The sequence below is a fragment of the Myxocyprinus asiaticus genome, chromosome 33 (assembly GCF_019703515.2).
Source record: "Myxocyprinus asiaticus isolate MX2 ecotype Aquarium Trade chromosome 33, UBuf_Myxa_2, whole genome shotgun sequence".
In the NCBI taxonomy this organism is placed as follows: Eukaryota; Metazoa; Chordata; class Actinopteri; order Cypriniformes; family Catostomidae; genus Myxocyprinus; species Myxocyprinus asiaticus.
The window spans coordinates 11,404,879-11,529,511 of NC_059376.1; the positions used below are offsets into that span (position 1 = coordinate 11,404,879).

A 124,633-nucleotide genomic window follows, 5' to 3' on the forward strand; every position below is an offset into this window, starting at 1 on the left:
TTGTTTAAGGAATAGTTCACCCAAAAAGAAAAATAATTTAAAGTGGTTGTATCGCTTCAGAAGACTTGGAATTAGAGATAAACCGATATAGATTTTTTTTTTTTAACTATCCGATAATGATTATTTGTACATTTACATATCTGATAACCGATATGCAGAACTGATTTTTTTTCTCATTTATTTTTTATTTCATCTTTATTTTACAGAGAAAATATTAAACAGAAAAAATTTGCAAATATGTTATTTTTACAATAATAATCACATACCATGTTTTTTATATAATAATTTCAACAACAACCTCTGATTTCAAATGGAGAACATAAATAAACGACAAGGGAGTCATTGCATGAATGTAATCTTACATTTTATTTAAACTAGACCTACTGTTTAAAGGTTTAGCTGTTGGTTAATATGCTAAAGGCAAATAGTTCGCAGTAAAAACAGTAAATACATCGCTGCAATTACAGAGTCCATCCCAAAAGCATCAGAATTATTAATAATGTTCGTCAGTCTCTAGATTACAGCAGATGCCTCACAGCATTGTTTCCTCAAACGCACTGCTGCAATGGCCGTCTTGCGCGCAATTTCAGAAACTCCCGCCAGATGGCGCCAGTTATTGGTGGATCCGATATTACAAAAACGATATCCGATTAAAGAAAAATGCTTCAATATCGGAAAAAATATTGGAAAATCAGATCATCGGCCGATCTCTACTTGGAATGTTTTAATGTGTCAGTGCAAATGCAATGTTTTTTTGTTTTCCTTTTTTGAATCTAGATATGGTTTATGCATAGTGATAATTTTTTTCATTAGAAAAACAGGTTCAAATGTTGAAGGTTAAACTTAAATTAGTATAGTTCAACCAAAAATAAAAATTCTCTTATCATTTACTCACCCTCATGCCATCCCAGATGTGTATGACTTTCTTTCTTTGCAGAATACAAATGAAGATTTTTAGAAGAATATCTCAGCTCTGTTGGTCCTCACAATGCAAGTGAATAGTGACCAGAACTCACAAGGTCCAAAAAAGGAGGCAAAAAAGTAATCCATATGACTCCAGTGGTTAAATCCATATCTTCTGAAGCAATATGATAGGTGTGTGTGAGAAACAGATCAATATTTAAGTACTTTTTTACTATCAATCTGCACCTTTGACAAGCCCCAGCCAGTAGGCGATGAATGTGAAAGTGAAAGTGTAGATTTACAGTTAAAAAAGGACTTAAATATTGATCTGTTTCTCACCCACACCTATCATGTCACTTCAAGATATGCCACTGGAGTTTTATAGATTACTTTTACACTGCCTTTAGGGCCTTTAAAGGTCTGGTCACCATTCACCATTCACTTGCATTGTGAGGACCAACACAACTTTGTTTGTGTTCTTCAGAAGATCACATGAAAGTCATATACATCTGGGATGGCATGAGTGTGAGTAAATGATGAGAGAATTTTCATTTTTGGGTGAACTATCCCTTTAAATTTTGATCTGTTTCTCACCCACACCCATCATATTTCTTCAGAAGACATGGATTAAACCACTGGAGTCGTATGGATTACTTTTATACTGCCTTTGTATGCTTTTTGGAGCTTCAAAATTTTGGCACCCATTCACTTGCATTGTGAGGACCAACAGAGCTGAAATATTCTTCTAAAAATCTTAATTTGTGTTCAGCAGAAGAAAGAAAGTTATACACATTTGGGATGGCATGAGGGTGAGTAAAGGATGAGAGAATTTTTGGGTGAACTATCCCTTTAAACCCCACCAGGATTTTGCAGCCCAAAATGACAGAATTTGCTGCAGCTTTGCTCAAAAATTGCGATGCTATTTGCAGCGTTATTTTGCAGTGAAAACTCACAAATAATCAGTGTATACTTGAGTAATTTGTGTCAGTGACGGTATAAGTGCAATTGCCTATAATTGTTTTAGTGCTTAACAACTGAATATGCAGTTATCATTCAAAAAATGATAAATATACACAAATATACAATAAATTTAAGATGTAAAACCAGAGAAATTGCTAATATGAGTTCAACAGAGAGACCCTTAATTTTGTTTTTATATTAAAATGTTCTGCCTCAAACAATGCCTGTAAACTCTGTTATGGTTAAAATACTGTAAAAAATAACTGTGATTATTGAGCACATGAAATTCTAATCACATTGTACTGTGCAAATGAGGGATTTTCAACCGAATAAAGAAATGACAATCATGAACACGTTTCATGAATGTTGAGTCTAATTATTTGTTGCTGCAGTGCATCATGTGAGCACTCCAGATGAACTGACTGAGCCTGTCACCAACCCGGACCTCGGACCATTTATAGCAGCTCCTGAAAAGTGTGTGTAGATTAAATGCTAGCTGTGATGCAAGCGTGCCATTTAAAAGTTTAGACAAGGCTTTCGACAGTGAATGCAAAACGTTCCGGTTTTTTACTTTAACATTGGTGTAATGGCAAATGTTCTTGGTTGTCGTGGGTTCATACACTCAGGGTTAATAGAAAACAGTAACTTGCAGAGGAGACAAAGAGAAGCAGCTTACTCTTACTGTGGAGATGATACAATGGTGGTCGTGCAGTTGGATATGCCTGGACTGCTTCAAGTTTTTCGAGCACTTGATTTGCCACTGTTAATGTGGAGAAAAGCAATCGGATTACCTCAGATTCACAGTTTATATGGAAAAATGTAGGAAATTATACAAAATTACAAGCTATGGCAAATAATGTGGAGATTTGTTGAATTTGAATACAAATTTCTGGAGGGACTATTTAAAGCTAAAGTGTGTACAGTAATTTCTGCACCACCGAACTAAATTAAAAAAAATTTACGTTTGTTTTCAAACAGCTTTCTGAATACGCCCCCCTTCTGCTGCTAATCAAACAAAAAGATAGTCCCGCCCCCTACTTATTGCATTGGTTGAGTCACTCAAAACCAAGGAATTTTTATAGCACCACAGTGACACTCGTTTACAGGTCCCTTAAGATTCAGTTCACTTGACATTGTTTCATTAAACTGACGCTTATGGGAGTGTCCTTCTACACAACCTAGCTGAAACCCTTCTACAATAATGCCAATTCTAAGATTGGCTATGGTGTTTAAGCCCCGCCCTTTTAGGCGCAAAGCTGTCCGGTATAAAAACAAGCATGCAAACATCATTCCTCAGAATTTTCTTCCTTCAAGACAGCGATTCATCTCTCGTCTTAGAAGCCCTCTACATTCGTCGCCATCAGAATACACGAGCCAGCGCATGGAATCTTCGCAAGCTTAGAAGACTCTCCGCTCCCCTGCAGTGTTCCGGCGGACATTCTGCACCTCGCAATTGAATTCTACAATTGAACACCTCGCGAATCGCCCTCATTCTGAGGGATGATACAAACTCCCACCTGCCTCTTCTGTGACTCCAGAGGGATCACACGTGGAAGCACGGTGGGGCCGTGAAGTCGAGCAGGATGAATTTGAGGTGGACCTCGTGCCAGCACACACCCTGCGTGCCCCTCAATCTCTATGTACTGCATCTATGTACGGCAGCTCTGTGGATAGATTTGCTGAGCACTACATCACAACTCAGCAACACTCACAGGCTATGAGGCATTTTATGCCAAAACGGAGCAGTACTTCACCACAATCGGCTCACTCCCGCTCTGTCTTGGGCCACCACCCGGCTAAAAACCCATGCCTGCTGCCTCAGTGCCGCCAAAAGTCACCACCGAGCCACCAGTAAAGCCGTGGCCCAAACTAAGGTAGCTCTCTTCCACTTCAAAGCCCACACATTATGCACAACTGCTTTCCAATGGTATCATACGATGAACAAACCAAACCATTACGCAGATGCATGGCGAGCCCTTACAGGCTTTTCCGACTGGGTGCTAAAAAGGATCGAACATGGTTATACGATCCAATTTGCATGTCAGCTGCCCGTTTCAACAGTGTTCTGTCTTCTACGGTCCTGTTGAAGACATGTGGTGTTATGAGCCGAAATACACAATCTTCTTGCAAAGAGGTTGTTCCAGATTGTCAAGCCCACAAAGGGTTTTACAGCTGCTATTTTCTTGTCCCAAGGAAAGATAGCGGGCTTTGGCCAATTTTAGACTGAGACATTTGAATCGTGCACTTGCAAAGCGCCCATTAAAATTGATTACTTAGAAATGGATCTTATCGCACGTCTGCCCACGTGATTCTGCCTGTCATTCCATTAGGTCTTTTACACATGAGACCTCTTCAGTGCTGGCTCAAGCGACATGTGCCATGACATGACTGGCGCCAAGGGCGCATCTCCTTTCCCTGCAGATGACATATGTCCCAAGCCGTCTAAATTATGGTGCGGACCTATTGTCATGCCAAGGAGCGATGCCGGGCGAATGGAGACTTCATCCTCAGACTGTCCTGAGGATTTGGAAAATATTTGGCAAAGCAGAGATTGATCTATTTGCCTCTGCGGAGAATGGCCACTGTCTCCTCTGGTACCCAAGCTCCACTAGGAGAGGATGCAATGGCCCACAAATGGCCTGGTGTGCCTCCACTCTGTCATATGCAAAGTCTGAGATGACAAGGAAACGATTCTATTGGTTGCACTGTAGTGGCCCAATTAGTCCAATTAGATTAGGAGGGATCTCCTCTCTCAAGCGCAGGGCACAATTTGGCATCCCCAGCCCAAGCTATGGAACCTGCATGTATGGCCCCTGCACGGAGCGCACTAAACGTGCCAGAACTGACTCAGTCGGTTATGAACACCATTTTACAGGCTAGAGTGCCATCTACGAGATGCCTTTATGCACTGAAATGGACTGTGTTCACTAATTGGTGTTTTCACATGGCAAAGACCCAGTGAACTGTCCCATACCTGAAAATCTTACATTTCATCAAGAGCGATTGGATGTAGGGCTCACTCCATCAGCGCTCAAAGTTTATGTGGCAACTATATCTGCGTATCACGCACCTGAAGCCAGCACCTCTATAGGTTTCCAGACCATGATTTAATCATAATGTTCCTTAGGGGAGCGATACGGCTAAACCTCCCTCACCCGGCTACAGTTCCAACTTGGGACATAACTTTGGTCCTAAAAGCACTCATGGGGCCCCATTTCGAGCCTCTGGACTCTGTTGAATTGCATGTGCTTTCTCTTAAGACTGCATTACTGCTGGTTCTGGCCTCAGTAAAACGGGTTGGTGATTTGCAAGAACTGCCAGTCAACAATTCATGTTTGGAGTTTGGTCCGGGACTTTCAAAAGCCACTGTCAAACCCAGAAAAGGCCATGTGCTTAAGGTTCTAACTATGCCCTTCAGAGCGCAGGTGGTTCATCTTCAAACCTTTTTCCCTCCTCCATTTAATTCGGATGAAGAACAGTCCTTGCATTTGTTATGCCCTGTGCGAGCACTACACACAAACATTGAGTGCACCAGCCAGATCAGACTGTATGACCTTTGTGTGTTGTGGAGGATGTACAAAAGGAATGTCCGTCTCCAAGCAAAGACTCTCTCACTGGATTGTTGATGCGATCGCACTGGCTTACGAGTCGCAGGGTGCAAATTGCCCAGTTGGTGTTAAAGCACACTCAACTAAAGGCATGGCCTCTTCATGGGCATGGACGAATGGTGTGTCCTTACAAGACATATGTTTTGCAGCAGAATGGTCTTCTCAAAACACATTCGCTAGGTTTTACAACCTAGACATAACATCTCTCTCATCACAAGTCCTTTCTGTCTAGAGCGCTTGCTATTTTATTGGCCAAACATATACTTATACCCCTCTTTTTAAGTACGGGATCCCTGTCATTTTACACAACCGCCTGCATTCAGACCGTTGTATTTCCCAAAAGCCACAAGCACCTTCATTACAAATAAAACTTCCTTCCCAACTGTGTTCGTGAAGGGGTTAATTCATATGACTATAGTTCATATTTCCATTCTGAGTGTTCCATCCTGACTCACCATGAGGGTCATTCACTTCCAGCATACTCATGTCGGTCACCGTCCTGCAGGACTGTGGCATCATGTTTCCTCTCTGGGAGGGTTATGTCGTGTAGTGCGGCTTGGTGGGACTCTGTTCCCCATAAAGTAAACTGAATTATAAGAGAAGGTCTCAGTTACGTATATGTAACCTCAGTTCAGAGAGTTGAAAGGAAAGAGACATTGCGTAAGCTGGCCATACTACAGACTCAGAGTTTTTTGAGGTGCGAGCAATGCGCTCTTTTTCCCTCAGTCAGAAAATCTGAGGAATGGTGTTTGCGCGCCTGCTTTTATACCGGACAGCTTTGCGCCTAAAAGAGCGGGGCTTAAACACCATAGCCAATCTTAGAATTGGCGTTATTGTAGAAGGGTTTCAACTAGGTCATGTAGAAGGACACTCCCATAAGTGTCAGCTTACTGACGCAATGTCAAGTGAACTGAATCATAAGGGAACATCTCGGTTACATAAGTAACCTTGGTTCCCTGAGTTGAAAGGAACGAGACATTGTGTAAGCTGGTCATACTACAGACTCAGACCCCACAGATTTTTGAGGTGCGAGCAATGTGCTCTTGTCCCTCAGTCAGAAAATTCTGAGGAATGGTGTTTTTATAATATATATATATATATATATATATTTATTTATTTTTATTTATTTTTTTTTTTTTGTCTAAACAAACAGGTTGATGCCCCCGAAAAGTGTAAAAACTGACTCTGCTGAGCTTTCAAAATTGGTTTATATGTTTGAGCGGCCCGACATAGCAACATTGGCTTAACCAATGGCGTGAGTTTGGGGGAAGACCCTCTTTATTCAGAACAATGGCAGAGGGGTGGAGTGTTTGGGGAAACCTGTTTAAAACAATCATTGTTTGCAATGCTATTTGGGACTGCAAAAGGCTTGTAAAGTTATATAACAGTTTTCAATGCAACAGCAAGGGGTATTCCTCCAGGGGGTGCAAATGGGTTCACTCAATTCCAAAACCAAATCACCCAAAAATGAAAATACTCTAATCATTTACTCACTTTCATGCCTTTCATCTCTTTATTCTGCTGAACACAAATGCAGATTTGTAGAAGAATATTTCAGCTCTGTTGGGTTAGGGTTAGGGTTAGGCAATACAAGTGAATTGTGGCCAGACATTTGAAGCACCAAAAATCACATAAAGGCAGCATAAAATTAATAAATACAACTTCAGAGGGTAAATCCATGTCTTCTGAAGCGATATAATCACATTTGGTGAGAAACAGATCAATATTTCAATCCTTTTTTATTATAAGTCTCCACTTTCACTTTCAGAAAGTGAAAGAATATGAAAGTGAAAATGGAATTTTATAGTAAAAAAAAAAAAAGGACTTCAATATTGGTTTGTTTCTCATCCAAAACTACCATATTGCTTCAGAAGACATGTATTTAAACACCGGAGTCATATGGATTATTTTCACACTGCCTTTACATGATTTTTGGAGCTTGAAAGGTCAGGTCACCATTCACTTGCATGGTATGGACCTACAGAACTGAGATATTCTCCTAAAAATCTTCATTTGTGTTCTGCAGAAAAAGGAATGGCATACACTGGCATGTCATGAGGGTGAGTAAATGATGAGAGAATTTTCATTTTTGGGTGATCTATCCCTTTAAGGCCAAAGTATACTTCGGTTATCTGCGTTGCTGGTCGAAAAGTGCACAGTAATGCGTGATGCAAATTTCGTCAACAGCACAGTCTATGCGGACTGTCCGTGTTCAGCCCAAATTTTCTAAATATTGTCCTCATATGTGCACATTGTTGACGTATGCGCCTGTTGTTGACTGTACTAAAAGAGCATCACAAAGCAGCCGCAGTGCACATATGCATTCGCTCGTGGTCAGTAGAGTACTTTGAAAGTATGACAGGGTGCAGTCCAACCCAGAATGCAGAAAAACAAAGTCTATCTAGTAAACAAAGTATAGAAAAAAAAAAAAGAATTTCCCAGAAACACAAAGTTTACTTGCTGGTCAATAGGAGGGTGGGACATTCCCATTCTAGAAAGAATTTGATTGGACAAAAATCTGTGTAGTGAAGTATGAATCATGCACATTTTTGGATGATAAGAAATACAGTAAATTTGTAAACCTTCTAAAAAAGAATTTTGTCAACATTTAGGAGTTACACTTGCATATACTGTAGATGACATCAAAGGAAACACGCATGAACTAAAAGCCACAAAACTCTAATTTTGATTTGATGGTGTTGCTTTTAAAAGCAACTTCTATTTAAGTATTCTTTAAATTTAATTGGAGACATTTGTATTCTAACTATAATTGTCTACAACCATATATTCATAGGACTGGCGCCTCCATACAAATTGCATTTATTTTATTTTTTATCCTTGTCTAGTAATGACAAACAACTGTGATTTAGTCCATCCTAACCAAAGCTGACAAATGGATCAGGTACAATATGTGACAACATTCAGGCCACTAAACCAAAGTCTTTCTAGCAAGTCAGTTCACTGTCAGCCATCTTTGGAAAGCTCTTGGAAGGTTATTTCCAGTCATGCCAGAGCAGCTCCTATCTTTTTAAATGGAGAAAGACAAATATCTCAAATACGCTTGGTCAAGATGATGATCTAAGAACATTTTTCAAATCAACAATAAATTCTGACAATACTGGAATCATAAATTGTGATTGTTTACCTCATATTACAAAAAAAAAATGTTTTTGTCTCGGCTTGTTTAGCTAATGTGCATGCGCATTCTAGAGTTGATTGACAGGTGATGTCTCTATCTAAAAGGTGATTGGCTCTTTTAACTGTAAGGCGGGAATTCCTTTCTACATCTATTGACCGTTGGGCACTCGGAGCTCCTTGGATGAGCGTTCCAATTTCTCCCATTATTTTTAATAGAAGTGGCCCATCTCTGCTAAATAATCTCTGACTAAGCCCTGCCCATTTTAGAACCCCTGTTATAAAATGGATAGTTCTGACCCTTCCTGATTGGATGAGCTGCGTTCCAAGCTGTTGTAAAATTACTACAAACGCACTCTAACCGCATAACATTTTAATTTAATATCAATGCTCCAAATTGTGGGATTACCATATGTATAGTGATCATACATTCATAGTATGTTCTTAGGAACCACTGTAAATTACTTGGTGGAAGAATTGTTTATTGTGCTGATTATAATTGTTGCAATTAATAAATTGAATTATTTAATGAACACTGGTTTCTTTAATTGCAGTAACCTCTGTTTTATAAAAGCAATAAGCCACTCATTACAGTGATTTCAACATATTCTTGACTCTCTCCATATTGGCTATTCTGACCTTCCCAATTTTTCAAATTTTTACTTGTAAAGCAGTTGCAAATTCCTTCCACACTTCTTTGAATACACGCAACAAAAAAGGCAAGTTTTGCTTAAATCCAGATCTTTCTCTGTGCACACTTGTCTTAACTGAATTGAAACATTGTGTGAATTTTTTATGTTTCTGAGCAAATAAAAAATAATTTTGTTTAAATATACTAAAGTATTCTGAATATTAGCATATGTAATAAATTATTAGAAACAGAGATAATTCTGCTCTCTCTCAACCCTGTTGGAAAACCCCAGGGCCTATGTCAGTTACACTTACATTATGTTTGATGTGAGTTAGGTCAGTTTACACTTAAATGTAATCCATGCCTCAACAGAAATTAAGTTTCATCATAAAATCTGTAATTGAATAATACCTCATTGTAATCTGAACTGAATTGCTTTTAGATTACTATTAGATTACTTCCATAAATCAGTGAAATAATATAGGAGTAAAATAATATTGAAAAAAAATATTGCACTCCATTTTTAAAAAGAAAGGAAGAACAATAAAAAAAGAAATAGATTCAACCATTTCTACTTGCAAGAGTCACCCCTGACTGATGCAAAACAATTCAAGATGAAATCGCTTATTTTGTCCACCGACACTGGATAACTATAAAACAAGACAACTATGTCTGAATTGTTCTTCTTTCATTTACACCCAAATGTTGGTGTAACCTACCATAATTATGTTCATTTTGTCATGCTGATTAAGTTTGACATGCCACTATTTTACATGTAGTATATTTTAAAGAGGACATCCTGGGCATTTCTTTGATATAACAAATGATGTGGGGTGTGAAAGTGTAATCTAATCTAATCAAATTCAAAGTCTTTTATTTGTCAAAGTCAAAGTTGATGAAATAGTGCAAGCTCTGTGCAAATGCACTGGTGAAGTGGCCCAAAATCTTGTGGTGAAGTACATAAAGAAGAAAAGATTAAGTACTTTCTACATTGAATAAGTTAGCTTAAGCGTGAACTTGAAAATAATAAGTAAATTCTATATTTGTGTTTAATTCATACTTTTAAAAATGCATACTATAGTGCAAGTAAATATTTGTTATGATTATTTGTTATTTTTACACTGCGTCATGTTGTATAAATCTTACAAAGTTACTGAAATGTTTAAGTTTAATTTACTCTCACTTCAATCAATAATGTCATAAAATTAAGTAGATTTACTTAATTTTTTGGCATTAAAATTTATTCCGAAAAACAGTGTGCAAAAACTTAAAAATGTGTAAATCTTGCTTGTAATTTTTTTTTTTCAGTGTGTGTCGCATTGTAGCAAAGTGTGGTAGCATGTAGTATAATATAATATAATATAAACATTTAAAAATGATTTGTTAGGTAACTACATGTGGTAACATCTAAATTAACTGGTTTCATTTCAGCCAAAAATATTATTTGATGTGAACCATCCTGACTTCATTAGGTGACAAATGACAGTAAGAGCTAGATTAAGCTGAAAAATAAAAACAAAAATTTGGTGCATAAATGTTTTTTTATGCACCAAACACTATAACAAAATAATATATATATATATATATATATATATATATATATATATATATATATATATATATATATATATATATTTCTTTATTAATAAGATTCTTTTTAAATAAATAAATAAATATTTTATTTTGGCATCATTGTTGCATACAGGTGCAGGTGATGGGTGCGGTATAGGACAGGATGCCCCACCCTGATGTGAGTTACAGCAGTACAGAAGGCATCACTCTCACGAGGAAGGAGCACAGCCAGAAGTGTATTTGCGCTCACTCACCTCGTTATGAGCTGCTGCGTCTGCGTCCTGCCATGCCATCCTAGTGGATTCTCACTGAACAGAGTTGAATCCAGCTAGATGTTCTCCTAAATAGCTGGATATTATGTACAGTGGACTTTTAAAGGAGGAGCCCTTTCTTGACCTCTCAGATTGTAGTGTGGAGCAAAGGAGAACATAATATATCTCATCAAAGCTGTACTGGTGTGCTGAAGATTGTGTTGTTTTAAACAAGGACTGAGCCCTGTGTGTGTGTGTGTGTGTGTGTGTGTGTGTGTGTGTGTGTGTGTGTGTGTGTGTGTGTGTGTGTGTGTGTGTGTGAAAGAGAAAATAATGGCTGGATGTTGCATGTCTGCGGAGGAGAAGGAACGGCAGAGGATAAATCAGGAGATTGAAAAACAACTTAGGAAGGACAAGAAAGACTCCCGTAGAGAACTCAAACTGCTGCTGTTGGGTAAGACATTTATTTAAGCATGCATAATAAGACTATGTCCATAGAGTTATTGCAATAAACTACACCATTGGTTACAATGCTGCCTTCATACATCCAATAAAAATAAAAATAATTGCAAAAATGGTCTGATAAAGTGAAGTTAGTTCTGAGGAAAGCTCTAGCATCATTTGTTTGCAGATGCCACTTGGTTTGATATTTTGTTATCTGTTTAAATCTTTAACAGACCCACCCCTATTAAATTAATAGAAAAACTCAAATCAAACAACTGAGATGTCTGATAAAGCATTAAGCGTGGCTTAAGTGTCCAAATACTTTTAAAGGGGGAATGAAATATATCGATATAGATATCTAAATATATGTGTGGTTTAACTGCAGTGGCACCGTTTTAAACAGCAGTTCTTGGCCGCACTATCATAATCTCTGTCCATGCTATGCAAAAGCATGCAAAGCGAACCTGCAGTCAACTCTAAACAAACTTTTCTCAACAGCATTCCCTCCTTCACCAACCTTGAGTACACACAAGTCCTCAAAGCAGAGTTTTACTGTAACACAATCAATATCATATGGAGAAACGACAAATTATTATTATTTTTTTCATGCATGTTTATTTTCCAACTATGCAGCTATCTTAAAGGGATAGCATACACCAAAATGAAAATTCCTTGATAATTTACTCATCCTCAAGTTGATCCATGTTGCGCATGAAAGATGCAATAAAAGTGAATGGTGATTGATACTGCCTGAACATCTCCTTTTGTGTTCTATGAAAGATCGAAAGTCACACGGGTTTGGAACAACATGAGTAAATGAGTAAATGATTTTCATTTTCGGGTGAGCTATACCTTTAAGAAGGCGCCTTTGTCATAGAAGACTGAAGGCTTGCCAGTTGCTATGCATGTACAGCTGAGTGTAATTTACTTGTAACAATGTAGTCGTTCATACACAGCTGTGCAAAAAAGTGTGTGAGGTGAACCCAACCCCCAGTAGATTCATTATCATGCTGACCACATTAAGAGCTTGACCCTTGGGACAGACCAAACGTAAAGGTCAAAATAAGCATTCATTTCACAATACTTTTAATGGGAACTGGCAAAGCAATAATTCCAGTTTTCTATAATAATATAAAGCGCAATCCTAGTGCATAATGATGTGTGTTATGGTATGTAAAACAAAATATTTGCATTGTGCTTTGCTGGGTGTGTGTTGGTGTGTGTTTGTGCATTATTTTGTAATAGTGTCAGTTCTTTCAGGTGTGACCAGTGCAATACGCATATGAAGGCTATTGAAACACATTATGGAGCTGTATAGTAGTATGCTTATATGGAACATCAATTTATGACAAAACTTTGTAAAAATGTTGTCAGGTACCTAAAAAAAAGTGCTTCATGTGGTAACATGGTAACATTTAAATTAAATGGTCAGAAATATTATTCAAAATGACTAAATTATGCTTTTTGGGTTAGATCAAGAAGTAGGTCCATGCATGTCACTTTTTTTTTTTTTTTTTTTTTTTTTTTGAATGCAGTGGTAGGAAGATCCTGAAATGCAGTCTGCAGGATATATTCTTGGTTCAATTCTCTACTTGTGAAAGTGGATAATCTGATATTATGTCTGTCTGTGGCTGTGCTCTGTAATGCTTTTTCCATCTAAATTAAATGTAAACAAAGTTTAACTTATATGGACGATATTCACCTAAAAATAGCTCATTCTGATCCTGCCACCTAAAAAGACATTATGGTCAAATGTACTGTATAAATGTCCTTTTCAACTGAACATTTTTCTGGAACTGAGAAATCTCAAAGGACTCTTTGTTTCAGGGTGCGTTCATTCAAATATGGTCATTTTCATTTGTGTAAAGCATTGCAATGTCACTAGGACATTCTCAGAATGCTAATTCATGCAAAGAGGAGAATGGTTGCATGGAGATTTTTTAAATTCCAAGAAGCAGAGGCCAAACTTTACTTTTTGCCACACTGCCAATTTATATATACAGTATATACTGTATGCAGTATATATTTATAATTACATAATACAGTTTACATATACAATATATATGTAGACTATATAAATATACTGTATATACACAGTTGTGCTCAAAAGATTGCATACCCTGGCAGAAATTGTGAAATTTTGGCTTTGATTTTGAAAATATGACTGATCATGCACTCATGCAGGTGCTCCTTGAAACAACTACACCATCTTTTTCCAGAGCAGCCTGTATTTCTCCTGAGGTTACCTGTGGGTTTTTCTTTGTATCCTGAACAATTCTTCTGGCAGTTGTGGCTGAAATCTTTCTTGGTCTACCTGACCTTGACTTGGTATCAAGAGATCCCTGAATTTTCCACTTCTTAATAAGTGATTGAACAGTACTGACTGGCATTTTCAAGGCTTTGGATATCTTTTTATATCCTTTTCCATCTTTATAAAGTTCCATTACCTTGTTACGCAGGTCTTTTGACAGTTCTTTTCTGCTCCCCATGGCTCAGTATCTAGCCTGCTCAGTGCATCCACGTGAGAGCTAACAAACTCATTGACTATTTACACACAGACACTAATTGCAATTTAAAAAGCCACAGGTGTGGGAAATTAACCTTTAATTGCCATTTAAACCTGTGTGTGTCACATTGTGTGTCTGTAACAAGGCCAAACATTCAAGGGTATGTAAACTTTTGATCAGGGCCATTTGGGTGATTTCTGTTATCATTATGATTTAAAAAGGAGCCAAACAACTATGTGATAATAAATGGCTTCATATGATCACTCTCCATGATAAAAGACAGGTTTTTTTTTTTGCATGATCAGTCATATTTTCAAAATCAATGCCAAAATTTCACAATTTCTGCCAGGTTATGCAAAATTATCTTATATTATATATATATATATATATATATATATATACATGATATATATATATATACACACATACACTGAGTATATTTATACACACATATGTACATATATACACACATGTACATATCACACACACACACACACACACACACACACACACACATATATATATATATATATATATATATATATAGTAAGTAAGAACTGTTGCCTTCTTGGATTATTGTTTGATGGTAAATTGTCCAATGAGGTAAAATTGTTAGAATACATATAAACACTACACTGACTAATCTGCTCATTCATTTACATTATGCTTCATTTTCAGATTGCAGATGGCATTAATCCTGTTATTTTCAAGGCAAATACATTTCAATTAATGTCAATTAAGTTCAAAAGCAATGACTCCAACTGGGTAGAGAGTTTGAGAGAGAGAGAGTGAGGCAGATGCTTAAACAAATGTTATTGGCTTCCTATGTAAACATATGTGGCTATAAGGCAATGCCTGTGAGAGTTAATGCCATGCTCCAATGTCCTTGTCTTCTAGTCAGTAAATCATCCTTAAAGTGACGGTTCACCCTAAAAAAAAAAGAGAGAAAATTCAGTCATAATTCACTCACCCTCATGTCGTTTCAAATCCATATGACTCTCTTTCTTCTGTGGAACACACAAGGGGAAGGTTTTAAGAATGTTCATGTTGCTCTTTTACATTTAATAAAAGTGAATGGGGACAGGGGCTGTCAATCTCCAAAAGGACAGAACCATAAAAGCATAAAAAAAAAATAGTCCATATGACTCCTACAATATTTCAAGTCTTCTGAAGCACATACTTTGAAGTTCAAGTTTATTCAATCAAGTCATAATGCCACAGCTCCAGTACAACAGCTCTCAAAGTTGATTGATAATACGATGATTTTTTTTTTTCATGGAGTATCTGCTGAAGAAGCATGGTTGCTTCAGTGCATGGAGAAGTGCAGTTGAATTATGGCTTTAGTGTGGACACTGTACCTCCACTCAGGGTCTGTTTACTGGCAAGGACAAGACAGATATCTTGCCACGCTGCACTTTAAACAAAACTAACTGAGACACATTCCCCTCCACTTTGCCTCTATCTTTCCCTCCTTAAACTGTCTTTTGTGACTTTCAAGCCTGTCAGCTGGCTGAAATAGCTGCTGTTTGTTCTTTTTTATTTTCCTCAAGTACTCTATACAATAAATTTTTATTTCACATTTGTCATTTTGAACTCTTGTGCTTAGTTGGAAGACCAAAACCCTTTAATAGGTATTTTCCTAAGGATTTGATATTCGGTTTGTTATCTGGATAATTGAAAACTAACATAATATGAAATTTTTGTTAATGTTTAAGGAAAGTGAATATGGCACTTTCCACAAACAGGGTGCCACTTTCAGATTTCTATTAGGTCTCGACGTTTAAAATTTTTGTCCATCCAAATTAGGACCCAATGGGTCAAATTCCGGACAAGTGCGACAAATGTTCTTGCCCCGAAAATTCCCTGCACTGTGCTTTTGATGTCACATCCATTTTGATCTCCGGTTAGCGAGATACTACATTTGCACTAAAATAAGTGAAAGAACCATGTTTTTAGTGTTGGCATTGTTAGGGTTAAAGTACATTAGTGTCATTACTATTCAGGTGTTTCTGAAAATCAGATGCGCTCAGAAAATTTAATTTTTTTGCTTATTTTTAAGATTTACACATTTCAATTTTATGACAAAATTCTATCAAATTGAATTGTGTAATTAAAATAAAATTATTATTATTATTTTGTTAAAGATAACTCAATTCAATTTGATGGAATTTTGATAATAAATAAAAATGTTAATGTATTATATACGTTTATATTATATATATATATATATATATATATGCAAAAGTTTGCATACTCTGGCAGAAATTATGAAATTTTGGCATTGATTTTGAAAATATGACTGATCATGCAAAAAAACTGTCTTTTATTTAAGGATAGTGATCATATGAAGCCATTTATTATCACATAGTTGTTTGGCTCCTTTTTAAATCATAATGATAACAGAAATCACCCAAATGGCCCTGATCAAAAGTTTACATACCCTTGAATGTTTGGCCTTGTTACAGACACACAAGGTGACACACACAGGTTTAAATGGCAATTAAAGGTTAATTTCCCACACCTGTGGCTTTTTAAATTGCAATTAGTGTCTGTGTATAAATAGTCAATGAGTTTGTTAGCTCTCACGTGGATGCACTGAGCAGGCTAGATACTGAGCCATGGGGAGCAGAAAAGAACTGTCAAAAAACCTGCGTAACAAGGTAATGGAACTTTATAAAGATGGAAAAGGATGTAGAAAGATATCCAAAGCCTTGAAAATGCCAGTCAGTACTGTTCAATCACTTATTAAGAAGTGGAAAATTCGGGGATCTCTTGATACCAAGCCAAGGTCAGGTAGACCAAGAAAGATTTCAGCCACAACTGCCAGAAGAATTGTTCGGGATACAAAGAAAAACCCACAGGTAACCTCAGGAGAAATACATGCCGCTCTGGAAAAAGATGGTGTGGTTATTTCAAGGAGCACAATATGACGATACTTGAACAAAAATGAGCTGCATTTTCGAGTTGCCAGAAAGACGCCTTCAATGCGCAAATGCCACAAAAAAGCCCAGTTACAATATGCCCAACAACACCTTGACATGCCTCACAGCTTCTAGCACACTGTAATTTGGAGTGACGAGACCAAAATAAAGCTTTATGGTCACAACCATAAGCGCTATATTTGGAGAGGGGTCAACAAGGCCTATAGTGAAAAGAATACCATCCCCACTGTGAAGCATGGTGGTGGCTCACTGATGTTTTGGGGGTGTGTGAGCTCTAAAGGCATGGGGAATCTTGTGAAAATTGATGGCAAGATGAATGCAGCATGTTATCAGAAAATACTGGCAGACAATTTGCATTCTTCTGCACAAAAGCTGCGCATGGGACGCTCTTGGACTTTCCAGCACGACAATGACCCTAAGCACAAGGCCAAGTTGACCCTCCAGGGGTTACAGCAGAAAAAGGTGAAGGTGTGGCCATCACAGTCTCCTGACCTTAATATCATCGAGCCACTCTGGGGAGATCTCAAATGTGCGGTTCATGCAAGACGACCAAAGACTTTGCATGACCTGGAGGCATTTTGCCAAGACGAATGGGCAGCTATATCGTCTGCAAGAATTTGGGGCCTCATAGACAACTATTACAAAAGACTGCACGCTGTCATTGATGCTAAAGGGGGCAATACACAGTATTAAGAACTAAGGGTATGCAGACTTTTGAACAGGGGTCATTTCATTTTTTTCTTTGTTGCCATGTTTTGTTTTATGATTGTGCCATTCTGTTATAACCTACAGCTGAATATGAATCCCATAAGAAATAAAAGAAATGTGTTTTGCCTGTTCACTCATGTTTTCTTTAAAAATGGTACATATATTACCAATTCTCCAAGGGTATGCATAATTTTGAGCACAACTGTATATATATATATGAGTGAAGGCAAAGTATTTCCAGTAGTTCTGGTCTCAGTACTTTTGCGCATGCACATGTTCCAGATTCGGCCATAGACTGATTTTAGCAAAAAATTAAAAAAATAAAAATTGACCTACTGTCGCCGATTTTCCTGTGAGATCAGTCTGCCCTGTTACCCAAGAAGCAATAAAAAATTATCAAGACTTTTTTATTTTTTATTTTATGGGAAATATTAGTTCAACAATGACTACAAACCAACATTTGGACCCAAACTAGCTAGCCCTTGACTGATAGCTTAATTTACAATTTATAACAGTTTTAAATTTCATTTAAATTAAATAGATACTAAACCAGCTGATCTAATATTTAGTTTTCTGAAGTTTCAGCTCCTCCTTTCACAGATAATTTGTTGAAAAAGGAAAAATAAAAGTTTCAGGCCCTACTTTGTGCCCTGTTCGTTAAAGTGCTCTGTTGATAAATGTTATAATTGATCACCATTTTTTTTTTTTTTTTTTACCTTTTTGCAGTTCAATACACAAGCTATTTTTTTTAAAAAGTTAGAAAAATGCTGAAGTTAAACTGTTTAAGATCAAGCATGTTCCACCGCAGGACTGCTCCTCAGTATTTTCAGTGATATTGGACAATTTGAAATGATCCTCAGCCATGTACATGTTGCAGCTGCTCTGAGTAGACACAGCAGCTGGAAAATATAAACACAACTCTGGCAAAGCCCACATTCAATCCGTCGAACATAATTGTTTCAGTTTGCTGCAGTAGCCAAACACTAAGCAGATTTAATTTTGTTCATCTCTCAGAGAAAAATATACACATGAGAAGAGGACCAGAATCACCCAACCATTTGTCTTATTTCATCAGTCAAAAAAAAACAAAGATCAAGTGATTGTTGTAGTTTAATGGTCAGTTCTAATATTAAAGAATTGTATTAGTCACATTATCCAAGGATATTGGCAAAGTATAGAATTATAGGTAGTGTTGGATTAATATATATATATATATATATATATATATATTTTTTTTTTTTTACATGGCCAATACAGACCAAGTTGGTCAGCAAATGAGATTCAAATTAAATTGCTTAAATTTATTTTTTACAATATTTACTGTAAATTCAATTCATATTTGAAAATAGAAATTTAATATTTTATTATACATTTACATGGTTGTCTGTAGATTTTGACACATAGGAGAACACCTCTGTTAATTGGCTAAGCGGACATGGTTATTGGCTGATGCTGAATCCGATATCAGCCTGGCTGATATACATTTCTCTCATTAATTATACGTGAGACGTAATGTTGATTTTAATGGGGGGAAAAAATCCTACACCCTTACAAAAATGTACTTTGGTGAAACAGTAATGGTATCAGATGATAATACTATGGTACACTGATACAGTATATACATGGTATAATTATATTAGGGCTGGGATATTTAACGTGTTAATTTCCGCGATTAATAGTTTTTGTTTATCATGTTAAAAAAACGTACCACAATTAATGCATATCAGTTTTTTGTTTTTTTACTTCCTGAAACTTCACTAATGTTTTTCCCTACTTCCTTTACTAAAACTGGCATATATACATTTTCAGGAGGTACGTACTCGACTCAACTGCACATCCTCGCACAGAAACTGATTGTGTGGAGCAGTGCACGATTATTCATTTCGCACGATGCATGTATAGTAAACATGTGAGCAGGTTTACTGTATGGAGAATGGAGACTTCACCCGCAAGGGGTGAACCAGATGTGGCAGAGAAACAGGCAAGCTGCTGAATCTCTTCACAACTCCCGAAAACAATCACTCACATTCATCTGAACCAGTGTCAAAATCGTAACCGCGAAAGAGAGACCCAGCGTGTGCGCGATAGAGACTAAAGGACCTAACTGTTTAGCAAGCTGCAGCCAGGTATTCTTGTAGGGACTGAATGCCATTCAGAGAAAATAATAGTTTTGAGATTTTAAACTTCAGCAAATTAAACTTCAGCATTCAGTATGTTTCATATCTGTATGTGTGGTGTCTAATAATGTATTGCTAATGTACATTTAAATTTCTCCTGCCAATAAAGTTTGATATGACAAACATTTTAACATATTTTTATATATTTAAATAATTAAAATAAATGATGACTTACCAATTTTTTGCAGGTTCATTGAGACAAAGTATAAAGTAAATATATTTATGATTATATTGTTTTAATGTTTGTTGTAATGCATCATGTACCATGATTCATCGAGATTAATAAAAAAAAAAGAAAGATTAATTAGTTTAATTTTTAATCGATTCACAGCCCTAATTCATATAAAATGGTATTTACTGTATATACATGGTAGTGTATATTCATATAAAATGGTATTTACAAGGTACTACAAACTACTTCAAAGAAAACTATGGTACCATATCAATAAACCATAATAATGCCATGGTATTTTTTTGTTAGTGCAGAAAAAAATGATGTATTTTCTCTTTTCTCTGTCTTTAGGCACAGGTGAGAGTGGCAAGAGTACCTTCATTAAACAAATGAGGATCATTCATGGCTCTGGATATACTGATGAAGATAAAAAGGGCTTCATTAAGCTCATCCACCAGAACACAATCAGTGCCATGCAGTCCATGGTCAGAGCTATGGACATGCTCAAGATTGCTTATGCTCAATCAGAGAACCAGGTACTGAACACAAAACACCAAGACAAAAGTACAAAACTGTCAGGTAATAGATGTCAGAAAATATTTCAATGCTGCAAAAAATGGCTATCATGGGGTCATATCATGAGGAATCGTATTTTTCCTTGATCTTTTGAAATAAAAGTGATTGATGTACTATAAAAATATCCTGTAACTTTCAGAACTCAAAACGTCTTCCCTGTGTATAAAGACCATTAACTGAAAATAAAGCCAAGCACACACGTTAGGACTCACAGTCTTTTTGGTCATTTTGGTACACACACTACATGTCTGATCACAGATTGGGTGCATCAACATCAACATTCAGCCCTGACTGAAGCAGACTCATCCCACAGTGAAATCGGAAAACAGCAGGCTGACTTTTCTTTAGCTAAAATCAGTCTGTGTTTACGGAGATGTGAAACACTTCCCCCAGTAGCCAAAGTGGTAAGAGATGTTGGGCATGTGTGAAATGTCCACAGAGGGGCGCCAAAAGTGAGTTTTCAGCTGAACATGCTGTAATACAGTGAAGAAGAATGCATATTTTATAAACTGTTCCCCTAACCCAAACCCCAAACTTAAACTTGACCATCATTGGAGTAAAAATGTAATGTTAGAGGGAAAAATGCATCCTCCTAATTGCAACCATCACTGATTATGCAAACGTTATTACTTCCTAACGTGGAATCCGAACCCGGGTCTTCCACGCTGCTGATGCAACATGCTTCCGGTTGCACCACAAGGGATGGTAGACATGTTAAAGCTGATGCAAAAATGTCTGATAGGAGATGCCACTTGTCGGAGAGTCAGCATAATGTGGTCGATCCTAGGGTTCCGGGACTTTTGGAAACAACAACACGATGAAACAATAACCCATGTGATCATGTTGGACTGCAGCTACGATCCCGAAAGGCATTCGCAGACTCACACAATGGCAGGGTTTATTAGTAAAAACATGTCATCAAACATAAAAGAAGGCCTTGCGGCCATTTTTGCACAGAATGGGGGGGAGCTGGTTTGGGAGACGTGGGTAGCAGTTTGATGTTTAATATTTATTTTTGAATTATTTCCTGCTCCTGATTCATAGTGCATTGCTCTCCTCTTGTGCTCTTTCTAAGTTGTATAGTGTGCACTAGGCTATAGCAACAAAAAGACTCCTGAAATCATTAACATATGACCTCTCACATTTACATGCCATTGACGCCACTCATGACTACTTGGTCAGCCCATGAGGTAATGAAGAAGAAGGATAGATACTATTACACTAAATACTAACAGTAGAATAACTGATGATAAGAGTAAACATGGAAAAGTGCATCAAACCTAATACTGTTTCTGGCTGTGTGTTGCACCTTCCACTCTGCATATCCTTCTGAAAAATCCCAAAAGTAGACAAGATATGATGATTTCAGTCTGATCGTACCAGTTTGTGTAGCATTACACATTATATTTTAGCACAGATATGTTATGGTGGAAAGTAGTTGAGAAAAACTAACTTATAACTATAATTGTAAATGTATGACTGAAACTTTTCTTTATAACTGAAACAATGAATTATGTGTGGTCTCTAGAATTTTGATAACTTTTTTACACATATTTACCTGTTTGTTTTCTTTTAAAAGGTTTCAATTCCTTTTTATAAGTTCTCATCCACTTTGATTTTTTCTACTCTGGTCCTTGACCGCACCGTCTCATTGGTTCCCCGGGGAAATGGCTGAATCCTGATAGGTTGTGCTCGTCTCTACAGGGTCATGGTGAATTGGTGAATGATACTGAGGTGGATAAGATCATGACTTTGGAACCAGCCCAAGTGAACGCCATCCGCAGTCTATGGAATGACACAGGGATTCAGGAATGTTACGACCGCCGTCGAGAGTACCAGCTAACAGACTCTGCCAAATAGTCAGTCTCAACATTTTGAACCATTATTACACTTATTTTGATTTATGATTGTGGTTTGTACAGAAACACTCAAACTTGTATCATATACAGTGGGGTCTAGAAGTCTGAGACCACACTGAAAATCTGGGATTCAAAATCTGATCAAAATCTTGAAATATATATTTAGGATTTTGAAAAATGTCAAAGAAAAAATGTTAAATGTTAAAGAAATATAATTATGATTTAAAATAAGAAAACAAAAAACAAATGATATATAAATATATTTATTTATACACCGATCAGCCACAACATTAAAACCACTTAATGTTTTTTTTTTTACTTAATTGCAAAAATCTAAATATAAGCATTTTCACTGGTGGTCTGAGACTTTTGGACCCCACTATAAATGTTACTGGGAATTCAACAGTAGTTTTCCTTCATCGTATGCATTTCTCAAAATATCCAGCATTGGTTTTCTCATCTCTGTCAATGCCTGTCAACACAATGTGTTGTACTGTAATGTATAACTTCCTGTGTACCACAGTTGTATCCTCACACCAACCATAAAACCAGTTCCATCTCCTCTGGCCATGACTTGACCACAGTATTTGTTTCCATTTCCAACCTCACACTTCACAGCTACCTGAGTGACCTAGATCGAATTTCAGATGCAGCGTATGTCCCGACGGAGCAGGATATTCTCAGAGCCAGGGTTCCAACCACAGGTATCATCGAGTACCCGTTTGATCTGGAGAATGTCATTTTCAGGTAAGAATCTCAGCCATCCTCTACCAGAAGAACACTGGCTTTCTTGTTGATCCAAAACAGTTTGCAATTCTGGCAAAAGTAACCAACCTCATGCACATTGTTGATGATGTCATCAGGATGGTGGACGTTGGAGGCCAGAGGTCAGAGCGCCGGAAGTGGATTCACTGCTTTGAGAACGTCACCTCTATCATCTTCCTGGTGGCTCTGAGCGAGTACGATCAGGTTCTTGCTGAATGTGACAATGAGGTCAGTTTCACTTTCAGTTTGGTTCATTTATACAGCCATCAGTTTGCTTTTCTCTGTTGTTTTCTGCTTGTATTATATTATCATTTTAGTTCTGAGGGTCAAGAGCTGAGGAGATTATCTTGGTTAATAATAAATTAAAACAAAGCTGATCCTGTTTATTTGTGTCTCTTGTATTCCAGAACCGCATGGAGGAGAGTAAAGCTTTGTTTAAAACCATCATCACGTATCCCTGGTTCCAGCAGTCATCTGTGATTCTCTTCCTGAATAAAACAGACATCCTGAAAGAGAAGATCGTCTATTCTCACCTGGCCACCTACTTCCCAGAATTCACAGGTGAGTCATTCATTGGATGACTGCTTTCAAGGACGGAATGTAATTACGTAACATTTTCACGTTCCAAAAATCATTTATTTTGGATCAATTAATGACTACCATACATTTAAAAACAATTGTTTTCCCTTTTCACATGATCACATAGTGATCACTCCAAAAAAGTTGTGACAGTCAAGTGTTTACCACTGTGTAACATCATCATTTCTTCTAATACCACATATTAAGTGTTTAGGCACTGAAGACACAAGTTTGTTAAGTTTAAGAAGCAGAATTTTCCCCCATTCATCCATTATGCAAGTCTTCAGCTGTGCAATTGTGCGGGGCCTTTGTTGCCGTATTTTGCGCTTCATAATGCGCCACACATTCACAGTTGGAGATAGATCAGGACTGCAGGCAGGTCAGTCTAGCACCCGCACTCTCTGATTACACAGCCATGCACTTGTAGTCCGGGCAGTATGTGGTTTGGTGTTGTCCTGCTGGAAAATGCAGAGACGTCCCTGGAAAAGAAGGCGTTTGGATGCCAGTATACGTTGCTTCAAAATTTGTACATCTCTTTCTGCATTAATGGAGCCCTCATAGATGTGTGAGTTACACTTGCCACGGGCACTGATGCACCCCAATACCATGACAGACTTTTGGACCTGATACTGATAACTTGGATGGTCCTTTTCTTCTTTGGCCCGGAGAACACGACGGCTGTTTTTTTTCCAAAAACTATTTGAAATGTGGACTCGTTGGACCACAAAACACGATTCCACTGTTCTACTTTCCATCTCAGATGAGACCGAGCCCTGAGAAATCAAAGGCACTTCTGGACAGTGTTGATGTATGGCTTCTGCTTTGCATAATAAAGACTTAATTTGCATCTGTGGATGCAGTGGCGAATTATATTGTCTGACAAAGGTTTACCGAAGTATTCCTGATCCAATGTCATGAAATCCATTACAGACAAATGACGGTTTTTAATATAGTGACATCTGAGGGAGATGACGCTCATTTAGAAATGGTTTTCCAGCAGGACAACATCAAACCACATACTGCCCGGATTACAAGTGCATGGCTGTGTAAGCAGAGAGTGCGGGTGCTAGATTGACCTGCCTGCAGTCCTGATCTGTCTTCAACTGAGAGTGTGTGGCGCATTATGAAGCGCAAAATATGGCAACGAAGGCCCCGTCCAATTGTGCAGCTGAAGACCTGCATGAAGGATGAATGGGGGAAAATTCAGCTTGTTAAAGTTAACAAACGTGTTTGAAATCTGAGATTTTGTTTTATCAAAAACAACAGAAAAGCCACATTCCACGTTTTTCCAAAAATGGCCCTTTGCAATTTGAGACTCATTTTGATTGAGCATGCCACATTTTTATTATTATCTTTTGATGCAAGATATAATATGTAGTGTAATTCAGTGGCTCTCAATTAGTTGTACTATTTCAATGGGTTTTACTGAACAAGTAGTAACTCAACACAGTACCAGATTCGAACTGCATAGGTCCAAATATGCAAAATTATTAACATGGCATAAGCTCAATAGGAAAATTGACAGTTTTGTAAATGCATAAACAACAGCAGAATTTAGATTTACCAGCATAACGTATAGAATAAACACACTGGTTGAGATCGACTGGTCTGATTCACAATATTTTCAATAAAATGCTGGATATGGATCAGGTGGTTAAATATTTAAATAATTTGTGATTTCTTTTTAGGTCCCCAGAATGATCCAAAGTCAGCGCAGGAATTTATTCTTAAAATGTACCAAGAACAAAACGAAGACAAAGACAAATCCATCTACTCACACTTCACCTGTGCCACTGACACAGAGAACATCCGACTGATCTTCGCTGCTGTGAAAGACACCATCCTCAGACACAATCTAAAAGAGTTCAACCTGGTGTAAAATCCATATCTAGTCTTTTCCCTGAAGGAGAATCTCTAGTCCTGCTCTCTAAAGCCATTCTTCCAGAACCAACATTGAGTAGTTAGCCATCAGATTATAATAACATTATTCTACCTAAGAACTTTGAGGAATTAACTAGGGGAAGGGTTCAGTGGAGTAGATCTGGACTGGGTTCTTGAAAACAAGCCTTAATCTAAGGAACAAATTGTATTTTTAGTCCTATTTAGAACCTCTAAAATCTGGATAGGCTACATCCAGAACCGATGTAGTTATGGCTGTTTTGTTCTTTCTGTGAGTAGAGGTTATAAAGGATGCTACTTAATCGATTTTAAGGCGAAATACATTATTGCTAATTTTACTGCTGTAATTGATCAAAGTCTTAAGGACAACTTGTATAAGAGCATTTAAATGGCAAAGTAGAGGGAAAAGTTTACATGCGAAAAATTTGTTCTGGGTTAAAAAAATAAAAATAACCTTTACTACCTATTTTAAAAGGATTTGATGGTTTTACTGTTAAATTTTACATTGTAAATTATATTTATCATCTTGAACATAATGCATATTCCATTAAAAAAAATTAACCATTTCACAGGGCAAACTTCAGAAATGTTCCATATTTATTTTACACAGCCACTAAACAGAGTTATAGTTTAATTCTTTATTTTACCTCAGTACTGAATGTGTACTAATGGTTAAGAACAAGTTGTAGTGAATACCTGAAGTGCCTTTGAACTGTAATGTCTTTGATAATATTTATTAAATGGGAAAATAAAGCTTATACAGGCGTGTGTTATTTTATTACTTACTAAAATGATATTCCTAAAAAACGATAACTCTAAAATCTTATTGGATAAGGTGTGTTTGAAGCCATTGTAAAAGGATGATAAATGCACACACTGGTGACAGCACATTCTAATGTGCCAAGTTATTATGTTGCTTAGCAACTGCTAACAGCATACAGGTACGGTGCGTTCATGTCACGTCTGAATTATTGTAAATTCGATTCGTTCCAAAGTTGCAAACTTAGAATCCTTTGAAATCTCAAACATCAAAAGTAACAGTCAATATCTGGTGTATCCGGTGTGTATTAATGACCGTTCCACAGGTGCATGTTCATTAATTGTTTATGGTTCATTGAACAAGCATGGAAAACATTGTTTAAACCCTTTACAATAAAGATCTGTAAAGTTATTTGGATTTTTACAAAATTATCTTTAAAATACAGTGTCCTGAAAAAGGGACATTTCTTTTTTTGCTGAGTTTAGATACTTGTCTACCTGTTTCCTCCAGCATCTTCACAAGGTCCTTTGCTGATGTTCTGGGATTGATTTGCACTTTCCGCACCAAACTATGTTCATCTCTAGGAAACAGAATGAGTCTCCTTTCTGAGCAGTATGATGGCTGCATGGTCCCATGGTGTTTATACTTGTGTACTGTTGTTTATACAGATGAACGTGGCACCTTCAGGCATTTGGAAATTGCTCCCAAGGATGACTTTTGAAGGTCCACAATATTTTTTCTGAGGTCTTGGCTGATTTCTTTTGATTTTCCCATTATGTCAAGCAAAGAGGCACTGAGTTTGAAGGTAGGCCTTAAAATACATCCACAGGTACACCTCCAATTGACTCCAATTAGCCTATCAGAAGCTAATTGACATAATTTTCTGGAATTTTCCAAGCTGCTTAAAGGCACAGTTAACTTAGTGTATGTAAACTTAAAAAATCCAGACCCAGTGGAATTGTGATATAGTCAATTAAAAGTGAAACAATCTGTCTGTAAACAATTGATGGAAAAATTACTCGTGTCATGCACAAAGTAGATGTCCTAAACGACTTGCCAAAACTATAGTTTGCTAATATGAAATCTGTGGAGTGGTCAAAAATTTTGTTTTAATGACTTCAAACTAAGTGTATGTAAACTTCTGACTTCAACTGTATTACTGTTTCACATGGCGGTAATCAATCTTTTTTGTATTGCGGTAATGAGAACTATGGGGTAAAATATGCACAACTGTCATGAAAATAATGTCACAATGCAAAATGTATTAAGGGCCCTAAATTTCACAAATGATCATACACAAATTGTAAAATACATTTATTAAATGGTGCGTTTTCAGTTAAAAATTACATGAATGATGCAATTATTTTCATGATATCCTTTTGCCCTTTAATGAGATTTCATTGATTCATATTTAAAGGACAGCAATAGTCACTAATAAACGGTTGCATATTTATATTGTCAATGCCTTTCAGTTTTTCAGCAAAGCAGTGTGGTGTCAATACTGGCTGCACAGAGACTCAGAAAGCAGTCAGTAAGCCATTGTGTATTTGCTGTAGTATTAAAACAAAGCTTCAGACCATAAATAAATTGACACAGAAACAAAATATTGTTTCATGCAAACACCACACGTTAAAAACAAATCCCTGCTCTCCTATACATAAGATATATTTTTTTACATTCCTGGTCATTATTTTTGAATGCAACAAACATGTTCCCTATTTTGTAATTACAAATAAAATACATACAGTGTATTGGTCTTTATTAATACAATCATAAAATTACACCTTAATTTAAACTTGTTTAGTGTGACTTCAAGACATTTTTTGAAGGGAGATTACACTCCAAAATGTATTTTGTCTTTGATAAAAACCTGTATGACTTTCTTCTAAAACTCGAAAGTAAATGTTAGGCTGAATGTTAGGGACTGACAGCCTCCCTAATTCACTTTCATTGTATGGAGGAAAAAAAAGCAGCGCCAACAGTCTTCAAAATTTCTTCCACAGAAGAAATAAAGTCATACGGGTTTGAAATGACATGACAGTAAATAAAGATGACAGATTTTCATTGTGGGGTGAACTGTTCCTTTAAGAGACATCGGAATGACATGGTTAGAGTCACACTGATCAGCTTGTAGAGGAACGTTGTAAAGGTAAATTGTAAATGAGTTTTGGTGCTCACACAAATCAGGGATTCTAAAGATTGAAAATAATGTAATGTTGGGTTTACAATGTAATGTAAACCCAACACATGCACATGCACCCAGTCTAAGTGTAATTTTACTGCTGCGGTATTCAGTGTGTAGTGAATGACTGTTGCATTGTGGCTATAATGTAAAATGGCAAACTGCAAACGCAGAATAAAGGCACACACCAGAGCACAGGAGCGTCGTTTATCGTTTTAACCATCCGGACGTAGGTTATTTCGGTAAACTTTCCCTGGCATCTTCAAGCTTGGTAAGAACCCACTGTCAATGACATAAACAATTGAATGAGACACACAGGTGAAAATATTTCCAATAAAAGACTCCTCAAAGATCATATCTTTGCCCAAACACATATTGTGCTTTTTGTTACAAAATGCAACAAGGGTAATTGTGAACAGCAACAACAATAATACCTTTGCTAGTTCTGGAGTTTTAAAGTTGATGATCTTCCCAAACTCTTTGGCGTGAAACACAGATTTAACTCTTTCCTGTGAAAGTCAGAACAGGAAAGAACCAAATAGATCCTTATGCAGGTGATTCATATAAAGACAACTTTAAACAGCATTCACAAGGCATTTCAATTCCATAATGTGACCTACAGCATTTCTAAGTGAAACTGAATATCAGCGGGAAATGATGTAGGTCGGTACTTGATTTTTCCCATCTGGATTGGATTGGATTCAACATGTTAGACTATGATATTATTGGTCAATATTATATTTCCCCACCCACACGGCCTTGGTGACTTCAGCAGAAAAGTTGCTTAAAATATGGAGATATGTATTACATTTGAATGTTTATTTGTTTAGAATAAGACAAGGGACATTCATTAAGAAAGTATATAGGGTCAATTTTAATTTTAAGTTGTCTTTAAATACACATAGCATTAAAAAAATCAACCCTGGGGTATCTGTGAGAGGCTGTACGCATGATGATGTACCTTTGCTTCTATTCGTAACCTTCTGCCCTCCACAATCATGGGCTCTTTGGTAAACTCGTCAAAAAGATACTGCCACTCGCACGTCAGCTGCCCGAATGTGCCTTTTGTCACAAAAAATATTCCCCTATAAAGGTGAGAATTGAACAGCTGTAATGACATAAAATAACTGTAAATAGCACATGAGTTGACTAAATAGCCAAGTATACAACAGGAGATTCAAAGTCAGACAGCCTCTGGTCACAACTAGATTTTTACATTTGCTGAAGGAAGTGGTGAGTGGTGCTTGCCCTTGCAAAACTTGCCATCAAAATGCTACAGGGTTCTGAGTGGTTTTTAGAGGATTACTATGCAGTTGCTAGGGTGTACTTGGTGGTTGCTTACTAACCCAAGTCAAAAAAATCCCACCCTTGAGTCTCTACGATATTCTAGTGCCTAGACATGACTCGAGACCCTCCTTCAATGTAAGTTTATGGGGTTTTTCCACCCACTTTATCATCCGCCAGGGAATCACAAGACAGATTGCTTAGAAAAGCAATAGCATGCCTCTCCAACATAATCACAGAATTTTACAACCCATTCATGTCTGTAGCACCAATGGTGCTGCATGAGTTACGCATTTAAGTTTAACACTTAGGGTAACGGTTTTGTTATTTTGCAATTTGTCTATGATAATTTGTGAATATGATCACTAATATTAGTTATGCTTGTCTAAGCAATCATCACTGACAATCATATTATATTACTTACATTTCTACTAAAAACTTGAAGCATAAAGTAAAAACAATTGTGACCTTTATTGTACAATGCTTAAAGTAGAAATGGCTAAATGTGCTCATGTAGTACCGCCCATGTAGATAAAAGGGTTTATTTAATTCACCTACCTTTTCGTGATCATCAGGAAATCCGAATCATTCACCTTAGCATGAGCAAAGTATCTGTATTTGGCAAACCGTCCATTTTCAATACACTAAAATCAAACGGAGAAACCAATTAATAGGACAGTTCTTTGAAGTTTTACGGGTAAATCTTTTTTGTGTCCATATATAAATACTGACGATTCAGGGCCTGAAAAAATGTGCTGATGGAGTGGATATGACAAGGGGACAGGATGAAGGGGAAACATGATGAAAACATTTGATCGTCTATTCTTTGCCACATTTATTACATTACGACATCACCATTAAGGTTCTTAAAACTAATTGAATTTTATTTTACCCTTTATATTAGGTGTCTTTAACTACTATGAACATTTCAAAATTAAGTTTCATATAAAGTACTTATTGTGCACATACGTGTTATTCTGCGCAATGCTCATGAGATTCACATTTGATGCTACTGTAGTTGGGGTGCAGGAAGGGTTAGGGGTAGGATCAACAGTGTACAGTAGTTACAGGTTAAATGTTAGTACAATGTAACAACGGCCCCATTTACAGCTGGTATCAAAATGCATTATGGGTGATTTGATCACATGTGGTCAGCGCTAAATACAGGTCTAAATGGGGACTAAAAGTTTTGTGATCTGATCACAAAAACCATATAGAAAGGGAATCAAAAGCGCATGTGACCACATCGCATTTTAGGTATAAACACTTATCCATCCTGAATGCGTCCCGAACAGCAGCAAAGCGCCTCCCCTCACCAGTCAATCAACCACTGCACTTAAACAAGACTAAACTTTGCCAGTTATGTGTGGCTTTAAAAGGGAAAAAAGCAGATACATACACAAGCACGAGAACGTCACTGATCTTTTTCAGTTAGTCCGACATCAACATACAGGGACACAGATGAGAAGCACAAACATCAGAAGCACCTTTAAAGGAATAGTTCACCCAAAAATGAACATTCTCTGATCATTTACTCACCCTCATGCCATCCCAGACGTGTATGACTTTCTTTCTTCTGCTGAACATGAACAAAGATTTTTTAGGAGAATGTCTCAGCTCTGTAGGTGATTTCAATGCAAGTGAATGGTGACCAGACCTTTGAAGCTCCAAAAAGTAGATAAAGGCAGCATAAAAGTACTCCAGTGGTTTAATCCATGTCTTCTGAAGTGGTCCAGTCAGTTTTGGATGAGAACAGATCAAAATATAACTAATTTTACACTGTACATTTTGCCATTGCAGTCTCTAGGCACGATCATGATTTCAAGCTCGATTACATTTCCTTGTGCTTGAAGCATGCGCAGATCGCTTGATGGCACTAGGAAGTGTAATCAAGCTTAAAATCACAATCGCCAAGGACACTGCTGATGTCAAGATGTACAGTGAAAAAGGAGTTACACTTTGGCCTGTTCTCACCCAAAACCAATTGGATTGTTTCAGATGACATGGATTAAATCACTGGAGTCATATGGATTACTATTATGCTGCCTTTATGTGCTTTTTGGAGCTTCAAAGTTCTGGCCACCATTCACTTGCATTAAATGGATTTACAGAGCAGAGATATTCTACTAAAAATCCTAATTTGTGTTCTGCAGAAGAAAGAAAGTCATAGACAACTTAGATGGCATGAGGGTGAAAAAATAATGAAAGAATTTTCATTTTTTGGGAGAACTAACTCTTTAATACAGGCACTTAAATAACGGATAATTCTGCTGAAAAACATTTTTCAATTTTCATTTTTTGAGTAAATTCTTCCTTTGCGTGGGGAACTGGTCTGAACTGTGTTTCTGAATGTGTTCTGGTTCCAAACATGCAAATGTTTCAAATTTCCATAGTTAAAACTCTCTCTAATTTAATACAAAACGTAAGCAAAAGTTTAGTCATGATGTTTTCTTGAAGACTAAATGCCACAGTACACACCCCTGATCCTGCGCTGAGTGAGTAGAGTTTTTGTCAATGAATTACTGGGATATCATGGAATTTGGTATGAATGATGAGGTTGATGGATGTGTAATGGGTTAATGAAAAAAAAAAAGCACTTTAAAATGGACTTTATTCAGGACAATGACAGATGATGGGAGGGAAAACAATTTAGAAGAAATACAAGAAATATAACACTTATTATTTAATAACACATTATTATTACTTATTATAAAAGAGCAATATTTTAAAAAATAATATTTTTACTATAGTATCAACTGCACACTAACTACATAAACATCTGAAAATATTCTGATTTGTTTATGAAAATTACACAATCTACAACATTCTCTAATCAGAACTGACTCTATATTGAAAACCCTGAGAAATGCACTTAAAAATACAGAAATGCAACATCATTATCCTCATCCTCATCACTGTCAATGCTATTCCACTGAGAGAGGGCCATTCTATTCTGTGAACATGACAAGAGAGAGAAGAGCTGCGGTCAGTGGAGTGTAAACATGGCTCCATCTTAACATATTTAAACACACTTCTTTTTGAAGTTAATATAAACACGAGTAAGGGTTATGCACTATTCCATTAATGCTAATTCTACCAAAACTACTATATCTTCAACTAACCACAAGCAACACATACAACACAAAATCATGAGTTCATTATGTCAGTGACTGGTGGGAGTTAGATATAGTAATTAGTCATGGTAGTAGCTACTGATATGATTTATTCTTTTCAAAATGTATGTATTTTTTATCATTTATTGATTGGTTTATGTATTTATTCATAAAACATAGAAACATAGAAAGCACAATCACTTTAGTTATGTTGGATCATTAACTTGATTGGATGGTTATGTGATTCATTTGCTGTATCACCACATTAAGGGAACAGCTTGTTGATGTTGACGTATTACATTTTATGCTAAGACTTACACCGATCAGCCACAACATTAAAACCACCTGCCTAATATTGTGTAGGTTCCCCTTGTGCTGCCAAAACAGCGTCAACCCGCATCTCAGAATATCATTCTGAGATGTTATTCTTCTCACCACAATTGTACAGAGCGGTTATCTGAGTTACCGTAGACTTTGTCAGTTCGAACCAGTCTGGCCATTCTCTGTTCACCTCTCTCATCAACAAGGCGTTTCAGTCCAAAGAACTGCCACTCACTGGATGTGTTTTGGTTTTTGGCACCATTCTGAGAAAATTCTAGAGACTGTTGTGTGTGAAAATCCCAGGAGATCAGCAGTTACAGAGATACTCAAACCAGCCCATCTGGCACCAACAATCATGCCATGGTCCAAATCACTGAGATTAAATTTGTTCCCCATTCTGACCTGTATGTGCATTATTTTATGCACTGCACTGCTGCCACACGATTGGTTGATTAGATAATCGCATGGATGATTGTTGGTGCCAGTGCGGGCCATGAAGAAGCATATTTTTGGACAGACCTATTGAATGAATACAGCCCTTCACTGAATGTGAATCAATCTTGAAATCAAGCATGAATTAAATCAACAAATGAGACATCTCGTTCATGAACGCGGATCTGCTGACTAACTGAGGGGTATTGTCATTCAATCAATTTGGCACACGAGTCAGTCTCGTTCGCAACAAGAAAAGGGATCGGTTGAATTATGAATGTGTAAAAATGTCTGATGACATACACAATTCAAATGATGTCATGCCCAGTGAAAACAATTACAGAATGATAACTCTTCTTTGTTGTTTATTGTGAGAATAATGCTTACATTGCTTAAACAATCTTCCATTAGAGGATTTGTAGACATGCACATTTTAATTAATTATAATAAGAATGATTTCAGTCGGGGGCCTGGGTAGCTCAGTGGTAAAATACGCTCCAGATACCCTGGAGTTCGCTGTCTCCTAAGCAACCAAATTGGCCTGGTTACTAGGGAGGGTAGAGTCACATGGGGTAACCTCCTCATGGTCGCTATAATGTGGTTCGTTCTCAGTGGGGCGCGTGGTGAGTTGTGCGTGGATGCCGCGGTGGGTGGCGTGAAGCCACCACACACGCTATGTCTCCGTGGTAACACGCTCAACAAGCCACATGATAAGATGTGCGGGTTGATGGTCTCAGATGCGGAGGCAGCTGGGATTCATCCTCCGCCACCCAGATTGAGGCAAATCACTATGCGACCACGAGGACTTAAAAGCGCACTGGGAATTGGGCATTCCAAATTGGGTGGAAAAGGGGAAAAATCTCCCCCCAAATAACACAAAAAAAAAAAAAGAATGATTTCAGTCATGAACAAAGGTTTTTAACGAATCAATGAAGTGAATTATTCAATGACTCAACACGCAAAAAGACAATTGGTGCCACCTACTGGCAAAAAATTTAGCCTCACTGAAATAATCAGTGAACGAATCTGAACGAATCAGTGTATGAATCTAAACAAATATTTTTGGTGAATCGACTCAAAAGATTCAAGTTATTTTAACGAAACAGTTGAGTGAATAATTAAATGACTCACTCATAACACAGAAGTCACCCACTTGTCGCCACCTACTGTCGTAAAAAATTAAACTACAGAAAGGGTCACTGAACAAATCAGTAAACAAATCTGAATGAATCAGTGAATGAATCTAAACAAATCTTTTGGTGAACCGATTCAAAAGATTTGAGTAACTGGGATAAATCGATTCCCCACCACTAAACTGTAACAAATCTCTAAAAACTTTTCCTCAAGGATGTGGCATCCATAAATTAGCTTAAAATAAGTGTTTTACACTCCCATCTGTAGAGTCCTATCCTCTGCTCATATTCAAAATTGTGTTCAAAAATCTTGTTATTATCAACAAATGTTTTTCTAGAAGGGGGAAGAGTGAAGGTGGCTTCACTCTTCCCTCTTTTAGAAAAACATTTGAAAGACTTGGCTCTTGTGCTCCATGTTCTCAGTGTTGGGGAGAAAAAAAAACAAAAAAAAACTAAGCGCTAGCCTATGTTGTCAGTACTGCCGCTCCCTATTCGCATATTACGCAGTCTGCATAGGTCACCAGCTCCCTAGGGGGGCCCCATCTTACCCTAGGGGGGCACCAGAAACTCCACCGGACTCGTACGTTATACGTTATTCAAGGACCCGGTAGCAATCGCGGAATACACACTATCGCCTCGTGCTCTCCCCGTGCCTCGCAACTTTCACACAACTCACATTCACTCCTGGAACTCAACGTAGGGCATCAATTTGGCCAGCGGTGACCCTGTATGTTGTACTTTGGATATTGTTCCCTAGCATAGGATGTTGGTGACCCACCAGCTTAATAAGGAAGTCCTTGGCCAACCAGCAACACCACAAAGATCATGCTGGTCAACCAGCTTCTGGCTAAGTTGGTCCACAAGCTAAACTAGCATAAACCAACCTGGACCAGCATGGAAATTCATGTTGGCCTAAGCGGTTTTGAAAACCACATGGAGGGTCAGGATTAGATTAGAAAAAGGGGTGTTTTCAAGATCCCATGACAATATTTTGAGATTTATAAGTAAATCACAAACCTTAATATTAACTTTTTTATCAGTGTATATACTATTTATTTTACACTAATCCAAAACATTTACTGTACACCTATATTTATGTTGCCTAGTATAACACTGTTACTATTATTCTTGTCTTTAATGTTTGAATGCAATGCTTGTATCTTGAACATACCCCAAGACAGTTGGCAGGCAGTAATATTTAATTATCACCTGTAGCATCTGGCTGCCAATGCCCTCTCTCTCCTTATATGGCCGAATGACTCCGTCCTCATGAATGAAGCGAGGTGGACGCAAACTCTCCACATCCTGAGACGTCTCTGCAGCTCTGAATTCAAATTAAGGCAGAACATTGGCAAGAAGCAAAGCAATAACTAAGTCTATTACTAAACAAATAGAAAAACAGATCTATGCACAGACATATTCACACACCTTTTAATGCCTTGAAAGGTGCTGCTGGCCATATCAATGATGCCCCCTGTTGGTCTGGTCAGAGCCCCAACCAAACCCTTTCCTACACCCTTAAAGAAACCTGCGGCTCCTTCCTTCTGAGCTCCTACAGCAACACACACGTTTGTTTCACTAAATCAGTGAGGATATCTTAACTATGCAATGGTTTTAATATAGAGTTAATGATATGTGTGATACCCTAACCCTCATAGAAAACTGTTTATATCAGTAGGCATAAAGCTAAACATGCTTTGGCCGATTTATGAGCAAATAGTGAGGACAACTGAAAAGTCGGTTTCTGTCATGTTTTACTATATTCCAAAATGTTGCCCTCTCAAGAAGTGCCAAATCTGTACATGCATGCGCACACACACACAAACACACACACACACACACACACACTGTAATGACATTACCATTAAACTGTAGTCTTTGATTGAACTGAATTGTTAACACTGAAATTCTGACAGACAAAAGATTAATTGGTCAATGTCTTTACCTTTAATGGGTTTGGTCACAATACCCGTGATGCCACTCACAAACCCCTGTGAGATATGGAGAAGAGAATACAGTTAGGGGTGGACCCACATACTGTACCCAGAACGTTTGGCTCTGCAAAAACCTTTGTTGTCAAGAAGCACTGCTTAATGTCTAGGGTTTTTGAGTTAGTTATAAGTTTGGTTGTTTTGTATTTTTGTAAAGGTTGATGTTACAGTACACTGTAGTTCTTCAGGTCAGTGTATTTGGTACATAGATGTTTTTCTTAATAAAGGTAGATCGATATATCGGTTTTACCGATTAATCGGCTCCAATAGTTGCTTATTAGAACAATCGGTTATTGGCAAAATATATAGAGTTGTGCTCAAAAGTTTGCATACCCTTGGAGAATTGGTAATATATGTACCATTTTTAAAGAATTGAGTGAGTAGGTAAAACACATTTCTTTTATTTCTTATGGGATTCATATTCAACTGTAGGTTATAACAGAATGGCACAATCATAAAACAAAACATGGCAACGAAGAAAAAAATGAAATTACCCCTGTTCAAAAGTCTGCATACCCTTAGTTCTTAATACTGTGTATTGCCCCCTTTAGCATCAATGACAGCGTGCAGTCTTTTGTAATAGTTGTCTATGAGGCCCCAAATTCTTGCAGATGGTATAGCTGCCCATTTGTCTTGGGAAAATGCCTCCAGGTCATGCAAAGTCTTTGGTCGTCTTGCATGAACCGCACGTTTGAGATCTCCCCAGAGTGGCTCGATGATATTAAGGTCAGGAGACTGTGATGGCCACTCCAGAACCTTCACCTTTTTCTGCTGTAACCACTGGAGGGTCAACTTGGCCTTGTGCTTAGGGTCATTGTCGTGCTGGAAATTCCAAGAGAGTCCCATGCGCAGCTTTCGTGCAGAAGAATGCAAATTGTCTGCCAGTATTTTCTGATAACATGCTGCATTCATCTTGCCATCAATTTTCACAAGATTCCCCATGCCTTTAGAGCTCACACACCCCCAAAACATCAGTGAGCCACCACCATGCTTCACAGTGGGGATGGTATTCTTCTCACTATAGGCCTTGTTGACCCCTCTCCAAACATAGGGCTTATGGTTGGGACCATAAAGCTCTATTTTGGTATTGTCACTCCAAATTACAGTGTGCCAGAAGCTGTGAGGTGTGTCAAGGTGTTGTTGGGCATATTGTAACCAGGCTTGTTTGTGGCATTGGCACAGTAAAGGCTTCTTTCTGGCAACTCGACCATGCAGCTCATTTTTGTTCAAGTATCCTCATATTGTGCTCCTTGAAACAACCACATCGTCTTTTTCCAGAGCAGCCTGTATTTCTCCTGAGATTACCTGTGGGTTTTTCTTTGTATTCCGAACAATTCTTCTGGCAGTTGTGGCTGAAATCTTTCTTGGTCTACCTGACCTTGGCTTGGTATTAAGAGATCCCTGAATTTTTCACTTCTTAATAAGTGATTGAACATTACTAACTGGCATTTTCAAGGCTTTGGATATCTTTCTACATCCTTTTCCATCTTTATAAAGTTCCATTACTTTATTACGCAGGTCTTTTGACAGTTCTTTTCTGCTCCCCATGGCTCAGTATCTAGCCTGCTCAATGCATCCATGTGAGCGCTAACAAATTCATTGACTATTTATACACAGACACTAATTGAAATTTAAAAAGCCACAGGTGTGGGAAATTAACCTTTAATTGCCATTTAAACCTGTGTGTGTCACCTTGTGTGTCTGTAACAAGGCCAAACATTCAAGGGTATGTAAACTTTTGATCAGGGCCATTTGGGTGATTTCTGTTATCATTATGATTTAAAAAGGAGCCAAACAACTATGTGATAATAAATGGCTTCATATGATCACTCTCCATAAATAAAAGACAGTTTTTTTGCATGATCAGTCATATTTTCAAAATCAATGCCAAAATTTCACATTTTCTGCCAGGGTATGCAATCTTTTGAGCACAACTGTATGCTGATAGTTACCAAGAGATTTTTCTCTGTGGCCGGCGCTAGTGGATTCTAGTTTGAACGGCTTGATTCTGGATCACTGGCACCTTGTGGGGATCTAAATCGGTCATCATTGACAATTTTCATCCATATTTTTATCCTCACTTCAATGCATAATATGTTCTTTTGATACATAATCAAGTGTTCTAAACTGAAGCGAGGGCATGCAAAGAATAATGCAACTACGTGACAACGTGCCCTCCAACTTTATTGCTTTTGAATAATAATAAACCTTATTCCTGCTGAACTATATACTGTATACTATATACCTTTATCTGGTGAATATTTAGGCTGTAAAAAGGTTGAGTAAGGGACAATGTACAGTCAGTTGTTATCGCAAAATATACCCCGACAGGGTGATCATGATGCGACGCGAGGCAGATCACCATGAAGGGGTTTATTTTGTGATGACAACCAGCTGACAGTACATTATCCTGCTTATTACATGGCTGCTGACCAAATAAATAAATACATGGACAAACGATATTCATTTGTGTTGAAATTATGTAATTATGTGAGAAGAAATCACTGAACAGCTGAAATCAACCTCCGGTTTGGGTCAGACTTCTGTTGGTGTTTATTTTGTTATTCATTAAATTATTTTATTAGCTTACTTGTAGAGATCGCACAGTGATCCAAGATGCAGGAAAGATGGCTCGCAATACCCGGATGACCGGTCTGATCCGTGGATGTGCGGTTGTTACAGAGAAATACCAGACAGCTAGATGGCGCCATTGACCAATCAGAATAGAGTATTCCAGAGAGCAGTGTAATAAATTGGTAAAAAGCCTTCATACAGAGCATTGTAATGGAGACTCGTTTCCGTCATTTCATAATAAGATTCCCTGGTGTGTTTCAGGCTTGTTTATAGTTGTCTAATAGTCCCATGGTATGCTCCAAATATTCATTTGTTTCTGGCTATTATTGGGATTTTGGTTGAACAAACTCCTTCTGGGATTTTGTTCATTTTGGACTTTTGTAGCCTCTGTGTCTGTGGGCACTTCATAGTAAGTAAAAATATATATATATTTAACATTCTGAATCGATTTTAAAAGCTATCGACTATTAATCGGTTATCAGCCTTTTCCACCACCTTAGTTATCGGTATCAGCAAAATCCACTATCGGTTGACGTCTACTTTCTAAAGAACTAATAAATCAAACTTGCTTGTGGAACTAACAAAGGCTCTACTTTATGTCACTAGACAGTACAAACTAGAACTATTTTTAAGAGGGATTGGAATGTAGGTTTGTATATTACACAAACTAACTTTGCATGCTCCAATACATTTTTAAAAGGGGTGTAGTTTTAAATGTTACTGGCTGCTCAGCCATATTTTTGTTACTGACACTTTTGTGAAGCTGTTGAATGTTAACTCACAGACACAAGGCCTTTCCCTCCCCGTGTCAGCCCTTCTCTCAGCCCACTTGGCTGTTTGTTCATGGCCTCTCTTCTCTTCTGCTGATACTCCTCGTCCATGGTCATGGCAGCTACACCTTTAGCCATCGCTCCTGTGATCCGAGAAGCTGCACCTGCCAGACCGCCTGAGAGGAGGACAACACAAGAAAAGATGGATGAGTCAGATGTTGGGGCAAATATTACTCTGCAGACTGAAATGGGTATAAATACTATATTTGATTGTACTTCCTTACGGCTCTCACCTAAGTGAGCAGAGAAAGAGAGAACAGATAATGAGGGCAAACAGAGAACTTACCCACAGCCCCTCCAACCAGAGCTTTCACACCGAGTGCCATCCCCTCCACAAACTCCTCTGGTCCCTGTATGGCACCCTGATGAACACACATCCAGTACACATTTATGGTTTAATAATAAACCACATCCAGACTAATCCTAAACCTTGAAAACTCTGTTTTCAGTTTCCAAACGTCATCGTTTCCGAAGTTTGCGGTTATGAAGAGCTTTTGCGAAAGGCTCTGTCTTCTTTGGAGGGAAACGGCGTTCTAGTACGGCTAAGAGGTGTAAACATAGCAAAATCAACGTGTTTTCAATTGAAAATGTATTAAGCCCAGATTATTCTTCAATTAGACGCGAACGCTAGGTGTCTACATACAGGATGTGTGACGCAAATCTTGTCATCAGCAGAGTGCTCCAGCACTGTATGTGTGCGGCCCGATTTTTATAACGGCGCATACTCTGAACGTACAGAAGGCACATGCGCTTGGAATTATTTGCACTTATTAGCGGGTCCACAAGGAGGCAACACTCAGAAATGAAGTATACTTTGAAAGGCTAGTGTTTGACTGTAGGCAGACGCTAAACATTCGCATCAAAACCATAGTGTACAGTTTGGGCTTTAGTGTGAACGTGGCCACAGTCTGGGCTGGGTTTGCACTGTAGAATGACACAGTATTTAGTTAATTTTGTTAATTGGCAGTCATTTTGAGGGCTGTTTAGATGAGGAATGTTAATGTTAGCAAATATGTTGTATCTTCTAATCCTCATTTCTACATTTGTCATCATGTGATTCAAGCATTTCACCTGATATGGCTCATAAAAGAAGGCCTCAACACCTTCGGACAGACCGCGAATAAGTAAATATGGATTCCCAATGACATCTAAACCCAACACCAGTGCATACATCTGCCTGATAGCCTGAAACACACAACACACAAGTACAGACACATTAAAAACAACGATTAGCCACAATTTATATGGTTGAAACAGGCTAAAATCCCAAATAGTGAATGTTAAAGGTGAAAGGTCACCTGTTTGGAGTAATGCCTGATCACCTCCCATTGCAGCTGCTGGGTGGTGCGGAACTGATACCTCAGCTCGAAGAAGCCAAGCCTTGAGAAACAAAAGAACACAAATGTATGAATGTAAATAAATGACTATTTTTAACATCTGTGTCTTAACTCATTATTTGATCAAACAGTCAAAAATTAAGGAAATGCATAATGGCCATATTTATTGTGATGAACGTGGAACATAGTGAGGTCATGTGCCATCAATCTGTCATACTACTGTTTGACAACTTTATTGTTACTTGCTGCATACTGTATCACATATTATTCTATAAAAGAATTAAGCAATTAGGCAAAATCACACGTGCAAGAGTGCCGTTGCTTATGTGACAGTGTCAATAATGTGACCTAACCACACTTTTCTTTTCTGTTCTTCCAAGCTCCATTTCTTTTTCTTTTTTTTTCTCCCCAGTTTGGTATACCCAATTCCCAATGCGCTCTTGGTCCTCATGGTGGCATGTGACTCGCCTCAATCCAGGTGGCAGAGGACAAATCTCAGTTGCCTCCGCGTCTGAGACAGTCAATCCGCGCATCTTATCACGTGGCTTGTTGAGCGCTTTACTGCGGAGATATAGTGCGTGTGGAGGCTTCACGCTATTCCCTGCAGCATCCACGCACAACTCACCACGTGCCCCACGAGAGCGAGAACCACATTATAGGGACCATGAGAAGGTTAACCCAACGTGACTCTACCCACCCTAGCAACCATGCCAACTGGTTGCTTAGGAAACCTGACTGGAGTCACTCAGCACGCCCTGGATTCGAACTTGCGACTCCAGGTGCGTCTTTTACTTGCTGAGCTACCCAGGCCCCCCAAGGTCCATTTCTAATTAGTTCTTTGTAATTGTCTTGTCACCAGAGGGCAGTGTGAAAGCACAAAAACACTCAGGGAAAGTGTATGTTTGGGCGAGACCACAAACACCACATGTGAAATCTTGAGATAGCCAAAGTGCAATCTAAGAGTTTGGCTGGGCAGACCAGAATGAGGAACTGACAGTGTAGAGTGTAGAGCTAAATAGCAGTGCAGGAAACACTCCTCACAGTATTTTAATATGGTGTTCTGTCCACATTGGTGGAAAAATGCATGTCAGAGATCATTCAGTTTAGGTATTTATTTACAAATAGAACTGGTTCCGGTTCCCAGCCATACAAGTGAGCGTACATACTTGAAGAGGACATCCTGAGCATCGGTGAGTGTAGCTCCAATACTCTTCAGCAGCAGGTTGAGAGACTGAACAGGGACGATCTCGGTCTCTCTCTCTTTCTTATTTCCATCTTCACCTCCAGTGCTCAGAGACAAACTCAGATGAAGCTTACACACAAAACGCACACATGAGGTTATACATTACACAATGGGTTTTTAACTTGTGGTGCATGCAAGATTACAGGGAGATTATGGGGGCTTTGATTCATCCATGGAGTGTTTTGAATCAGTTCCCTAAAGAGATTCGTTCAGTAACCATTACTGCAGAATACATCTTTATGCTAGTAGGTGGCGACAAATGTGTTTAATGTATGTGTACTGAGTCAATGAATCATTAATAAAAAACGACCAAAAAAATGGTATTATATCAATTCAAGTCTTTAATATACAGTATGTTAATATAATTCTAACTATACAAACTTATACTGAGGGAAAAAAAATTCAAACACATTCCCTAACCATGATTTTGCCTTTGGTGACCAAAGTGGCATTCGGTGGCATTAACTATAAAAAAGTATTAAAGTATTGAAATTTAAACCTTTACTTTTGTGTTTGCGCCGTCACTATGAATTTGACATTAGGTTTTGGTAACAGACCTTTATAGGAGAAATGTGGAGGTACTCGTACAGACTGATGGGGGAGGTGTCAGTCGCTGACACATGATTCAGTTCGGTCTTCAAATACTCAATGTCCTTTGCAAACGACTCCACCTACAACAACACAACAGACACATATTAAACAAGAGAGATATGTTTTACTCTGTCTAAAACATTATACACATAAACATATACATATACATAAACAAAGCTTGTCAAGTAAACAAATGTATGTTGTTAGGTTACATTATTAGGCAAGTAAATGTTGATCTATGGCATGACTGGCGAGTTAGACTAAGAGTGCACGGATGAATACATCCTACACTAGGTAAATTATTGCAAGATACTAAATAACTGTATGTACATTTGACATCAGATGGTGGTCTTTTGCATGGATGGGATGGGGAACACTGGTCAGAGCAGCAGGCAGCAAAATTATGCTGAATAAAGAGAAGGCAATTCCAGACTTCCTTCGCAGAATTCGCAAAACTGTAGTGAATAATTTATTTCAAGATGGTGTAGACAGCAAAACTTCACTGGTGGAGCTGGTTGACTAAGAAACTCTTTTTGGTTAACCTGGTTAGGAAGCCTGGTGGAAACACCAGCACACAAGCATCCAAAACACAAGAGTGGCAGGAGCATTACCTCCTGCTCAGATGTGACAGCATTAGTGTGCTCGGCAGTGAAGATCTCTAGTATGGCGTAGAGAAACCCAAGATCCATCCGCAGGTCCATCTCCTGAATCAACACCATAAAATACCTGCAGGCCCAATAATCCTTAGTCATCATAAAACACGAGACATTCTGTGTAGTAAAAACTGAGCAGATGGGTGACAGGGAGAACAGGAGGCTGTGACCATGTTTATGTGCATGTCATTTTCCGATTAAGGTTCATATTCTGGTTCAGCCTTTATTCTGAAAAAGATGTTTACATGCTTTACAGCTATTGGAACTTAATCAGTGTAATCTGAATAAACTAACACATGCATTCTTTTCCTGCTATTCTGTTCTGAAAATACTGGAGATGCTCGCTTTTTCCATTTATGCTGAATTTTAGTATTAATTGTCATTTATGTCATATAATTGCAAAATGCAGGTCATTAGACTCTTACAAATGTAGACCATGACGTTTCTTTTAACGTTTGTAAAATGTCTCCTCCTTTCTCCAAAAATGTGTTTCTTCAATAACTTGACATTTCACAACTGTCTGTATCTTATACCACCCAGATTTACCTTTGTTTGGACATGCGATGATATAACTGAATATTCAGTTCCAGGGAATATTCTGAATAAGGTGTTTACATGACCCAAAATTCTGATTAATACAGGAAAATGACTTATTCTGGGCTGTCTTATTCAGATTTCTGACATAATATTGCCTTAATCTGGTTTTAGTTACAGCGTCATCAGGTTAACATGTTTACATCATGCATAGACAATCAGAATAGGACAAAAAAGTCTGATTAATACAGCAAAATGCCTTATTCTGAACTGTTTTATACAGATTTAAAAAAAAACAGATTATTGGATTAATCTGGTTTTGGTTCCACCGTCATCAGTTTAATGCGTTTACATGACGCTTAGATAATCTGAATATGACAAAACAAATTATGAATAATACAGGAAAATGCCTAATTCTGAACTGTCTAATTCAAATATCTAACAAACAGAATATTGGCATAATCTGGTTTTGGTTATAACATCATCAGGTTAATAGATTTACATGATGCTTAGATAATCTGAATGACCAAAAAATTCTGATTAATAGAGCGAAACGCCTTATTCTTAGCATTCTTATTCAGAATAAAAAAAACAGAATATTGGCTTAATCTGGTTTTGGTTACAGTGTCATCAGGTTAACACGGTTACATGATGCTTAGAAATTCTAATTAATACCAAAATATTGTTGAGCATGTGGATGCAGTCAGTGAGAAGAAAGAAATGCTAGAGAGACTGTAGAAGAAAGAGAGACTTACTTGATGCGAAGAATGTCAGAGTGTCCAGCTGCTCTGGTGATGATGCTGACATCAGCAAGCGGTTTCGGCTCTTTAACAAAAAAAATAAAACAACAAAAACATTAGTGTAACAAAGTCAAGTTGGATGGACACAAAGGAATGATAATTTTCTTGAATAAAAATGTGCCATTCACCAGTGCTATTTGGTCATTGTTTACCCACCCTCATGTCATTCCAAACCTGTACACGGATATATATTTATACATTTATTTGGGTGGAGAAATTGGTACAGAGCATGGTACAGGCTTGTGCACTGTATTCCAAGTCTTCTGAAGACATATGATAGCTTTGTGTGAGAAAGACCAAAATATATACACACGGGTTTGGAATAACATGAGGGTGAGTGATTAATGACAGAATTTCCATTTTTGGGTGAACTATTCCTTTTCCTTCAAGGTAGAATTATGCTCTAAGTCTGGAGTAGGTAACCATAGCGACTGACCTGAGTCCATGCGGACTGACTTGGGTGGTTTGATGGGGTAGAACACGAATGGGAAGATCGCTCCAGGCAACTGATTTTGGATCTGAAGGATAAACAGAGGCATGTCCTTTAATGTTATTTTGCGAAATGTAACACAAATTCCCACTCAAATTGTACTTTTTAGAATGATCAATGGTTACATGAAAGGGCTATAGCAAGGGTTGGCTGTTGTAAGATTCCAGCTCTGTAGTTGAACTAATAGGTTTTATTCTGTGCCTACATGTTTTTACTCGTGTAGTTGAGAAGAGTGAAACAGACCTGAATCCTGTTGATTTGGATTCTGTAAGCTTTCTGTCGGGTGGAAACACTGTACTCCACCTTCAATGCGGGCAAAAAGTTCCTTCTGAGAGGAGCGTCATAAGGCTGCAACATCCTCATGTCCACCCCATTAGCAGTAAATAACACCTGACGAACATTCATCCAGAGACAGAGATCGTCATCAGATCGTAACAGATCATAACGCTGTTATGCAGAGTTTAGCCAATCAAAACAGAGGTAATTTACATACAAAAGTCTTAAACCACAGTAACAAAAACTTTTTTTGTTAAATTCTAAGGATCGGAGAGACGGTAGAAAATGGTCATGTAAAACTAAATTACAGTTGTTATTGGTGCAAGAAACCTCCACTAACATTAAAAGTGTTCTACAAAAGTGTAGATTAGTGAAATGCTCTTAATGAGCACTGACCTGGTAGTCGTTCTCTAGGTCAATGATGGCGCTGTCCACTGGACTACTGTCCACATAATCTTTATAGTGCTGCTCCAACATTGCAGCCTCTTTTCCACTCAAAATCTTCCAGCGGCTGCGCTTCTTAGGCTTGGTTTCCCACACAACATCAGAACTGAACATCAAATACACACACACACACATACACACACACACACACACACACACACACACACACACACACACACACAAAAATCAATCTGTCATTTTCCCCCATTTCGTTGAAAATTAACATTCTCCAATGCACCCTAAAATATCTTCGGTTCTTTCTTAAGTAAACACGATTAACACCACCCTAAAAGTGCTTTCCAATAGGTACAGCTAAATTTGCATTACTTTTCTATAGCTCATTTCCAAAAGCTAATAAGCTGCATATGGAGGCAGCATTTTAAAGCATCTTAGGCACACTTCTGACACTAAGGCTATTCCAAAATATAGGCAACTTAAAAAATAGTTCACCCAGAAATGAAACCTCTCATCATTTACTCACCCTCATGCCATCCCAGATGTGTATGACTTTCTTTATTCAGCAGAACACAAACAAAGGTTAAAAAAGTCTTTGTAGGTCCATACAATGCAAGTAAATGGTGACCAGAACTTTGAAGCACCAAAAAGCACATAAAGGAAAAATAAAAGTAATCCATATGACTACAGTCAAATCCATGTCTTCAGAAGCGATATGATAGGTGTGGGTGAGAGACATATCAATATTTAAGCCATTTTGTTTTTTTTACAATAAATCTACTTTCAATCAGCCCTTCTTTGCACGTTCATGAGAGTTTTTGTTTTTGGCGATACATATTCTTTGTGCATATCGCCACCTACTGGGCTGTTGTGAAAATATTATTCATTTATTATTTTCCTTTGCTTCACCCCTTCCTTTTTTCTCCTTTTTTTGTGAATTGCCAAATACAAAAGAAGAATGTGAAAGTGAAATTGGACATTTACAGTTAAAAATGACTTAAATATTGATCTGTTTCTCACCCACACCTATCATATCACTTCTGAAGACATGGATTTAACCACTGGAGTCTTATGGATTACTTTTATGCTGCCTTTATGTGCTTTTTGGAGCTTCAAATTTCTGGCCACCATTTACATGCATTGTATGGACCTACAGAGCTTAAATTTTCTTCTAAAAATATTTGTTTGTGTTCTGCAGAAGAAAAAGTCACACATATGGGATGGCACGAGGGTGAGTAAATGATGAGGGAATTTTCACTTTTGGGTGAAGTATTACTTTAATTATAACACCTATTAACATACCTTGTTTTAGCCAAATTCTTAGGCAGCATCGCATGTATCTTTATATTCTGCTTTGTTTACTTATGTCAGTGAAATATTCTGTACTGTACTTAGAATCTCTACACAGTTTCCATTCTATTTTTCGGTGTGTTTTCTGTGCAATCATTGCAGAGACTGCTGTGCCATTATGTAAAATATTTTCTGAAAAGCCATTACTATGGTGTAATAGATCTCAGATAAACCCGCCCCTAAACAGTACGTAAAAAAAATTTGATGGATTGCTCTGTAAGGTCAGTTAGACAGCTCTTCCTGTCTAAGTGTATGGTTCTAGGCAAGTTTATTCAAGATTTTATACAAATTTTATACAAGACTATGTAAACTGATTATATATGCACTATGTGCTGACTACAGTTCACCAAGTTTTGGAGCAGAGCTTGTTCCTGTATAGGAATATACAAGCTGAATATGCTACTGTAAACTCCAGCTGTACCTGGTGATGCCAATGAAGGCCACTTCTTGGCTGGTGTTGTTGTTGACCAGTGAAATGCCCATGTTCTGTAATGAGATACTGATTTCCTGTTGAGCCAGCTGCAATTTTTCACAATCACAAATCAGCTTGTAAACACTCTGATTTGTAGTGAACAGCGCTACATGTTGAAGGCCTTCATAAAATGAGATGACAAACAGTTGTCCCTTCTTGCCCACATCTGACTGGTCCTATAAAACAAACAGCAAAGGAGACCAATATGAGCATTTGGAATCATGTCTTCAGTCTGAGAAATTTATTGGCCATTCTGCCATTTTTTGTATTATAGTAGAGAAGACAGATAATGTTAGCTAAATGGATAAAAGGATAGTGACTTCCTCTTATCCCCCACCTGCTCTTTTTCAACTACACTGCCTGGCCAAAAAAAAAAGTCATACTCTAATATTTCGTTGGACTGCTTTTAGCCTTGATTACGGCGTGCATTCGTCATGGCATTGTTTCGACAACCTCATGCAACGTCACAACATTTATTTCCCTCCAGAGTTGCATATATTTTTGGCCGAGATCTTGTGTTGATGACGGGAGTCGAACCAATACGCAATGTCTTCTCCAGCACATCCCAAAGACTTTCAATGGGGTTAAGGTCAGAACTCTGTGGTGGCCAATTCATGTGTGAAAATGATTCCTCACACTCCCTGAACCACTCTTTTACAATTTGAGCCTGATGAATCTTGGCATTGTCATCCTGGAATATGCCCATGCCGTCAGGGAAGAAAAAAATCCAGTGACGGGATAACCTGGTCATTCAGTACATTCAGGTAGTCAGCTGACTTTATTTTATTGACGCATAACGTTGCTGAGACTAGACCTGACCAATTGAAGCAACCCTAGATCATAACACTGCCTTAAATCCAAACGGTGACTTTTTTTGGCCAGGCAGTGAACATTACTTAGATACAAGAGTTGGTGGTTATCTTTTGTTACATTCATTACAAAATAATGAAAATAACTTACGTTTTCAGAAACAAACTAAAAAAGAAATCAGCCTAATAGCATCCTTAGGTCAGATGAATACTGAAATGAAGCTAAAACGACTGACCTCTTCACTCTTGAGCTCTCCTTTGAACTGGCCCCATTTCCAGCTTAGGATCCGTGAGCCAGTGGGCTCGGTCCAGGTGTAATACATGGCCAGACCTGGACCCAGCTCATCGATTTCTGCTTGAGAGCTGCCACAATGAGATCATCACTTAATATTTCTACATGATCAAACATTCTCCCAAAAACACCCAATAACTGCAACAAAGCTCAACAAACTCTATTGTACAATGATAATTGAAAATATTGTAAAAGATAACCGCTCTGGTGAGAAGAATGTGTTACGCTGTTTTGCCGGCACGAGGGGGACCTACACAATATTAGGCAGGTGGTTTTAATGTTGTGGCTGATTGGTGTATGTGATTCATCTGTAATTAATTTGATTAATTAATCAGCACATAAAAAAAATTGGCATACATTTTGTCTTTGGAAAAACAAAACAAAACAAAAAACATTATTTTATGTGATAAAGTTTGTTGAAGTTTCTTTGGACCATATAAAGTGAGACAAGTTACACTTTATAATTTAAGAGTAACTTGATAAGCTGAAATCACCATGACGCACTGTTGCAAACCATCGACACAGAAATCACTGAAAGCTGATACCCAAGAATAAATTTCACATAATATACTGGCAATTTAATAGTGGAAATCACATTGGAAGATCACAGGATTCTGCACATCCTTAACTTCCCTTTTAAAAAGCCAAAGAAGAAAAAAGTCTCTAATGAGATACTGTAAATCAGGAAAATGATTAATGCCGTTTACATTTCAACAGAAGATGGAGTTTAACTTAGTCATATGAAAAGTGTAAAAATCATTTGTTAGAAATGGAAATAAATCAGCTGTAAGCACAGAAACAGGAGGCAAGTTAATTTAAAAACAAAAAGCACAATAAAAGACATTAGAGAAGAAAATAGAAAACTGTAAACTTTAGTTCACACTCCAACACTGAAGTCTGTGGAAGGAATACGAGCCAAAAGAAGAAAACTTTATTCATGTTTTCCAACAGAATATATCCCTTCACCAGACAGTTACATTGCGTTATTCATTTGCAAGGAAAGGAAAGACTTTTAAGAGATTTTCATACATTTTAATTTATAACACTTGCCTGTCAGAATGCTTATGTTAGTTTATATGTGTGTATGTGTGTGTACCCAACAGAATCGGTCTCATCCCCCCCCGATAAAGAGAGATCCAGTAACTCATCTCGAACCCAAGTAGACCCTTTCTGGTTCCTGCAGCTAAAGGTTGAAGAAGGTAACAAAAAAGCAAGAAAATAAAACATAACACATTCTTTCAACACAGAACACTGACTAAAAAACTAAAATAAAGAAGGACAGCACAAAACAGATAAATCACAAGGTAAAAAATATGTACAGACTAAAGCATGATGTCTTGTGAAGTCTATACAGAATAATTAGAGGAGAAATGTGTGTGTGTGTGTGTGTGTGTGTGTGTGTGTGTGTGTGAGTGTGCTTAGCAATAGATTGGGGACAAATCTGCACCTAGAAGTGAGATAAATATATATATATATATTATTTTTTTTTTTTTAACAAATACCATGTATTTTTGAGTCAAGAATATCAAGAAGTTTTCCCTGGGTTACACAACAAGACCTGAATAAAATGTGCCTTTTCACAAAAAATTTCAAAATATCGGGTCGTTTTTTAAAACTTCACACTCAGTCTTGACTCTTGAGGGTCGGAAGAGGTTTTTAAAATATTAATCATTTTTTGAAAACAGTTGTCTCAATGCTTTTTCTTTCTTTTTTAATAAAAGATTATTCTGCATTAATCAAGCCAACAATTCTTTTTTCAAGAACTTCAGCTTTTCATGTGAATGTTTTAATTTACTGTCTCTGAACAGTTACACCATATGACATTTTTGACTAGGGTTAGATTATTAGGTTATCAATATTTAAGTCCTTTTTTACTATCAATCTAAATCTTTGACCAGTTCCAACCAATAGGTGGCAATATGTACGAAGAATACAAATGGGCAAAAAACAAAAGAAGAAGAATGTGGAAGTGAAAGTGAAAGTGGAGATTAATAGGGAAAAAGGACTTGAATATTCATCTGTTTCTCATGCACACCTATCATATGGCTTCTGAAGACATGGATTTAACCACTAATGTCGTATGGATTACTTTTATGCTGACTTTATGCACTTTTTCACCATTCGCTTGCATTAAATGGACCTACAGAGCTGAGATATTCTTCTAAAAATCTTCATTTGTGTTCATCAGAAGAAAGAAAGTCTTCCACATCTGGGGTGAGTATATGATGAGAGAAGTTTCATTTTTGGATGACCCATTCCTTTCACCAAGATTAATAAATAGTATTAATAAAAGTATACTGTTCATTGTTTGTTTATGATACCTAATGCATGGACTTATGTTAATGAACGGAACCTTATTGTAAAGTGTTACCTGTGAATTGCATTTTTTCATGCATTTTTTAATTATTTAATATATCTGGACAAAATATTTGCCACGTCATTGACCCTATGACCCTCTATGGAGTAGATATAATGCCAGTATTTATAATACAACTCACTGGTAGCAAGCAATACATACATTTATTTGCTGAGTTTAACTGAATATTTATTTTGCACAACATTTACTCACAATTCACTAAAGCGCAAAAAGTGCACTATCCATAGACTAGGCTGTAGAGAGAATCGGCAGAATGACCACTTTTGATTATCAGACAGTCATGTACAGTTATTACCAAAAGGTGGGTGTGAGGAGGAGGAGGGCGTCCATCGTTACGGCCCGGCTACACCCTCCTCCTCATCACAGTGGGCAACTAGGTTTTGGAACAGACAAAATGATAGTGTGAGGTTCTCATTCTTACCTCTGGTGGAACTGCAGCGTCTCCTCCGTGTGGTTGATGAGGAGGAACGGAGCCGCACCATCATGATAATCAGAAAACCGGATCACAACTGAATGTTCTGTGAGATTCACGTCCACAATAATGCCACCCAGCTAGAGTTAAGGGGACACAAGAAGTGATGAATTGAGGCAGAGGGTGTTTGCTTGTGTCTCTCAGTCTGTGTAGGTAATAGTAACTTACAGTTTTGTCCAGGTGCAGTAAGAGGCAGTTCTCTGGTTGGTGGAAGTCAAAGGCTCGTGGAGATGATTGACAGCCTTCCACTGTCACTCGAAGTTTCTTTGAGTCTCTCTCTGGCCAGAATGGAATGGCAGCCTAAGGAGCACACAGATAGTTTGCAAAAGTGCAGGCCCACAATTCGAGTCACTGTTTGGTGTTGCAAGTCACAGAGTAATTAATTGGTAAAAAGTAGTGTTACGCATTACACTAAAAATTCTTGCCCGCTAGTTTGAAAGTGTTTGTAGGGGTTTTAAAAAGTGACAAAGAGGTAAAACATTACTTTTAAAAGTAACTTTTTTCCATTAAGTAATGAGTAGTGTAATCTGATTACAATTTTAGAGAGCTAATTAGTAATCTATAAAAAAATTGTTTTTTAGTAACTCACCCAACACCTTTCAGAATTTGAGAGCATTGAAGGAATAATTAATTCTGTCACTCTCATGTCATTCCCACATTATGTTTTCAATTGCGTGGAACACAAAATGATGTACAAATGAATTTGTACGAATTTTAACAATGCTCTTTTCCATACAATGATAGTGCATCGTCTATTATGCATCAAATGTCACACAAAAAGTGCCATTAAAGCAGTCAATACGACTTGTGCGATGTATTCCAAAGTTATAAGATAGCTCTGCGTGACGGACAGACTAAAGTTGCTCACTGAAAATCTTTCTCCGGCAAAGCTCGCAAATCAAACACAGATGCAGGCATTTGACGTCACAAGACATGCAAGAACCAATGGCATTTGATCATGTCATTGCGTCCAATCTGATGTGACGCATGAAAAGGAGCCATGTTTGATTTGTAAGCTAAAGTGCGGGGCAGTGAATAATGACTTCAGTCTGTTCATTATGAGGGTGTTTTATGGCTTGGAATTTAACGCATGAATCGTATGGACTGCTTATGCTGGTGCTATGTTTGTGATTTTATTTCCTTTTTAAAGCTTGATATACAACTTGATGTGTAAAGATTATTGCCATTTTTTTCCTTTCGTGTTCCAAGGAAAAAAACAACAGCATACAGGTTTGGAAGAACACTAGTGTGTAAATGATGACAGAAGTTTCATTTTAGGGTGAACTGACTCTGCAAGAAATGTTGAAACAGTGTGTATTTTAGCATTTATTGACTGGGCCCATTCACTTCCATTGTAAGTCCCTTACTGTAACTGCTTTTTTTAATAAGTGAGGGACAAATCTCAATATTTTTTTTTTTTTTTTTTTTTTTGTGGTAATCAACATTATGCGACAATAGCTGTTGATTGAGCTTAACTTGTATTGAACCTGGAATATTCTCTCATCATTTACTCACCCTCATGCCATCCCTGATGTGTATGACTTTCTTCTGCTGAACACAAACTAAGATTTGTAGAAGAATATTTCAGGTCTGTTGGTCCATACAATGCAAGTGAATGGTGGCCTGAACTTTGAAACTCCAAAAAGCACATAAAGTCAGCATAAACGTAATCCATCCGACTCCAGTGGTTTAATCAATGTCTTCTGAAGCAATCCAATTTGTTTTGGGTGAGAACAGATCAAAATATAACTCCTTTTTCACTGTACATCTTGCCATTACCGTCTCTAGGTACGATCATGATTTCAAGCTCGATTACACTTCCTAAACCTAGATAGCGCTGGGAAGTGTAATTGAGCTTGACATCATGACCGCAGAGGAGACTGCTGATGTCAAGATTTATAATGCAATAGGAGTTATGTTTTGGTCTGTTCTCACATCCCAAACCTATTGGATCGCTTCAGAGGACATGGATTAAACCACTGGAGTTTTATAGATTACATTTATGCTGCCTTTATGTGCTTTTTGGAGCTTCAAAGTTCTGGTCACCATTCACTTGCATTGTATGGACCCGAAGAGCGGAAATATTCTTCTAAAAATCTTAGTTTGTGTTCTGCACAAGAAAGAAAGTTATACACATCTGGGATGGCATGAGGGTGAGTAATGATGAGAGAATTTTCATTTTTAGGTGAACAATTCATTTAACATTGATTATCATGGTTTATTTTCTGACCTGTCCGGGTTGGGATTCTGTCCAGTGCTCTTGACCCTCCTCACAGACTCGGATCACGTGTTTGGTTCTGTTCACCAGCATGTAGAAAGGCAGGAACGTCACCAGACGCGTCAAACTGAAGCTGGATGCATTGATCTTCACCCCCACCTGCCATCAAACCACTTAATCACTCAAAACCCACTTTTGAAGAGGATTTTTCAATGTGATTTTGAGGCATAGCTCAAGCATCTTGGTGTATCCCAATGGTTCCTTTTCAAATGTACTCTTATATGCTATAATTGCCATTTACTTTATTATAATAACGTCAATTGGCATTAAATTACTGCGTTAACTACGGCTAGACTTTGGTACTGGAAGGATCCATTACCTTTAACAGTAGCAAAAAACAATTTCTAAATAGCTATTTGTCAATTGGCAAAGTCCCTTTAAGGTCCTTTAGTTCACAGGAGGAAAGGTGTAAAACAGCTAAATCAATAAATTTTTAACCAAAAACATATTAGTGTGGGCATGTTTCCTTCAGAAAGATTGACAAACTCGATTGCAGAATGGATTGCTACTGACTGTAGGCCAGATTTGTGTTCAACGGTATGGAAATAAAACAAACAATATACTGACTTCTAAAGCCACTTTTTGTATTGTCTAATGAATGCTTTAAAACTTTAAATGATTTAATTAAAATCGGATGGTGGTGATGAAAGATCCTCACCAGATAATCCTTTTGCTTCCCTTTGCATTTGACTAGACCATAATGACCAACAGTGTCAATGGAGAAATTGTCCGATAATTCACTTTCCGAAATCATTAAGCGGACCTGTTAAAAAAACAGACAGATTGAAAGGATAGATAAGTAAACAATTTAACAGGTGAATGTTCACTGCATGCTTGACAACATTATTTCAAACCTTGTTGTTCTGCAGGAAGTTGCATGGTTTGAAAGAGAAGAGGAGGGGCATGTCGTAATCTTTCGGGTGTTTGCGATGAATATCGTCCGCCTTATACTGGAGCAGTCTGCGCGTCTTATTCACCATCCAATAGGGTGAGTGGATTGCTATGACTGTTTGTCCCTCCTTCTTAACATGGACAGCAATGTCTAGCTCCTCCCTTGCCTCTGTTTCCTCATCCAGTGGCAGTGAGTGGAATTTGATGAAGCTGATTTCATCATGGTCGCTGCAGAGACGGAACTGGGCTTCCCAGTCCTGCTGCAGATATCCCAGGAGCTTCAACTCCAGAGTGGAAACATTCATGATAGCTGCGTGAATCTGGGTGGAGTGGCTCTCTTTTAGTACAGTGGGGGGAGAATCTTGATTGCCCTGTAACATAAAATACCATTTACCAAATAGCATTGTTTTTTTGTTTTGTTTTTGTTTTTTTAAATATGTAAATATTCATATTCACATCTGCTTAAAGGAATATTTCACCCAAAAATGATTAATCTCTCATTACTTACCCTCATGCCATCCCAGATGTGTTTGACTTTGTTTCTTCTGCTGAACACAAAGATTTTTAGAAGAATATCTCAGCTCAACAAGGTCCAAAACTCTGAAGCTCCAAAAAGGACATAAAGGCAGCATAAAAGTAATCCATATGACTCCAGTGATTAAATCCATGTCTTCTGAAGAAATATGATAGGAGTGGGCGAGAAACAGATTAATATTTAAATCTTTTTTTTACTATAAATCTCTGCTTTCAAACAGCCCTCCTAAGTGCTTTTTTCTCTTATGAGTTCTCTTTCTTTTGTTTTTGGCGATTTACATTCTTTGTGCATATCACCACCTACTGGGCAGGGAGGAGAATTTATAGTAAAAGAGGACTTAAATATTGATCTGTTTCTCACCCACACCTACAGTATTATATCACTTTTGAAAACATGGATTTAACCAATGGAGTCGTGTGGATTACTTTTATGCTGTTTTTATGTGCTGTTTGTAGCGTCAAATTTTTGGACCCTGTTGACTTGCATTGTATGGACCTACAGAGCTGAAATATTCTTCTAAAAATCTAAATGATGAGAGAATTTTCCTTTCTGGTTGAACTATTCCTTTAATTCCTACAAGCTTAGATTTTTATTTCAGAAAGACCCTTTTAATGGATAATAATAAAAATAATAATAATAATATATATAGCTGTAAGCAACTATGACGGGGCCAAGCCCCTAAATGGCCTATATGGCATTTATGGCCTACAGGACCTATAGGAACCTCAGAGTGGCTATGGTGTATTTTGCAAATGCACACTGGTTTACAAGTCATCCCAGGCTGGGTTCAAACCTGTACTTTTCCATATTACACTGGGTACAATCCACTGAACCATGCTGCCTTGTGGCTGACAGCCAACAAAGGGTCATACCATGCTGACAGTAAGCACAGCCAAACACAGCGCTTACCATGATCAACTTCTCATTGATGTAACTTTTCAACAAGGATGAAAATCAAAATTAATTTACACTGCCATGACTGGAAACAGCCTCCCAAAAACATTTCAAAGATGGCCATCAATGGACTGACATGCTCAGGATGGTGTCAAACCTACACCTTTCCATTCCACAGGTCAGTGTGCTATCCACTGCACCATACTGCCACATCATTGACAGTCAACAAAGGAACATACCAAGCTTTGTTTTTCAACAAAGAGGAAAATGAAAATGTTATCAGGGAAAAGCCCAGAAAACATCCAGTAAACAGACTACAAAGAGCTCATGTATGCCAGATATCAAGCCAGATGACTTGCCTAGGTGGGGATTAGAACCCATAACCTTTGGAACTATAATCCAGTGCTTTACACACTGTGACACTCAGCTGACATGGCTGAGTGATGGCAAAGAGACTTGCTGAGTCAGAAAACAGTGTGGGTTTTCGTTTGAACTATAGGTAGCGCTGTCTCCAAACTGAAAGGTTATCCTCAGGACATGATGTTGATTATGCATATCTATTTTTTTTTTTTAAATCATACAATTTATTCAAAAGATACAGTATAACACTTTTTAATAAAATACATTATGGCGGAAAGGCGGTATGGCCGATATGGGGAAAATTGGTATCGCTGGAATCCTCATGACCCAAAATCGTCAGACAGACTCATGATTTTAGGAGATACAGTTCAAAAGCAGTTTTTCACATTTCTTGACCCATAGGTGGTGCTGTCATCAAACTTTGGATGTACCCTCTGATCATGTCCTTACAAAGCATATATCAAGTTTTGTTCCAATAGGACAAAGCCTCGCCGAGATATAGTCTCACTTCCTGTTTCACGTTGACCTCATTAATTTTGCAAGGGGATAACTTCTAAACAGTGGCTCAAATAAAAATTCTGTCCAGTGTAGCTCAGTCTGGAGATTATTTTGAGACTCTGTTCAGGGCAAATTGGACAAAGTTTGAAGGAAGTGATAAGCAACATAATCCATGATGGCGGCCACTGTAATGGCTGGAGTTTTAATGAACAATTCTATGACAAATGGTTCAAAAGATACAGACAAAACAAAAGTGAATTTTTGACATGGTGGTGGCGCTATAGATTTTGTTCTAGAGACCCCAAATTTTGTCTGGGGGGTGTTCATGACCACCCCTATAAGTGCGCCAAATTTCATAATTTTCCTACATTCGGTCCTATGGGCTGCCACAGTCTCCCACTAGGTGGGGGAGGAGGAAGAGGAAAAAGAAGAAGAGGAAGAGGAAGAATCCTAACGGTTACAACAGGGGCTAATAATAATAATATTTCAAAAAAAAAAAATTGAAGCAAGGCATAAATTATTTTTTTTCCTGTCCACCGATAGCATGAATAAATATTGAACATTTAAAAAAAGAAAAATGAAATTCGCCAAGTCGGGCGAATTTGGTGGGACGATAGATTCTTAGATTATTTAAATTTCAAAAATATAAAAATGATTCCAGTTATGTTAACTAACCAGAGCAGGTGATTATGCAATAAACGTGAAAGGTCTAATTACAACACATCTGAGTCTGATGCCAGGTAGGCTCCTCTTGTACCTGTAACTTGAAGGTGATGGGGTACGGTAGCAGGTTGCGGAGGAGAACGGTCGGCAACAGGTGCAAAACAAAGGGCTTGTCAAACTCCTCAGTGCTGTGTGACATCACAGAGTCTGGAACAGGAACCAAGTTGATCTTCATCATTTGAGAGCTGTCTCCGTGACGATGGCAGGTCTTCTCCAGACACTCTCCAGTTTTCTGAATCACCTCATCATAGGAGAAACTCTCCGAGCGCTCGTATTCTACACTGCCTTCAGTTACAGGCTGCAAGCTTAGTTCAGCTCTGTAGGATAATGAAGACAGACAAGATGTCTAAAAACTGCAAGTTTATTTGTATAGATTAAAACATAATTTTCAATAGACATACAGTAAAACCCAAAAAGCTATCATACTGTATGTCTTCAGAAGACTTACTACACCACTTATATGGACTACTTTTATGGTGTCTTTTAGAGCTCATCAGTGGCCGTTCCCATTTACTTTAATTGTATTGAAAAGAGCTGTTGAACTTCGTTTGTCTATCACAGTCTGAGTTTGAGCCCAAAGAACTTGCAATAATTACACAGAGCTGCTAGTTGTGTACTGTAACTGACCTGTAGGAGCCCAGTGGCACACAGAACTCTTCTGTTGGCAGAGAGATGCCCAGACACACAGAACCCTCAAAAACTCGTAACGGCACTGAGAAGTGATTGATAATCTACAAAATCAATTCAAAACAATGACATCATGATCAATCAATCTGTCAACAACAACATTTAAAGCACTGACAATTACGCATGCATGTGTATATTGTGTATAGGTGTCATTCTCTTCTTGCTATACAGTACAGACAAACAGTATGTGTTTGTTCGAAATAATACCCACCTGGAAAGGAGAGCGTATCTTGACATATTTGCTCCCCTCGACAGTGTATATTTGACAGACAAAGAAGCGTGTGACGCCAGACTCTAGGTGCATGACGCTGTACATGCCCCGTCCCGTTTTGATGAGTGGGATGACACTTGCGGAAGTGTGGCCAACTGGAGCTTGAAGACAAAAATAGAACTATTTTACAAACTAGTTTTATTTTCTAGCAATTTGTGGGATGTCTGTAGCACAAATCGTGGGAGTAACGAGTAACAGGAAATGAGTAACACACTGTAAGTTTAATAGTTAAGAGTTCGGTGGTTGTTCAAATCACTACCCTCAAGTATCAGCAAAAGAAGTACTACTCATACATTTTATGTTTTTTTTATTTTTTTATTATTATTTCTAAAACACTGTATCTGTATTGACTTACAGTATATGATAGGTTCTTTGATTCTACTTAATTTCAGTTCAAATACAAATGTCAGATATAAATGTAATTTTAGTCATTCATGTGTTCATTTTGAGCAATTTGTTATTTGTCAGTGTTACCATGTACGTATATTTTGTGTCTTACTGGGCTGTATGTAGTTTTTGCCACTGAGGCTGGTCATGGCAGAGAACTGGTCAGTGGACACAGCTGTGAGGGTGTAGTCCATATTCAGACTCTCTCCATCCAAGAGTTCCACCACACGCTGTTTAGTCTCTTTACCGATGGGTCTAAACATCTCGCTGTACAGCACCGACACGGCCAAACCCAAATGGTTTTTTACCACAAACGGAGCCTGATCTGTCTGAAAGCACTCTGTCGTCTGCTTAGCGGCCTCTGCAAACGCCTACAAACCAACCACAGGAAACAACTCTCAGAAATGTACACTTTATTTAAATATACAGTGGGATCTAGGAGACCACTAGTGAAAATGCTTCTATTTTGCCTTTCTTTATAGTTTAATACATTTATTTTTATTTTTTTACAATTTGAGTGAACGTGAAATTCAGAATCTTTAGGTATTTGGTATGCCCCCCTTTTGCTTTACTGACAGCTTGCACTCCAGCTGGCATGGACTCCAAAGGTCAGATCTCCGTGATTTCATTGAAGCACACAAGATGCTTTATGGAACAAAGTTGACAAAGTTACAAGCAGAAGTTGCGTTAGATTAAATCTTTATCCGTCACCCTGACAGAGTTGTAAAATGTCTGTTTTTGTCTGTAATACTTGTTTTCATTTCATAAATACTAGGGCTACATTATAATGGTCTATACATGTTAGTAAACACATGATAGATTTTTTGACTCCCCATGCACAAGTCTGGTGAAATAGGAGTTCTGGTGTATAAGTTCTACTCGTCAACCAACTGCTGCACTAAAACAAGATTTTTTTAACTTTGCCAATTATGTGCAGCTTAAAAGGATATAACCGTCCAATTGGAAACTATGAAAAAGCACATGCAAACATGCACAATCTGCCTGATATCAAGATAACGTGACGCAGATGAGAAGCACACACATCTGAAGCTTTGTTTATACAGCTACTCCACTACAAATAACAGACAGTTCTGCTCTAAACTTAATGTTTGCGCTTAGATTAAATACAAGTCTAATTGGCAGAAATGGTGATATGATTTTTTCACGCTTTCTTTTTGTTCTTATACTTTTTTGCGCTTTATTATCATACAGTAACACACTGACATTATGACTGATGTATGTAATCATAAAATCAGAGACACTTCCTTATAAATCCAAATAGAAGTGGTCAAAAGAAACAATAAGGTTAAAATTTAAATTAGAGACCTAGAAATTATAAATACTTTAAATATTTCTTCTGCATTTAACATCATATACTGAAAATCCTAATAAGTTGACTGTACTCAGTTGATTGAGTAAACTCATTCCCTTAATTGAATTGAGTAATGGTGTCTCCAAAACTTGTATAATTACATTCACTAAACTTACTGTTCATATATAATGAACTTAAATAGTTAATGTAACCAGAGGCAAGAAGATTTAACTCAGATTTGCTATTTAAAAGTTGTTGTTTCTACTTAACAATTTTAGTTGAACTGACTCAATTTTAGATCATATAAAGAAGATTATAACTGATTCTAAGTCAGTCATTAAATACTGAAATGCATATATACCTGTACTTTAGTTGCACCGGCACAAGGTGAACTGAAATAGAGTTAACAGGGTCCCACTTGATCAAAGGGGACAAGGGATTGTGGGTATTCCCCATATTCTCAATTTTGTACTCAATCGTCTGAGTTATTAACACTTCGAATCTTAAGTCTATAGATGTTTAAGATAAATAAGCTCAATGAACATACACTATATTGCCAAAAGTATTCACTCATCTGCCTTTAGACGCAGATGAACTTAAGTGACATCCCATTCTTAATCCATAGGGTTTAATATGACGTCGGCCCACCCTTTGCAGCTATAACAGCTTCGACTCTTCTGGGAAGGCTTTCCACAAGGTTTAGGAGTGTGTTTATGGGAATTTTTGACCATTCTTCCAGAAGCGCATTTGTGAGGTCAGACACTGATGTTGGACGAGAAGGCCTGGCTCGCAGTCTTCGCTCTAATTCATCCCAAAGGTGCTCTATCGGGTTGAGGTCAGGACTCTGTGCTGGCCAGTCAAGTTCTTCCACACCAAACTCGCTCATCCATGTCTTTATGGATCTTGCTTTGTGCACTGGTGCACAGTCATGTTGGAACAGGAAGGGGCCATCCCCAAACTGTTCCCACAAAGTTGGGAGCATGGAATTGTCCAAAATCTCTTGGTATGCTGAAGCATTCAGGGTTCCTTTCACTGGAACTAAGGGGCCAAGCCCAGCTCCTGAAAAACAACCCCACACCATAATCCCCCCCTCTACCAAACTTCACAGTTGGCACAATGCAGTCAGACAAGTACCGTTCTCCTGGCAACTGCCAAACCCAGACTCGTCCATCAGATTGCCAGATGGAGAAGCGTGATTCGTCACTCCAGAGAACGCATCTCCACTGCTCTAGAGTCCAGTTGCGGCGGCGTTACACCACTGCATCCGACGCTTTGCATTGCACTTGGTGATGTATGGCTTGGATGCAGCTGCTCGGCCATGGAAACCCATTCCGTGAAGCTCTCTACGCACTGTTCTTGAGCTAATCTGAAGGCCACATGAACTTTGGAGGTCTGTAGTGATTGACTCTGCAGAAAGTTGGCGACCTCTGCGCACTATGCGCCTCAGCATCCGCTGACCCCGCTCTGTCATTTTACGTGGCCTACCACTTCGTGGCTGAGTTGCTGTCATTCCCAATCGCTTCCACTTTGTTATAATACCACTGACAGTTGACTGTGGAATATTTAGTAGCGAGGAAATTTCACGACTGGACTTGTTACACAGGTGGCATCCTATCACAGTACCACGCTGGAATTCACTGAGCTCCTGAGAGCGGCTCATTCTTTCACAAATGTTTGTAGAAGCAGTCTGCATGCCTAGGTGCTTCATTTTATACACCTGTGGCCATGGAAGTGATTGGAACACCTGAATTCAATTATTTGGATGGGTGAGCGAATACTTTTGCCAATATAGTGTAGATATTAGAGTTATGAGCCCGAAACTTGACATTTCAGGTAATGTTTAATTAAGACAACTTTTTCCAGTAATGGCAACATTAGGGTTTACTTTGCTTAAAATCTCTCAAAAACTTTATATTTACAGGTTTAAATGGAAAATAAAAAACACTTTCTAATTCTGTTTATTTCTCCAGTAACTGTGAGAGGGATGTCACTTTACACCAACCTCAATATGATTTAATCATCAGTACAGCTAGTACAATCTCTTACCGTTCCTAGATTACTGAGCATGTGTAGGCCACACTTAGAGAGAGTGATGTTGAGTTGGTCTTTGCTTGTGATGCTGATGACCGTTTTATATTCAGGCACACCGCCGTCCACCTCATCAGCTATCCCAGAATACAATACTGGTTTCTTCTTCATCTGTTGTCATAAAGACAGAACATTATCAGTCAATCCCAGGAAACCATTCATGAAAGCTTTGCCTTTAATCAGAGAACTGCATTACTGTGAGTTCGAAACGAAGAGATTTAGCATGAGTTTAAAACGCAACCTTAAGTGCCAGTGTCCAGGGTCTAAAGCCATCTTTTGCTTCATCGTCCAGCGGCTCCAGAAGAGGCTCCCATAAACCCATCATCTCATTATAATAATTCACCTACAGGAAACAAACAATATGTTACAGAAAACAGAAATATCCTAAAAATCTCATTTCAAATCATTTGTCCAGTGTATTTTGAATACGTTAGGGCTTTCACACTACATCATATAATTTTTGTCTTTTCAAACCCAGTTAAAGCCTCTCTAAGACTGGGTTGAAGGAATATTCTGGGTTCGATACAAGTTAAGCTCAATCAACAGCATTTGTGGCATAATGTTGACCACCACAAAAATTTATTTTGACTCGTCTGTCCTTTTCTTTAAAAAAAGCAAAAATCAAGGTTACAGTGAGGCACTTACAATGGAAGGGAATGGGGCCAATTTTTGGAGGGTTTAAAGGCAGAAATGTGAAGCTTATAATTTTATAAATGCACGTACATTTACTCTTCTGTTAAAACTCATGCATTGTTTGAGTGTAAAGTTATTTAAATCATAATTTTTACAGTCGTTTTAGGGTTTGTTGACATTTCATCATCTTGCCAATGCAGTAGTAAAAAATGCCATAACTTTACACAGAAAAGTTTAGTAAGTGATTTTATCACACTAAAATCATGTTAACATGCATATCTTTTATGTCTTGTGGCTATACTTTTGAAACATTGAGTATTTTAATGTTCAAAAATTGGCCCCCCATTCACTTCCATTGTAAGTGTCTCACTGTAACCTCAATTTTTGCTTTTTTTAAAGAAAAAGAGGGGCAAGTCAAAATACATTTTTGTGGTAATCAACATTATGCCACAAATGCTGTCGATTGAGCTTAACTTGTAAAGAACCTGGAATATTCCTTTTGCTAGGGGTTTAGCAGCAGCAATCTTAAACCTGGATTATGTAGCCCAAGTCCAGAGTGTGGTGCCAAAGGTAGAGTACTGTGCAAAAGTCTTAGGCACATAAGATGTTTCACAAAACCATTTGTCTTAAGATGGTTATTTATATCTGCTACTTTAGTGTGTCAATAGGAAATATACATTTTATACTCCCAAACATTACTTTTGCAAATAGAATAGAAGAACAGGGAGCCCTGCAACAGATAGCATGGCCCTCACAGAGCACCCCACTGAACATCAGGTCAGTCTGGGATTACACAAAGAGACAGAAATAATTGAGACAGCCTAAATATATAGATCTCCATGAAGCTTGGAACATCCTATCTGCCAACAACCAAGAAAAACTGTGTCCAGGTGTAATTAGGAGAACTGGTGCTGTTTTGAAGGCACAAGTGTTCACACCAAATATTGATTTAGCTCTTTTTCTCTTTACTGGACTTTGTATGACATTAACTGATTAATGAAAACTATTTATGTCAATATTTTTTTAAGAAATGCTCACTCTGAAAGTTTTTCACAAGTGCCTAAAACTTTTGCACAGTACTGTATACAGTGTAAAACAATTCAGTGCTTGAATGTAACAATGAGTGTGTTCACATGCACACCGATACGCTGATAATTACCAAAAATCATCGTATTCAAAAAATCTGACAAAACAAGAAAATGAAATCTACATGAAATCATCAGATTATTCAATGGTTTTGACATCAAACCATAAACAGACATGTTCCGAACCTTTTATTTTTATTTTTTATTTCAAGTGTGAAAAGCCCTTTGAGTGTCACTACATTATGATCTGACCTCTATGTCCAGGTGACAGTGGAGGTTAATGAGAGTGCTCCAGTTCTTCACGTCTCCTTGGAACAAGGCTTTAGCCAGCAGCATGGGCACTGTGCGATGGCCCACCCCGGCCTCTAGTGTCACGCAGATGGATTGGATGTTGATTTTGAAAGACTCTCCTTGAGGGATCAGTCTAGTGATGGACTGGGTGACTTCCTCTCCTTCCTCCTCGAGGAACCAGAGTTTCAGATCTTTCAGGTTGCGACGTTCCCACAGATCCTGTGGAACAGGGCTCTCCAGCTCCTCAGGGGTCTCGGCTGCAGGGCTCAGTGCTGACTGAATGGTGATGACCGTTTTTATGATGATGGGAGACACCTTTGGGATGAGGAACACAGAGGTTTTCAATTTGTCAGGGCAGAAGTGATCGTCTAGAGTTAAGATTTAAAAGGGATCATATTCTTTTTGTAGCACATAATATATATCACATGCTTAGTCTCACCTTGAGCGTGAGGGAGCTGATGGAGAGCTCAATGGTTTGAGGCTGAGAAGCTGATTGGCTGCTCTGGAAGAACACCTGACAGGGCTGCAGCACCGTCGTCATGTTATTTTCACGCTTCTCCCGCAGAAATGGGCACGCCACCACCTTCAGATCTGAAACGGCCGCTGTCATCGTCTGACCGTTGGGCTCGCTCTTCATCGTCAGCTCACACTGTGTCGTCATGACGAGGGCCGGAGCTTCAGCTCGTGTGAGGTCGGCCACAAACACAATCTCTGGATTCTTCACCACAACGTTCATCTCAGTCTTAGCAACCACAGGTGGAGCAGGGGCCGCTAACAAAGCCAAAGACATTCATCAACATAATGTGAGACATTATTTTGATGACAACAGAATCAGCATTTCCTGCGCACCTACACAGACCTCAAAATAAATTATAATTTATCCTTGTTACTCTGAGTTTGCAGATAAGATATTACCGATTATATAATAATTGTTTGTCTACTTGAAGTAATACAAAGTTTTTGTAATAAATTGTATTTAAATACTGTCTTTAAAATAACATTAAATTGTTTCACTTTTTCATTAAAAACTATTGACAGATTTATTTTAACCTGTACTGACCCAAAACAATGCTTTACGATCAAAAAACGTTCTTCTTCATTGTGGTGTAGATGAGCAAACGCTAACCTGTTTCTTTAAATGAACTGGCTGGCTGTTTGTTGCTCTTTGGAGAACCTGAGAAGCCGTCTGCCATAGCTTTCAGAAACACATCAGCTACAGTTAGCAGGAACTCCATGCTGGCACACAGATAGATGTCCTGAATCAAAGTGTCCAGAACAGTGCCGTCTCGGCCTTGCCGATAACTCATGTCAACCATCACGTTGTCTTCTCTGCCCTGACGCATTGCCATCATCCTAAACCAGCAGGAGATTTGAAAAGGGGAGAGAACACTTGTTACAAACCATGCTGATCTAAACTACACTAAACTTTACTGAAAATGAGTAATAAATCATATGATTAATTAAATAATCATTTGGGGGAGAGGTCATTATATTAGTACATGTCAAATCAAATTTAAAGGGATAGTTAACTCAAAAATAAAAACTTTTGGCTTCATGTTGTTTCAAACCTACAGTATATGATTTTCTTCCATTAAACACAAAAGATGATGTTATGGAGAATGTCAGTCTCAGTGACCATTCACTTTCACTGCATATTTTTCCATTCAGTGAATGGCAACTGAGGCTAACATTGTCCATAACATCTCCTTTTGTGTTTCATGGAAGACCGTCTGGATCTGGTTTGGAACAACAAGACACAGAATTCATTTTTGGGTGAACTATCTCTTTAACAAAGACTGTCTTTAGAGTGTTAAAGTGGTAGTTCACCCCAAATTTTTAATTCTTTCATCATTCACTCACTGTAGGTCCATACAATGAAGATGAATGGTGATCAACATTTAGAAACTCCAAAAAGCACATAAAGGCAGCATAAAAGTAATCCATATGACTCCAGTGTTTAAATCCATGACTTCAGAAATGAAACGATAGGTGTGGGTGAGAAACAGATCAATATCAGATCAATAAAAAAAAAATATTTTTTACTATAAATTCTCCTTCCTGCCCAGTAGGTGGCAATATGCACTAAGAATGCAAATCGCCAAAAACATAAGAAGAATGTGAAAGTGGAGATTTATAGTAAAAAAGGACTTAAATATTGATCTGTTTCTCAACCACAACTATCATATTGCTTCTGAAGAAATGGAATAAACCACTGGAGTCATATGGATTAATTTTATGTTGCCTTTATGCGCTTTTTGGAGATTCAAAATGTTGGTCACCATTCACTTGCAATGTGAAGACCTACAGAGCTGAGATATTCTTCAAAAAATCTTCATTTGTGTTCTGCAGAAGAAAGAAAGTCAAACACATCAGGGATGGCATGAAGGTGAGTAAATGATGAGAGAATTTTCATTTTGGGTGAACTGTCCCTTTAAGTTGCTTGTGATCTTTGTGTGATATACTGTACCTGGATGTGATCATTTTGACTCTCTGTCTCTTGTCATCCAACAGGCAGTTGGTGAGTTTGACGGAAGCTTTCATGGAGCTGTCTGAGTACATGTGCATTGCAGTGGAGATGGTGCCTAGTGTGAACTCTGCCAACTTCAAACTCTCATCATGGGAGTCTGGTAAATGGATCTACACACAAACAGCTCATATACACTCACAGCTGTATTTAAAACGTATCACTGTAATAAACACTGCCTTTATTATTAGTATAAAGACGATTACAGACACCGAACCAGAACACAAGACAAATACTGTAAACATAAAAACTTACACAGTGTGCATAACAGAACCCAATGCAGCGCATACAACATTAAGATCAAAGTGAATGGAATGTACAGTAGTGCGATACCTCGTTGGTACTTGGGCTGTACAGAACCAGGGTCATGGAGTCAAACTGGAAGTTTAGTTTCAGAGTGGTCTTTAGTTTGCCTGTTTTCTGGCCTTCTACCACTGCAGCGGTCACTACAGTTTTACCTACAGAATAATACAGTATAGTTTAAAAATGTTTAAAACGATGTTAGGTCCAGAATATCTGAATGATGAATTGGGACATTTGTGTAAATGAAAGATCACTACTGTAAATGGGTGATTTTTTGTTAAAGGGATAGTTCATCCAACAATTGTGACTAAATATACAATGTATGTGGTGTTAAATAATTATTTATAAATAAATAAATATAATACATATATATATATATATATATATATATATATATATATATATATATATACATATACATATATATATTTATTATCATTACCTTGATTATTTGCAAACAATTGTTTATACAGTATATAACAATAATAAAAATAATTTACTGTTGTTTGCAAATAATCAAGATAATGATAATAAACTTTCAGTGTTTTTCTGTTACATAGTAAGAAATTATTATTATTATTATTATTATTTTTTTATGAGATTAAATTGTCAATGTACTTCAAATGTGTGGCTGCAGTCCAGACATACACATTTTCATGATCAGTTGAAATTAACAGCTTTAATATACTAAAATCTTATTTTTTTCCAGGCAATTGAAGATGGGGGAAGAGTTCAGGAAACCTGTTTAAAAACAGTCATTACTTTTTCCGTTTGGTGAAACTAGTGGCACAAATAGGATAGTAAAATTTCTATTCCATTGAAGCATGCAAAGAAAAGGTCACATAGAGTATGCATGACATGATCTATGCTGCAGTGTGTGTTTGTGTTTGTACTGGGTGTGTGTATTACCTCCAGAGCTCTGTGAATCTTTGGTAGAGACTGTGTCTCCTTTATCAGAGCTGGATGGAGCTGGAAGAGCATCAGAAGTCTCCGATAGATTCTCACTCAGAGTCTTCAACACTACAGTCAGATCCTCTTGACTCAAGATCAGCTACAAAAAACACACACAAACACATCGATGGACCTTAGTCAGAGCAGTGGCGTATTTATTTTTTGGCTGGAAAATGAGGATATGAGGGATAAAAGTACAGTCTCTTCACTTTTGTTTTAAATTGGTGTTGATCATCAGCACATAAAAATAAATATATCTTTTCAAACAAAATTCAGAAGACAAAATCTCCAGAAAACATTGTGAAAAGTTGTGAAAAATAGATGAGATCTTGAAACTTTATACAGTGTATGCCATCGTACATACTGAAGTCTATCTCTCGCAGCCTGGTTTTCATCTGCATAAATATAACATTGTGTCAACATAAATATAACATATATAAACCTTTGTGATGTAATATAACAACATCACAAAGGTTTATAATAGCTGCATGCGCACACACACACACACACATACAAACACACACACAAACACACACACACACACACACACACACATACATACAAACACACACACACACACACACGCACACACACACACACACACACACACACACACACTTACACTCATGGGTTTGAGGTGAGCACTGATCTGAATATCAGGGATGCTATGATACCAGGAGGCGGAGAGATTGCGTTTGATTGACAGGTCCATATTGACTGGTTTGAGTAATTGAAGCTCACTCTTAAATTTTCCATCACTGAATGTGGTTCTGAGAAAAAAAGAAAAAAAAAATGAATCAAACAATAACAAATGTAAAGAAGTGTTATTAGTGATGTTTCAAGCACTATCACATGGATATGGAATGCTTTTAGGAAGTTGGCATGTGCTGCGTGTTGACATGAAACTGTATTCTCCATCTAAAACTATTATAAACAGCATTTTCAAGTTCTTTTATAGACACTATTTGAAGGAAATAAAAAAAACATTTGGACACAACAAGGAATACTTTCTACTTTTAAAAATGTATTTGTCACAACGCAGGACCATTTAAAATGAACTAGTAAAGGCAAAAAGGTCATTAAAAATGGCCAACACCACCCCCCCCCCCACCCCCACCCCACCCCACCCCACCCCACCCCAAAACAATACAAAACAACAAAAAAGTCACAGCACCTAAAAGACTGAACATTCATACAAATGTTAATGTTATGCGTTAACTACCCTTGTCCAAACATAAAAAGCAAGATTTGTAATACTCTTCTAACCTGTACATTTTCAGATCACTCAGTCCCACAGCCATGATGTCCATCACAGGAGGGATCTTTGTATGTGTTGGAGAGGTGACGATCTCAAAGTGGTTCTTTACAGTCACTAAACCCAGATCTGCCACAATGACATTGTGAGAGACAGAGGATTGTGGAAGGAAGACGACTGGAGCTTTGATGTTTACGTCCAGGCAGATACGAGTGCTTCTCTCTGCCAACTCCAGGACACCTGTGGCTGCTTTCTCCGCTGCCTGAGCTGTCACTTCTGCCAAAGCATTTTTAGCCTCCTGGAAATTATTGACGAACGCCTGAATAAGGAAAAGACAAAGAGAGGGAGAGAGAGACCATGAGAGAGATCAAAACAGATGCAGACAGAGGCTGCATTTAATCTAATTTAAAATAGACATTATAAAATAGATACACACAGTCACATGATCCTTCAAGCATTTTTTTTTACAATTTCAAAGTTATAAAGAAAAACTATATTTACTGGGAATCCAGAAAGAAGAAAAAATTGTGCCAATTTGTTTCTATTACAAATCTTTGTCTGTTTTTGTGTCACGGTTTTGTTTCCCTAAAACACTACTCATTTAATTTCATTAAACTAACTTTATTCAGATTCATAGTCAGAGAGTAAAATACATTGGTACATGAAAGTGGAACACCACTCACCAGTATCGAAGACACAAACTTGTTGAGGAAAATGACCTGAATACAGCCCACAGTCAGAGTGACGCTAGTGTCCACAATATGCATGTCCGTGTAGGCGTCCCCCTCTGTGGCATCCACGTGATTCACCATGCGGAAATCAAACACCTCCTTGTCTGCAATGGACACTGCCTACACAACATCAACAATCCATCATAAAATATATCCGCTTACAAAAAGTGAACAATGTCAGCTTATTTTTAATGATAAATTAATCAGTTCACACAACTATGCAGTGCAAAACTAGTTTTAAGTTTTGAAACAGTTTTAACAATTTTTACAAATTGATGTGGCATCATGATATTCTTGGCAAATTAATAAAGTGATTTATAAAGATCGATAAAGAATATTTTGCCGAAAATAATGTAAATCTCATTGCACAAAATATGCATTTCATATATTGCCCTTAAACATCCAAGAAACTAATAGGAAACAGTCAAAAATAAGCTGAGAAAACATCTAAAGCTATCTTTTACAGTACATTTAAGGAATAGTACTGGTGCCAGGTCTCCGAAGCAACCGAATTGGCCCGATCGCTAGGGAGGGTAGAGACACATGGGGTAACCTCTTCGTGGTCGCTATAATGTGTGGTTCTCGCTCTCAATGGGGCGTGTGGTGAATTGTGCGTGGATGCCGTGGAGAATAGCGTGAAGCCTCCACATGGGCTAGGTCTCCGCGGTAACGCACTCAACAAGCCACATGATGAGATCGGCGGATTGACGGTCTCAGACATGAAGGCAACTGAGATTCGTCCTCCGCCACCCGGATTGAGGCGAGTCTCTACACCACCACGAGGACTTAGAGTGAGAAACTGGGCATTCGTGGTAATAGTTCCGATCTACTTTTCATACTATAATCTGTTATCATTGAGTTCAGCATGCTTTACCTTTTTGTATAAAGCCTCTTTGTCACAATCCAGAATGACAATGTTCTTCAGGTTAGCCAGAATCTCCACTGACTTCTTCATCATCTGAACTTCAGAAACCAGTCCTGATGTGAGACAAAATATTTTTACATATCCCCTGTTTGTGTGTCTGTTGTGTATACATTTGTTCATGCTTGTGTATTACCCTCTATGCTGATCTCAGAGATTCTGGCTTTCTCTCCTCTTATGAAGACCTTCAGACAGTTCAGATCTGCTCTAATGTGCAAATTCAACACATCCTCAAACTTTGACTTCTTACTGGCTAAAAGAGAATAACCAAAAAGAGATAAATGACAAAATGAAAGAGAATCAAATGCAAAAAAAAAAAAAAAAGAAAAAGAAAAAAGAAAAGAAGCATGTGACAGGTTTGATTTCCAGTAGTGCTATAATCCATGGGCAGGAAAATGGAAATTAAAAAACAATAAATGTTAAAGGTGCAATATATAACATTTTTCATGTAATATTCGCCTTTTTTTTTTTTTTTTGCCAATGTGTGAATGGCATGTAACGCAACTTAAAAAATGACCCCTTCCCGGACTTCCTAGGTTGCCTATTAAAGCCTGTAGACTGTTTTTTAATGCGAAGGGAGCGGGTCGCTTTTGCTGGGAAAATCCAAAGGATGTGACGTTTATGCACGCTCCCAAGAGCCTTGCCTCAGACAGAAATAGCTTCTCTTCTGCTACTCAACAGCAACAACAAACTGCAACACTAGGTAACGTTATCTTAGAGATGGAATCCAGCAAACATCCGGCTCCCAGCACAAAAAAAAAAAACATTTACTGAATCCCATCTGGCTAAGAGGGAATGTGATCTTGGTCGAGCGTAAACTAGAGTGAACATCGGCAGGGCATTTGATTCCTGGAGGGACCTTCGTTCGGTTTTGGGGATCAAAACTGACCCTGAATTGGCGTTCTTCTTATTGGACAGGTAAGCTTACATAACTGCAAAGCATGTGAAATATAGTGCCATAAGGATTGATCTGTGTAATTTTAGCTAACTTGATCTTGCCTGCTAACGCTGACGAATTGCAAGCTACCTTGCTTTGTAACTTTCAAATAATTTAAACTATCTTCTCTTTATACTAAAAGTCAGGTATGCTGATTCACAGTAACTGACATAATGTTAATCTGTAATTATTCAGCAAGGTAAACTACAATAACACATGAAATGAATGCTAGACAATGTTCAAGATAATGCAAAAAGCTCCATTCATTAGTGTAATGTAACTTAGTTATAAAGAAAATATATACATTCTATGATTATAAAACAATAGCGCATCGATATATCAAAATGGAATCACATCAATACTGAATTGTGTCAACATATTTATAATGTACAGTCTATTTTATAAACAGCTACTGTCATCATCCACCAAATTTAGCTAACAGCTATTGATAAAGCTGGCTAGCTAGCTAATGCCGACATAGGCTATCGTATAAATGCAGTCAAAGTGTCATGCAAAGAAAAGTGATTACTGTATCCACACTTTGTTTTAGCCCTGTTCCAGCACTGGAGAGTCAAATATAATATACAGTCTCAAAGTTTGTAGTAAAACAATCATAACTGTGAAATTTTAATTATGCTACCTCATCTGTCAGCACGATGCCGGTGAATCACATTCAGTCTCTTTTGGATGATACTCGCGTCCCTATGGAGTGTGTGCGCTCGATCACGAGTAACAGGCAGCTGCAGTTCACTTAACAGCTACAGGTGTCATTAATAACAAGGGTTTCTGAATCTTACATACTGCACCTTTAAATGTTAAGAAAAATGTCAGAGAATAAAAAATTGCAATACTCCATATCACCTGATGGATTTTCAGAGATAAGTTTTTTTTCCTCTACTTTTCTCCCCAATTTGGCATGTTCAATTCCCAATGCGCTCTAAGTCCTCGTGGTGGCTTGTGACTCGCCTCATTCCAGGTGGCGGAGGACGAATCTCAGTTGCCTCCACGTCTGAGACCGTCAATCCACGCATCTCTTCACGTGGCTTGTTGGGCGCGTTACCGCGGAGACATAGCGCGTGTGGAGGCTTCACACTATTCTCCACGGCATCCACGCACAACTCACCACGTGCCCCACTGAGAGCGAGAACCACACAACCACACAGCGACCACGAGGAGGTTACCCTATGTGACTCTACCCTCCCTAGCAACCGGGCCAATTTGGTTGCTTAGGAAGCCTGCCTGGAGTCACTCAGCACGCCCTGGATTCGAACTCGCGACGCCAGGGGTGGTAGTCAGCGTCTTTACTTACTGAGCTACCCAGGCCCCCCAGAGATAAGTCTGAATTAAAAAAGGGAATTAAATTTACTGGATTTCTTGGTAACAGCAGACTCCTCTATTTTTGCCTCCTCTTCCTCTCCCTCTTCCTCCTTTGGTAGGATGGGCTGCTCCTCTTGTGTCTCCTTCTTCAGAGGTGGGAGGAGGTTATTCAGGAAATTTATTGAGTTGAGGAGCGCCTCAGTGTGCAGGTGCACGTCCAGTGAGGAGAAATTCACCTGTTACAAAGACCAAAGATAAATTATTTTCTTCAATCATGCCGAGTGGAGTGTCCAAGAAATTCAGTTCTACAAAGATTTGCAACTAGTATCCAGTCATTATAAGGATATGATTAGCTTTCTCATCAACTAATGAGAAATGCTGAGCTCTGACTGGTGAACAAGCTTACCTTGATTAGTTGCTCTGTGTTTTTATACGCGGTTTTAAAATCTGGCGCATTTTTGTCAGCCTGGGAAAGAACAGAGTGTCAGTGTTAATGTGTATCTTTTACATGTAATCTATCACTTTTAGCAGAGAAAATTTACCTTGATATATTCTAAAGTAAGCAGATCTTCCTCAGTGTTGTCCAGAGTGGTGATAAGGTGAACTTTCTTGTCCTCAGAATCTTTACACAAACACACAAAGATCTCACAAGTTTCCATTTTGAATATTTATTATAGTTTTATGGCAGGGAGGGGGTGGCTCGCTAGGGTTAGGGGCTTGAACACCATTCAGGATCATGTCTGACATAATCACAATCACCTTATGCACACTTACCCAAGTACTCTGAACACTCAAGGCAAATCTCACGAAGGAAGGTGTATGAGGACATATCAAAGGTGCAGAGTTTGAGTTGAGTTCCTAAACCATCAATAAACAGATGTAGAATGGTCACTTCCTGCCCCTTTGACAGGCGACACAGCTGAATGGAAAGCTAATGGGGGAAAAAGTGAGGGGAAAGGTGTCACCTGAGTGAAAATTATGATTTAAGATGCTTTAAGTCTTCAGATACAGTGACAAGAATAAGCATGTGATTAGCTGATTAGCTGGTTTTCTGCATTAACAGGTCATAAAATGTGATCTCATCTTCATCAAAGTCATAAATATAGACAAACACTGTAGTGCTTAAACTAACAACACACAACTTCATTGAACACATCCCACATTCACAGTGCTGTGGAAAAAGTAACTGGACCCTCGAATTTAATAACTGGTTGATCCTCGTTTGGCAGCAATAACCTCACCCAAGCGTTTCCGGTAGCTGCAGATAAGACCTGCACAACGTTCAGAAGGAATTTTGGACCATTCTTCCTTACAGAACTGCTTCAGCTCAGCCATATTCTTAGGATGTCTGGTGTGAACGGCTCTCTTGAAGTCATTCCACAACATCTCTATTGTGTTAAGGTCTGGGCTCTGACTGGGTCACTCCAAAAGTTGTGTTTTATTTTTTTGAAGCCATTCTGTAGTGGATTTACTTCGATGTTTAGGGTCATTGTCCTGCTGCATCACCCAACTTCTACCGAGCTTCAGCTGGCACACAGCCACCCTGACATTATCCTGTAGGATATCTTGTTAAACTTGTGAATTAATTTTTCCCTCGATGATGTCAAGCAGTCCAGGCCCAGAAGCAGCAAAGCAGCCCCTAATCATGATGCTCCCCCCACCATACTTCTCCTTTGGGTGATGTTTTCATGTTGGTATGCTCTGCCCTTTTTACACCATACGTAGTGCTGCGTGCTCTTCCCACACAATTCAATTGTAGTTTCAACAGTCCGCAAAACATTTTCCCAGTAGTGTTGTGGAGTGTCAAGGTGGTCTTTGGCTAACTTCAGGAGTGCAGCAATGTTTTTGTTGGAAAGCAGCGGCTTCCTTCGTGGTGTCCTGCCATGGACATGAATGTTTTCCATATAGTCGACTCATGAACAGAGATGTTAACCAGTTCCAATGATTACTTCAAGTCTTTAGCTGTCACTCTAGGGTTCTTTTTTACCTTATTGAGCATTCTGCGGTTTGCCCTTTGAGTCATCTTGGCTGGATGGCCACTTCTAGGGAGAGTAGCCACAGAACTAAATAGTCTCCATTTACAGACAATTTTTTCTAACTGTGGACAGATGAATATCTAAGCTCTTCAAGACAACTCTGTAACCCTTTCCAGCTTTACGTAAAGAAACAATTCTTGATCATAGGTCTTCTGAGATCTCTTTATTGAGGCATGGTCCACATCAGCAGATGCTTCTTGTGAATAGCAAACTCAAAATGTTGAAATGGTGAGTGCTTTTTATAAGTCAAAGTAGCTCTAACCCACACCTCCAATCTCGTTTCATTAATTGGATGCCAGGTTTGCCAACTCCTGACTCTAATTAGCGTTTGTTGGCATCATTAGCCTAGGGGTTCATATACTTTTTCCACCCTACACTGTGAATGTTTGAATGATGTATTCAATATGTACAAGAACAATACAATATTTTGTGTGTTATTGGTTAAAACAGATTGTGTTTGTTCATTATTGTAACTTAGATGAAGATCAAACCAGATTTTAAGACAAATTTATACATAAATGCAGGTAAATCCAGAGTTCACATACTTTTTCTTTCCAATGTAATTTCAAATGAACAAAATCTATATTCTGACAGTTCTTTTTAATGTTACCAGACAATACTTAGATTTTCCCAAAATTTTGACCAATACATTTCTATAACTTGTCCATGACATTTTCAGATGTTTGTGATTACTGGAAAGTTTCTTTAAAATCATTTAGATAAAATAATTTAGACTAATCCACCAATGACTCATTAGACGGATTTGACTGATTCACTGAAAAGAATGGTTAGCTTTCAAATTGAACATCACTGTGGCTTAGGGCTAGTCAATTAAATATATACATATTTTTTATATACAACCTCAATCCGAAAAAGTTGGGACAATACGAATATTGCTAATAAAAACAAAAAGTAGTGATTTGTAAATTATATTCACCCTTTGCTATATTGAAAGTACAACAACTACACATTACATGAATGTTTTACCTTGTGAATTTCATTGTTTATTTTAAATGTACAGTAATTTCAAATCAGATGATTGCAACATGCTCCAAAAAAGTTGGGATAGTCGAGTGTTTACCACAGTGAAACATCACCAGTACTTCTAATAACAGTTAAGCATCTGGACACTGAAGACACAAGTTTGTTAAGTTTAGAAAGTGGAATTTTCCCCCATTCATCCTTTATGTAGGTCTTCAGCTGCACAATTGTATGGGGCCTTCGTTGCCGTATGGTGTGCTTCATAATGCACCACATATTCTCAATTGGAGACAGATTAGGACTGCAGGCAGGCTAATCCAGCACCCGCACTCTCTGCTTACGCAGCCATGCCCTTGTATCCGGGCAGTAAGTGGTTTGAAGTTGTCTTGGAAAATGCAGGGACGTGTGGATGCAGCGGCGAGTGGTGTTGATTTACAAAGGTTTACTAAAGTAGTCCCAAGCCCATTTTCATGATATCCATTAGAGATTAATGACGTTTTTTAAGACAGAGACATCTGAGGGATCAGAGATCACAACCATTCAGAAGTGGTTTTCGGGCCTTTCACTTTACGCACCGAGATTTTACCAGATTCCTTGAATCTTTGAACTATATTGTGCATGTAGTGGGTGACATGCTCAACATCATAACAATGTTATTTCAAATCATCAAATTGTTATTATTCTTTTTTTTTGGGGGGGGGGGTAATTTTCTCCCCTTTTCTCCCCAATTTGGAATGCCCAATTCACAATGCGCTCTAAGTCCTCGTGGTGGCGTAGTGACTCGCCTCAATCCGGGTGGCGGAGGAGGAGTCTCAGTTGCCTCGGCGTCTGAGACGTCAATCCACGCATCTTATCACGTGGATTGTTGAGTGCGTTACCGCAGAGACCTAGCGTGTGGAGGCTTCACGCTATTCTCCGCGGCATCCACGCACAACTAACCACACGCCCCACTGAGAGCGAGAACCACATTATAGCGACCACGAGGAGGTTAACCCAATGTGACCCTACCCACCCTAGCAACCGGGCCAATTGGTTGCTTAGGAAGCCAGACTGGAGTCACTCAGCACGCCCTGGATTCGAACTTGCGACTCCAGGTGTGGCAGTCAGCGTCTTTACTTGCTGAGCTACCCAGGCCTCCTAAATTGTTATTAGTCTTAAATTGCCCCTGTCTCAACTTGTTTTGAGTGTGTTGTAATCATCCGATTTGAAATTACTGTACATTTAAAAAAAAATAAAAAATTCACAAGGTAAAATATTCATATAATGTGTAGTTGTAGTGCTTTCAATATGGCAAATGGTGAATATAATTCACAAATCACTACTTTTTGTTTGTCCTTTTTCATAGTCCAACTTTTTCAGAATTGGGGTTGTACAGGTGCATCTCAATAAATTAGAATGTCGTGGAAAAGTTCATTTATTTCAGTAATTCAACTCAAATTGTGAAACTCGTGTATTAAATAAATTCAGTGCACACAGACTGAAGTAGTTTAAGTCTTTGGTTCTTTTAATTGTGATGATTTTGGCTCACATTTAACAAAAACCCACCAATTCACTATCTCAAAAAATTAGAATACATCATAAGACCAATAAAAAAAACATTTTTAGTGAACTGTTGGCCTTCTGGAAAGTATGTTCATTTACTGTATATGTACTCAATACTTGGTAGGGGCTCCTTTTGCTTTAATTACTGCCTCAATTCGGCGTGGCATGGAGGTGATCAGTTTGTGGCACTGCCGAGGTGGTATGGAAGCCCAGGTTTCTTTGACAGTGGCCTTCAGCTCATCTGCATTTTTTGGTCTCTTGTTTCTCATTTTCCTCTTGACAATACCCCATAGATTCTCTATGGGGTTCAGGTCTGGTGAGTTTGCTGGCCAGTCAAGCACACCAACACCATGGTCATTTAACCAACTTTTGGTGCTTTTGGCAGTGTGGGCAGGTGCCAAATCCTGCTGGAAAATGAAATCAGCATTTTTAAAAAGCTGGTCAGCAGAAGGAAGCATGAAGTGCTCCAAAATTTCTTGGTAAATGGGTGCAGTGACTTTGGTTTTCAAAAAACACAATGGACCAACACCAGCAGATGACATTGCACCCCAAATCATCACAGACTGTGGAAACTTAACACTGGACTTCAAGCAACTTGGGTTATGAGCTTCTCCACCCTTCCTCCAGACTCTAGGACCTTGGTTTCCAAATGAAATACAAAACTTGCTCTCATCTGAAAAGAGGACTTTGGACCACTGGGCAACAGTCCAGTTCTTCTTCTCCTTAGCCCAGGTAAGATGCCTCTGACGTTGTCTGTGGTTCAGGAGTGGCTTAACAAGAGGAATACGACAACTGTAGCTAAATTCCTTGACACGTCTGTGTGTGGTGGCTCTTGATGCCTTGACCCCAGCCTCAGTCCATTCCTTGTGAAGTTCACCCAAATTCTTGAATCGATTTTGCTTGACAATCCTCATAAGGCTGCGGTTCTCTCGGTTGGTGTGCATCTTTTTCTTCCACACTTTACCCTTCCACTCAACTTTCTGTTAACATGCTTGGATACAGCACTCTGTGAACAGCCAGCTTCTTTGGCAATGAATGTTTGTGGCTTACCCTCCTTGTGAAGGGTGTCAATGATTGTCTTCTGGACAACTGTCGGATCAGCAGATTGTGTAGCCTAGTGAACCAAACTGAGAGACCATTTTGAAGGCTCAGGAAACCTTTGCAGGTGTTTTGAGTTGATTAGCTGATTGGCATGTCACCATATTCTAATTTTTTGAGATAGTGAATTGGTGGGTTTTTGTTAAATGTGAGCCAAAATCATCACAATTAAAAGAACCAAAGACTTAAACTACTTCAGTCTGTGTGCATTGAATTTATTTAATACACGAGTTTCACAATTTGAGTTGAATTACTGAAATAAATTAACTTTTCCACGACATTCTAATTTATTGAGATGCACCTGTATTTGCAGTGTATATGAAAGTTCACTCCTCCATGACTTTTACACAATTAAAAAATAAAAATTCCCTGATAAGTTTTCCATGATCTCTGAGGAAAATAAAGAAATACATTTTTAAACTACAAGTTCAGTGACTTGTGTCTCTAAAGTTTGTCATGTGCAGCATTGTGACAGGGCATGTTAATAAGGGCATAATCAGACCTTGTTGATCTCAAATGTCATGAGGAACTCAGTCATATTCTTTTTGGGGTCTTTCAGCACCATGGACAGACGCTTTTCAGAGGCAGAACTGAGCAGAGAGTCTGATGAAGCCTCAAAGAACGGCAAATCTTCTATCGGTGAGCTGGGAGCATCGAAGAACAACTCCTCATCTGATAAAAAACAAACAAATCACAATGTTTTAATATTGGATTTATAGGGCAGATTAAAAGGGATGTGGAGATAGTATTACATCTTTCCTTTAAAACATGTACACATGTTTGTATGACTACTATGACTGTGAGTATGTATATAAGACCTGAGCCGTATATGATTGATGCACGCAGGTCATCTATGGCTGGTCTTCGGGGCGTGAGCTGAGGGGTGTTCCCTTGTTTGGACATCTAAAGAGATTAAAGTAAATATATGACTTACTTGTTTGTACACATACACAAAAACAGGAACATCAAAAACCCCAACACAACTACAGAACACTGAATGGCCTGGTGGTCCTTTATTTAAAATCTCAGGTTTGGCCAAATCTAGACCTGGCAGAAGCACTGAAATGGGTTTGTGTAGTAACAGGAAGGCCTAACAAAACATCATTAAGCTTCAGAATTAGTGATAAGCCAGGGGTTTTCAAACTTTCCAATGCAAAAAAAAAAAAAAAAAAAAAAAGATATGATGACCTCCTTGCCAGGGACCCCCTTCCTGAAATATAAAAGCATCTATACATTCACTGAGCACTTTATTACGCACACCTGTACACCTACATATTCATGCAATTATCTTATCAGCCAATCGTGTGGCAGCAGCGCAATGCATAAAATCAGGCAGATATGGGTCAGGAGCTTCAGTTAATGTTCACATCAACCATCAGAATGGGGGAAAATGTGGTCTCAGTGATTACGACCATGGCATGAGTTTTGGTGCCAGTCAGACTGGTTTCAGTATTTCTGTAATTGCTGATCTCCTGGAATTTTCACGCACAACAGTTTCTAGAGTTTGCTCATAATGGTGCCGAAATAAAAAAAAAAATAAAAAAACATCCAGTGAGTGGCAGTCCTGCGGACAGAAACACCTTGCTGATGAGAGAGGTCAATGGAGAATGGTTCGAGCTGACAGAAAGGCGACGGTAACTCAGATAACCACACTGTTTTTTTTTTTTTTTTGAATTTAACAATAATACACATAATATAAACACAGTGTTTCGGATGATTAGATATTTGTGGTTTGTGTGGAATATTTAGTATCTTTAGGTATATATGAAATGCAGTTTTGGTGTAGTGGGAGAAAGAGAAAGGTGATATTTTGCATATATTACTCTGTCTGGATCACTACCGCCCCCTTATGCAATATTTTTGTCCTCATTAATTCAGCCTTTTCTCTGAATTTGCAGTGGCCCCCCTCCATCTGAGTTTCCACAGTCAGTGTGGCCGGCACCTCCGTAGTCCCATCTGGGGTCGGAGCCATGTCTTCAGAGAGCTGGTTTGTTATCCTTGGATGCCATTGTGGTGCATCTAAGTGTGAAGTGTCTCATTCACCGTGGGTCACTGCAGCCGGTGTGGCCAGTACACTGCCACCAGGGAGAGTATACTCACTGTCTATACCTGTGCACCTTGAAGCTCTTGGATTGGAGAAGAAGCGGTGGAATGTGTTAAGATGAATGAGGCAAGACTACTTCTCCCATAAAGTGTCTGGAGGCTATAGTGATCCAGACAGAACTCCAAATGCGATCATCCCCTCCTCATCTGTACTCCTTCCTTCCCATTTGTTTCCTTTCACTCTGTCTGCTATTATTTGTGTTAGGTGTATGTGAATGTGCGGTATGCATGTGATTGTACAAGATGTGTGTAAATGTATGAAATGTACAACAGTGTTAGTTTTAACAATAGTATCGTCAATAATGTTAATGTGTGTTATTTTTGTCAATGATATATATCACTGACAAAAATAACATACATTAACATTATTGACAATACTATTACGTATACTATTATGTATACACACATACATATTTATACATATACAGTACATACATACACACATACATATCCATATACACACATATGTAAAAAAAAAAATATGTATATATATATATATATATATATATACACACACACACACACACACACACACACAGACACGCTGGATTTCAATTAATATAATGGAGCACAACACTGATGCAGTCATGGGTTTATCATGATATGTGAGGAGGAGAAATCAGTTCTCTAAGTATTGAAAAAAATGGGGACCAGGTCTGTTTGAAGGGTTCATTGTTATTGTGTATGGATGCAGTTCGTTTTCTTTCTAACGTTCGTTCGGAATCTCACTATGGGATTCACCTCAGGTGTATCAGACACTGGAAGCAATGACACCATGTCTGTCAGTGGACAGACCAATCACAGCAGTGATAAGGGAAACCCACCTTCCTATAAAAGTCAGGACTCGCAAAGTGTGGTCGCTAAACGGTTCGTTAGATGAGCTGTTCAGGTACGTCGCAGAGCTTTTACTTTTGCAAATATATTCACTGTCGAAGTGAATATACTTTTCTGCTGTGTTGATATTGTTTCTCTGGGTGTTGTAAACCAGCGCGTCAAGGTGGGTTTACGTGTTTTTATTTCGGTAGAGTTAAAAGCAGTTATAGATTCTACTCTCTCCTGCACGTTAGGGTGATGTGGCAGATCGGTTGGTCCTGTCACATTAAGAAGAGAACCGGGGATTAACACAGAATCGAGTAGCACGTTGTGGTGAAATGGCTCTGTGCTCTTGAGTTCAGGTTTCTGTCATGGCAACTGCAAGCTCACCGGGCAGCGGAGCGAAGGGAAAGGATCCCTCCCATCTGTGCGCGTGTGGATCTATGATCTTGCCCAAGGATTCCCACCCACTATGTATCGCCTGGGTCTCTGGGACAGACATGCACAGGCTGCACTCGCTAATCCCGAGTGTTGCCTGCACTGTTGCCAGTTCATACGACAAGTTTTGGAAAGGAGGATATGGGTCGCAACATCGAATAATGGGGATCCCTGTTTTTCTCCGTCCCCAGCGGAGAAAGACCCCCACCCCAGCTGCAGCAACAGCAACAGCGCAGCTGGGGCAATTTAATGGATGAAGTTTAAATCTCCCCCTTTGGCGGGGGACAGGGAAAATTAGAAAGAGGATTACGATGATGATCGCCTTTTGGAGGACGATGGCGAGGAGTATGAGGATGATGCTATTCTCCCCGCTCATTCTCGGCCGGGAAGCGCAATGGACACGTCCCTCTCTCCTGTCCAGGGAGAGCTGGACCTGGTTGAAATATGCAGATGGGCGGCAGCAAAACTCTCCATCGAGTGGCCATCACAGCAGGCAGGCCAAGGTTCAGAGAGAGACCTGTATGACGGTAAACGGCTGCCGACTGCCGTGATTCCTGCCATCCCAGTGTGCATCGCGGCGATGCAACGCTTTTGGGACAAGCCGTTTTATCATAGAGTACCTGTTAAAAGTTTCTCTAGGCTGGATGTGCATGGGATGGATGATCTAGGGATGTCCAGCCCCACTCCGGTCGAGGCATTGGTGGCGAATCACCTCCACCCCGATCGCCGGGTGGCCTTTTCGTCCACTTCCCCTTCATTGCCGGGATGGACGGAGAGATTGTCGGCTTCCATTTATCAGAAGATCTATCGATCTTCAGCCTTAGCCATAAGGGCTCTTAATGAATGCCACCTTGCTCCTCACAGCGTATCAAGCCGAGCTGATGGAGGAGATGGGGCAGCAAATTGAAACGGGGTTGCCAGATGCGGCATTGTGGGAAGAGATCTGCATCACTGCGTCAAGAGGAGCCATCCAGAGCTGCGGCTACAGCTTGGGTCTCACCGTCGTGGGCGAACAGGCTCTTTGGCTGGGTTTGTCGGGCTTGTCTGAGAAAGAGAAGACAGACTTCCTGGAGACCCCGGTGGAACCAAAAGCCTTTTGGGGGCTACAGTATCTACGATGCGGCAGCAGTGCGATTTAAAGAAGAAAGATGGGAAGGTGTTTGAAACTTGCCTTCCCTGAAAAGTCACTGCTCGAGCTCCGCAGCCATCACGTTCTGGGTTCCCAACCCATTTTAGAGGTGGGCAATCTAGATTCAGGACCTAAACCAGCGAAAATTAAGTTTCATGTTGTACAGCTCTTGCAAAAAGTGTTTAAGGAGAGTGTTGGCACCAGTTCCCCCAGAGCCTCTCAGTTTGCATTTCCCCTCTCAACCCACAGGGTCAGAAAAGAGAGAGGAGGACAATTTGCATGAAAACATGAGTGTGACAAAAATGAAACGATTCTCTATCAAAATCAAATTAAATCAAATCACTTTTATTGTCACACAACCATATACACAAATGCAATAGTGTGTGAAATTCTTGGGTGCAGTTCCGAACAACAGAGCAGTCGTGACAGTGATGAGACATATGCCAATCTACAATAAACATCAAATCTACACAACACAATTTAAAATCTAATATACACATAATTACACAACACAATATACAAATAATAACATACAATGTACATTATACAATACACACAATATAGAATACACATTATACAATAAAAAAAATAGTACATATAGTATCTATAAAATGTACAGTAGGTTGTATTGTATTGTACTGTCATTCAGGCTGTCAGTTGAGAGTCAGTTGCCAGTGTGTTGTTAAGAGAATATAATTTATGACAGTCCAGTGTGAGATAATAAGATTAATAAAGTGCAGTGCTGATGTATATTGATCGTGAGAGATCAAGAGTTCAAAAGTCTGATTGCTTGGGGGAAGAAGCTGTCATGAAGTTGGCTGGTGCGGGTCCTGATGCTGCGATACCGCCTGCCTGATGGTAGCAGTGAGAGCAGCCCATGGCTCGGGTGGCTGGAGTCTCTGATGATCCTCTGAGCTTTCTTCACACACCGCCTGGTGTATACGTCCTGGAGGGAGGGAAGCTCACCTCCGATGATGTGTCTGGCAGTTCGCACCACCCTTTGCAGGGATTTGCGGTTGTGGGCGGAGCTATTGCCGTACCAAGCGGAGATGCAGCCAGTCAGGATGCTCTCTACAGTGCTGGTGTAGAACCTTGTGAGGATGTGGCGGTTCATTCAACTTGTCAGTGATCAGACCTACCACCGTCGTATCATCAGCAAATTTAATGATGGCATTGGAGCTATGTGTTGCCACACAGTCATGTGTGTACAGGGAATACAGGAGTGGGCTAAGAACACAGCCCTGCGGGGCTCCAGTGTTGAGGGTCAGTGATGAGGAGATGTTACTGCCCATTCGTACCACCTGGCATCTGCTTGACAGGAAGTCCAGGATCCAGCTGTTTAAGCCCAGAGCCTGGAGTTTCTCATCAAGCTTGGAGGGCACTATGGTGTTGAATGCTGAGCTGTAGTCTACAAACAGCATTCTTACATAAGTGTTCCTTTTCTCCAGGTGGGAGAGAGCAGTGTGTAGTGTAGATGCAATGGCATCATCAGTGGAGCGGTTGTTGCGGTAAGCAAACGGCAGTGAGTCCAGTGAGGCAGGCAGCACAGAGCAGATGTAATCTGATTAGTCTCTCAAAGCATTTGCTGATGATGGGGGTCCGGGTAGCCCAGACAAAGGGCTCCGCTGGCGTGTTTGTAAACAGTGGGTCGGCATTGAGGAATTTGAAGTCCGGTTTACGGTGTGTAATTGCAGAACCAATGTCCAAAAGTGTTTGTCTGTCGTAGGCAATAAGGAGGACAACATCCAAGACAAAAAAAACATAAGAATTGTAAACAAAACAAACAAAAAACTACAATGTTGTTTCTGAGCTCGCAACGCAGCAGCTATACTCGGTGCCATCTTGAGTCCACAGGCAGTGGGCCAAGGGCACAGCAATGTGAGAAAATAAACTCAAAAAGCTCTCAAATAATGTCTAATTTAGAGCTGCAATCCCCAGAACCACTGCTAGATGATGCCGCAGAAACATCGGTGAGTGAGAGCTACAACGGGCCCCAGCGCGTATGCGCAGTCCACTCTGGGTTTTATCTACAATAGAACGGGGTTATCGCCTGCAATTTGCTTAAACCACCTCTCTTCAACAAGGTGTTAATGTCAACAGCGGAGGGTGAGTCAGCTCAGATTTTGGAGGAAATAGCCAATTTGCTGAGCAAAAGAGCTATAAGGGTGGTGCCGGCGGAGGACAGCCATCAGGGCTTTTACTCTAGGTATTTCGGCATCCCCAAGAGAGGGGGAGGTCTCCGTCCCATTCTGGACTTGCAGAACCTCAACAAACACCTCAGAAGGTACAAATTCAAAATCCTCATGCTCAAAACGCTCTCTCAATTTGTTCGTTCCAGAGATTGGTTTACATCAGTCGATCTGAAAGACGCATATTTTCACATTGGCGTTTACCCGTCACACAGAAAATTCCTAAGGTTTGCTTATCAGGAAGTAGCCTACGACTTTTTGACGGTGCCTTTTGGACTGTCCTTAGCACCGAGAGTGTTCAGCAAGTGTGTGGAAGCAGTGCTAACGTCACTGAGATTAACGGGTCTCAGGGTGTCTGCTTAACTAGACGATCTACTGCTACTGCTCATGGCAGCAAGCAGAGATTGATACGATCTGCAATACGGGAGTTGACTATATCCCATTGCGAGATACCGAATGAATGTTAGAAAGAGAACTTTAGGTTACACACGTAACCCCGGTTCTCTGATAACAGAAGTGAGGTATCTCACCACACTTCCCTCCTTGCTGTTGCACGGAGAAGAGATATGTGGAGAATGAAGAAGAGACCTTTGGCAGTGTCTTTTATAGGGAGGTGGGGATCCCTTATCACTGCTGTGATTGCTTTGTCGGCTGACAGACGTGATGCCATTGCTTCCAATGTCTGATATGCCTGAGGCGAATCCCATAGTGAGATACCTCACTCCTGTTATCAGAGAACCAGAGTTACGTGAGTAGCCTTAAATTTTTCCAGATTGGAGTGCACTGATAACAAACTGAGCCAGTGATTTAGTGAAAGTTTTGTTCTGTCTTTCCAGTTGAGTAAAATGTGTTTTTTTTTTCAACAGTCAATGAAATTAATAAGAATGGCATGAGATGTTTAGACATTTGTAATGTAGACACGTCTCCAAGTAAAACTATTATGGGACAAACTGGGATGCTGATGACAAGAATCTCTGATAGCCTGCTCATGACCTCTGACCAAAAGTATTATTCATGTGGACAAACTCAGAAAGCATTAAAATAATAATCGGTATAGGCTGGACAATGTGGACAGATGTTATTTTGTATGTAACCCATGCGGTGAAGTTTTTATGTTGTGATATGTGTTCTATGGATATTCTTGTACTGGATTATTTGAATTTTGCTATTGCAAGACATGGAGTATATGTTGTTGCAAACTGCTTGCCAGTTGATATTATGGTCTGTACCAATGTCAGCAATCCACTGTTGGATTGGAGCTACTATGTTTTTGTTTGTGGATATTATTAATTTATATATTTGTAACAGTAGTTTCTTTGATTTTAGGGATGCTAGGACTTGATAGATGGGAGAGTTACAGTTTTTCAGAGTGCCAAGGCCGACTGATTTTTTTATGACTTCTTTGAATTGTATATATTGAAAATCAGTTTGAATGGGGATGTTGTATTTTGACTGAATAATGTCAAATGTCATGAACAGGCCATCACTGTATAGATGGCCAAGGCTGGCTACTCCTCTCTGACTCCATGTTGGAAAATAAATGGTTTTATTATTCACAAAAAACATTGGGTTGTGCCATATTGGTGTGTGGTTTGATGGTTCCAGATTGAAATGTAATAAGTCCTGTGCCTTCCACCAAGAATTCATGGTCGTACCAATGGTAATATTTTCTTTAAAACTAGGAATAGATTTGTCTATTAAAGGAAGATGCTTTATATCTAAACGCAGAGCCAGTTCATTTTTTATATCTAACCAGGGAAGGTTTGAGTTATGGATCCAGTGATAGATGTAAATTAGCTGCTGAGAAAGAAAGTAGAGACAGAAGTTTGGGGCTCCAAGTCCTGGGGGTGGCAGCATCATATTGTGGGGGTGCTTTGCTGCGGGAGGCATCCACTGTGCTACACACAAATGAGGGACTCTGATCTTTGCTGTGTTTGAGTAAAAAAAAAAACATCAGGGCCACACTGCCCCCTGCAGAAGAGGCTGCCATCCTCTTAACCGTTTAATCCGCCATTACCACATAATCCCATAAGAACACAGGTCGCCAATGGGCGTGTTGTGGGCGCCGCCGTTCGCCGTAACTTGTCCTTCTAGCGAAGGACTATTAGTCTGTGGTTCATAGGCGCTCTTTTGTTTACCAGCCGCCAAAGGCCATCTCAACAGGCGTTCAAGGATGCAGAAAAAGAGATAAGTAAGAAAGGAGAGGTCCTTGTCAAACCACCTCCATATGTGCCCTCAGAAGGTCAGTTCCCAATACTCAAGGGAACTGTAGAAGTTTTAGGAGAAATGCAGATGGAGGGTCATGTGGAGTTAGAAAAAAAAAAGAATCAAGTCTGGGGGTTAAGACCACCGAAGAAGAGACAGGATAGAAAAATCAGAGAAACCTGCCTTTAGATTGTTATGAACAGGAGGGCTATTGTTTTGTTGTGTGCTTCCTTTATTGAGGTCACTAGTTATCAAAGCCACGGTTAAGCAAATGGAAATGCTAAGATGTCAGTTCTTTGGGCTTTTGGAGGGTGAGTAATTTATTCTGTATTTTTTTTTTTTTTTTTTTTCAGTAAAACTCAGATACTGCAGAAAAAATTGCAGTGAGCAGAATAGCATCTCAGAATGCACAACATGTCGAACCTTGAGGCAGAAGACCACCATAGTGTTCCTTATAAAGTGTTCAGTGAGTATACATTTTCATGTATAAAGCATGATATTATGAAACATGTTGTTTGATATTTTTGAAAGTATGCATCTGTTGCAAGGAAGGGCAGATGAACACAATGTTTTTTCTAATAATATAAAAAACTATTTGCAGATTTGGTTTATTTCTTACTGCTAAAAATGATCTAGCTCTCTAAAATAATCACTACAAATCTCATGGTTTCGGAATGATTCAACGTTAAATTCTGCAAATGTTAACTTTTACTTTTGTTCTTATTCTAATACATTTTTTACACTTTTTATTCTCACTATCAAATTTATTTTTCTCGGACACCCTAGCTTGAAAATCCCTGGTCAATGCAGATTTATTCAGATGATATTTGGCCATTTTTTAGATTACTAGTATCAGCTGGCAACCGTTCCCGTTTAGCAGATTAACACAAACTGTAGTTCATTGAGTCATTTCCAAAATATACTGACACCATTGTCGGTGGATAACGCACACATTCTGGTTCCCTTTTATCGTGTAAAATAAATTCATTTCATTTCAGCATCATCATTAATTTCAGCAGTTTGTGCACATCACATTTGCTTTAATTACACTGTATTACAGACAGCCACACAGAACACTAAGAACCAAATCAGGTCACAATGCCAATCATGTCTACAACCACAAGCCCATAAATATAAACACACACAATGTTGTTGTTGTACCTTGGGTGTAACTTGTGGTGCTTTCATCTGAGGGGCGGGTCGACTCTCAGGAAGTGGAATGCTGCTGAGCAATGCCAGCACACCACGCACTTTATCATCAGAGATCCGCAGAGAGAGCAGCGGAAGTTCACCGTAAATCTTAAACCTGAATACACACACATACAGACAATAAACATTACATTTATCAGTATTTTATTGATAAACCACACACCATATTACATGAAAAGAATCTCACAGCAGGCACGAATATTCCTGATTTTCTACTTACTTGGGCATTCTTGTGTCTGTGACCACCATGGCTCTGCTGAAGACCACCTTCAGGTCCACAGGCTCCAGGATGTGAAAAGCAGACTGCCTCAGTTGACGAGCCCTCTTCCAGTCACCACCTGATACAGCACATAGAGTACTTAAAGGTCTGTAAGTGTTTTAAGCATCTACATTCTTTTAAAAATCACAGAAGTACATTTACAGTTCAGCTCTGTTCCAAAATATAGTGAGCTGCCAAACTAGGCAACATTTTTGGCATCATATGTGGCACTGTATTGAAAAGGTGGACTGGAATATTCATTAAAATTTCTCCTTTTGTGTTCCGCACAAGAAAGAAAGTCATACAGGCTTGAAAACAACATGAGGCTGAGTAAATAATGACAGAATTTTCATTTTTAGCCAAACTTTTCCTGTGAAATTTATTGGAATCGACTGTGAGCGTTAGTGAAGTCTCTTGAGGAGTGCTATTTGTGTTTCATTTGGATTAGGATGCTGCCTACGTAGACAACAGACATCGAGGCAGCTCACAATGATTTGGAACAGAGCTATTGTGCGTAACTAGACACCTGCTTTGGTGTAGAGGAACTGTAAGCTGCTCAGCTGGACATCAAAACTGTCGTAAGCTCGAGACATGATGTCTTCTATAGTGCTGCTGCCTGCAGACAGCTGTGGCAGTCCAGCTCTGCTCTGACTGGACATCTACATGCAACAAACACACACACACTTTTTAAATAATAAATAAATGTTATGTACCACAGTATGGCCTCATCTTACACAGAAGGTACTACAACTGAAGCCCAACACTGAAACCTAGCTTACGACCTTAAAATACCTAAGAAATGGTGTGCACTGCAATTGAAATATTTTTACCTGAAAATGGCCCAAATCCAGAATGGCAAGGTTGTGTTTGGGGTCGTAAAAGCCGTTCTCTGGTACGATGACATATGAAGCCATGAGGTTTATCTTCAGATCAAGAACCTTTTGAGTCTCAATGATGTACATGAGGCCTGCAAACAATGAACAAATCCTGTGTTTTTTTGTTTTTTTCTCCCCAATTTGGAATGCTCAATTCCCAATGCGCTCTTGGTCCTCGTGGTGGCGTAGTGACTCGCCTTAATCCGGGTGGCGGAGGACGAATCTCAGTTGCCTCCGCGTCTGAGACTGTCAATCCGCGCATCTTATCACGTGGCTTGTTGAGCGCGTTACCGCGGAGACATAGCACGTGTGGAGGCTTCACGCTATTCTCTGCGACATCCACGCACAACTCACCACGTGCCCCACCGAGAGTGAACCACATTATAGCGACCACAAGGAGGTTACCCTATGTGACTCTACCCTCCCTAGCAACCGGGCCAATCTGGTTGCTTAGGAGACCTGGCTGGAGTCACTCAGCATGCCCTGGATTCGAACTCGCAACTCCAGGGGTGGTAGTCAGCGTCTTTATTCGATGAGCTACCCAGGCCACCAACAAATCCTGTTTTATTACTAGGCACACATTTGATAAATAAGAAATTAAACCCAGGTGGAGGATAATCTGAAAATTCAGTTATGGGGATTTTTTAAAGATTCAAAGATTCACTGCCATGGCCTTTGCAAACTTTGGCAAGTCCAGCATCTAGTTCTTCTTCAGAAAAGCCCATTGTATCAACCTGGTATCTTGTAAACACAACTTTGTTTCCTGGTGGTCTGATAAAAACCTGTGCTCCCTGACTCACAGAAATTGTGTAAAGCCAGCAAATCAGATTGGATCTTGTCACATTTGTGTGCAATATGCAGTTTGTGGAGGTACCTGGGTGTGCAATCTGACACCCACACTGAAAGCAAAAATGCTGTATGATGACATATAATCAAAGTCAAAAATAATATATTTCATATTTAATATGCAGTTGAGAGAAACTGGATTTAATCAATCAGAGATCACTATGGCGGGTCTACCCAGCGCAATGTGGCAAAAATAGAAACCAAACAACCACCAGAATGCCCTGCTGCTCATCTCTTGTCATGGCTGGTTTGGACAAAAACTCAGATTAAAAAACAAAGCTTTAAAGCTGAAGTTTGTAATGCTGTGCCACTAGCACCAATGAATAGAATTAAACAATGTTTTAAAAACAGCTTTCTGAATACACCCCTCACCTGCAGTTGTTCAAACAGTTTGAAAGTGGAGATTTATAGTCAAAAAGGACTTAAAACTGTATCTGTTTCTCACCCACACCTATCATACCGTTACAGAAGACATGGATTTAACCACTGGAGTCATATGGATTTCTTTTATGCTGCATTTATGTGCTTTTTTGGAGCTTCAAAGTTCTAGCCAACATTCACTTGCATTGAATGGTCCCACAGAGCTGAAAAATTTGTGTTTAGCAGAAGAAAGAACGTCATACAAATCTGGGATGGCACGAGGTTGAGTAAATGATGAGAGAATTTTCATTTTTGGGCGAACTATTCCTTTTAGGACAAACTGAACTAGATAAACTTTCATTTATAATTGTAAAATTTAACTTATACTGTCTCAGTTTCTACAAGTAAAAGCAGGATGAGAATGCTCTGAGAAATATGTATCCTTCTCTAATAAAACACCCACCTGTGGAGGTCTTGTCTCTGAACTGTTCCAGCTTCATGAGGGTGGCGTTAGTCAGTTCGTCCAGCTGCAGGTCTTTAGGAGGCATGAAGAAAGCTGACAAACTGTTCACCGTCATCTAAAACAGAACGCACAAGCTTAAGATACACTTCACTATCTGTCCATGGGAAAGTGCTCCTCAAAAGAGTCCCTCACACTTACAGCATCATAGATGATCTCTAGCGGCAGGGAATCTATGTGCAGTATCTGGTCTACACATGTGTCCAGTGGATTGGTCTCAAACATCAGGTTCAAAAGGATTGTATCCTTTGCCCCCACGTGATTTGGTGACACAAGGGTAGGGGGCGTCTTGCCCCGAGGGAGACCCGACACTCCAAACGATGACAGCTGAGCAGAGATCCTGACAGATAAACCAATACATTTTTAATGCAATATAGCAGCATTTAATACAACTCATTCATTTATTGTTATCAAAGAATAATTCACACAAATGAACATTTGTGATTGGTTACAAGAATTAAAATCACTGATTAAACCTGGCCAAGTTTGTCATCTTGACGTGCCATATTTGAATATACGTGTGAATGTGATTTGATAGACTAGGGGAAGATTATCAGTGAATATCGACTGAAATTCTGTCCATTTCTCACATAAAGCTAAGAAGAATATAACGTATGAGTCGTATGGAGTCATTTTGGAGCTTGACAGCCTCTAGACACTATATGCTTTTGTTTTATGTTAAAGAGCAGCGGGAACATTCTTCATTATGTTTCCTTTTGTTTTCCACGGAACAAAGAAAGTCATTAGTTTGAAACAATATAAAGAAAAGTAAATGACAACAGATTTGTGTGTGTGTGTGGGAGGGGTTTGCTTTACTTTGTAAACTATGTAATAATATAGACATAAAGCAGTGGTTATCGAAAAATTTAATATGAAAAGAAAATACAGTACTTTATGGCCTGAGCCGCAGGTCTTTGTGTCAACGTGGTTTTCAGATCAATGACGGACAGTTTGATGATCTCTGGCTTCTCTCGGCTCTCTTTGATTGACAGAGACAGACTGAGCAGCTGGAAATGTATCTTCATATTTTCAAACTGCAAAAACAAATCAGTCAAGATAGTGTACATGATTTAGTGATTAGATTGATGCTCCTCATCATAAACATCTTAAGTGTGAAGTGTTAACTGAATAAATGTAAGAAATTATATTTTCTATAAATCTAAGTGAACCCAATTTTGGATCATTAGGATTTTGGGGGGTTATTTTTTCTATTTTGCATTTGACATTATTTTCATGACAATTAATTCATGATAATGACATTTTCTCCCCAAAATCTCCTTACTATGCAGAAAAGTTTTCCTTTACTCATTCTTATTCCCATTACTGTAAAACAGTTAGGCTAGGGGAAGACACTTTTCTTATTATTAAATTTAGTATAAATTAAATGGAATACTTTGCAATTTAAAATATACATATTTGTTATCATGACGCGCCATGTTTGAATATACTGTATGTGTGAATGAGATTTGATTTCTATAAATCTAAGTGAACACAATTTTGGACCATATAATATATCAAATAAAACTTATTTCTAGGACCCCACACCTATTTTCATTACTATATATATATATATATATATATATATATATATACACACACACATACATATATATACATACATATACACTGGCGGCCCAAAGTTTGGAATAATGTACAGATTTTGCTGTTCGGAAGGAAATTGGTACTTTAATTCACCAAAGTAGCATTGAACTGATCACAAAGTATAGTCAGGACATTACTGATGTAAAAAACAGCACCATCACTATTTGAAAAAAGTCATTTTTGATCAAATCTAGACAGGTCCCATTTCCAGCAGCCATCACTCCAACACCTTATTCTTGAGTAATCATGCTAAATTGCTAATTTGGTACTAGAAAATCACTTGCCATTATATCAAACACAGGTAAAAGCTATTTGTTTCATTAAATGAAGCTTAACATTGTCTTTGTGTTTGTTTTTGAGTTGCCACAGTATGCAATAGACTGGCATGTCTTAAGGTCAATATTAGGTCAAAAATAGCAAAAAAGAAACAGCTTTCTCTAGAAACTCATCAGTCAATCATTGTTTTGAGGAATGAAGGCTATACAATGCTTGAAGATTTCATACAAAGGTGTAAACTACAGTCTTCAAAGATAAAGGACAACTGGCTCTAACAAGGACAGAAAGAGATGTGGAAGGCCAGATGTACAACTAAACAAGAGGATAAGTACATCAGAGTCTCTAGTTTGAGAAATAGACGCCTCACATGTCCTCAGCTGACAGCTTCATTGAATTCTACCCGCTCAACACCAGTTTAATGTACAACAGTAAAGAGAAGACTCAGGGGTGCAGGCCTTATGGGAAGAATTGCAGCAAAAAAAAGTCACTTTTGAAACATAAAAACAAAAAGAAAAGGTTAGAGTGGGCAAAGAAACACAGACATTGGACAACAGATAATTGGAAAAGAGTGTTATGGATCTTAACCCCACTGAGCTTTTGTGGGATCAGCTAGACTGTAAGGTGTGTGAGAAGTGCCCGACAAGACAGCCACATCTATGGCAAGTGCTACAGGAAGTGTGGGGTGAAACGTCACCTGAGTATCTGGACAAACTGACAGCTAGAATGCCAAGATCTGCAAAGCTGTCATTGCTGCACGTGGAGGATTTTTTGATGAGAACTCTTTGAATTAGTTTAAGAAGTTCTGAAAAATTTTTAATATGTCATTTTTCACGTTATTAATGTCCTGACTATACATTGAGATCAGTTGAATTCCACTTTGGTATATAAATGTACCAATTTCTTTCCATAAGAGCAAAATCTGTACATTATCCAAACTTTTGGCCACCAGTGTATATCTATATACTGGTCTGATGAAACAAAAATGTAACTGTTTGGCCATAATGACCATTGTTATGTTAGGAGGAAAATGGGTGAGGCTTGCAAGCTGAAGAACACCAACCCAGCCGTGAAGCATGGGGGTGGAAGCATCATGTTATGGGGGTGCTTTGCTGCAGGAGGGACTGGTGCACTTCACAAAATAGATGGCATCATGAGGAAGGAAAATTATGTGGATATATTGAAGCAACATCTCAAGACATCAGCCAGGTAGTTAAAGCTCGGTCACAAATGGGTCTTCCAAATGGACAATGACCCCAAGCATACCTCCAAAGTTGTGGCAAAATGTCTTAAGGACAACAAAGTCAAGGTATTGGAGTGGCCATCACAAAGCCCTGACCTCAATCCGATAGAAAATTTGCGGGCAGAGCTGAAAAAGTGTGTGCGAGCAAGAAGGCCTACATTCCTGACTCAGTTACACCAGTTCTGTCTGGAGGAACATTATGAGAAGCTTGTGGAAGGCTACCCAAAACGTTTGACCCAAGTTAAACAATTTAAAGGCAATGCTACCAAATACTAACAAAGTGTATGTAAACTTCTGACCCACTGGGAATGTGATGAAAGAAATAAAAGCTGAAATAAATCATTCTCTCTACTATTATTCTGACATTTCACATACTTAAAATAAAGTAGTGATCCTAACTGACCTAAGAGAGGGAATGTTTTCTACGATTAAATGTCAGGAATTGTGAACAACTGAGTTTAAATGTATTTGGCTAAGGTGTATGCAAACTTCTGACTTCAACTGTACATATAATTTATTTGATATAAAATTAAACATATTACTTTTTTGTTTAGATTTGGGTGTGTAATAGGGCCTGGACATGTTCTTGTCAGGTTTCATGAGATTCACATATTTGGGATAAACGCCCCACAGACTGTACAGAAATATTACTCTGATTAAATGCACTGCCCATTTACCCATTTAGATAAATCTACTGTATAAGATCATATACAAGGACTGACATCTATCGAATGCTGACAAATGTTTTTATATGTGCTCATTATGATTGACTATCACTAACATGTTTTGGCAGGTTAGGATTGACGGCTGTCTCACTGTATCCAATGGCAGCATATAGTTTGGCTTTCTCTGCTGGAGTCATCAGTTCATCAAAACCTGAGAAATACGAAACAGATGGATAAAACATCTATTAGAAACACAAATGGCTTTTGTAGCATTTTGACTGTGCAAAATGAATTTAAATGGTAAAACGTGCTTAACAAAGTTGAGAAAACCACAATCTTCTTTGTGGTTGAACGTATTATGTATTTATGCCAAAATATTGAATAAACAAAAGAATGTATGAGTACAACATGATGAGTACACATTTGTAAAGCTTTTGAATTCAGTGGAAATCTGCAGGTGTGGATTTCATGCAGGTCTAGTTATAAATAATTAAATAGTACATTTTATCATAAATTGAGCGTAGAAATACCTCCTGTTTTGACATCTTTGGTTTGTGCGTAGCTGTCTCCAGACCAGTTCCACATCCAGCCAAACCAGCCCTGTGACTGCTCTTCCTCCACCTTCACCCCAGGACGGTATATACGTAGCCCCGCCTTTGAGGCCTACAACATCAGTGACAAAATATGCAAAAGCCAAAAGGTGTTATTTGACCAAAATTATAAAAACAAACAAACAAACAAACAAACAAACAAACAAACAAAAAACTAAACAGCATTCAGACTTTGTGATTCAGATATCATATAACAGAGGCTTTATTTACATGTATGCATTTGGCACACTTAATCCAAAGCAATTTACAGTGCTTTCAAGCTATATATTTATCAATATGTGTGTTTCCCGGGAATGAAACCCATGACCTTGCCTCTGCTAGTTGAGTTAATGAAATACATTTCCAGTGATAAAATCCATGGGCTACATTTTATTAAAGAAAAGTGACAGAGTAATTCAAATGATTTATACTACGAGTCATGTCTGTGTGTGTGTGTGTGTGTCATGTAATTTAACCTCCATCTCAGCTTGCTGTCTTGCCATTGTGATGTTGAAAATATCCAGAGTTTTTTCAGTCTCCTAAAGGAGGAACAAAATGAAAGAGTGACAGTAAAAAAAGTTTTGGCTAGAATAAGAAAGGAAGAAATAGCAAGATGTTTATTCTCATCTTGTTATAATTTTCTGGCTTAACCCTCAAGTTCTATTCGGTCATTTTTGACCGATTAGAATATTTATGTTTTGATAAAAATCATATCGTTTATCGGAGATCGGTATAAATCTTTGTGACTTCTCTCACTTTTTTACCATTTTAACACACACAAAAATCTGAAAAATAAGTAACACTCGTACTGTTCACAGTCAAATTTGAATATTGCAATGAACTGGGAAAAGTACGGGTGAGACTACAACAGTCAAAATGCAGAACAAACACACTCAAAAATGAACTGATGAGACTATAACACTGCCACAGTCCAGAACACACCCACAGATATACACTACACACACAAAGACAGACAGAAATGAATGGAAATGAATGGGTGAGATTGTGACACAGCCAAAATACAGAACACACAGACACATACATGCACACACACACACTAAGAGAACTTAATGTCAAAACCAATTGTGGGGAAACAAAAACAAAAAACACAATGCATCTTTCTGTTATAAAAACACATCTTATAATGGTCTTTTATAATGCCTAAATATCTATCCAAATGCATAACTTGTGATAATATCTTGAAATTAAATTACAGCCTTGAGTTAAGGAGACCAAGCAACAATATGGGGAACACTGAGACCATCTACAGGCTTTACTTGCCATTGCTATGAAATTGTCATGTTTTTGTAATGTTTTTTTTTTTTTTTCAGCAGATGGCAGCGGATTGCCCTAATGCATGACAAATATCAGCCTTTTCATAAATATGAAAGTTTGCTTTTTACTGAAGAGAAGGTAACAAAAAATGTGCCTTTTTTATATATAAAAATGTAATGTGTAATTTCAGCTCATTGAGGTCTAAATACATGAAGTCCACCAAAATAAAAAGAAAAATTGGAATAATAAAATAACTAAAATAAGAAGTTATTTAAGAGGTGTGACATAAAATGTGTCAAAAATGTGTTAGTATATGTACTAGGAAAAAGGTGACTAATGAAGACTGTTCCGGTCAGTTTTGACCACGAACAGTTCAAGTGTTAGTCCCGTATGAAAAGAAGTTGAGGGTTAATAGAGGCTGTTCAAATGAACTGTGATCTATTCTAAGGAGAACACACTTCCTTATTTTATATGAATAAAACACAGTATATATCACAATGTTGTTGTTTTAGCTAAAAAAAACAAAAACATTATCAATAAAATAACCATGTGGTAAAACCTATTTTGGATAATCCAGTAGAATAAGGTACTTGGCATTATTTTTTTGACTTATTTGGAACTTGATGGACGCAAACCAAAATATATTATTATTCATACCAAATGAATGATAAACGGGGCATCAATGCAAAAGCAGCTTCAAAAACTCAAAACAGTAAATTTAACATTATAAAATGAATATTTATGACTCTAAATTCTGATTGGTTGAGCACCTGACGTTCGAAGACGCTGTAAAGCAGATGTGAACGCACATCAGTTTAATTCTATATTAATGCGGCAAGTTTCTACATAGCTTGACTTTGTGTTTGGATTATTCGTTTTGGGAAAGTTACTTTAAATAGTAATCAGTCACTGATTACTGATTATGTTACACAGTAATTTTACGCTGCCTTTTTCAGTCAGTAGAACTTTCTTAATGGATAAAAGGCCACTTGAAAATGTATGAATCACGTCTTTAAAAGGTCTCTCACTGAGCATGCTCAGTGTTTACCAACCTCAAATTCCTTCAGCAGCCCCTCTCCAGGTTTCTTGCTGGTGATCTTGTTCTTATAGAGCTCTCTGTACTTCTTCACATGTTGCCGATGGCGGCGGATGTGTTGCCATGACCACATGTGAAGGCTGGGCTTGACATTCACCTCCAAAACACCTGTGATCACATATCGCCACCTATGATGACCACATATCCAACAAGAGTAAGTACAGGGGTTTAGCAATCTCAATAAATCAACAACAGGAAATGAGCTAATGAGAAAGACCACATATTCCCAATGTACTTACCATCGAGGAGCATTAGTGTGAACTGGCACGTCTGGACGATACTTCCTGTATGGAAGGTTACGGGTCATCATATCCACTGAGCCCAAAAGCTCCAGAATGCTGACATACTAGAAAATACAGAAAAGCCTTATGGATTATTCAAGAGAGATTATAAAGGCAACATTATGTTTCTTTCAAATAACCATCACTGATTATTTGTACACAATAAGAACAGGAATATATATTAAGAGAGTAAACCAGATCAATTTTGATTTCAAGTTGATTTTAATCATCTCAGGATTTAGCAAATGCAAAGCTTCATGCTTGCACACCTGTGGTCGGCTGAGTTCAACAGCCACCTCTGGCAGGTTGACCACTAGATCCACTTTCGGAGAGGTGAAATCAACATCAGAGCGAGGATTCATACGCAGCTTGGCATTTGCTGATATCGGACGAAAGACTAAAGAAGCAAAGGGTGGTTAAACTTTAACTTTTTATTTCAGTGAGAAAACTCAAGTTTGTAACTGAAAGAAAATAACTACTCACTGAAATGATGATCCTGAGGGATTGCGTTCTTGACGGCTACACTGTGTTTCAGGCATCGCTATAAAAATCGAACATACAGAATTTGAAGATGGACCTTTTCCTGTGTCTCTTTTACTGTGACTGATGAATTCTTAATTTTGAAACTCACCAGGGCCTCATCGGGGTTGTGGTTGGAGTAAAGTTCTGAATTCACATTCCAGTATGCAAACAGATTGTCCAGACGTACAAGCTAAACAAAATAATAATCAAAATAATTAGGTCAATAACGCCTTAATTTGGTACCGTGACATAACTGTAAAAGTGAAGAAAAAAAAATGTACTTTAAAAAACAGCTTGGCTTTCTCATCCAGAAGACAGGGGTTCCAATTCTGATCAGCTGTCTGGAGATTTAAAATGAAATGTTTGCTATTAACAGACAGTTCTGGCTCTAAAATTTGATTGGATAGTCTAAGTTTGAAAGCTGATGTTAAATGGCCCTTTGCATTATGCCTAACAACATCATTTAACTGAGATAAAATCACTTTAATACAGCCTCTTTTTATTTATGTGAATCTAACAAAGACATGTCCAGGTTGCATTTCACCCTAAAATCAGAAAAAAACTAAAAAGGAATGAAAGGCTATTTTTAGGAAAGTAAAAATGTTATGCTGTCTTGCCACAGCGGACAAAAACATGACAATTTCATAGCAATGACAAGTATAGCCTATAGGTGGCCTCAGTGTTCCCCATATTGTTGCTTGGTCTCTGTAACTCAATGCAGTAACTCAAGTTATCCATTTGGATATTTATTTTCTCAAAGTTTAGCTTTTTTTATTTGTGTTGCATGTAAACTGTTTATAACAAAAGATGCAATGTTTTTTGTCTAGAAGGGTAAATGCATTGTGGCATTTTTTCCATTACAATTATTAAACACATTCCAACTAAATTCTTATTACAGTCATGAGTTTATTTGTTATTCCCATTATTCTCAATGGTGATTCTCGTTACTATAATTTAATGTACTCGTAACTGTCACTGCATTACAGCAAAAAATACTGTAATACAATAATTTGAGAATTTAAATGAGTACAAATCATGAGTACAAATCATAGGCAGTGCAACAAATACTACCTTGATAAATACAAAAACATTAAACAACATATCGCATCTAATTCTTTTGCAGTTACAGTAATTAGAATGTAATGTTTGGCATAATGGTAATGAGATTGGGGTGGTTGTTAGGTGCTTTTTGTCATGAAAATAATGTCACAATCCCCAAAATCTTAATGGCTCCAGTGAAATAAATATGCATCAGTTTCTTTACGTAAAATGTTTTCCTTTTTTCTTTTGATTTTGGGATGAAATATGACCAGACATGTTCTTCACATGTTTTGTGAGATTCATCCGTAAATGTGATTACTCTGAAAAAGAAATCATTTTTGTCAAACATTAAATTAGTGAATTACCTGGAGACTGAGGTTCTGTAGGGACACTCCAAATGAGAGCGGAGTGTTTGGATTGGTGATCTGAACATTGAGAGAGTTGCAAAGGGCAAATTGAGAGGGATAATACTGAGCACTAAATAAAACAGAGCAGACTAAAAACTTTGCTACATTTCATAGCATAAGAGTGTTCAAATACATCAACCTTTTTGACACCCTCTTGTCTAAAAAAATTTGTCAAGGAACATTTCCCCACCACAAAAGAATTTAAAAAAAAAAAGCAAAATGTCTTTTTGGATATTATATTAAAAAATATAAACAGCTTTCTGAACACTTGACAATTTATTTAGCTTAAACTTAATAGGAAAAAAGAATTAGAGGTGGGATTATAATAAAGGGACCTAAATTAACCAGGACTGTGCAAGAACAAATTTAATGAAACAGATGCATTTTCTTGAGAGTAGGAATTATGATGTCAGTTTGCAGGTTGCCGGCCTACGTCTTGATTTTTAGCAGCTTTTATTAAGTTAGCTTTTGAATTAATTGTTTTGATGCATCTCATTTTAAATCAAGTGCTCTTGCCGCCCCTTTGGAAGTTTGCTGAAGCCTCCTAGGAACCTTGGTTGAGAACCACTGCTGTCAAGAATCAAAATCAAAGTACTCACATCATCCTCATAGCGGACATGTATGTTGGAGATTTTCACTTGCAGGTTTTTAATCACCTGAGTGACCAGTTTCTCCACAAATGTATCCTGCTTCTCTGCTTTAGGATTCTCTGAATACAAAAAGACAAATACACAAACTCACAAACAATGTCATCAGTCTCCATGTAAAACTAAAATGAGCATTTCCCCACCTTTTTCTGCTGCTTTCTGTTTGGTCTCCTCGATTCTCTGCAGCTCTCTCTGTTGAGCTTCCTGTAGCTGTCTCTCTTCTTTCTCAGCATCATACTTTATACCTGTATTAAATGAGATTCAAGGAATCTGTTTTAACAGAAAACTGGCAACACCGCATGCATTAAGTGATCCTGACTGACAAGTTTCTAAGAGGCCAGCCAGAGAAAGCAGTTCACAACAATTTATACTTCTGAAATCTGAATTCTGAAAAAGTTATTTTAGAGTGAGATAGGATTTTCAATTAAGCAAAAAAATAGGGTGCTGATTATGTGCATAACAGGTGTAATTAAGGAAATATAAAGTGCAATAAAAAGAAAAAATGGGATCAATTTGAATTTAATGATAACTTTACCATGAACATTCATTGTAACAAAGTCTGTTACTGATCATACAAATCAAATATTAATAACAATGGTTTCATTTACTTTACTGGTTACGCAGCCAATAAGTTACTTCCTAAAATAAGAGGTAGACCGATATATCGGTTTTACTGATTAATCAGTGACGATAGCTGCATTCTGAACTATCAGTTATCTGCAAAAATCTGAATAAAATGAAGGGCATGCAAAGAAAAATGCAACTATATGGAAATCTGCCTGTCAGCACATACATCGTATCTCCAACTTTATATTTTGTGAATCATAATAAACATTATTCCTCATTCCTCATCTGGTGAAATAAATATAAATACAAAACCCTTTATCTGGTGAATATGTAAGCTATAAAGTCTTCATTTGGTAAATACTTAAATATAGAGTATTGTAACAGGACCAGGTCTCTGTCATTTCAAAATAACAATCACTTGTGTGTTTTTGTCCCGCGCTGTGGGGGGCCTGGGTAACTCAGTGGTAAAAGACGCTGGCTACCACCCCTGGAGTTCTCTAGTTTGCTAGTTCGAATCCCAGGGCATGCTGAGTGACCCCAGCCAGGTCTCCTAAGCAACCAAATTGGCCCGGTTGCTAGGGAGGATAGAGTCACATGGGGTAACCTCCTCGTGGTCGCTATAATGTGGTTCGCTCTCGGTGGGGCGTGTGGTGAGTTGAGCGCGGATGCCGCGGTGGATGGCGTGAAGCCTCGCTATGTCTCCGTGGCAACGCACTCAACAAGCCACGTGATAAGATGCGTGGGTTGATGGTCTCAGACGCGGAGGCAACTGGGATTCGTCCTCCGCCACCTGGATTGAGGCGAATCACTACGCGACCATGAGGACTTAAAAAGCGCACTGGGAATTGGGCATTCCAAATTGGGTGAAAAAGGGGAAAAATCTAAAAATAAATGAATAAAAATCCCGCACTGTGCAACAAATCTTCATTTTATTTGTGTTATTATTCAAATTTTGGATGAACAATAAACTGCATCTGGAATTGTATTTATTTTGGAATTTTGTAGCCTCTATACCTCTGCCTGTCATAGTAAAGAAAGAATATGAATTTTTTTAACATTCTATAAATTGATTTGTAAAAACTATTGGCTGATTAATCAGTTATCGACCTTTCCCACTACCTTAGTATTCAGTATTGGCAACATCCACTATCAGTAAACCTCAACCTAAAATGGTGCTGACTGAGCAACTACAACCATTTTATCTTGTGATTGTGCACAATCAATAACAAAGGCTGCAATAATTGCAGGTGTAAGGGTGAGATTAATACTGCATTACATTCAACTGGGATGGGGGATTTTTTATTTACCTTTTTTAACTAACTGTCTGAAGCTCAGAAGACAATGTTTACGATGTTTGATGATAGTACTGCTAGCATTTGTTTTGCAGGTGTACGATTGTTAAAGGAAAATTCTGGGTTCAAAACAAGTTAAGCTCAATCGACAGCATTTGTGGCATAATGTTGATTACCACAAAAATGAATTTTGACTTTTCTCTCCTTTTCTTTAAAAAAAGCAAAAGGTGATTACAGTGAGGCACTTAGAATGGAAGAGAATGGAGGCAATTTTTGGAGGGTTTACAGCACTCACATCAATTCTTCTTATAAAACTCTTGTATTATTTGAGCTGTAAAGTTGCTTAAATCATCGCTAACAAGGATTACAGGGTTTACGGCGTTACGTCACCATGGCAACGAAGTTGTAAAATTGGCTATAACTTTACACAGTAAAGGTTAGTAAGTGATTTTATCACACTAAAATCATGTTTACATGCATATCCTTTATGTCTTTAGGCTATACTTTTGAAACAGTGAGTATTTTAACGTTTACGGATTGCCCCCAATTCACTTCCATTGTAAGTTCATCACTGTTACACATATTTCATTTTTGTGATAATCAACATTATGCCACAAATACTGTCGTTTGAGCTTAACTTGTATTGAACCCGGAATATTCCTTTAACAGAAAAAGATCTCCAATCTCAGTAAACGTTTGCTAAACAGGTTTTATTAACATGTAATGTCTGAACTTTTTGACATTTTACTTGATTTATATAAAGTGAATGTTCATCATTAGTGGCGTACACCTCCTCGGGTTCCACCACGTTTACATGACCTCGTACACCCACATCTCTGAGAAAACTCTTCTTATATACAACAGATACAATAGATTACCACAAGTTTGACCCAATGTAGCATTCTGTTGCACTTTTTCAAGCAGGACATTAAAATTTTGACTTTCCAGCTCTTACTAGCAGTAGGTACGATGAGCAGGTAGACTTCATCCAGTGTGGCCTCTACAGACTGCGTGTACAAATTCTTCCAAGGGATTTTCAATTCCAAACGACCTGAAAAAGACAGAAACACACACGACCGAATAAGTTAAAAAAATATGGTGAATTCAGGTAAACTGGACCACTTTTAGAAAATTTAATATGCATTAAAATGTGGAAAAGTGAATTAACACTACAATAAACAATAGTATTGCAGTTACTACAAAGCCACACATGCACCACTTAAAGTCTGGGACCTGGAAAGAAGTTTGGCTATTCTAGTAACAGAAAAATATTTAAAAGTTGCCAACTAACATGCATACTGAAAACAGTAAACACAGCTGGTTAACAGTGTTGGGTAAGTTACTCTAAAAAAAGTAATGAATTACTAACTACTAATTACATCTTCTACAGTGTAATTAGATTACTGTACTAATTACGCTGTCTGAAAAGTAATTGCATTACTTATTACTAATAACTTTCTTAAACCCTTATCAACCTCGACCAGATGAAAAATACAAGGATAGACATGAAACTGTTCTTTTAATTCTTTCAAATAAATCATATAAAATCAAATAAACTATTCATTAAAGGGGCTGCATTAAATTAGAAAACATATATTTTAACATAGACGTTAAATTTCGATTTTAAATTCACTACTGTTTTATATAGGATTGTTCTATTGTCTATACAGTATTTAACACAATTACATCAGAAGTAACTGTAATTAAAGCTACACTATGTAACTTTTTTTTGTTAAAAAAACAACAAAATGTTATTAATGAGTGCAACAAAAATCCATCTTCCAAACCATGTCTTTACCCAAATACACTTTGATAAACCTATAATAATGATTTATATTTTTTCTTGTTGCTGTGTCGGGATGCTCAAACAAAAAGAGGAGCATTGTCATTAGACTTTTCGGGGGGAAATCCACCAAAAAAATGGTTTACTAACAGTTGTTTCAGCATATTAAGCTGAGATATGGAAAAACTAAAATCAAACACACTTCAGCTTTAAACAACTGCGAATCCACTTACCTATGTGTCCTGCCCTGACTTTGAAAGGAATGTCCAGTTGACTCTGATTTGAAAATAAAAGTCAAGTTAGACAACTTCACAAACACAACATCATAAAGCATCAGAAAAATGAATCTTAAAGTCAAAATGAAACAGTATTCATATGAAACAATGAAACAGGCATAACAATATGGAATATTTGTTTCTGTGATCACAAAAAACAAAACAAAAATTCAGTCACACTTTATATTAGGTGGCGTTAATTACTATGTACTAACATTAAATACATACAAGACTATGTATTTACTGTGTAACTACATGTTGTTCTGCAAAATTCCCACATTTGCTGCTACTCAGGTTGAGGTACAGGTAGGTTTAGGAGTAAAGTTTGGGGTAAGGGCTGGGTTAAGGTTTGGGGTAAAGTTAACAGTGTAACTACAAATGTAATTAAATGCAAGTATTTCAAATGTAACTGCAATGCAACAACGTGTGTACATAATAAGTACATTGTTTCAAAAGGTTAAGTACATAGTAGTTAAGGCCACCTAATATAAAGTGGGTCCAAAATTTCTTTAGAATAATGTGCTCTGTTAAATCGTGTACATTAAGACCAGGAACATATATTAAGAGAGTAAATACAGTCAATTTTGATTTCATGTTTACTTTAAAGCTCCCTTAATAAATGTTCCTTACAAAAGAAGTAGACATAAAAACATTTGAAACATATAGGCACATACCAAAGCATTTTCTTTTATTTCAAGGTTTCTCAATATTGCATCGCCTGCAAATATATGAACAACACATATTTCAGTTAAGCCTTTCTGTAAAATGACACTGTTGATCCATATCACATTAACCCTTTAATGCATGCCTCGGATCTTTAGTGACCCGGGACCTCATTCCACCTTCTTTATCTCATCCATTTTTTGGAGTTATGCCTCCTCTTCTTTAGTATTCATCAACCTTTCTCTTCTGAATATTGTAAAAAAAAATTATAAAAAATTATATGTATATATATATATATATATATATGTATATGTATATATATATATATATATATATATATAAAACCACTTACTGTAATTACCAAAAGTGTATAGGGTCATTTTTTTTTTTTTTGCACTTCTTTCATATCCATATACATTTACTATAACAGTATATATATATATATATATATATATATATATATATATATATATATATATATATATATATATATATAATGCAATTTTGCCCTTTTTTTACTTACACTATTCAGAAGAGAAAGGTTGATGAATACTAAAGTTAAAATGCTATTTATATATATATATATATATATATATATATATATATATATATATATATATATATATATATATATATATCTTTGTATATTACAAGACAAATGAGAGCCATATTCATATTACTACTATATCATGTTGATTTTCTGCACAACGATGGTGAATTATCAGTATCCCATATGCATGTACACAAACATATTATACATGTTATTTGTTATTCAATGTGGCACTGCTGTTTCAGTGATTGACTTGATTTTTCATTTGACATTGCTATTTGATGAAGCAGCAAAGTGGAAGTAAACTATAGCATGTGTAACACATGAACAATATGATTTGGCATATGTAATTTGGGTGTACTATTCTGTAAGTTGTATGTTTATTTAGACATAGTAAGTGCCTGAGAAACTGCATATTTGTAGCTTATGTGTATCTCAATGTGTTTGACAGCCAGTTGAGTATCATAAAATTCAGCGTGGAAGTAATGAATCCTGTTCTATATCTGTGGCATCATCTCTTTTATATTGAAAAAATTAAACACCAAAATATAACAGAATATATTCTAATCTATCATCTTATAATCGTCTTGAAAGTGTTTTGAGATTGGACACTATCTGGGCACTTTGTAGATCCATTTGTGATAGATTTATGCCGGGTCACTAAAGATGCAAGGTATATAATAAAAAAAGTTTGGTGAAACACCCAAGCATTAAAGGGTTAAGCAAGTATTAACTTGTTATAAAGCTTTATCAGTGAGTCAAATGGCATATCAGTTTCTTAATTTCATCTGTTCCTTCCTTCCACTGTATACAAAGTATGATTTTGCAAAGTAAAACAGTCACTTTATATTTATTTATTTATTTTTATTGCCATGTCAGCATCAATGGCTATTTTCATGGCAAGATCAAGGTAGTTTTTATACACAATATATAATACAGTAATATACACAATGAACATTATATAAGATCTTTCATTTCAATATTTGATCAAAATATTTAAATTTTCCCAGGTGAAGGGGGCCTGGGTAGCTCAGCGAGTATTGACGCTGACTACCACCACTGGAGTCGCGAGTCAAATCCAGGGTGTGCTGAGTGACTCCAACCAGGTCTCCTAAGCAACCAAATTTGCCCGGTTGCAATGGAGGTTAGAGTCACATGGTGTAACCTCCTCGTGGTCACAATTAGTGGTTCTTGCTCTCAATGGGGCCGTGGATCGCGGAGAGTAGCATGAGCCTGTGAGTCTCCGTGGTGTCGTGCACAATGAGTCACGTGATAAGGTGCGTGGATTTACGGTCTCAAAAGCGGAGGCAACTGAGAATTGTCCTCCACCACCCGGATTGAGGTGAGTAACCACGCCACCATGAGGACCTACTAAGTAGTGGGAATTCCAAATTGGGAGAAAAGGGGATAAAAATTAATTAAAAAATAAATAAATAAAAAAATTCCCTGGTAAAACATTTTTGAAAACATCCACTAAAAACTTTCTTAGTAAAAACGTTGCCTAGTGGCATTAAAAGTAGGACATTCCAGTAAAATGTTGGTGGCATAACCCCTTTCAATAAAAACATGAGTAAGTCTGGAATGACCAATACGGAATCTTTTGTAAACAGTCTGGTCATGTCTACACTCAAAAGGAAAACTTGTGAAAGATCTTTCATTGGTCAATGGGCTGCTTGGTACCAAGTGAGTCTTTTGAAGACAGGAGGCAATTGGATTAACAACAGCAGATAAACACTGCAGTTCAGCCAAGTTTACTTTAATCCCTCGGCAGTTCCACTGAATAATGTGATTGTTCATTCTCAAGTAGGCAGAACCGGTGCATGCTCTTTAATTCTGCATTTAGGAGATAAGCTACGGCTACGAGAGGTTATCCTATTTCATTTCAATATCCTTTCAAATTTCAGTCTTTTGACATCTTTTTCCTTGATTCACTTTATGGTAATTGTGTTCTTCTACTACTTTGTGTCTTTTTCCCTCTTGAAGATTGGTTGTGTTCAGCTGACAGACTTCAGCTCTTCAGTGACTTGGGTCTGACTTAATGTAATTTGGCTTTGGGTGCTTTGAGTCTTCTTTGAGTCTTCAGCTGAGATAGAATTTTTGTTTATGTATTGTGGTTTGTCATTATTCACCCAGGTCAAGTCCGTCTGGCATTCAGCAGTGCTCGTGACTGGTTTTACCACAGAGGCATAAGATTTCCTTATATTAAAGGCTGGAAACTCCTCAACCACTCTGCATGCTTCAACGTAGCTCACTCTCGATAATACATTTTACTCCCTGGATTTCCTTCTCTTTGATCCAAACTAGACAGACTTTTGATGAGGCTGAGTGATCAGCTGCGCAGTTGCTGCATTTTGCCGGTCTTGTACAGCCTGATTCATGTCCTTCCTCTCCACAATCACAGCATACTGACTTGTTTTTACATCCTGCAGAATTAAAACATCTTAGGGGGGTTGGAATGAAGATGTTGACAGATACACTCAGATGGTTGAGTGCACCTTTCTGGTGGTTGTGGTTTGTTGAATGTCACTATGTAAGTTCCTGTTTTAGGGTGTGTTCACACTTGGCAGGTTTGGTTCGATTAAAACGAACTCTGGTGCGATTGCTCTGTTAGTGCGGTTCATTTGAACAAGTGTGAACGCTGCCATCCGAACCTTGGTGCGCACCAAACAAGCAAACCGTCCGCTTCCAAACGAACTCTGGTGCGGTTCGACTGATATATGAATGCAGCATGGACCAAAGACGTCTAAATGGACCAATAACAGGATGTCATGTCACAAGATGCGACCATAAAAATCACGTGATTTGATAACATAGAAAGAGCAGTAAGAGCGATGTACGCAAAACAAAATGAGCAGAGGGCAAACATGGAGCAATGAGGAGGTAAAGTTCCTTATTAACATTTGGTCCGACGAGCATATTTCCAGTCTAATGGAAAAAACGCACAAAAATTCTCAAGTGTTCAAAATGTTCAGTGATAGGTTAAGGGAAAGTGGGTCCAACGAGCACATTTAGCCCAGCAGCCAGCATTGTTTTGGATGTTTGGCAAGTTCCGTCGCAAATTATACGTCATAAAAGCTGTCCAATCAGGTTGTGACCTTATCCTTATGCCTTTTGTTTTGTATCTTTAGGTTCGGTGTTAAAAATGCCAGTGTGAACGCTAACGAACCAGGACTAAATGTATCATTTTCTTTTTTGGTCCGGACCAAGAGAACCGAACTACAAGTGTGAACACACCCTTTATCATCTGGTCTTCTTTTTTGATCGTAATTCTTTTAACATTTTTTACACCTTGTTGAGTCAATACCGATTCTGTGTCAGCCTCATCCATATCTTGTAGCTCTCTGGTACGGATAACACCTTTACTGCTGTTTAGAGATGGATGATACAAGGCTTTTATAGGAACACTGGCCAGCGTATTAGCATGCATTAGATTATCTGCGTGAATTTTTTGGGAACATTCCACCAGTATTTGTCCAGACTGTAGATTTTTCACATCTTTAACTGTCCCTGCTATACCTGAGATACCTTTTTGTATTGCAAAAGGGGGCAGCTTAGTCAGAGGCATGTCAGGTAGAACAGATACTAAAAGAATGAATCTCTGCTAATTTTCACTTTTTTTGGGAGAACATGCAACAAGTATCTGAGTCATCATCCACATTCTGTTCCAACTTTAGTCCTTTAGGGGTTTTTGGTTAGCCATGTTTGTGTTATTTTGTTTCATTTCTCCCACTCCCCACCCACCTCGGAGTCCAACAAGGGGATGCACCTTATACGGATATGCACAAAAGAGACGAGGGTAATATATTCGAGGAAAAGGAACAAAGTTCATATTCAGCCAACGCCCCTTAGGGTAAGTCTTGACTAGCCGCTTGATTGGACCGGGCCCTTCCAACTTCCCGTCCATGTGAAGTCAGAGCCAAAGCACTATGTTGGACCTGAAGGAGCTGCAGCAACCCACATCCTCAAGTACCAGGACCTCTTTCTCCACAGTAACGGGTTGCAACTTACGGTAAAGAAGTCGCCCCATTTGTCGCCTCTTACGATCAGCAAGGGGGTGCTGGGGACCTATTCTACCCCGGGTCCCCACGGGGGCTGTCACTTTATATGACGCCTACATACAACCTTGAAAAAAGCACTGTGGTGATGCCATGGTATAGTATTGACATCATAAAAAATACCATTGTAGTACTGAATCATTACCACATTTATGTATCTAGGTATTACAAGTACTCCAAGGTACTACAAAGAAAATCATGGCATAACTATGGTACTTGTCCAAAACAAGATAACATATTAGGGCTGCACGATTATTACAAAAATCTTAATTGTCAATTATATCCCTTGATATTGTACTCATAATTATAAATTTTGATTAATAGAATTTACATTAAATTCCTGTTTTGTGTGGGGCCAATTGCAATCCATATTTTTTATGTAAGCTACACCTTCAAACACAAGCTTAGAATTGTGTTACTTAATTATCGCTGTTAAATCCTTATATTATAACAGGAATGTTCTAGTTTTGTTGCACCATTACTGATAGGCTTATGTACTCAACGAACATGTCTGCGATTGGTTATAATGTTCAACCACTGAAAAAAATACAAATAAATTCAAAATTGTAATTTAACGGGAGTAGATCTAAATGGAATGCTTTGACACTTTTCATGATTAGTTAATTGCAGCAGTCGTAATTGCAATCTCGATTCTTTTTCTGAGTAATTGTGCAGCCCTTTACCATATACTTCTATACCATATACTAATATACACCGATCAGCCACAACATTAAAACCACCTGCCTAATATTGTGTAGGTCCCCCTTGTGCCACCAAAACAGCACCAACCCGCATCTCAGAACAGCATTCCGAGATGTTATTCTTCTCACCACAATTGTACAGAGCGGTTATCTGAGTTACCATAGACTTTGTCAGTTTGAACCAGTCTGGCCATTCTCTGTTGACCTCTCTCATCAACAAGGCGTTTCAGTCCACAGAACTGCCGCTCACTAAATTTTTTTTGTTTTTGGCACCATTCGGAGTAAATTCTAGAGACTGTTGTGTGTGAAAATTCAAGGTAATTAGCAGTTACAGAAATACTTAAATCAGCCCATCTGGCACCAACAATCATACTACAGTTCAAATCACTGAGATCACATTTTTTCCCCATTCTGATGGTTGATGTGAACATTAACTGAAGCTCCTGACCTTTATGCACTGTACCATTGCCACACGATTGGCTGATTAGATAATCGCATAGATGATTGCTGGTGCTAGACGGGCTGGTTTGAGTATTCCTGTAACTGCTGATCTCCTGGGATTTTCACGCAAAACTGTCTCTAGAACTTACTCCAAATGGTGCCAAAAACCAAAAACATCCAGTGAGCGGCAGTTCTGTGGACAGAAATAACTTGTTGATGAGAGAGGCCAACAGAGAATGGCCAGACTAGTTCAAACTGACAAAGTTTACGGTAACTCAGATAACCGCTCTTCTTGTAATAACATCTCAGAATACTATTCTGAGATGCGGGTTGGCGCTGTTGGCAGATGGTTTTAATGTTTTGGCTGAGCGATTTATATATAATAGTACTTTTTTTGTTAGTTCAACCACTCCTATCATCAGTAGGCTAACATAGTCTTTTGGTTATCATATTATATACATACATGTAAACATTTGCTGTATTTATGATATCAAGATTCAACTAAAACAGAATGAAAGTGAAGGTGTGCCACAAGGTTCACTACTAGGCTTCTTTTAGTTTCACGACTGAGTGAATCGAAGTCATCAGGTCTCTTTAGTCATGATGTTATTATCATCCTCAGAGCAACAAATAACAAACCAGTGTAGCCAACATATTTTTTTCATGCTATTAAATAAACAGCCTATTTCAATAAGCACAGAAAATGAATCTAGAGCTTGGTTATATAGTTCGTCATCACTGTTACTGTAAACGCATGCTCAAACCTGTACTCAATGTCAGAGCATGACTCTCATATTCCAGTGTGAGGTCGAGCTGGGATTTTAGTGTAAGCTATTATCAAACAGACGCATTTGTGAACCTTGGACGTCTGCTATAGCAGGAACTGTATGCAAAAAAAGCACTTGGTTTTGACACATTTACCTCCCCATATGCCGAGACTGAGCTGCGAGCTGTCGAGGTTCACCACGTAGTCACCCAGAAACCTGTTTAAGACATCGACCACCACTGACTCGAACACCATCTTTATGTGCTATTCACGAAACGGTCAGCTTGCTTTCCTTCGTCTGCGATTCGTGGACCACCGAGAATGCATTTACTGACTGCCCCGTTTCCTGAAATAAACATCACTGGAGTCACTGCCTGGGAGGTACTTCGCGGCTATCCCGGTGCGTCACTGCCCCCTGCTGGTAAACATCCTCTTTTAATCCTATCCTTGCTGTACAACCTCGGTGTTTTTACCATGCAAATGAATGGGTAGAGCCGTAAACTGACACCTACCTGTCACAAAATTATCCGTGACTTCTCTCGTAAAACAGCAATGTTATCGTAGTAAACTCCACACATAGTCCCTTCTAATTCATTAAGTGATGAACTGTTTCCTCATAAATGCAGTTTATTCAGCACACTAAAGCATCTTCTCCATAGACATCCACTGGAAAAAAGGATCTTGTCTCCTCGCAAATTTACCGCCCATGGAATGGGTCCATCGTTTTGTATTTGAAAATATAACCTTTTCAATGCTTCATGGGATTGCAGTCCGTACCCTCGTAATAAACGGTATGTACACAGTCTTGTACCTTTGTCTTTTTGTCCGATTTTCAAATACTTTTGTGCTTCAAAACAACGTTTGTAATGTTGTAATTCACCTCGGAGCTGGCCGGTTTGATTCATGGCTTAGAACTCTTTTATGAAGGATTTTATAAAAAAGTCTATGGAAGAAATGAATGGGGGAAATACTTGTGGAACCCAGGTGGCTTTGGGACCGCAACGTTATTCCTTATGTTGCTAACATTGTAGACTCCCATCGATAGAAGGGCTCTGGTACAGTCTGAAATCAATAATGAAGATGCTTCTGTTTGGCTTTTTATTATTATTATTATTATTATTATTATTATTATAATTGAAACACATTCTTAATTGCAAATTAGATTATGAGCATAATAAAAAAGTGAAAAGATATATTGAAATTAAATATTTGCAAAATTAATAGACTTTTTCATAAAAATTATATTATAAAATAGACAATTAATCTACAAAACAAATATAACTTACAAGAAACATTTTAAGTGTGGTGAACTTGCTTTATATTGATGGTGCTGGGGGTGGTAAAGAGTTGTGAAACTGGTTTAGCCCAAGACAGACCACTTGTATTAAAATGAAGGGAGAAATTGTAACGGCCAGGAAAGAAAGTCCCGCCTTACAGGTAAAAGAGCGTACATCCTTATGACGCGTTTCCGCCTTATTTAGCAGCGTAAATCTAGCAAACTTTTTTATGTTTGCTATTTTTAAATTATTTAGTGTAAATTTAAAACATTATAATTTGCATTATATTACCCCAGAATTAGTTTTAAAAGTTCCCACAGATGTGATGAGGTTTATAACACAGCTGCTGAAACACAGCTGCTGAGAGAGTGACAGTAAATTGGCCAACTTTTCTCTTCTATCGTAATCTAGTTTACCCTGCAATCAAATTAAAGGTGCTATATGTAATATTTTACTGTACTAAATCATAAAATGACCATAATATGTCATTAGAGAATTAGGACACATGCTAAGTTGAAATACTGGCTTCTCTGATAACAATGCTACAGCCAGTATATTCTACATTAAAGTTTCCATTCCGGGACGGAATTTCTGTTTATGTTTTGGCCTGTGTGATCCCGCCCACTGCCCACTCAACAGTAGTATTTCGACACCGCCGGGTTGCCAGATTTGAACAAGTTTGCAGGCAAACTGCGTGCTGCAGCAATGGAAACCGGAAATGAACTGGATCAGAGATAACAGATTCTACCCGACCTAAAAAGCCTTGCCATCCGTCTAAAAACCACCATGACCAGAGGCGTAGTAAAACAAGGATAAATACTGGAGATGCCTTTGGAAGATGGAGACAGTTTAAAGCCCAGAAATCCTTTAAAACGGATGCTGAGTTGGCTAATTCTGGCAACCCGCATGAGCTTCGAGTCTGTGGTGGGGCAGACAACTCCTCCAATATTTTGAATTTGGACTGCAGTACCAATTTCAAATGCTTGTTGTCAATCTTACAAATAGCACATTTAACTTCATCCTCCTTTAAACAAGCCTCGTTTAAACGAGACGGCTTTCGTAGGACAAACGGAAACAGAACTTATTGTTGCTATGACAGCACGCTTTGAGTGAGAAAGGAAGAGTCCATCTGAAAGGGGGGGTATGAGGTAAATTTTAGGAGAGTTATAATGATGTAGAGAGAAAATAGATTTTACAGGTGTAGTTTTAGTCTAATACTTTATTTTAATAATATATTACTATAATTATACATATTATATACTCTGCACCCATCTACTGAGGTACTTAAACTTGGGAATTAACATTAACTTGCATTTAAACATCATATTTATGGGCAAATTGGCGTCATTTTATTTAGACAAATGGTGTTCATATTGGTTGAAGCAAAGAATTGTGGGTTGTGAGTGGCCACAGGATACACCTCATGCATCCTCCGAATTCCTGTGAATGAAGGTCGCATTCGAAGGCTGCATTCGGTGTGTCCTACTCGAGACAGCCTCGATGACGTATGCGGCCGACAAATGGAACCTCCGGAGGACGCAGCCTTCCAAACGAGATTAGTTCACCCGTGTTGATTGCACAGTAAACAGTAGGTGGCGGTATGTTCCCAAGGCGCTTCATTCTCCAGTAACCCAAAGAAGAAGGGAACACCCGTATTTGTTTCACAGGGAACACACGTTTTGTGGAGGGTAGTAACGCACTACATGTTTAGATTACGTAATGAAATTACAAAAGTCAAGTACATGTATTTAGAGTAGGATACGTTTTGTTTTACAAATTACACGATTACATATGAACAAGGCAACGTAGTTTACTGATTGTGCCCCTAAATTTTAAAGAGATGTCTGTGGCAGAGCCTCGTCCGAAGATGGAGCAGATTCGTACATCATTGGACCAGTGGAGATACCGACAGCATTTCACTTTCAGGGAGGATAGGGGGAGAAACATAACTGTTCAATGCAATCTCTGTCTTCCAAAAATTAAGATGCTATCCACTCCGAGGAACTCCACATCTAATCTAAAGAAGCACTTAGAGGTATGTTTTATAAATAGGGTTAGGTATTGAAATTCTTTCCATAAAAAAAAAAAAATAAATAAAATACGAAAGGGAATCGAGGAATATTCCGGACGGTTTCGATAAAGGAATTGTTCACCCAGAAATGAAAATCCCCTGATCATTTACTCACCTTCATGTCATCCCTAATGTGTATAACTTTCTTTTTTGTGCTGAAAGATTTTTAGAAGAATATTTCAGCTCTGTAGGTCCTTACAATGTAAGTGAATGGTGATCAGAACTTTGAAGCTCCAAAAAGCACATAAAGTCAGCATAAAAGTAATCCATGTGACTCCAGTGGTTTAATCTGTATCTTTAGAAGTAATATGATAGGTGTGGGTGAGAAACAGATCAATTTTTCAATATTCCTTTTTTACTATAAATCTCCACTTTCCCATACTCATTCAGAAGTTACAAATGTTTGTGTTGTTTTCTTGTCTGATTTGGTCACAATATCACAAAACATCTGTGATGGGAGAGCTGCTTTTAATCATTAAGAATACACAGAAAGCAAATGAGGAATATTAGTGTATATAACTAATATGGTTACATTGTAGTCTGGTGGTGGAAATAAAGTCTGCACTTCATAATCTTATGATGTGTTATTGACTAACATTAGTATATACAAATTAAACATATACTATATTGACATTATAGTGCTTTATTTATTACGGTGTGTTACATTTATGACATACCTTTATACTGTCTGGGTGTTAAGAATGTGACATTTTGGCAAAATGAAGCTGTGTCACTTAAGAGATATAACTTCACTGAAAGAAAAAAATAAAAATTTTGATTCTAGTTAGTAAACAGCAGTATGGCTTTTTCAAGATTTATGAATGGAAATAAAAATTCCGCTGGCTTTTGTTGCATCATACCGTGCAACAATGAATGTAAATCGAATTTTGGTGACAAACATGGTGGTGTTGTCATACAGTGACATCATATGAAACAGGTCAATAATATTATTCATGAAGATCTGGATTAAACCACTGGAGCCTTATGGATTACTTTTATGCTGCCCTTATGTGCTTTTTGGAGCTTTAAAGTTCTGATCACCATTCAATTGCATTGTATGGACCTACAGAACTGAAATATTCTTCTAAAAATCTTCATTTGTGTTCTGCAGAAGAAAGAAAGTCACACACATCTGGGATGGCATGAGGGTGAGTAAATGATGAGAGAATTTTAATTTTTGGGTGAATTATCTTTTCTCAAACTATGTGGAAGAAACGGCAGACTAAAATACTCCTGCACTACCACCGCTACTGAATCTATAGCTTGACGTGTCCGATTCCCAAACGAATGACCGTTGTGGTTGTCCATTGTTGTTCAAATCCTGAATGAATGACTCATGTGTCCCTGTTCTTTCTAATCTAAAGAGCAATCAGTGAAATCCGATTCCCGACAGAATGATTCTTAAGAGCCGGTTCACTTGAATCTATAAGTGCGAGCGGTGTAGTCCGACTCCCAAAGAATCACTCATATGAGCAAGTGTTCTTATTAGTGATTCAAAACACTTAAGAATCAAGTCCAACTCAAAATGAACAAATAATTGTAACAGTGTTTAATTAATGACATTTGACAACGTGTAAAGATACAGTGGTATCTGTAAAAGATATAGAGGTATTTCATAAAATGTGAATAAACTGTTACCTAATATATTTTATTAATTTAATTTAATGTATATTAAATCAATTCAATTATTGATTTGCATTTATTTTTTTATGATTGCATTTTGCCACTTTAAAAAGTTTTTGAAATCTCTTCAATTTATTTCTTATTTGTTATACACTGTAAAAAAAAAAAAAAAATCTAGAGTTTTGTCTTGTATAACAGTAAAAATATCTGAACATTCTTAAAACAAGATACATTTACTTGAGAAGCAAAGGTCTTGTTTTTAGAAAAATCTAACAAAATTTCGTAATGTTTGTGATTATAAAATTATTTTTTTAAAAGTATTATAGTTTTTCTTTTTATAAGCATAAACGTTATGAAATTGTGTTAGATTTAGCTGAAAACAAGACTTAGTCGTATGTCATCCTGCTTCTGTTATAATTTCTTCATGTTTTAAAGATGTTTAGATATTATTACCAGAGAATATGACAAAAATACTCTGTTAGAAAAATTTTTTTTTGCAGTGATCGGTTCTGTTGAAATCTGAAATGATCTCATCATTTACTAACAAACCGCTTAGGGCTGATACAAACAGAGTTGTATTTCATATTTTCAAATATTTCTTCCTCAAAACTACTAAAAGAATTATTAAGAAACCAGAAAAAGAGAAATTGGAACCAGAATTGTTAAATTCCATTGGATTCCCATATTCCAATCCCTATTTCTCAACATACAATGATTGGTGTTTGTATACTATGTTGGAGTTGTATTAACCTGGAAGAAAAAAAAAAATAGTCCAAAAATAATTTATTTCCTCTTCAAAGGAATAGTTCACCCAAAAATGAAAATTGCATTTCATTTACTCACCCTCATGCCATCCCAGATGTGTATGAACAGCACAGAATATTTTTAGAAGAAAATTTCAGCTCCATACAATGCAAGTAAATGGTGATCAGACATTTGTAGCTCCAAAAATCACATAAAGGAAACATAAAAGTAATCCATACGACTACAGTGGTTTAATCCATGTCTTCAGAAGTGATATGATAGGTGTGGGTGAGAAACAGATCAATATTTAATTCCTTTTTACTCTAAATCCCCACTTTCACTTTCAGATGTGAAAGTGAAACTAAACAGGCACCGCATGTGACTTTCAGATGTAAAAGTGAAAGTGGAGATTTATTGTAAAAAAAGGACTTAAATATTGATCTGTTTCTCACCCATACCGATCATATCACTTCTGAAGACATGGATTTAATCAAAGAAATTCATACACATCTGGGATGGCATGAGGGTGAGTAAATGATGAGAGAATTTTCATTTTTGGGTGAACTATCCCTTTAAATAAAACAATGAGTTTGTGTTTTATGACCCCTCTAAGTGCCATTGTTTCACTCAGCGACTGGCAAAATAGCAAGTTTGAACACAGATAATAAATCATTCAGATTGTTTTTGATTGAAGTGTTCACTATATTTTCTTTGTCTTCCAGAGAGCACATACTTCACACTGTGTGAAGAGCGAAAGCAGTGATAGAGCAAGTGATTCTGACTATCATATTGCAGGAGCACCTGCCACCAAACTTTCTAAGCTGAATTACACCATTAATGACACATCACAATCAAGACTAAATGCCTTGATTTTTAATTTTATCGTGGAGGATGTGCAACCCATTTTGATTCTAGAGCAACCTGGTTTCAGGAAGTTGATTGAAGTGTTAAGCAGAGGCAAAAAGGTCATGAGTCGAAAGGCTTTTGTTTCCAGGCTTCAAGCTGCATACAATAAAATGAACGAAGAGCTAAAAGTGGAACTGGACAGAGTGCAGTCAGTATGTACAACCGCTGATATATGGACTGTGAACAACAGAAGCTATTTTGGAATGACCTGTCACTGGCTTGAGAACAATCTCGAGAGGAGGTCTGCGGCTCTTGCCTGCACAAGAATCCACGGCAGGCACACTTGTGAAACAATTATAGCTAAAATTCAAGAGATTCATGCTTTCTACAACATCGAGAGCAAAGTTCGGGCTGTCGTCACTGATAACAGCAGTAATTTTGTGAAAGCCACCGAAGATTTCTCATCTGAAGATGACCGTCAAGTGGAAGAATGTCACTTTGAGGATTTGGGCAGTATTCTTAGTGAGGGAGGAAATGGTGGAGACGTCTTTCTAAGCTATTTCTTACCACCCCACCTACGGTGTGCTTCGCAAACATTGATCTCGATTGCCTCAAAGGATCTAGCGGATGCCATCTCAAAGGGACGGATTCGTAAAGTTCACAACAGTTCAATTGCAAAATGTGCTGCAATATGGCACAAGGCCCGTTGCTCGACTGAAGTTGCTGACATGGTGGAATCCATCACAAATATGAAATTCATAGTTCCTTGCATGAATCGGTGGAGCTCGGAATATTCTGCCGTTCAGAAGATCATGTCACTCACTGATTCACAGCTCACAGAATTGATCGACTTCTTAGATGTCCCACATTTTACGCCTGATGAAATGGCATATCTCAAAGAATATGCAGATGTTTTCAAAGCAGTGGCTGTCGCACTTGACCTTTTGCAGGGAGAACAAAACTGCTTCCTTGGCATTGTGCTACCAACATTGTCAACCCTTAAAAGGAAGCTCCAGGAGAAGAAGCCAAACACCCGCTTTTTCTCTGAGGTCATCGACGGCATCGTTAAAGCTATCGACACTCGCTTCAAGCAGATCTTTGACAGTCCCAATGCCAAATTAGCCACAACCACCATGCCACAATTTCGATTGTGGTGGTTACCAGAAGGTGAAAGAGAAACTCTACGAGCACAGCTGGTTACTGAGGTTTCACAGTTTCAACTAGGGAATGATGAGCCCGACATGAGTGGACAAACTGGTCATGATGATGAATTCTTCTCATATGGACCTGGATTTTCTGGCAACGGAGATGGAAAAATGGGTGCAACTGATGAGGTGCGAATCTACCTGGATGGTGCAAACAAAGATCTGAAATGCCTAAATGAATTTCCTCGTGTGAAAAAAGTATTCATCAAATTCAACACAACTCTGCCCTCGAGTTCCCCAGTTGAACGGCTGTTCAGCTATGGGTGCCCCTCAAAAAGAAATAATCTGACAGATGAACATTTTGAGCATGTACTCCTTTTAAATTACAACAGCAAAACATGCCCCTCGGCATTTCTATAACGCACGGACCAGTGCAAATGCTGTTGTTCGATAAAATGGCGCAATGTTGGCAAAATTCGAAAACTGACGGCACAATGTCCGGTGAAAATATTAACAGAAAAGCCTAATATTTGTTTTAAATAGAAAGGACTTGAGAGATATTCACAATTGTTAAGCCTAACACCAACCCATGAGAACAGTGCTTCGCTGCAATGGACGTTTAATTTTCCAGAAAGTTTGTGAAGCCCTAATCCACAACTAAATCAAGTTGCATGCCGAGTGGGCCGCACTTGCGAAGTAGCCTGCATCGTTGGCATTCTGTAGCATGTGTAGAGAGATTCTGAGCGCTTCTGTGCCACAACAAATTTAGTTGTTGTTCGTAGAAATAAAACATGTGAGGAGGCCCATCCTGGAGGGATTATATCTCTCGGCTGGCCTGGGAACGCCTTGGGATCTGAAATTATTTGATATAAACTAACATTTTTTGTTATTTTTGTAGTACTTTTTGAATTAAAAGATATATCAAATTGCAGTCTTTTTGGTAGCCTTAACCTCAGATTTTGTTTTTAGACGGTAATTAACTTTTTTTTATTTTGAATGTCGTGGAAAAGCAACCATAATGAATAAACATTTATTGTTCATAGTATAGTTTATAGTGATTGAGTATGTAAACTACACAAAAAATGTAAATAAAGTTATACTCTAGAGTTTCTACAAAGGTACTCTTCTATTATTATTATCTGGATTAAGGTGCTGAGATGAACACCAGACATGTTGGCATGGCAACACTTACTGCTCATCTTTTTGTCTTCTAAGCTCATAATATGACCATATTGTTTTTAATGCTGTTTATATTCAGAATGCAAATTACAAAAAGAGAAACATCATTGTTAACAGTATTTATGTTAATCTTCCTGGAAACGGCAATAGATTTTTGTCCTCTGTACAGGACTTTCAGTATTTATTTTTACACATCCTGGTGTATCATGGAGATCATGGGCTTTTCAGATATACAAAATATTTAAGGGTTTGGCCATGACAACTTCCTCTCCTTTATAAAAATCACTGACGTCACTCTAAATTAAACTTTTATGGAAAGAGGAACTGTAGGTATATTATTTTCTAATCGTGATTTACATTTGATTTTTTCATATTGTTTCTTGTAAATATCTCATTACAACATCTCATGTTGCCTCTGACGTTTCTGAGTGGGCAAGAGGAAAATCTGGGGAAAACGATTTGATAGGTGTGGGTGAGAAACAGATCAATATTTAAGGAGAATTTATAGTAAAAATGGACTTAAATATTGATCTGTTTCTCACCCACACCTATCAAATCACTTCTGAAGTCATGGATTTAACCATTGGAGTCGTATGGATTACTTAAATGCTGACTTGTGTGATTTTTGGAGCTTCAAAATTTTGGCACCCATTCACTTGCATTGTGTTGACCAAAAGAGCTGGAAAATTCTTCTGAAAATCTTCATTTAAGTTCAGCAGATGAAAGAAAGTCAAACACACCTGGGATGGCATAAGGGTGAGTAAATGATGAGAGAATTTTCATTTTTGGGTGAACTATCCCTTTAAAGATGCCATTGTAGAGAGTCATGTTTCATAGTCAGCCATGATTAATTTAATCTATGAGTGAAACTGTCCTGTAACAGGGTGGTTGCTAGATTAAGCGACCAGTATTGAGAGCTTTTACAAGGTTACTGATATGACTACATTCATCTCATGTGAGTGGTCATGGTTTTGTGCATACAGTATATTTCAAAATGACTATTCATCAGGAGTAAATCTTTTTAAAGAGTGCACTTTTAAAAACACCAGAAAAAATAAATCCATCCGTATAAACAATAGCTACTGTTTTAAAAGTATTGTAATTTGAAATACACTAATTCTTACCTCACATAATATGTTAGGACAGAGCATGCAAATTGGAACACTGCGCATCTATTGAGTCTGCAAAAATGGCTCGTTTTCACAACTTTCTGATGTCAGCAAGACACATTAGGCTAACACGTGACCAACCGTATTTACATGCCAAAATAAAAATGTGTATGATCTGACCCCGTTAATGTTAGCTTAACCTCTTGTCCTCTATCGAGTTCTGTCACGTCCATTTCAAATGGTATTTTTGAACTGTTTAAAACACTTTGTTTAGCTTAAAGTGTGTCTTACTTAAAAGACACATCAAGATGGATTCAAGATAAGCCAGGTCTTCAGTGAAACACAAAATTAGAAATTTCGAAGAATAAACGGGTCGCTATTAAAAGGACGAGTCATATACAGCACATTTATGGTACTTGTGTGTCCTTTTTGATGATTGAAGGCTCCAGTCACAATTATTATTGTATTGTTAATTCTTCAAAATTTCTCCTTTTGTGTTACACAGAAGCCATACTGTATGGATTTGGAATGTCATGAGTGTAAGTAATTATATATTTTGTTATTTCTGGGTAAATTATTCCTTTAAAGATTTACCTGGTTATGCCTAAAGCTCACCTGAATTTCTTTTAGATCATTAGACATGACCTAATGCTTTGAAAGCCTGTCTAAATAGTTTCTGATTGATAATTCACGTGCTATTGGAATGATCATAAATACGAGTTTCCTACTCTGAAGTTGCACATGAACGCCCCCTCAGGTTGTAATTACGATTGGGAAACTCAGATATAATTTTGATGCCCGGGTTTTCCGAGATGGGAGAAGATGTAAACATTCAACATGGCGGACGAGAGTACAATTATGATTGTGAATGATGGTTTTATTCATTTTTCTAAATGCAGCTTCCATATGATCGCATTCCTTTTAAGTCATATACGTTTACGTATACCAGGAACTGGCCTATTTTATGCAATGTATGTATTTGCATGTATTTGACCAAAATTCCATTCTTGTCAGCCAGCTGGCTA

General features: G+C 38.1%; 2 protein-coding genes and 1 long non-coding RNA gene across 4 annotated transcripts; 1 reads left to right on the top strand and 2 right to left on the bottom strand.

Moving 5' to 3' along the window:
* Positions 1–11,034: 11,034 nt before the first annotated feature.
* On the top strand, positions 11,035–26,437 carry LOC127423973 (guanine nucleotide-binding protein subunit alpha-14-like). The gene is made up of 7 exons (XM_051668712.1): positions 11,035–11,514; positions 20,362–20,546; positions 22,291–22,445; positions 23,064–23,192; positions 23,309–23,438; positions 23,618–23,771; positions 25,478–26,437. The coding sequence occupies exons 1-7, from the start codon at positions 11,394–11,396 to the stop codon at positions 25,666–25,668; spliced, it is 1,065 nt and encodes a 354-aa protein (XP_051524672.1). The 5' UTR covers positions 11,035–11,393; the 3' UTR covers positions 25,669–26,437.
* LOC127423993 (uncharacterized) lies at positions 14,586–22,267 on the bottom strand. The gene is made up of 3 exons (XR_007894404.1): positions 22,145–22,267; positions 21,867–21,915; positions 14,586–14,940 (listed from the first exon to the last, which is right to left on the bottom strand). It is a non-coding gene; the product is annotated as an uncharacterized LOC127423993 (long non-coding RNA).
* A 1,308-nt stretch (positions 26,438–27,745) lies between the features above and the next one.
* Positions 27,746–113,988, bottom strand: LOC127423953 (intermembrane lipid transfer protein VPS13A-like). 2 transcript variants are annotated; one of them, XM_051668670.1, is made up of 72 exons: positions 113,770–113,988; positions 107,113–107,156; positions 106,397–106,439; positions 105,336–105,431; positions 102,665–102,766; positions 102,474–102,583; positions 101,833–101,892; positions 100,708–100,767; positions 100,536–100,616; positions 100,388–100,445; positions 100,174–100,301; positions 99,863–99,969; positions 99,580–99,751; positions 97,729–97,791; positions 97,193–97,325; positions 96,779–96,873; positions 93,771–93,913; positions 93,021–93,219; positions 92,823–92,937; positions 91,109–91,245; positions 90,805–90,937; positions 90,240–90,357; positions 89,972–90,116; positions 80,752–80,836; positions 80,436–80,605; positions 75,051–75,207; positions 74,819–74,898; positions 74,683–74,742; positions 74,326–74,512; positions 72,159–72,275; positions 71,975–72,078; positions 71,053–71,220; positions 70,381–70,688; positions 69,737–69,884; positions 69,073–69,214; positions 68,194–68,318; positions 67,804–67,973; positions 66,463–66,689; positions 65,776–66,107; positions 65,298–65,651; positions 63,569–63,670; positions 63,286–63,438; positions 60,040–60,298; positions 59,481–59,641; positions 59,210–59,313; positions 58,617–58,899; positions 55,536–55,943; positions 55,340–55,444; positions 54,634–54,780; positions 52,572–52,703; positions 52,353–52,483; positions 50,651–50,737; positions 49,499–49,625; positions 48,403–48,629; positions 46,629–46,782; positions 46,200–46,346; positions 45,903–45,984; positions 45,422–45,491; positions 44,091–44,205; positions 43,446–43,559; positions 42,812–42,957; positions 41,607–41,688; positions 41,380–41,493; positions 40,595–40,670; positions 40,261–40,424; positions 36,859–36,904; positions 36,342–36,465; positions 36,123–36,237; positions 30,473–30,558; positions 29,592–29,715; positions 29,065–29,139; positions 27,746–28,912 (listed from the first exon to the last, which is right to left on the bottom strand). In XM_051668670.1, the coding sequence occupies exons 1-72, from the start codon at positions 113,867–113,869 to the stop codon at positions 28,865–28,867; spliced, it is 9,684 nt and encodes a 3,227-aa protein (XP_051524630.1). In that variant the 5' UTR covers positions 113,870–113,988; the 3' UTR covers positions 27,746–28,864. The 2 variants fall into 2 exon arrangements, with proteins under 2 accessions (XP_051524630.1, XP_051524631.1); XM_051668671.1 differs by lacking the exon at positions 50,651–50,737.
* Between the last annotated feature and the right edge of the window lie 10,645 nt (positions 113,989–124,633).

Bases quoted from the DNA above. Each gene is read 5' to 3' on its own strand.
- LOC127423973 (XM_051668712.1), top strand. From the start codon at position 11,394: ATGGCTGGATGTTGCATGTCTGCGGAGGAGAAGGAACGGCAGAGGATA. The intron at 11,515-20,361 runs GTAAGACATTTA...CTCTGTCTTTAG, and splicing joins ACTCAAACTGCTGCTGTTGG to GCACAGGTGAGAGTGGCAAG. The intron at 22,446-23,063 runs GTCAGTCTCAAC...CACACTTCACAG, and splicing joins CTAACAGACTCTGCCAAATA to CTACCTGAGTGACCTAGATC.
- LOC127423953 (XM_051668670.1), bottom strand. From the start codon at position 113,869: ATGGTGTTCGAGTCAGTGGTGGTCGATGTCTTAAACAGGTTTCTGGGT. The intron at 100,446-100,535 runs GTGAGTTTCAAA...CGATTTTTATAG, and splicing joins ACAACCCCGATGAGGCCCTG to CGATGCCTGAAACACAGTGT. The intron at 97,326-97,728 runs GTTAAATTACAT...CTGATGTTGTAG, and splicing joins GACAGCAAGCTGAGATGGAG to GCCTCAAAGGCGGGGCTACG.